This window comes from Equus asinus, chromosome 12, assembly GCF_041296235.1.
Source record: "Equus asinus isolate D_3611 breed Donkey chromosome 12, EquAss-T2T_v2, whole genome shotgun sequence".
Classification (NCBI taxonomy): domain Eukaryota; kingdom Metazoa; phylum Chordata; class Mammalia; order Perissodactyla; family Equidae; genus Equus; species Equus asinus.
In genome coordinates, this window is record NC_091801.1 from 9,842,852 (window position 1) to 9,987,030 (window position 144,179).

The window sequence follows — 144,179 nt, forward strand, 5'->3', positions numbered from 1 at the left end:
TTTCAGATATTGTTTTATAGGAAGACAGAATAAACATTTCACTCTCTCTCTTTATTTACTAGTATTCAGAATAATAAGTTTGGGGCCGGCCCTGTGGCACAGCGGTTAAGTTCTCACGTTCTGCTTCGGCAGCCTGGGGTTCACTGGTTCGGATCCCGGGTGTGGACATGGCACCACTTGTCAAGCCATGCTGTGGTAGGCATCCCACATATAAAGTAGAGGGAGATGGGCACGGATGTTAGCTCAAGGCCAGTCTTCCTCAGCAAAAAGAGGAAGATTGGCAGCAGATGTTAGCTCAGGGCTAATCTTCCTCAAAAACAAAACAAAACAAAACAGAATAATAAGTTAGTCTCCTAGCAATCTCCAAATGTAACCAGTGACGGTTATCTTTAATGTCAAATTATGATATAGATTTTAATATTTTTCTGTCTTTCAATCAACTGCAGTTATTTTTATGATCAAATTGCCCTATCTTTTAGCCAGAATGAGCCCCTTCAAGTTGGCTTCAATCCTTTCTTTTTTTTTTCCAGAAGAAAGGAAAAGCTTTCGTCTTTTAGTACCTTTAACAATCTTTTTCACTTCTAGCATTTTGAACAAAGGTCCATATTTTAATTTCACATTGGGTACTGAAATTAAGTAGCTCACCTTTCCCAATGCTATTTCGTATCCCACATTCAGCGATTGCGTGTCTGAGTACACAGTACTACAGAGAGTGAACGAGGATCCATCCAGGTAGATGGCCTTCTTATAGCACTGAGAGCTTCAATCCTTTTGATATGACCTCAGGAATCTTTGATAGTTTCCTCACTTTCCAATGCATCAAGATTTTCTAGTCCCGTCTTGAACATTTATTGTCCTAAACCAGCAATCAGCCACTTCCCTAGATATCCCTAGTTCTTTGGGGAAAATGAGATTTAAAGACCACAATCTAGAATGTGAAGTGTTTATGGTACTGAGTTGGTAATTGCCCTTAGATTTTTATATTGATATGAGATAGAAATAGTATTTTTCCAGAGAAAATACATCAGTCGTGCTGATTTTCAATTCGAATTTAGAAATACAGGGTTTTACATAAGGTCTTGATTTTATATTTGTAATTTGTTTTTCTTTTGCTGAATTTCTTGGTTCTGAGTGACATGAACATAAATGCTTTTTTGCTCTATCACTGTATAATAGTTTCAGAATTACAGTAACTACGTGATTGCTGGCAATATGATTAATAAAAACAGGTTAAGATTTCTTTGCAGTCTCTTTTTGTCCCATTGCATAAATCATTTGAGATCATTTCTCTCTGTGTGGTTAAGTCAGCATCCATAGGGAACCATTTTTAAGAAGTTTTGGGTTGTCATTGCATTGATTATTTATTTAAATACACACACACCCCTCCTTCTTTCTCTGGTAAACATTTGCATAATCTACACACAGTTCTGCCTTATTTATCTGTTTACTGGTTTATCTTGTCAAGTTACATATCCCAGAATTCAACTCATAATAGTCTACAGAGATGTGCCTTGTTCCCTTTCAGAGCTTTACCCTTGAGTGGACACACTATAGTTCATTCAAACTACATTGATGGTCTCTGGGATAGAACATTTATTTTTAATAAATGAAATGTTTTCAAAAGAGCTATTTCAATGTAAAGCTTCTCCTTCTCCTGCCCTCCTATTTGATTAGTTACCGTCAACTCATCTCATTAAAACCAAGTTTCCGTTTCTTGAACACGTTCCAGACATTTACAAGCACCTCTGGGCCTTCTTCCCCTGAACCTTTTCTTATCCTTCCAGGACAATCTATGTATAAACCCTTATATGACTCACTATACGGCATTGTGCTAATTACTATTCTTGTCTGTTTCTGCTAATAGATTCTGAGGTTGGAGTCCTTATCTTCATATCCTCACTGCCAACCTGGGCATCCTGGTCAAAATTGTGGAATAAGTGAATTAAAAACAAAGGAGACAAGTCCACTTGAAAATGTTTTTAAATAATTCCTACCCATACACTAAAATGATAAGTAGTAATATCAGTGAAACTAACATTTTTAAAAGTTCATGATAGAAGAAACCATTGTTACACTTTCAATGGGCTCTTCGATGAAGATACTAAGGCCTATTTGTAAATTCTCACAATTCTCAGTATTATAGCTCACATTCTCAATATTATGTTCAGTTCTACCCACAGGAAACAGAAAACTCTTTTTGTTAATTCAGATAGAACTACATATGAAACATTAGCCAATAACACATGCTTACTTAGCCCAAGGCTTTATCCTCTTGCTGTTATCAGAGAGTGGGGATCAGATCCCTTCCAGCCACAAATTTTAAAAAGAGAAGAAGTTTCAAGTACAACTTCTAGGCTATGTCATGGTTCGGATTTCAATCTCTTAGCTTTAAAGTCAACATAATACTTTTCTCAACCTGTCCCACTCACCTTCAGATTTTTCTCTATTACCTATATGGACCACGGCACAAATCTGCAGTGTTTCCCACTTAAACAGGGATTTTTTTCCCCCACTTAGAATATTTTCTGAAGCTTTTCAGAAATGCTTTAAATGTGTTTCGAGGTCCTCTGTGCCTCACAGGGATGTTTTAAATTAACTTTTTCAGCACTCCAAAGTCGAAAAAAATACTATTTATAGGATCATATAATTTCTTCATCTCATGTTCACCAAAACCTATATACTGTGTAGAATCTCATATCATGCTCTTACTGCATAAGCTTCGTAGAACGTGTTCTCAATTTAGCATAAGCCATGTATTTACTGTATGAAAGTCAATAGTCAGATAAGTTAACTTTTATTTTGTCTGAATGAATATCTCTACCTCTAATTGAATTAGTCATGCTTCCTGCTTATTAAGCAATATTACTCTTATTTCAAATACACAAATATTTATAAGTATATTGCACATCACACGTTAAATATTCTCATTACTAAAGACTAGTGTGCATTTTTTCCATTGTTAAATGTGGTGTTGCTTGTGCCCTTAGCCACCTCCCCACCCCCATCGCTCATTTACTCCTTAAATGATAATACTCACTCCCCCTATTCCCTCTAAAATAATGTGTTTTTAAAAATAGAATTAAATGCACAGGTAAATACACATTGCAGTGTTCTATCACAAAGATGTAATGAAGTCTGGATCCTTAACAGAGGAATATAAATTACATGTTCAAATTAATGTTGCGTGGATTTTAATAGAATTGTTTTTATAATAGTCACCAAAAAATGTTAATAAAGTAATTAAAAATTAACTATTAGAATAAACACAGATTATAATTCCCATCATTGGAAATAATAGTATTACTAAATTACTTAGAAATCATTCAGAAAATTTAATATTAAAATATACAGACTTTGCCTGTTAAAGAGATGTGAAATTTCAAAAGAATATTTTAAAATCCCACCACGTAGAGAAATATATTGAATAATTTCTCTAAACTAGCAGTTTAACATTTATAAATGGCAGTAACTGTACAGATTATGAGATATTTAAGATATATTAATGTATATACTTTCCATGTAGTCAGCAAATAACTTATACTAAGGGTCTAAATTAATATTAATATATCAATTAATGTAAATATTTGATAGTTACTACTTACGGATCAATTAATATAAATATTTCATCACAAAACACTAATCATAAAATTTAGGCTATTTCAGAATAATTTTCTTTTAAAAACCCTATATTTGAAAACGTCACTTTTGCTTTGCCTTGTAGTTATTTTTCTCTCTCTCAGACATAATCCCGATTGGTACTCTAACAACTTGATATGCAAGTTTATCTTCTTAAGATTCCCTTTACCATATTTCTCTTCATCAAAAATTCAGAGGGACAGCAGTAATTTATTGAGAAAATAAAGTCCCATTGATTTGAAAACATGCTCACTGATCCCATGACAGAGGCAGAATTCTTGATAAAATGCAAAAGCTTTTTAATCCTTCAATGTGTTTTCACCTATGCATTTAGTGAACTTGACTTCAATTAACGTTTATAATGCATATGAAGTTTTAATAGTTCTTCTATCCAATTTTATAGCAAAATTATGATTATGTTTTCATTGGCACATGCTATAAATATAACAGTTGAAATCACAATCACCACTATTAGATCAAGAAGTGTTTTGTAGAAGGTAGAGAAAATATGAACAGAAAAACATTTCATACATATGAAAATCTGAATGTTAAAAAATAAATAAAAATATTGAGGAATATAGATTTCTCATATGTGAAAATTTCTGTTTTTGCATATAAATTGGGAGACTACAAAAATAAATCAAAAGAAAACTTAACATTTTGCCCTATCATCTGACTTTTTGCTTCCTACTCTCTCTATGTAGATCCAGAAATCTGAGGACCTACGAGGCAGGTGGCGTTCACCACCCCAGATGGATAAGAGCCGTGTGTAGCTCCCAGCCTGGATCCATTCCATGGCTCAGTTCAGGAAGGAAAGCCTCTCACTGCAGTCTCTTCTTGACTTCCTGCCTTGCTCTTCCACTGGGATGGTAGACTTGATTCCATCCAGTAAATAAGCAGTTAGTGTGTTAGATACTCAGATTAGCCAGGCTCCTGGTAGAAAACAGATGGAATATTCTGAGTGGGTAATTCAAGGAAAGTTTAGTATAGTTAAGAGACTATTTACAAAGATGTGGCTGGGATAAAAGAAACTAACAGAATAATGCGTTGATAGTAAGAGCCTTATCTATCACTCCTGGGCTTGAAGCTATAAGGGAAGGGGAGCTGATGCTTCAGAAGCTGTGGCCTTCAGCAGAGAGGCACAGCCAACTCACAAGAAACCATCAGGAGAACAAACAGCCCCAGCTGCACACCTCCCTCGGACGTAGACACTTCCACTGGCTGAACACCACCAGGGCCCTGAGGGTAAAGGAGGCTTTATGAAACCCGAACCTGTCAGTGCCTGTCAGCTAGGAAAGAAGGGGGCTCAAAGTATTCTGGGGGGACAAGTGAACGTTAGATAGCATGTATTCTAATGGATAATTTAAATATTTGGCTAAATAATAGCAATGAGTAAAGAAAGATCACTTGGCTATAAGCACATTTATTATAATTTTATAACAGAAATGTAACATAGTCAATTCCCCCTAGTTTATTACTCTCCATATACTTATCACCATTTACCACATAATATATTTCACTTATTTATTTGGTTATTGTCCTTTGCCCTCACTAGAATGTAAGTTCCATAACGGCACAGATTTTTCTGTTTTGTTCACTACTGTGTTCCCAGCACCAAGAACTCTGCTTGGCTTATAGTAGATACTGGAATAGTTTTTGAATGAATGATTTGGAGAACATGAAGACATTTTAATGTAAAAATTGTATATTAATAAAACCTTAAACTTGTGAAAGTAAACAAATTTATATTATAGCAATAGTTCACATATAGAGGACTCTTTAGGGTTTTCATTCTTGTTTATAAAACTACGTTAGTTTCAAAAGGCCTGACAAATAAGAGGTTTCTCTTATGTTTGGATTTTCTCTCAAAAACTAATTTCACACACAGTAGAAATTCAACAGGTATGTGAAATGTAAAACAGCAATAAACTCAGCTCTGGTAAGTGACAACTACTACCCTCTTCATTTTGCAATGATTAATATTTCTTTGGCTTCAAATATAAGAGATAATAGTATATTTTCTGGTTTGTATAAAGCTAGCATTCCTTTCCTAATAAGTGCTTCCAAGGAGACTTGGAAGATAAATCTATAGATAGGACTAGGAACCTCAAAACAAGAAGGTATTGTAATAAGTACGGTAAACTGAAATGTTTGGCATGGCATCATTTCATTTTGATTTTATCTCATGTTATCTAACTGGATGTGCTTATAAGGAGAGACAAAAGAAGCAAAGATTTGAAAGCTTTCATCCAAGATTTTAGGACTCAGAGTAGTCCTGTTACTTGCCAGCTAAATATTTTAAGAGTTGTTTCATTGCCTCTAGACTTTAGTTTCACTGTCTATACTCTGAGATTAATAATATCTATTTCTCTGAGTTATGCACATTATGGGAGATAACCTATGTAAATTGCGTTGGTTTCCCACTGTCATTACTCTGTTTTTGCAAACGCATTTCCTGGGCTCATAAGCCTCTGATGATGAGGATTATTTTAGACTGGTTACTTTTTAAAACTGCAGACAGGAAGGAGGGTCTGAGGAGTAGAATTTACTTACCCTTTGTTAAGAGACATTTACATTGTAAAAGAAATCTCCATCTGTAAAGGTGTCTCCCTTTCTGTACCAGGAAGGAGGGGGATGACCTTATCTCTAGAAACTCTTAATCAATGCCAAAGGCAAGGACTTAAATCTGCATCTTGTTTACTGTATTTGTGTGGTAATCTCCCATAATCCACTCTCCCTCCACCCTCAACATCCTCCTTTGTCTTTAGCTAAAAATAATATTTAAGGTGGTGGCTTCAGCCATTTACTTAATCTGGTTTGATTCTTATCTGAAAATTATAGGACCATTCAATAACCAGACCCCACCTGCACTGATGCCATTTTAACAACGTTTTTTACATATTCTTTGTCTTGTAAAGAGATAACTCACATACCTACGCCCTAAATTTAGCCCTACCCTCAACCCAGGTTTGCAGCAGCTCTTCCTGCCCATGGGTCCTGTCCCCACGCTATTCCACACTATTCTCTAAATAAAAGAGAACTACTGCCAACCTCAAGAGTCCAAGAAATCTTTCTTTCGACTCCTCAGCTCACTGAGCCTGCATCATCTGAGACACCTTCCTCATTTGGTAATCAAAGCCAAATAGTACAAACCTCCAACTTCTTAAATAAGCAAATTAAAATCAACCAGCTCTAATTCTTAGTCAGCCCACATGCAGTCTGCCATCTTCCCAAGGATCTAGTTAGAGTCAATGTAGGAGGAACTGTTTTATTTTACCTCCAACTGCAACTCTAGGCTACAACACAGGAGAGTCTGAGTTATACGAAGTATAGCAGTTTAGATATACAGTCTTTACCTTTTCTCTGTCTCTTGCCCATTTTCATGCTCCTTCTTCCCTGCCAAGTCCAGAGGGTGATAGTCAAAGGATGGCATGAGTTGGTTTACTGGTTGTTATTTCTTATTGATATTCCCTTATAACCAGTAAGTCTTCCACTGTTTTCTTCTTTCAAGAAATGAGGGATCAAGGCCATGCAATTAATCTCCCTCGGAACTCTTGGTTAATCCACCATCTTGAAAATATTGTTAAATCATGGTTCTATCTGGTTATAATTTGGACTAGAGGGGCTGATATTTTAGATCATTTAGTTTTATACATCTGCTGTTTTTTCAGAACTGTCTGGTTTATTCACAGTTCCCTGTATGCACTCTTCTCTATTTACAGAGAGATAAAATATATGCAGAAAATTATGAACAGATGTGTGCTTAATATAATACTGATTTATTTGATAAATATTTATTGAGTGTTTCATATATAAGCCAGAAACTATTCTAGATGCTTAGGATACATCAAAAACCAAATTGACAAAAATCCCTGCCTGCATGAAAATTACAGTCTAGAAAAGTAGGACAACTGATGACCTCTTCAGAGAGATACATGTGCATCTTTAACAGACAGAGATCTACACACCCATATATGTCAAGAGAATAATTGATTTTTAAAAAAGCATTCTTTCCATATTTATTTTAATACATAATATTATCCAAATATGGATTATGCCAGGGAAGGATTAGATCCCAAAAATCTAAGTAGGTTAGAGATTCCTAATCAAAGTGAATAAAGTCTGTGACACTGGTTTATTGAATGGTAGCCACAGTCCACAAAGAGGAACAGAGATAAAGAAGGAAATAGAATCATTAAGGACAAAGTGCAGAAGAGGAATTCTGAACTGAAAATGGAGATAAGAATCAAAAACACTCTAGGAACTAGACCAGAGCAGAAGCATCTCTGCAAGATGCTGCAAAATATACTATGATATTTCATTGACTTTTAAGATCCAGTGGATCCAAGGTGGCTTGAATTAAGAGAGACAGGTATAGGGGCCAGCCCTGTGACCTAGTGGTTAAGTTTGGTGCACTCCACTTCAGCGGCCAGGGTTCAGTTCCTGGGCATGGACCTACACTACTCACCAGTGGCCAAGCTGTGGTGGTGACCCACATACAAAACAGAGGAAGATTGGCACAGATGTTAGCTCGGGGTGAATCTTCCTCAAGCAAAAAAAGTGGAAGATTGACAACAGATGTCAGCTCAGGGAGCATCTTCTTAAGCAAATAAAAAGAAAAAAGAGAGAGAGAGACATGTACAAATGTACAGAATTTATTAGGACTCTCACCTCCATTTTGTGATATTGGTCATAGCTGGAGACGGCTGACCTAGTTGATAGCTAAAAGGCCCCTGAACACATAAGGCAGAGAAGACACTACAGGACCATGAATAATGCCAGACTGCTCCTTTTTTCTGAATATACCTAAGAAAAAATGTTTTTGATATTTTATTCTGCTATATTTGTCATTTATTGCATCTTCAATAAACAAGGGTTCTGCATATATCCATTACTTAAATGTGGTCAGTCCAATCACAGCTATGAACAACCTACACTTCTACTGGATATCGTGATACAAAAACTTTTAAAGACATACTTCTCATAAACTACATGGAATCCTTCATCTGTACCTATTTCCAAATACTTTCTTACTGTCAGTAAATTATGATTTTGAAAATATCCTTCCTTTTTCCTTGGAAATAAATGCCTATCCTAAATAAACGCCTATCTCCTAAAAGGAGCATGCTTATCCACAAAACAAACAAAACAAAACTATTATGAAATGAATCCATTTTATTTCACCAAGCCCTACAAGACCAGGAAGGACAGAACCACCATGACGGCACTGATGTATTTTTTAAATAAAAAAGTATAAGAATGTCAGTATTATACCACAAAAAATTTCTCCTGTTTTTTTCCTTGAGAAACAATAGGGGAACTTGACGTGTTATGAATCTGAAGCTAAAAATGAAAGAACATGCTAACCTTTCTAAAACAATTGTATCTCTTAAGGGTTTGGTTCTGCCTCTGCGATCATATAATCTCCATGTTGTTTTATGCATTCCCTTTGGCTGAATCAACTACAACATCATTGCATATTAAAATTTCAACACAGAAACACACATTTAAATTCTCTGCTTGATATAAAAGTCATGAAGAGACTGGAGGCAAGTTGGAGGAACAACTGAGTTTAATAAAGAGATCAACACAGCTGAGCAGACACATTACAGCCCTATTTTCCAAGACTCCTCATACACACACAAAAGAAACCAAAAAACAAAATAAACAAAAACCAGATTTTTCAGAATGCTTTTAGTGGGTAGTATATTTCCTATGAAGTAATAAAAACATTATTATTTTTAGTACCCACCCTATTTTTGAACTAATTTTAATCTGGGTCATGTGTTTTTAGCAGTCCACTAACTCTTGAAAATAAGAATGTACAATGTATAAATTGATACCTAAAAATCCTTATCATTGATTCATGCATTTATGTAAATTTCTCATAGAATAAATGAATTTATCATGAATGTCATCTGAGCATTATATTTGGAATAATGGGTATATGAAAAAAAAATCAGTCTTTCAAGAGCGTCTATTATATCCAGGTCTACATATTCACAAATATAAAAAAAGTTGTCCTTTTCTCAGAAATTGTGCAAAAAGTTATTTAAATAGTTACTCTGTTCAAAAATAAATATGGTTCCAAATTGTGACTCCGCTTCACCTCTTCAGCAACCAAATCATTTAAAACAATTTCTATTAAGCACAAACATTTTAGCTTAATTTCTAAACAGATATCTCATGTGTTTTAATGAAGGGACTATCTCCCTTTGGATGTTCTATAAGTGCAATAGATTTCAATATAACAGACTCGAATGGATGTCATTTATTTAGGCTTTTGAAATGTATGGTATGAGCTACAGGCACTTACATGTTTCTATTGACTCAAAGTTACTATAGGAAGCCTTTCTACTCATGCTCATATTCTCAAAAAGAGGCATTTTTCAGCTGAGAGGGTAGTCTCGTAATGTAAATGTGACATTTAATGTCGCAAATACATATAAAGTTTCTTGAGTACCAATTAAACACACAATGAGGACCAGATGAGGGGGAGGACAAAGATATTAAAATTAAAATAATTTCTCTCAGGTAATATTTAGATGATACTAAAAATGGCTAAAGATTTTACATGTAAATGACTAAAATCGGGGGTTTTGCAGGAATTTTAAATGTTTAGACAGCATTTCCTAGAATCTAGGTAAAAATCTAAATTTGCTTTGAAAAATCAGCAACACTATTTTACAAAAAAGTACTCAATTGTAACAGATGTTGCTATATATTTATATATACTTGGGTATCATTAATATGTATTAGCCTAAATAAATAAATAGTAAAACAGTGAAATAAAGAGCTACTATGAAGATGTTCATTTGAAAATTTATCATATCAAAAAATTGAAACATATACACTTTAGGATTCTTTGTTCTATTTCTGTGAAAAATGTTGTTGGAACTTTGAAAGGGATTGCATTAAATCTGTAGATTGCTTTAGGAAGTGTGGACATTTTAACGATGTTAACTCTTCCAATCCAAGAGCACGGAATGTCTTTCCATTTCTTTGTGTCCTCTTCGATTTCTTTCAACAATGTTTTAGAGTTTTCGGTGTACAGATCTTTCACCTCTTTGGTTAAGTTAATTCCTAGGTATGCTATTCTTTTTGTTGCAATTGTAAATGGGATTGTATTCTTAATTTCTCTTTCTGTTACTTCGCTGTTAGTGTATAGAAACGCAACCGATTTTTGTACATTGATTTTGTATCCCGTGACTTGACTGTATTCCTTTATTGTTTCTAAAAGTAAATGAATAATAATAACAAAGTGGTTAAATACTTCATGGCTAGACTATAAATAGGATGCAAAAAGATCTTTACAAAGATTTTTATGAAGAACTTTGAATAACAGGAAAATTAGGTGACATGGTGTTAAGAAAAAAATACCATATAAACTTTATAAACAAAAGTATCTCAATCACACAAAGACGCACATACACACATACATACATACAAACGCCAGGGTTGTTTAAGGTAATTTTAAAGATTTATTTTACTTATACACTTTAAAATTTTTCAACTGTTGGGTACTAAATCTATATTATTAGAAAAACAAATGCTTTCTTTAAAACAAAAAGAGGGCGCCTGATATTACGGCCCCCGGGTGCCAAGAGCTTATTTTCCATAATCATAGCAAACATTTCTTTCAAAATACGACATCATAGAAAAACAGATATTTGGAAAATGCAGTGATTAAGAATAGAATAACTATTTTAAATGCTTTACTTCAAGGCTTACTTACACCTCAAGTTATACATATTTTAAAATAATATTTTAAAAGTACTAAGCATTTATTTAGCTCACTGTTTTTCAAATCAAAGGATATAATTTCCTCTGCTAAGGTGGAAAAATGTTCCATCCCTGAGAAAAATTATCCAGTAAAGTCTGAGAAACAGTGACTAAGAAACTAAAATATTTTTATGGATAACTTCCAGTTAGGCTTTCGGAAAAATAATACTTTATGTTTACAACTGGTTCCTAGGTTAGTTGTTTTAAAAATAAAGATGCAAAATTAAAATATTCTCCCAGGATAATTGAACCTCAGAGAATATATCCACAGACCATTCTGTGGAAAACATTGAATCGAAAACCTACAGCTCATGCTAGAGAATGTCTCTTAATTACAAATCATCTCTTAAAAAGAGAACTGTCTTTATTATTGATGACATTTTCCTGAAGATGCAATCAAAGTGAGAATTCTAAACTTTAGACATGTCCTAGAAATCTCTGTTTTCCAGAATATGTCTTCAGATGGATTTAGACTGTCTGATGTAAGTAACTGCATTGGGTAGCATGCCGATCCCTTTGTAATAACAAGAAAAACAATAGTTAAATATTCATATTTCTGCCTGGATATGGCCCATGGCAATTTTATAACTATTTATACTTTCCAATAATTCAGAATTTAGAGCATGCAAAACGTTTCTTTTAAATAGCCAGATATTTTTGGCTATTTAAAATCATATCTAGTAGTTACATTCCTGTATGTAATTTTCATTTGCTTGAATTATCTAGATAATTGAAGTCAAAGGTCATTTTGAGTGCCAATATTTATGCATAGATTCAACTGCAGTTAATTTATAGTAAAGAAATAAAAGGTGTTTTTCAAAATGTATAATGACATACAAGATTCCATCTGTAGCTGTACACGGCTCCTAGTGCACTCCCAATGCTATGATGAGAACCTTGATAACATTGATTGGTGGACTCACTTACCTGTCACATATGCACTACTTTTGTTATATGATAGGAAGAAAGAATTTGTTCAACACAAGAAAACCATATACTTGTAACCATTGCATGCACACAAAAATGTATTTGTTTAAATTTATATCTAAGCCTACCTTAATTGTCTTATTTCTGTTCTCTTGTGTTTAAACTACACGCAGATGATTTGTTACATAAAAACCTTTACACTGTGTTTTTATTAGAAAATATGCTGAAAAGATATTCAACATAGCTTTAAGAACTAGAATACTAATTCTTTTTTACAGTGTATTGCTGCCAACAGCAATATCAGGGCACAGCTACACAGAAAATGATTCAACCTCCACAAGCTGCCAGTGTGAATACTACACACCACATTCATAAATATGAAGACTGAAAGTATCATTATTCAATGTCCTGGAGAGAATGAAAACACGAGATTTTCCAGGATTCATCCTTTATGTAGAATAATTTAATTTAATTTTATCATATACATTATTTTCTCTTAGCAAAGACCTGCTTAAACGCTTTTGATTCCATAAAACAATCAAATACTGAATCAGCATGCAAGAAAATATTCAGATATGTTCTTTTCTGCTGTTTTTGCCTTCCTATAAAAGCATTTATGATACGATGTGCAAAACAGAGAGCCGTAACTTCAGCTCCAATTATTGTCATAATTTGGGAATTAAGTGTTTTTAAAAAGTCTTAAAAAATAATTACGAACATTCTAGAAATCCATAATTGTTCACTATGATGAATTGGGTAATAAAATTTTCTATAAAGTAATACTCCATATATATGTTTAAGAGGAAGAACAGGGCACACAGAAGTCAAAAGGTCATTATTTTTCTGAAAATTGCATATTCTCATGCAAAATCTGATAGTCTTTATTGATGGACAATGTCATAAAGCCATCACTGTGTTTATAGACATTTAATTGAAGACAGCATAAAACGATAAACTAAGAAACATGCATGGTTGACTCCTCCAATTCAAACCATAAATCATACTGATGTTCAGACAAGTCGCCCAGACACAAATTCTGATGATAGATGAACCATTTAACTTTGATTTTTGAAAGCAATGAGCTTGCTAGCAATACCTCACACTGACTAATACCACATATGGTCATATAAGAACTCATCAAAAATCCATTTTTCCCTTGTGTGGATGCTAAAATTATCTTCTAAATGATCATTATTAAAAGTATGCAGTGTGTAACATCTTTCTAATGTGCATAGCTGGATTCAATGTCTACTTGCTTCAGTAAGCAATGATTTTATCACGATTTCTGTCTTAAATATTCTTAAAATAAAGAGACAAGATAGTGTGTAAAATTAATAAGTGAAAAACAGTATAAGTAAGTTAATTGAAAAAATGTGGAAAGAAAAACATTTTAAATTTCTTAACATATTGCATATTTTTCTGTGGTTACATATATACCAGAATAAACACGAATCTGGTATCTAATAATTTCATCACATATCACCCTAATAATCAATATGTCATGAGAAAAATAAAACTTCTCCCTTATTGTCATTTTCCAATTTTCAAATTCTAAGTAAAGGAAATACAAATATATGAGATGTCCTTAATGATTTCAGCAATCTGTATTTTTATAAATTTAATTTAATTTGATTCAACTTACATATTTTATGTTTCCTGAGTAAAAGGAAGAAACTTTATCTCACTTCTAAAAAGTTGACAACATACATTGTTAAATTAATCTTTCAGAGCTATTTAATGTATTCTAAACTATGGTTCTATAAAAAAAGTTAACATATAGTTTAGATTAAATAAAAGGAACCATTTGAGATTGTTTTAATATACAAGTATGCTCTCTTTGAAACTGGCTAGACACAAAATTAAATAAGCATTTTGGCACAGAATAATCTTATGCTTCTGTATTATAAGAGTAGCAAATAAGAAAAATACTAGAACATTCCAGATAACATATCTTCTTGCTAAATAATCAGAATTAACCTCGTTTCATCTGAATTGCACGCTTCAATCCATATAACACATGATTAAAAATCTGTGCAACATAGATGAACACTTCTTTAGAACTATAAATTTGTTTAATTTATCTGAAATATTAGTTTCATTGTCAATGATATTATAGGTAACACTCAAAATTATTATAAAATTTTCTTAGAAATTCAGATATACAATTTGAACACAGTTTATCTAATGATTTACAAAGAAAGGATAACATCTTGCAATGTATACTGCAGGCTCCAGCTGATGGCCCTCTCCAATAGCCTAAGCTGAATTTCTGCTAAGGAGTCAACATTTTAACGCAGGGCCAAAGGATCAGGAGTTTCCTTTGGGACTTGTTTAGCTGTGTAGCACAATGTCAGATGTGGGGTCTTGTTAGTAAGTAGTCTGGGAAGGTACAGTTTCAGCATGACTGATATTCTTTAAAATTAATTAATATAACCTGCTTATTTTCTTCTCTATCTAAATGCCATCTGCCACACTTAAAGAGGTTTTTGTTATCAACTTAACAAAAGATTTGAAATTAAGCTCCTAGATTTGAGAGCCTTGAAAGTAAGAACTTTGCGAGATCAAGTCCAAGAATCTAAACTAATATAATAGCTAGTTTTCAAAGGCAGTTGAACACCTCCCAAATCCCCATCAAAGCATTTGAAAGCACAGTGCTTCGCCCAGCAGTACTCATTCAAATGATGTTCTGGCATGTTCTCTTATTTCAGTCCTTGCCAAATCACATTTTCGCAGGACCAGGACAAGATCAGAATGCACCCCTTCTGCTGCTCTTGTGCTACCACACAGCAGTAATAAATGAAAGAGCAATGATATTTAGATGGATGAGTTGTGTGCCAGGAAGAGAAAACTACCAAACAAGGACCTAAAGCGATCCCCTGTCTTCACATGCTTGATTTCATTCCTTAATTAGAGCCATTAATCAATAGGTATGAGATATGAGGCTTTAGAAAGGCTTGGTGACACGACACCTTGCCACCTGTCAAAATTACAGCTTTCTGTTCATGCACCATCCCTCAAATAGTTATTTTCTGCAAGCCTGGCTGCATCCCACAATTCATTATTTACTATATAGTTCTATCCCAGTGCGATGTCAGAAGATAACCCATTGATGATAAGTAACGTTTTACATTGAATGGTTAATAGTTTGTGTGTGAGTGTGTGTGTGTGCACCTACATACAGACTCTCACACTTGTTTTGTCGTTCAAATTTTCAAATATATGCTCATTGTCCCTGGTTAGCACATTTGCACCATATTAAAACAATACTTTGCTACCACTTAAATGTTTTACTTAAAAGAAAAGCATTATTTTTTAACTTAAAGGAGAATATTTCCAATTTAAATAAAAAAATAAATCTAACATTCACTATAAAAAGTTTTACCTATTATTAAATAACCTTATTGAAAGACGTCAAAAGGCCAAAGAAGAAAAAGCACGTAAGTGTACCTAAAAAGTGGAAGACCACTTCAGATTAAAAGTATTTCTGAAGGTGATAACAACACAGTGAAAATGATACATACATGGGTATTTTTTCTCTTGGAAATATATATTTTTAAAAATAGGTCAATGTTCAAAACCCATGCCAGTTTGCCCTATAACGTAATCTCCATTAAAATAACTACAAAACAGACTGTTTCTTACAAATGTTCCCAGAATCCTGCAGAGAGATACAGAAGGTCCAGCTCTGCTTTTTACTCAGAATAGAACTGTGACCCTCAATTAATTTTCCTAGAGAATACCGACAACCATCAGATAGTTCTCAATCACAAATGACCTGGGCATAATTTAAACCTTGAATGAAAGAGTAGAAAAAAATTACATTTCAGTAGCGTTTCCTTGTGTCACCCAATCCCTATAGGCCACTTAATCTAATTGCGTTCTATTCCGCATTATTACAATTATACCTATCCTCTGAATGCCATGACAGTGGCCCCTCTAATCGATGCTGTGCCTGAAACAAAGACTTGTCTTGTAGTGACTGTCAAAAGATCCATGAATTTAGCTCATAGCTGGAAATTTGGACAACAGTTCATTTAAAATGGATCTTGCGTATAGACATTGCACAGTAAATGAGGATTGTTTCAATTGAGAAACATTATATCATATACAAAGGACACCATCCCCCAAATTATTGACCCGCTGCATGCCGTCTTCTGTAATGTTGCTGATCTCTTCAATGTTTCAAGACTATTGCCCAAATTGGCTGAAGTGACATATTTAGAATTATAGCAGAAGGAGTATATACAGTAAACAAAGTAAACCATAGAGGCAAAAGATGAAAAAAATGAATTAGGAAGGTATTTGCACATAATATTGATGACAAGCGACCACTGATGATTTAAGAAATTAATTCACTTATTCAGTTTACTTGTTCTGCTCACTTAGATTTCTCTTTAACTATACCAATATACCTGACACATAAAATACTATTATGTGTAGCATGGGAAACAGTGGTGGGAAAATCAAAGCATTATTGTACAACTTGAGAAATTTTGTCAGTGGAAAAGTTACATGAGTTACTAGTAACTTTCCAGATAAATTGTGTTCTATAGCCCCCCAATATTGCTACTTATTATTTTCAAAGATTTCTTTACATATATGATTGAATTTTTAAAAAAGCTCTGAAAGTTGACACATGAAATATATTGCACATATTAAATATATCTATTGTGCATCTACTCTGAATTGATGGTACAAAATCTAGTAATTTACACATATAATGCCCATCTTGAGATTGACATCCCTCAGAGGTCAGCGATGTAGAATGCCTGTACTAATTTTGTTTTGAATCTAGTGTTTGCTTATTTAACAGCATTAGAGCTTGTTATCATAACTAATTGGGGCTTGTTGATTTTTTGAAGTTATAATTGTATTCACTTTTTTGTTGTTTCTCTGGAATTTGGCAAGTTTGGAACCACAATTATGATAATTAATGAGTAAACAGTTAAGTGGAAATAAATGTGATATCCTGGATTCATTTAGTCTTCTAAATTGCTGATCATTAGCTAACATTTTCTGGGCAAACCTTGGTTTGAAAAAGCATTCTGAAAATTATGTTCCTTAGTACTCCAATCTCAGAATATTCAACCAAAAAAAAGAGGTTCATACTCATAAAAATTTGGGACTCATTATAGATGACACTCTATACTTGTTTTTTCTTGGTGATTCCCTAGTGTATTTATATATTAAATATTTGGAGCAGTGTTACAGTTAAAACATAAAAAACTAGTTAAATTTAAGTCATTATCAATCAAGTATTTTACTACAAATGCCTTTTTTAGAAAGGCACTTTTCAACACCCCTTTCAACTAGTTTTTTGAGTAAAGACCCTTTGGGAAACACGGAGTTTCCAGAACTAATGAAAAATAAGAAATAGGAGTTAAGGACATGAAGATAGTCGAGTTTTCCGATGAAAAGAATATGGATGAATCAAGCAGACTTTCACGTCAATTTGAACTCTGCTTATAACTAATGATTGAAGATAATATTTAACCTCTCTGAAGCTGTGTCCTCATCTGAAGCAATAACCATGCTTAGCTCATTGGCTTATTATAACCATTAGATATAACGAAGTTAAGCACCAAATCTCTATCAAGAGCTCCTCTTAGAATTTTTTTTAAAGCAGCTCTAAATTACCACTAGTTTTTTTCAGCAATACAATGTAAAAGCCTACTGAGATATTAGATTTTGTACCTCATAGTAGAAGATCTTTGGACTGTGTGACTTGTAGAACCACAATGGACACACTTTCTTGTCCTACTTCCCACTCCGTATTCTATCTCCTTTTACCACAATAGGTGAAAATGATGACCTTTAAAAGCTCTTGGCAAGTAGCTAATATAGACCTAAAATCACAGGTTTAGGGAATTTGAGATTATCTCAGTTCTAAAATGTGCCCTAAAGCACAAAAAATAGACCTGGATACCAATGGGACATCATGTCATATGACACTAGGACCAAGATTATTTATCCCATTTATTGCCTAGATCAAGCCACTTGTGCCTTCTAAACCTGTTGGTGCATTGTGTCACTGAAGTGGTCTTAAATGGAATTTATACTGTATTCTGCAGTAGCTTAAACAACATTTAGCAATTAAATGATGGTCCCTGTTTTTGGAAGCAAAATTTCTCAACAAAGTTGCGTATAATTTTAATTGTTTATGTTCAACTTCTTTAGGAGAAAAAGACTTTTTTTCCCAAAAGGAAGAAAAAAATATTGCTTATATAAGTTGCTGAGCTGTAGAACAAAATAACAGTGTAAGAGAGTCTGGGAGGAGGTGGAAGATGACCCAGGAGATAAAACTACATTCCTTTTATTTAATACTTTTATGTTGTAACAATAAAATAACAGACATTTTACTTGCTAATCTTGTTAATTGTCTCTCTAGTCTCTCAAGAATATAAGCTCAGTGAGGGCAATTTTTTTTTTGTTTTTACTTACCACTATACCTCCAGAACTTAAAACAATATCTGGCACATCACAGGGGTTGAATAAATACTTGTTAAATAAGTTAATCCAGAAGATTGTAAATGAGGACATGTCAAATACAAGTATTTGTAAACACTACCCAAAAGAAAACCCTATATATTTCCTACAAAAAATTTTCAGTGGCTAGAGAGAGTAATAAAGTTATCATAGCTGTATTTAGGAAATCAGAATAAATATCCTTAGGTTGTATTAATTCCATGAGAATTAAAAGCTGCTCTTCAAAATAATTTCATAGAAGAACATTTATGAAATCTCTCTGTCATCATCAAAAATTTCTGCATGCCATTCATAAGAACCCCTCCTAGGCTTAAATAAATACAAAGCTGATTTAAAATTTGTGGGAAAATTTCCACAAAATATGGAAAAGCTAGTAGCAGGAGGGCACCGTGAGACATTTGAAAAAAAATGTGGTGAGTAACTAAGTGTTGTGACTTTACACATGGAGAAATGAATGTAAAGATATCATTAGCCCCAGAAGTGAAGAAAAGAGGAGATGAATGAATTTAGATATGAACACAATTACTAATAACATTTATAAATGGCAACAAAAGAAACTACAATGTACTTAAATCAGAACTGATAAAGGACATGACCTAGGGGCCCAGCCTCACACATCCCCTTTGAAATCTATGAGCAACAGCAGGAGGCAAAGTTCATCTGTTTTAAGGGTCTTACTCCAGATAGCAGTTCCCAGGCTTCTCCATCCCTATGCTAAATAGTAAAGCATTATCACAGATATAAAATAATCCTCATCTGTGTGCATGCCAGTAAACCTGGTAATTTGGCAAGGAATTGCATCCTTAAACACCATGTGTAAAATTTTTCCAAAGCAGTGCAGGTAATATTATTCCCTAATGTATAGTAATAGATATTATCTTAATTCTATATGTTTCATTCATTCATTCATGCAATTAAAAATGTTTTCGGCACTGGTATTATGCTAGTTACTGAGGGTAAAGATATGAATAAAATATATTTATCTGCCTCAAGAGATTCACAATTCAGAAATATGAATATATAACCAAAAAACTGACATTACATTTGGATAAACATTATGGCTTTCAACAAATTGTTTTTCGTTACACGTGGACTGAAACTCAAAGCACAATAATACAAATAGTATTTCTGTTTTATGTATTTAACTCATCATTGTAAAATTCCCTTTTGCAAGATCTGATTAACCCTGGTAGTCAGATAAGTTACACATAAGAAATGTGCTTTGTAACAACGAAATGCAAACTCATTTTATGGTTACCATAATTATTATTAGAACACAGAAAATATTTTAGTTCCATAAGTACATTTAATTTAGACTTTCAATACAAGCACTTACAGTTGAAAATCTTCAAAGTCTTTTATATTGCTCCAAATAAAACACAAAGTGGCTCTCCTCAATTCAACAGGAAAAGGCCTGTTTCTGAGAAAGCATTTGAGTATATATTTTATTTGCACAACATACTTATTCAGGGCTTGTGTGCTAGGTAAATCTACAGACCTTTTTGCTATAAAAAGTTATGCAAGAAATATATATCCCTGATCTTCCCTAGGGGAAAGACTTCAAAAGCATAACTTTCAAATAGGGGTAGAATTTCCCAAAGAAGTTCTTCATATCCCTGATTTTAAGCAAGACATCTGTGGCAAGAGAGAAATTTGAATTTGTTGGGAAATAAGTGAAAACAAATTCTGTACTCCATGAATATTGCTGAGTACTCAAACATAGATACCTTTCAGAAACAAGTCATCCACAACAGTAAAAATATTTTAGATTTATACAGCACCTTCTTTTGAAGAATTCATTGAACACTAAGCTGGAAAATGTTAAGGAAAGCAATATTATACTTAAAAATATGGAGAGAAAGAGGACAATAAAACTGGCTGTGTCTACCTAGCAAGACAATAGACCATTTTAAGCCAGGCTTTAAACCAATCAAGCAATAAATTTTACTGATTTAACTCAGAGGATTGACCAGTTGCTTGAGAAAAATGAATCAACAAGCTTTTAGTATCATCTACATAGATTATCAGATTATTTTGGAACAAACATTAAGTAATATGAAGGCATTCATTGAAAAGTTAAGCATTTTAAAAGATGTTATTTTGAAGGGGAAAAAAATACCATTTAGCAATAGACTTCTTTAGATGTGAAAATAAAATTATTTCATAGCAACATGTACCTGGAAGTATAGAAGACAATCATCAAATCACGAACAGTAATAAGAAAAACTGATGTTGATTGATAAATTTCCAATTGATAATATTGAGACTTTTTTCTTCTTTTATCCATCTATCACATTTATAGAGTTTCTCCTGTGTGTCAAGCAAGGTACTGGTCTCTGGGGGAATTCTGTGGTGAACTACAAAAACCAAAAAAAGTTTCTTCCTTTACAGTCTTGTTCAGTAAGAACAGTCCTCATTGTAAAATTTCTTGCTTGAAAATCCAATCAATGTTTTCCTCATTATGTGAAATTTAAGGAATAATAACACTGACAAAAAGTTGTATAGTTATTTCTCCACCTTCTATAACTCTAGCTTTCTGAGGATCTTTAATTTTATAAATATGAAAACATATTTCATATATTTATATTTATAAATATCCATTTATATAAAATATATTTAGAAATATTATTTAGATATTTATATATTTTGAATAAATATATATAAAACATGTTTTATATAAAATCACATTACAATACCCAAAGGCAGAGTAAAATTGGCCCAGTAAAATTCATTGAGAAAAATGCTACTTTGTGAACTTGTGTATGGTAATTTTCACCCCAATAGGGCAGTGTTTAGCATAGATGCTCTTGAAAGCAGAGCTGAGGCAAGGATTAAAATTCTGATCCTTTATTTGAGAAGTGCAAGCCAAGGGCCATGAGGATGGAAAAAAAGTGGAAGTGAGGCAAAGGTGCAAAGCACTACCATATGATGTCACTGCCCTGACTGTCATGTCAAGAAGAGCCACTAACAGACACGGCAAGTAGTTCAGAGTTGTGACAGTTTGATACGCTGAGTCACAAGTTATCCTGAAGCTTATATGACATCTCTTGAAGAATCTACAAAATGAAGACCAATGTGCAATACAAGCTTAGCGAACCTTTTGACAAAATTTGGCTTCTCAGAGTCCTGTTTTTCTGGATCCAGGTAAATTTTGCTTCCTAGACACAAAGTAACTAAACTATTTATTTGCTACCTAGACCCCCACACACCTATGTTTATTTTCAAGCATCAAAATTATGTATGGATTTTGGTAAAAAGTCAGAATATATTTTTGTTAGTTACTCATATTGTTGTCACTCCTTTTCTGGAATTTTTTATTGTCTTAAAAAAGGATGTTTCCTCATTCAGTGAATATTCTCTGATTTCTCTAAACCCTGAGCAATCTTATTTGTTTCAACTAGGGAACCTAATCTCACTGATCACACGTAAAAAACCTCAGCCTTCAACAAGGCAAACCTTAGGTATAAGTTTTCACTGTACATCCATTAAAAGGTTATGCTTTTCCTACATTTGTCTAATAATTTTTTTAAATTGAGAATGGGTGAATGAAATGCTGACAACCCAGCGGAGTGAGGAAATAGCTTTATCATCTTATGTTTATTAAAGTTTTTTTAAAAACTGCAATAACTAACTTAATCTATTTGTATTTATGCTGATTAAGTAATCCTAATAAGTGGCAGTAGATTACAACTTCCATTTATAAATGAGCCTAACAAGCTACACTCAAAGAAAAAACATTTTCAAGGAAAGAGGTAGGGCAGGAATTTTTTAATTGTTCTTGGGACAATTTTCAATATTTAGAGTTACAAAATACAGTTGAATTCTCTAGAAACATAAATGAAATAGACTTTGGTCTAAAAATGGCCATTGCCAGTATATTAAAAATACTAACTCAATGATGAAAAAAATTTGCTTGGGATGTCATCAGGCATCCAAATAAATGAAAATCTGATATAATACCTTAAACAAGCATATTTAATTTTGTTCCATTCAAATAACAAGAACAAAAGACTATGCATGTGCATTAAATCTCTAGAAAAATATTAGATAAACATAGAAATGTTATGAGGAAAACTTAAATAAGATAAAAATTCTAGAAATATATAGAATAGATTTAAAAGTTAGGGAATCTAAATTTTAGTCCTGACTCTGTCCCAAACCAGTTGTGGGACCTTTAGTAAGGCTTACATTCCTCCTGATTTTAAAATTCTTTATCTGTGCTCCAAATCAGAGTTGAAATAGATACCATGAAGCCTGAGTCTCCTACCTTAGAATGATGGTGGACACTGCAAATGGATCCTAGCTCTCTTCTCTGCTGTGCCCAACAGGTGCCACGTTCATTCTCATCTTACTATTTCAAGCAGGTCCTAGCAACTAACGGACTCTGGCACTAGAGAGGAAATAATTTTGGCATCGTGTGATTAGATAATCCCTAGCAGACCTAGCATTCCTTAATTCTAGGTGTCAGTTCTCTGTCCAAACATTGTGTAATTAATTGTTCTTTAACAAAATATAACCAGATTCTGGGTTTTGGTGAGCTAAACTACAGAATATCTTGTCTACTGCTCATATTTAGAAAGAGAAAATTATTCCATCTAGCAACTCAGGCCTAAGGGAAAAATCAAGCAGCTATTTAAATCAATGACAGTTGAAAATTAATTCAATTAGAGTGACTTAAGTATCACAGAGGCAGAATAAATTACAGAGTAAGAAGGTCAAGCTATCTGGATTAAAACTCAATCCTCTCATCTTTACCCAAGTTGGAGTATTTATTCAACAAATGTGTTTGAAGCTCAAGCACTCTGCTAGAAGGTGGTACAGTGTTAAACAAAACTGGCATAATCTCTGGTTATATAGAGCTCATCATAGTCAAGTATGAGAGTAGGAGAATATATATCTAATACATAATTATAAATTTATAGGATGAATTAAATTATCTCATAGTAGAAGCAAGTCATGAAAGATAGGTTAAGAAAGTGGATATCTAGGCTAAGATTGAAGAAGAAGTAGACGTTAAACTAGAACTAGAGTTGGTAGTCTGAGAAGGAAAGAAGAGGACAATCTTTAAATATATTTTTCAAGACGGTGAAATATGACTTGTTCAAGGATTACATTTAGCAGACAAAGGAGATAAAGTTTGGCATTAAATTTCTAACTTTGCTCCAGAGTGGATGGAGGCACCATTGACTGAAATGGATAATTAAGAGAAGGGAAAAAATTGGAAGAAAGCTTAAGAGTTCAGCTTTTGGAATTGGAAGTTTATAATTCCAATAAAACTTTCAAGAGATAATGCCAAGCAGGAACTTGAGGTCTGGAAATTAGAAAAGGAGTCCAGGATAGATATTTAAATTTGGGAACCACCAGCATATGTATGGTATTTAAAGCCATGGGAATGGATGAGATTGCCCAGGAAGAGAATTCTGTATGAGAATTTATAAGAGCTATATGTGAGTCTTGAGTCTCATGATTTTTATAGAAACTTTTTCCTCAAATTATGGTCTGTGAAATAATAGCATCAGCAATACTTGAAAATTTGTTAGAAATACAGTGTCTCAGGACCCACTCCAGACCTATTGACTCATAACTTGCATTTAGAAGACCCCTTGACAACTGGTATGTTAAACTTTGAGACCCTCTTGAATAAAGAGAAGGGGTTAGCAAAGGAAACCGAGAAAGAAAGAAGAAAGAAAGGGGAAAATATGGTTTCACAGAGGCCATGAGAAGAGAGTGCATGAAAACTTATCAATAGTTAGAGTGTAATAAATGGTGAGAGAGTAATCAAGAGCGTTCAGTGCTATTGGGAGGACATATAAAATGACAGAAAAAGTGTGCCTTAAATTTAACAGCAAGGGATTTAATAATGATATTAGCCAGAGCAGTTTTGATGCAGCAATGCAAGTGGGAGCCCAGACTTTAGTTAGTTGAAAAATGAATGGAAAGTGACAAAATGGCAACAACCATGTGGAGACAACTCTTTCAAGAAGTGTGCCCTAGAAGGTGAGTGGCAAGAGGTCAAGAAGTGAAGGGAATTGAGAGGGTGATGAGAGAGTCAAATTGGATGATATTAACATAAGCAATGATAGATGATGAATAATATTTGAATGTTAATGAGAATAATCAATTATAAAAGAAAAATTTTGAATGGAACAAGAGATGAACAAATAGAGAAGGAGTTCAGTACTGATAAAGCAGGAAAGGAAAGAATTCAAGGCAAAGGTGAGGAGTTTGTCTTTGATAGGTGAGAAGGTTTCCTTCATTATTAAAGGAGTAAAGGAGAAGACGAGTCTAGATGACCATAGGCTTGGCGATTTGGTGGAGGGATGATGAGAGAATGCTCATGTAATGGTTTCTAATATGAAAGAAGGTCATTTGTTTAAAATGAAGGTGAGAAGGGGAGTCAAATATTTAAGAACAGGGAATATTTTTATTCTTTCTAGATAAAAATACTATTTTATTTTCTTCATAACAACCCTTCTAGATAGGCCATTTTATTACTCCAATTTTACAGATAATAGATTTCAGATCAAGCAAATGAAAAAGCTTGGATACCAACAAGCAAACTTACTTCACATTCACTCTTTGTCAACTACTAAAATATGTATTTTGTGAAGAGAGAAAATTTATTAGGGAAATATAAGGATGTCTGGTGAGGACGAATTTTAATGATAGCCATTGGACATATTGTACTATCACCAGTAAAACACTATCCTTATACACACAAAAAAGTGACAATTTCCCTCTGAGTCACTTTTTATCTTCATATTGAACTTACTATTATGGACCTTTAAGAAGGTATAATAATTAATAATAGCAAAAATAATTAAGTTTTATATAACAGTTGATACACATTTTAACATACTTTATTTTACTATATATTATCCCATAATATTTAATGATTTAGTATATTTTCTTATAAAAATGAGTTCTTTTAAAGATATTTTTGATGTTGGGTCAGAAATCAATGTTACTAAGATAATTTATCTCTCATATCGTTGTATAGCCAAATTAGATAAATTATATGAAAGCATGTTATTCACAGAAAAACTTTTAAACTCCACTACAAAGGATAAAAAAAGATAAAGTTTGAGGAATGAATGTTATCGCGATTTTAAAAACTATGCGCAGAGCCCAGACTTATCATTCAATGAATTTTGATGAAAGTTATGTTTTATGATTGATATCAACTACTAGGTTTGACCATAAATAATCAGTAAAATCTAAGCGCTGCATTGGTTATCAGCATATTTTTTAGATGACTGGGATAATTTCACTCTGACATGATGCTATGAAATAAGAAACTTCCATAGGACACTATTCAGGACACTAGAAAAACAATATGTCCTGAGAAATCTTAGAAAATTTTCAGAAGAGTACTCTACACGGCCCTTTGTAAATGTAGCCAGAACAGCAGTAGAAGATTTGAAAGATACCACCATAGGGTTTGGTAACAGCCAAAGTACAACTGAGTAAAGATCGCATGCCAAGATGTAAGAGGGAACTACAACAGCCAGGAGTGATGACACAAAGGATAAAAGGGTCAGGCACCTAGAAAACAAACAGTGATTGCCAACTGTGTAAGAAAAATCCTGAGGGCCAAGGGCAATAAAAACAAGTGAGCAAACAAACAATTCATCTTTGTCACAAGGCCAAACCATATATATTCAGTAAAATAGGCTCTGGCCAAATCTGCAGACAAGACTATCTCTTGGGAGTTTTGATGATTCTGGCCCATGAAATATTTCCACAAAATAACACGAAAAGTAGGAAGCTGTTAAAAATATAAATGACTAAAATTCAGCGGGATAAAATATACCTACTCCATCCAAAGTTTAACCCCCTCATCTCCTTTTACTTTAACACTGTATCTTAGGATACAGATAACTTTTATTTTAGCTACAGATTTTATTTTCCTTTTTTGATAAATGTGTGGTGAATCCTGAAGGGGATAATCCTATACAGGCACCATTCTAAATGAGATGCTTTTGGTCAAGGACATAAGACTGGGGATCTAATTGCCAATTGGTCTAACTTAAAAGGGTCCTTGGAGGAGGAGAGTTTGAAGATGGCAGCATAGAAGGATCTTGAACTTGCCTCTTCCCATGGATACAACAAACCTAAAACTACCTGTGGAACAGTTTCTTCTCAGGGAGATCTGGAAACTGAATGAAAAGAACCTTCACAACAAGGGAAAACTCAGAGAGGGTTGGAAGAGGCAGAGATACAGCCAAGTTGAGGAAAAGAGCACAGCCTAGATGCAGTGCTTCTCACTCTGGAGCCATCTCAAAGGTACGGAGCTTTTCTCAGAGGAGCAGGGGTTTCAAACTCCACATTAGACACCTAGCCCTTAGATCCAATATAGTATAGAAAAGATCCCAAAACATCTGGCTTTGAAACCAATTGGGAATAGGCACAGGAAATCTGTAGAACTTCAGGGAAAGAAAACCTACTCTTAAGGGCACATGCACAGACTTAGTAAATCAGGAAACCAGTACAAAAAAAAAATCAGATAGAAAAGTGCATAGTCCATAGGTAAAACAGACTCACTTACTAACCTTGGAGCACATCCAAGAGAGGCCAGAGGCAACTGAGCCCCGCCCCCCCCCCCCCCCCACTCCAGGGACTGAAACACTGGTGGCAGCCATTATTGTGACCTAGTTCGGCCATGCTGTTATGGACACTGGCAAGAGTCATTGGAATCCTTCCTCTAGCCTATTAGCCCATTGACCTGCCCCACACACCAGTGAGCTCATAGCTGACTTGTGCTACTGGGCCTAGGAAACAACCATAGAGGGGATCTGCCCTGCCTATCAATGCCTGAAATTGCTACCCCCTGCCTTGCTGGGCACCTGCCCCATCCATCAGCACACCTGAGGCAACTTTGCACCACAGGGCCACATAGCCAGTTCACACTGAAGTCCTGCCCCACCCAAGAGCAAAGTGGCAACAGCCAATAGCCCCACACCATGAAGCTAGTTTCACCAGAAGTCTGCTCTGCCCACCAACACATCTGAAGCAGCCAAGTATTGCTTGGTCATGCAGCCAGCTACACGTGGGGCCTGACTCCTCACCAGAAAACTTCAGTAGTTGTGCACTACCAGATGTCACAGCCAGCCATGCCTGGGGCTTGTCTTACTGAATAACATACTGTTTCAAGAGGGGAGCACACTGCCAGTCCCCATGAGACATCTCCTACCTATGGCCAAATTTCCAAGATAGGGAGATGTAGCTAATCTACCCAATACGTAAAAATAAGCACAGAGAAATAGGCAAAATGAACAGACAAAAGAAAATGTTCCAAATAAAAGAACAAGACAAATCCTCAGAAAAAGGAACCAAAACAGATATAGACTATCTACCTGATAAAGAGTACAAACTAATGGTCATAATGATGCTCAATGAACTGGGAAGAAGAATACATGAACACAGTGAGAACTTCAACAAAGAATTGGAAAATATAAAAAAGAACCAATCAGAGCTGAAGAATACAATAAAGGAGATGAAAAATTCACTACAGGGAATCAACAGCAGAGTAGATGACACAGAAGAACAAATCACTGATGTGGACTAAAGAGCAGAGGAAATCAAGCTGAACAGAAAAAGGGAAAAGAACTAAGAGAACAAGGACAGTCTAAGGGACTTCTAGGACAACATTAAGCATACTAACACTCACAGTATACATGTCCCAGAAGGAGAGAGAGACAAAGGGGCAGAGAACTTATCTGAAGAAACAATAGCTGAAAACTTCCCTAACCTGGGGAAGGAAATAGAGATTCAGGTACAAGAAGCACAGAGAGTACCAAACAAGATGAACCCAAAGAGACTCATACCAAGACATGTTACAGTCAAAATGTCAAGAATTAAAGACAAGCGAGAATCCTAAAAGCTGCAAGAGAAAGGCAACTAGTCACATACAAAGGAAACCCCATAAGGTCATCAGATGATTTCTCAGCAGAAACCTTACAGGCTAGAAGGGAGTGGCATGGTATATTCAATGTGCTGAATGGAAAAAGCTGACAACCAAGAGTACCATACCCAGCAAGATTATCATTCAGAATTGAAAGAGAGATAGAGAGTTTCCAGACAAGCAAAAACCAAAGGAGTTCATCACCACTAAACCAGCCTTACAAGAAATGTTTAAGGGATTTGTTTAAGTGGGAAAGTAAGATCCACGAATAGGAGTAAGAAAATTATCAGAGAGAAAACATCACTGGTAAGGACAAAAATACAGTAAAGGTAGTGGATCAATTACCTATAAAGTTAGTATGAAGGTAAAAAGACAAAAGTACTAAAATCATCTATATCTAAGATAAGAGGTTAAGGGGTGCACAAAATTAAAATAGGAAGTCAAAAACACAAAAGGCTGGAGGGGGCAGTAGAAGTGTAAGGCTTTTAGTAAGAGGTTAAACTTAAAAGATCATCAACTTAATACAGATTTCTATAAATAGGTTATTATATATGAACCTCTTGGTAACCACAAACCAAAAACCTATAATAAATATGCAAAAAATAAAGGAAAAGAAACCCAAACATAAAAAGAAAGTCATCAAATCACAAGGGAAGAGAGCAGGTGACGAACAGAGGAACAGAGAAGAGTTAAAAAAGCATCCAGAAAATAAGTAACTAAATGGCAATAAGTGCATACTTATTAATAGTTACTTTAAATATATATGGAATACATGCTCCAATCAAAAGACATAGAGTGGCTGAATAGATAAAAAAAAAAAAAAGACCCATATACATGCTACATATAAGAGACACACTTCAGAACTAAAGACATTGAAAGTGAAAGGATAGAAAAAGATATTCCATGCAAATGGAAACAAAAAGAAAGCTGAGGTAGCAATATTTATATCAGACAAACTTTAAAAAAAACTGAAACAAGAGACAAAGAAGGACATTACATAATGATAAAGGGAAAAATTCAATGAGAGGATATAGCATTTGTAAGTATCTATGTGCCCAACATAGAAGCACCTAAATACGTAAAACAATTATTAACAGACATGAAAGGAGAAATTGAGAGAAACACAATAATAATAGGAAGTTTTAACATTCCATATACATCAATGGCTAGACCATCTAGACAGAAGATCAATAAAAAAGCATTGGCCTTAACTGATACATTAGACCAGATGGACTTAATAGATACATACAAAACATTTCATCCAAAAAGCACAGAATACAAATTTTTCTCCAATGCACACAGAACACTCTCCAGGATAGATCACATATTAGGCCACAAAACAAGTCTCAATAAATTTAAGAAGATTGAAATAATACCAAGACTCTTTTCTTACCACAACAGTATGAAACTAGAAATCAACTACAGGAAGAAAATCTGAAAAGCCACACGTATGTGGAGATTAAACAAAATGCTACTGAACAATGATTACGTCAACAAAGAAATCAAAAAAATACCTGGAGACTAAGGAAAATGAAAATATAACATGCCAAAATTTATGGGATACAGCAAAAGCAGTTATAAGAGGGAATTTTATAGCAATACAGACCTTCCTCAACAAACAAGAAAAATCTCAAATTATCTAACATTATATCTAAAGGAACTAGAAAAAGAAGAATAAAGGAAGTGAAAAATCAGTACACCTATCCTTCTCAAACTCTTCCAAAAAATTGAAGAGGAGAGGATGCTTCCTAACTCATTCTACGAGGTTAACATCACACTGATACCAAAACCAGACAAAGACAGCACAAAAAAATAAATTTACAGGCCAATATTGCTGATGAACATAGCTGCAAAAATCCTCAACAAAATATTAGCAAATCAAATGCAACAATACATTAAAAGGATCATACACCATGATCCAGTGGGATTTATTCCAGGGATGCAAGGATGGTTTAACATCTGCAAAGCAACCAACGTGATACAACACTTTAGCAAAATTAAGAATAAAAAAATCACATGATCATTTCAATAGATGCAAAGAAAACATTTGACAAGATAGAGCATCCATTTACGATAAAAACTCTTAATACAGTGGGAACAGAAGGAAAGAATCTCAGCATAGTAAAGGCCATATACGACAAACCCACAGCAAACATTATAGTCAATGTTGAAAAACTGAAAGATACCCCTCTAAGAACACAAACAAGACAAGGATGCCCACTCCCACCACTCTTATTCAACATGGTATTGGAAGTTCTAGTCAGAGCAATGGGGCAACAAAAAGAAATAAAACGGATCCAAATTAGAAAGAAAATAGGAAAGCTGTCACTACTTGCAGATGATAAGATTTTATATATAGAAAACCCTAAAGAATTCCCCAAAACAACTATTAGAAATAATAAATGAATACAGTACAGTTGCAGGATACAAAATCAACATAGAAAAATCAGTTGTGTTTATACACTAATAAAGAAATAGCAGAAAGAGAAATCAAGACTACAATCCCATTTGCAACCACAACAAAAAGAATAAAATACCTGGGAATAAATTTAACCAAGGAAGTGAAAGAACTGTACACTGAAAACTATAAAGTATTGTTGAAAGAAATCAAAGAAAACACAAAGAAATGGAAAGATAGTCCATTCTCATGGATTGGAAGAGTTAACATAGTTAAAAAGTCTATACTTCCTAAAGCAATATACAAATTCAATGCAATCTCTATCAAAGTCCCAAAAATAGTTTTCTTGGAAATAGAACAAAGAATCCTAAAATTTATATGGAACAACAAAAGACCCCAAAGAGCCAAAGCAATCCTGAGAAAAAAGAACAAAGCTAGAGGTATCACACACCCTGATTTCAAAGTATACTACAAAGCTGTACTAAACAAAACAGTATAGTTGGAGCCAGCCTAGGGGTGCAGCAATTAAGTTCACACATTTCATTGTGGTAGCCCGGAGTTCGCTGGTTCCGATCCCAGGTGTGGACCTACGCACTACTTGTCAAGATATGCTGTGGCAGGCATCCCACATATAAAGTAGAGGAAGATGGGCACGGATGTTAGCTCAGGGCCAGTATTCCTCAGCAAAGGGAGGACGATTGGTGGCAGATGTTAGCTCAGGGCTAATATTCCTCAAAAAAAACCCAAAAAAACCCCATATAGTATTGGCACAAAAACAGACACAAAGATCCACGGAACAGAAATGAGAGCTCAGAAATAAACCCACACATATATGAACAGCTAACTTTCTACAAAGGAACCAACAACATACAAAGGAGAAAGGAAAGTCTCTTCAACAAATAGTGTTGGGAAAACTGGACAGTCATATGCAAAGGACTGAAAGTAGACCATTGTCTTACACGACACAGGAAGATTAACTCTAAATGCATTAAAAATTTTAATGTAAGACCTGAAACCATAAAACTCTAGAAGAAAACAAGCAGGGCTGGCCTGGTGACGCAGTGGTTAAGTTTTCATGTTCCACTTCGGTGGCCTGGGGTTCACTGGTTCAGATCCCAGGTATGGACCTACAAACTGCTACATCAGGCTGTGCTGTGGTAGGTGTCCCACATATAAAGTAGAGGAAGATGGGCATGGATGTTAGCTCAGGGCTAGTCTTCCTCAAAAAAAAGAAAACATATGCAGTATGCTCTTTGTCATCAGTCTGAGCAGTATCTTTTTGAATATCATGTCTCCTCAGGCAAGGGAAACAAAAGAAAAAATAAACAAATGGGACTACATCAAACTAAAAAGCTTCTGCATGGTAAAGGAAACCATCGACAAAACGAAAAGATAACTTAACAACTGGGAGAAGATATTCGCAAATCATATATCTGATAAGGAGTTAATATCCAAAACACATAAAGAACTCACACAACTCAACAACAACAACAACAAAAACCTAATTAAAAAATAGGCAGAGGATCTGAACGGACATTTTTCCAAAGAAGATACACAGATGGCCACCAGGCACATGAAAAGGTGCTGATCATTACTAGCTATCAGGGAAATGCAAATCAAAACCACAATGTGATATCATCTCATGCCCATCAGAATGGCTATTACAAAAAAGACAAGAAATAACAAGTGCTGGAGAGCATGTGGAGAAGCAGAACCCTCATACACTGCTAGTGGGAGTGTAAACTCGTGCAGCCCCTATGGAAAACAGTATGAAGATTCCTCAAAATTGTAAAAATAGGACTACCATATGATCTAGCTATTCCACTTCTGGATATTTATCCAAAGAACACAAAAAAGTAACTTGAAAATATATCTGTACCCCTATGGTCATTGCAGCATTATTCATAATAGCCAAGACTTCGAAACAAATTAAGTACCCATCAATAAATGAATGGACAAAATAGATACAGTGTGTAGGTATACACACACACACAGTAGAATACTACTCAGCCATGAAAAAGATGAAATCCTGCCATTTGCAACAATATGGATGGGCCTTGAGGGTATTATGGTAAGTGAAATAAATCAGACAAAGAAAGCCAAATACAGTATGATTTTACTTATATTTGGAAGATAAGAAAACAACAACAAACACACAGAAACAGAACAGATTGGTGTTTACCAGAGGGGAAAGAGTGAGGGGGGAGGGCAAAGGAGGTAAAAAGTTCCATTTGTACAGTGACAGATAGTACTTCAACTTTTATTAGTGAACACAATGTATTCTATCAGAAGTCAAAAGAAAATACTGTACACCTGAAGTTTACATAATGTTATAAGCCAGTGTTACCTCAATTTGAAAAAAAGAAACAGAAAAAAAATAAATAAATAGCTCTTTAATTTTTAAGAGGTCAGGTTTTTATAAAGAAAACAGCAACATAAGATATTTGTTGAAAGTAACCATACATGCACTAGGGAATAAAGTATATACAGTTTCAGTAAACAGGAAACTGAAAGATAAATTTACATAAAACAAATAATATAGAGACTGCATCTCTGTGACATTAGAGTCAGTTTCAAGTTTTTCTTCAATAAATATAGCTTAAAAAATTTATTAAACGACACCAAGGAAAATATCTGTTTAGATATTTCTTGTCTAGATCTTGTTATGTACTAGATGCTGTGTCAATCAATAATGATAATCTTTTTTGTATCTCATTTGGTCCTTTTTCTTTAAGATAATCCCTGCAACATAGGTGCAGAAGTAGCGTAGGAATTAGTGTTAGCAGACAAATGCATTTAAATTGTTATCATACCTAGATTCCATACATTAACAATGTTAAATATAGACAAGTAAGATACAAAAATGACACAAGTCAAATTTCAAGAGATGGAAACTACAATGTCCACGATAAAAAAATGCATTTGATGGGGTTTGTGGAAGTTTAGATATTGCAGAAGAAAAGATTAGTAAGATTATTGAACCTGAAGATAGCGTTAGAGTCTATTCAATGTGAAATACGGAAAGAAAAGATAATTTAAAAAATAATAAACAGAGCATCAGGTGGCTGAGGGATAACATCAAATGGCCTAATATTGGCATAACTACAGCCCCTAAAAATGGAGGGCAACCTGGAGGGACAGAAAAAATATTTAAAGAAATAACGTTTCAAACATGATGAAAAGTATAAACCTAGAAGTTCCATGAAACCCAAACTATACCAAGGCACAGCATAATAAAACACTGACAACCAACAACAAAGAGAAAATCTTAAGAGCAATCAGAAAAAAATGAAGTGTAATAGAGTGAGGAACAAAAGAAAAGATCACAACAGATTTTTTTCATCGAAAAACAATGCAAACAAGAAGACAGTAGAGCAACATCTTGAAAATACCAAAACAAACACACAAAGGGGAAAGAATAGTCCCTTCAATAAATGGTCTTGGGAAAATGAGATATCCACACACAGAAGAATAAAACTGGACTCTTGTCTTACACCCTTCATAAAAATTAACTCAAAATAGATTAGAGACTGAAATGGAACACCTGGATTCATAAAACTCATAGAAGAAAACATAGAGAAAAAGTTCCTTGACACTGTTTTTGGCAATGATTTTTTTGATGTGAGACCAAAAGCATAGGCAACAAAATCAAAATTAAACAAGTGGGACTACATCAAAATAAAAAAGCTTGTGCATAGCAAAGGAAACAATCAGCAAAAAGGCAACCTATGGAATGGAAGAAAATATTGGCAAGCCATATATCTGACAGGAGATTAATATCCAAAGTATCTAAGGAACTCATACAACTCAATAGCAAAAACCCCCAAACAATCTGATTAAAAAATGGGGCTGGCCCCATGGCCAAGTGGTTAAAGTTCCACACACTCTGCTTCAGCAGCCAGGGGTTTGCAGGTTTGGGTCCCGAGTATGGACATACTCCACTCATCAGCCATTCTGTGGAGGCATCCCATGTACAAAATAGAGGAAGACTGGCACTGATGTTAGCTCAAGGCTAATCTTCCTCAAGCAAAAATAGAGGAAGATTGGCAACAGATGTTAGCTTAGGATGAATCTTCCTCACCAAAAAAAAAAAAAAAAGGCAAAAGATCTGAATAGACATTTTTCCAAAGACGACTTACAGATGGCCAACAAGTACCTGAAAAGGTGCTCAACATTGTTAATCGTAGGGAAATGCAAATCAAAACCATAATGAGATATCACCTCAAACATGTTAGGATGGTTTTTATCAAGAAAATAACAGATAACAAGTGCTGGAAAGAATGTGGAGAAAAGGGAACCCTTATATACTGTTGGTGAGTGAATACTTGGTACAGCCATTATGGAGGTTTCTCAAAAAATTACAAATAGAATTGTCATATGATCCAACAATCAGTCACACTTCTGGGTATATATTCAAAGTAAACAAAATCAGCAACTCAAAGAGATATCTGCATTCCCACTTCATTGCAACATTATTCACAATAGCCAAGATGTATATGGAAATAACCTAAGCATCCCTGGATGGATGAGTGGATAAAGAAGATGTGAGATATAGATACACACACACACACACACACACACACACACACACACACATCCACATACATTTATATAAATCACACACACACAGGAATATTGTTCAGGTATGAAAAAGAAGGAAATCCAGAGGACATTACACTAAGCTAAATTAGCCAGACAGAGAAAGACAAACACTGTATGTTCTCATGTATACGTGGAATCTAAAAAAACATAAATAAGTCAAACAGAAACAGTGGGTAGCATGGTGGTTACCAGGGACTAGGGTGTGGGGGAGATGGGGTACAAACCTTCAGTTACACCTTGAATAAGCTCTGTGAATCTAATGTACAGCATGATGATTATAGTTAATAATACTTTGTTGTGTACTTGAAATTCACTGAGAGAAAACTTTAAGCATTCTCACCACACACACACACACACAAGGAGATAGATGTGCTAATTAACCTGATTGTGATAATCATTTCACAAAGTCTACATATGTCAAATTGTCCTGTTTTACACTTTAAATATATACAATTTTATTTGTCAGGTATATCTCGATAAAGGTGAAAAATTAAATTACATAAAACAATAAAACAAAATTCCAAAAACAGGAGATGGAAGGAGCACTCTGGATTTTCAGCTGTCAGAGTCAGGGGAAGCCAGAGAGCTAAGAGAAGGCCTGTGAGTCATTCTCGGAACTTCAGAGAGCGTGATCTAGCTACGCTCCCCAAGTGGGAACTATGCAGAATGGCAGAAAGAGAGGGATGAACAGACAAACAGGGGAAGATTCACCCTGAGCTGACATCTGTTGCCAGTCTTCCTCTTTTTTCCTCCCCAAAGCCCCAGTGCATGGTCGTATATCCTAGCTGTAAGTCATTCTAGTTCTTCTACATGAGCGGCTGCCACAACATGGCAACTGACAGATGAGTGGTGTGGTTCTGCAACGCAGAAATGAACCCAGGCTCCCCAAGTAGTGAGAGCGCTGAACTTTAACCACTAGGCCATCAGGGTGGCTCCAAACCACACAAATCTTGATAGGAGATTTGCACTGATCTTCAAGACACCATTTCAGGCTGCAAAGCGAGGGTATGGCTGGGGAATTACCAGACTTACCCGCAGTGAAGCCAGGAGGAAGACAAAAGAGAATGGGGGAGGGAGCGCTTCAATTTGTCAATCAGTCCTCTGCCAGCTTTACTGCACGCACAATGCTCCACGTCAAATTTTCTTTCAAAGTCTGTTTCTATTAAAAGTACAAAGGAATTTACAAGTTTCCAAAAAATGATGGATCTCAACGATATCATGTAAGGAGCAGAAAGGAGAATAAATTCAGGTAAGAAAAATAATTTTCCTCCATTGGGATATCTATTCCAGCAATAAACAGATTTCCCTCTGAACTCTGTTTCAAGGAAAGGACTATAACTGGTTATTTTTTCCATCTCGGTAATCCCTAACCTGATAGAAACTCAGTAAAAAAGAAGGAAGGAAGAAAACTGAAAGTAAAGAAAGAAAGAATAAGAAAAGTGGAACACCTCAACAAAAACCCCAGAGGAACGTAGGAGTAGAAGATAAAGAATAAGAGTGGGCAGTGCCGTGTCAAGCTCAGGTTCCACCCTGCGCCATGATCCCCCTTTATCTCTTGCATCGTGTCTCTGAAATAAGAAAAAGAGAAACTCTGTTATTCAACCCAATTTCACAGCTAAACAGTATCACCTGTTTAAGGAGGTTTTATGGCACAGGCATATTTACTTCAGAGAAGGTTCCCACTCCCTCTGGACCACCTTTAAAAACAGAACGTTATTTGTGACTTCAGAGTCGAGGCTTTGTCTTAGGCCTCGACTCGGAAGTGAACAATTACATCCGGTTTCCAGAATTCTGAAATGTCCTCTTATCATATGTCCCAGGAACATAGACCTACTATTAACAATCTATGTAAATTTTACTAAAAGTACTATGAATGTTATCATCTGTTTAGGAGTTAGAATCCAAATTGGTAGAAACAGGGTTGTCTGTAGAGATTTTATCTTAAAAAAAGCAAATATTTCCCAAATTTTTTAAAAGGCAAAGGAATCTTAACATGCCTCTCTAGTATTTTATCTTTTACATAGGAAAAAAACCCACAAATTCATAAAATATGACTTAAGATTACACAAAAATCAAAAAAATTTGTTCAGAAATTTCAATACCTCCTACTGCAGTCTATCCATTTGTATTGAAGCAAACAGATTTAATAAATATGGATTTCATTCTATCATTTGAGAAAAATGGGTTCATTTCTAGACAGATTCATTATCAGCATTGTTTTCTGATAGTTGTGAGTTTTAATTTAACTTTTCAAAGATGAACAGATTTTTAAAATTTGTAGGAAAAGAATGCCATTATCTTGAAATAATTTTATATAGCTCTTTGTGAGCCTGATAGAACTTTTTTCTTTTAAACAAGCCATGTTAAAGCTTTAAGATATTTTTTGGCCAGTTTCTATGAATTCCAATTAAAGATTCATTAGTGCATCATGCCAGTAAATTTGAGCTGCAGCAGGCATATTTGTAATTATTCCCAAAAGAAGCTTGACGCTAATGGACAATCAACTTAAGAAGAGAAAGGGAGAGAGAAGGGAGGAGAAGAAGGAGGGGGAGGGAAGAGGGGAGAGGAGGAGAGGAGAAAGAGGAGAGGAGAGGGGAGGAGAGGCGAGAGAAATGGACAGATAACAGAATGAAGCATGCACCAAATCCAATTCACAATGAAATCAACCTCCTGTCAGAACACAGGCTGCCCTGCTTTTGACACGCGATATTCCTCCTTGTGTGAGTCTTTATTGCTCTACTAATTTGTACCTGTTTCACGGATTAAACAGATCTTTTTATATTTATATTTCATAAGGACTTTGTGAAACTGACTAAATGGGTATATTCCTATGTTTGGAATTAAACATCTGTTCCTTAGTATGGATTGTTGTGGGACAAATGAATTAGGAATGTTAAAAACATCTATTCATTTTAGAAAGTACATTTGCTGTGTGTCTATTTCACTGGAGAATATTTTTTCTCTTTATGTTTCTCAGTTTCCATCACTCATCTTTGAATGTCTTTAAAGATGTTTTTGAAATCCCCTTCCATCGTGCAACTTTTCTCTGTGGCAGTCTCCTGTCTGCAAAGGGCATTTACTATCAAGTTTGCTGTATATGCCTAATTTTATATTGTGCCATCAATCTCCCACAGCCCCGACATGAGACAAGGCTGAAGGTTCAATCAGAGGTTGGGGGTATCAATGTTTAATGCATTTCTCAATAAAAAATTAGCACATGTCTTCAACGAAAATAAATGTTCTTGTTTGATGTGCTCTATTTTACAAGACTATTAAAATGTTTTTTTATTATAGTTTTAGTATTCAGATAAGGATAGTATCAAATTGAACTGTTAGGTTAAGAAAATAAAATACACCATGAAACATGACTCTTTTAAATGTGAAAACCCTAAAAAATACAGGTGATCAAGTATGTGTAGACAAACAACATAAAACAAAATACGTATAATCTATAAAAAATAACAAAATGTTTCACATTTGAGAAAAAATGGGTTATGTGTTAAGAATCAAAATGTTAAACTTGCAATTTTTTTTTTTACTTTAGAGGTGAAAATGATTCCAAGTATTCTATTTGGAATAGCAAGTATTGTATGAACAAGGACAGCAACAAAATCACAGAATTATTTTCCAAATTAGCAATAACTGAAAATTTACTCCAGGATGTAGATATCGATTAGTAACAATATTTTTCTTCCATTTCCTCTATGGGACAGTCTGAAAGCTGGAGTAAGTAAAGTAAATGGTTTAAAGAATTCTAACATGTACAATAAAAAGTAGTTTATTCATATTAATATATGTATAATAATTAAAATTGAAAAGAAATATTTTATATATATATCCATTGTTTTTAAAGCAAAACATTGCAGTATAAAATCTCATTAATCCTTCCCATAAATTATTTCAATACAGAGATTTTAGAAGCCAAAAGCACGCTACAGATCTGAAATAGAAATCAACACGGCAACATATGCACATTAAAACTGATGTAATTTTCAGACGCTCCATGGTCATTTGGAGGGAAAGTCTAAGCCATCTTGCTGATAGAATCAGGAGACTCCTCTTTTCAGTCATTTAAACCAATGCAATTTCTAATGGTTTTACTTGTGCTGTGGTGAATTTACTATAAATCCCACCCGTGTGACAGATTCAATCAGTCCATTTGTTGGAATGACAGGTCATATTTGCAGCGGAATGATCCAGCACCAAATATTTCAAAATCACTAAAGATATTAAAAATGACAACGAATGCAAAGAGCAAGAAAATAGCAGTCAGTACAACACAATTTCAGAAATAAAAAGCCACTTTGATAACTGCACAATTACCTGTAACTTGCTCCCGAAACAAATTGCTATGAAATCTTACATTAAGAATACTTCGCACTTTAATTAGCTTCTGCTAAGTTTGACAGTATTCTCTTTGGTATAACTTTTCTGTGTCATAATTTCCGCTGAGAAGCAGGAAAGTGGGCTGAAAAACAACACAACGTCTTCTAGACCCAGCGCTGTGACCTTGAGCAAATCTTTTAACTTCCCCAAGCCCTGATCACCTCAGCTGGAACACACAAAACCATCGGCAGTCCCTTCATCTCACAGTAGGGAAATTAAAAACCAGTTTTTAAAAAATCATCATCATGTGAATGGGTAATGAAAACTGTAAAGCAATAGACACTTGTAACATACTATTTTATTATTTTCATAATTTTGTGTTAAGAAATCTGTTTAAATGAAAATTTCTCTGATTAATCTTTAAAATTACTTTATCTTAATACTGCTTTGCAAATTATGTGTTGCTCTTCCCTCCTTGAAATTAGTTTTCTTCTTTTCACAGTGATTCTTTTCCTACATATTTTCTCACTGTCCCATTTTCATATTAATATATCTGATAAGTAAGATTAAATAAAAGAAAGGCAAAAAATTGCATTATAAGCTAATTTGCTGAAGTTGATTTCTAATTTCTTTTTAAAATAATGCTATGACTATTAATCAAGCTAAGCTCCAAAAGAAGGTTACAGAAAATGAAATACAGTTTTAACCAAGATACAGAGAATAGTCATTAGTCACAATCTGGAGCCTGAAATATTCTCTCTGAAATATTTGGAAGTCGCTCGGAGTTAAAATGTAAACAGACTCCATTTTCTTCCCGATGTCAAGTCCTGCCAATACTGTTTACTCTGACCAAAGGACTTTAATACAAGTTTCCTATAGGAGTTTACTACTAAACTATTGACCCTAACTTTGTATGTATATGGCTATTCATCCTGAGGAGCGTCCAAATGTTTGCTTCATATTTAATTCATCTTCGAATAGCATACTGCTAATGAAAATAGATGATAGGCAGATGAATGGATGGAGAGATAAATAGATAGATAGATTACAGATAGACAAAAAGATAGATGATATGTAGATGGATCCATCCATTGATAGATGATGGATTATAGAAGCAAGGGTTCTACCAGATACCGTGTGTGTCCTCGGGCATATCACTTAATCTCTTTATTTCTAGGAGTTCAGTCTCCTCCTTTGTACAAGGAGGAGAATAATAGTACCTAATTAACAGAGTTGTGAGGATGAAATGAGGTAACGTCTAAAAACCACTGAAACGGCGCCTGATTCACAGTAAGCGCCCAGTAAGTGCTGTGTATTTATATTAGTATCTCAATGTCTTTAAATACTTTTACATGCAATTGTTTATTTTTATTTTTATTTTTTTCTCCCCAAAGCCCAAGTATATAGTTATATGTGCTAGTTGTAGGTCATTCTAGTTCTTCTACGAGGGATGCTGCCACAGCATGGCTTGATGAGCAGTGTGTCGGGCTGCGCCCAGGATCCGAACCGCGAACCACAGGCAGCCAAAGCAGAACAAGCGAACTCAGCCACTACACCACCAGGCCAGCCCTGATCTTGGCTCTTTTTATGCCCTCTGTAAGTATTGCTCCTCTTGGATTATTGAGCTAAAAATGTCTTCACATGTCATTTAATCCAACTCTGATGAGGGAACTGAGCCAGGCAAAATTAAGTGACTTCTGGAAGCCAGGTCCAAAGTTAGGGAAGAAGCAACACCATTTGGAAGGTTGCTTGAGTCTGAGGATCAGACTCTGGCTGTAATCCTATAGTGTTTGTTAGGAGAGCTAACCCTGTGTTCCCTGGTTGTCAGCTGGAAGGAGCCTTGGCTTCTCCTCCTGCCTGGCACTGGCTGACATTTCTCACTCTCAGTGGGCAATTGTAAATTCCAGTCAAACTGTGTTTGGACAGCGGTTCACATTGCATCCATAACATTGATTTACATACACATTATGTTTCGGTAGGCTATATAAAATGGACTTATGTAAATAAGTGTATCCTTATATCACATATAAAGAATAAAGAATATATTTTCTCATTGTAAATTAAAACTCCAGTGTTTCAAGCCTTACCGGATAAGCATTCAACCGATGCTACAAGGACCTTTCCTTAAAACCTTTCTAATGCTTCACTTTTAGGAAAGCTCTCCATTCATACACCCTCACAACTCCAATTCAGTCAAAAAAACACAACAAATCTCGCTTGCTAAGCCATTTCAACAAAGTTCTGGGTTTGAGCCTCTGGCTCTGATTGGCTTGCTTTAATCATGACCATTCATCTTTCCCTAAATAAATCACCATGGTCTGGAGAATCAGAAGCTCTCAAAAGCCAAGCCTCCGTCACATACGCACCCTCGGGAATGAATGGTGTCAATTTCACCACATGGAACAAGAGCAAAGGAGGACAATTCTCCAAGGAAAATTGGCAGTTCTATCAGAATCAGGCAGAATAGCACCAAATATGCACTATCAAGAGGTGTGCTATTGTATTACCTGAATGGCAATTTACTTTTAAAAGATCCCTGAATAAAAGAGTGTGATGTTTCCATCTGTGTACAGCTACGTCTAATCTTAAGTCCTTATACTCTTAATTAGCAGATACTCTAAACAGGATGCAACACTCCAGAGATTATTACTTGTGTCTTTATTTATTGTTATGAAAATTTTCACCAGGACATTTTAATTAGCTTAAGAGATGTTAGAAATAACTTTCATTGAAGAAATATTTGTACAAGACAGATGATTAGTGATAAAAGTTGTATTAGTTCCCTTGCCTGTGTATGAACAAGGTAGAAAAATCATTCAAATATCAGAGCATGTCAATTGTGGTATAACTCAAGACCGAGAACTGCAGTGCCTCCATGCTCCCACCCTTAGTAGAATGAGCAATGATCTGAAGCCTTCAAATGCTGTTGCTTCTGACTCAGCAAGACTTTCTTGAACAAAACTAAAAGCAAGAGGAGGCTCTAAGTGAGTAGGGGGACACGGAACATTATTCAGGTATCAACAGCAGTTTTTGATGAGAGTTTGCATTAATTTAGCAAAACATCTTATTTTTAAAAATGGTTGGTATAAATGTTCAAGAAATAATTGTATACAACTCAACTGAAACTTAGAAAGGTGTTCCTGTCAAATAGATGGACCCTGCCACCTATGTGAACTACCAAGAGTAATAATAGATATATCATCATCATTTTATGCGACAAATTCTGAGAAGCAGTAACATTTTTTTTGATCAAGACATCAATTTGAGCTTCAAGCGATTTTTTTAAAATACGATTTCTAAATTTTTGCTTTTAGTTACAAAATTTGTGTGTGTGTGATGAGGACTTTTAAGATTCACTCTTTCAGCAATTTTCTAGTATGCAATATAGTATTATTAACTATAGTCACCATGCTATACATTATGTCCCCATGACTTATTTATTTTGCAGCTGTAAGTTCGTACCTTTTGACCTCCTCCACCTATTTCACTAACCTGCCATCCCACCCGCTCTGGCAATCACCAATCTGTTCTCTGTATCTATGAGCTTGTTTTTTTTTTCGATTCCACATGTAAGTGAGATCACATGATATTTGTCCTTCTCTGTGTGACCTATTTCACTTAGCATAATGCCCTGCAAGTCCATCCATGTTTTTGCAAATGGCAAGATTCCCTTCTCTTTTATGACTGAATAGTATTTTATTGTATATGTCATATTTTCTTTATCTATTGATGGACTCTTAGGTTGTTTGCATATTTTGGCTATTGTAAATAATACTGCAGTGAGTATCTTTTTGAGTTAGTGTTTTCATTTTCTGTGGATAAATGCCTAGAAGAGGAAATGCTGAGTCACATGGTAGTTCTATTTTTAATTTTTTGAAGAACTTCCATACTGTTTTCTGTAGTGGCTCCACCAATTTACATTCCCACCAATAGGGCACTGGGGTTCCCTTTTCTTCACATACCTTCTGACACTTGTTATTTCTTGTCTGTTTGATAATAGTTCTAATAGATGTGAGATAATATCTCATGGTGGTTTCGACTTCCATTTCCCTGATGATTAGTTATGTTGGGAATTTTTTCACATACATGTTGGCCATCTCTATGACTTCTTTGGAAAGATGTCTATTCAGATCCCATGCCCATTTTTTGATCAGGTTGTTTATTTTCTTGCTATGAGTTGTATGAGTTATTTACATATTTATTATATTAATCCCTTATCAGATACATGATCTGCAAATATTTTCTCCCATTTGGTAGGTTGCCGTTTTATTTAGTTGACGGTTTCCTTAGCTGTACATAAGTTTTCAAGTTTGGTGCAGTCCCACTTGTTTATTTTTGATTTTGTTGCTTTTGCTCTGGGTGTCAAACAAAAAAAACTCATTGCCAAGACCAATGTCAAGGAGCTTACTGCCTATGTTTTCCTCTAGGAGTTTTATGGTATCAGATCTTATGTTCAAGTCTTTAATCTATTTTGTGTTAATTTTTGTGTATGGTGTAAGATAGAGTTCTAGTTTCACTGTTTTGCATGTGGCTGTCTGGTTTTCCCAACACTTTTTCTTGAAGAGACTGTCCTTTCTTCATTGTATATTCTTGGCTCCTTTGTCCTAAATTAATTACCATATATGTGTGAGTTTATTTCTGGCCTCTCTATTCTATTCCACTGATCTTTGTGTCTGTTTTTATGCCAATACCATACTGTCCTAAGTACTATAGCTTTGTAATATAGTTTGAAGTCAGGAAGCACGATGCCTCCAGCTTTGTTCTTTGCTCTCAAGATTGCTTGGGGTATTCTGGGTCTTTTGTGTTTCCATACAAATTTTAGGATTGTTTGTTTTATTTCTGTGAAAATGCCATTGGAATTTTGATGAGGATTTCATTGAATCTATAGATTGCTTTGGGGAGTACAGACATTTTAGCAATATTAATTTTTCCAATCCATGAACATGTCATATTTTTTCCATTTCTTTATATCTTTTTCAATTTCTTTCATCAATGTCACAGTTTTCAGTGTACAGGTCTTTCATCTCCTTGGTTAAATTTCTTCCTAGATACTTTATTTTTCTGATGTACTTCTAAATGGAAATGTTTTCTTAATTTCTCTTTCTGATAGTTCATTATTAGTGTATAGAAATGCAACTGATTTATTATATTGATTTTTCTAACGTGCAACTTTACTGAATTTGTTTATTAGTTCTAACAGTTTTTTGGTGGAGTCTTTAGAGTTTTCTACATATAATGTCATTTCATCTGCAAATACTGATGATTTTAGTTATTCTCCAATTTGAATGCCTTTTATTTCTTTTTCTTATCTGATTTCTCTGCCTAGGACTTCTTAGGCTATGTTGAATAAAAGTGGCAAGAGTGGGTATACTTGTCTTCTTCTCGATCTTAGAGTTAAAGCTTTCAACCTTTCACCATTGAGTACGATGTTAGCTGTGGGCTTGTCATACATGGCTTTTATTACATTGAAGTACATTCCCTCTTTACTCATTTTCTTGAGAATTTTTATCATAAATGGATGTTGAATTTCATCAAATGCTTTTTCTGCATCTATTGAGATGTTCATATGGTTTTTTTCTTTCATTTTATTAATGTGGTGTATCACATCATTTGACTTAGGATGTTGAACCATTCTTGCATTCCTGGAATAAATCGCACGTGATCATGGCAAATGATCCTTTTAATGTATTATTGACTATAGTTTGCTAAAGTTTTGTTGAAGATTTTTGCCTCTACACTCATCAGAAATACGAGGCTATTTATTAATTCCTCTAGTCAACGAATTTTTACTAAGTGCTTTTATTATGTGCCAGGTCGGCTTTAGGTAACTTTAAATAATCAGATCACAAAGAACCTTGAAGAGAAGGTGGTCTCCAATTTACCCTATATCAAATTAAATCCTTAGAAACGTACTGTCACTGGTTTGCACCAATTAATTACATCTGTTCATCATAGGGGTACATAGATAGAGCCTGTTAAACAGTTGGGAAAGGCCAGGAGAATAAAAAACAGAACAAAACAAATAACCTAAATATAGCAGAGGACCTGATAAATATAGCAGAGTCCTAGCCTGATAAAGAATTTTCCTGGGCAGCACTGTGTCCTTCTCAAGACATAAGTACCATACGAAAGAAGATTGTGACTCCAACTATTACTTTTTTTGTTTGTTTTATGTAACCAACTTCTTACCAGTAAGATTGTGTATGTTACTCTTCAAGAATGTGTTTAGGAGTTATAGCAGAAAAAATGGCAGATAAGGATCTCTGAAATTCTGTCCTCCCTAAAAGCAATGAGAAAATGCAAAAATTGTCAGAATCAAAGTTTTCAAAACCGCAAATTAATCAAAGACTTGCTGCAATCCAAGGAGCATTTGCTCAAGAAAAATGACTGAATCTCAATAAGAAAAGTGAGTTTTTAGTGTTTTAACTTGCCCTATGTTTACCACCCTCTCTTCAGCTCCTTGGAAGCCTTAAAAACAAACAGCCTAGAATCAGTGCAAACCAGAGGCCTGGTAGCCACTGATAAGGAAAAATGGAGTTGCAGATTTTTTAAAGCTTAATTCCCAGAGAATTGTCATGTTTTTTGGTGGTTGCCTAGAATAGCCCACTGGTAAGGCTGTCTTTACTTGACCTGCCTCAGAGCTCTCTAAGATCTAAACATGTTTCTCAGGGGATATTTGTTGAAAATAATTAGATAACTTTTGAAATTTGCAGCTGCCTCAAGTGACCAAAAACAATGGAAGTAAGAAGTAAGGTTTTAAGAAAGCTCAGGAATGAAAAGTCTACAGGGTATTTAAAAAGCCTAGACATATATCTGGGAATGTAGACAGGAAGACTTCAGGAAGCCATAAGTTTTAACCTATGGCTGATTTTGATGCTCTACACAAGTAGGAAGTAAAGGCTAAGGCAGAGTTGTAAATTGTCTGTGTGAATGTTGAAGGTGTGCCATAACACAAGCAAAGAGCACCTCAGCAAAGACAAGGACACTTATTGGTTCTATCCATTTAAGAAAATCTTTGTCCACTCGTTAGCTGACTCTAAGAAAACCAAGCAGACTTCAGTGGCCACACACACAAAGAAAAAAGACTTTACAGAATTATCTCAGAGAAATCATTAAAGAAAACAACAGTAACAACAAAAAAGTAGCAACAATAAACCCTGGAGAGAGAAAACAATATTATTTCCAGAATTGTCACATTATAATATTAAAAATGTCCAAGTTCCATTTAAAAATTGAGATATGTAAAGAAACGAGACAGTAAGGTCAATTCAGAGGGAAAAACTTCTATTAATAGAAATTGTCTCTGAGGAATCCCAGGACATTGGACTTACAGACAAAAACATTATATTAGCTATTTTAAATATGTTCAGAGAAAAAAAGGAAATGTGTCTAAATAACCAAAGAAAATATGAGAATGCTGACTCACCAAAGAGAGGATATCAATGAACAGATAGAAATTTATTTTTTAAAAAAAGAAGAAATTCTAGAGTTGAAAAGTACAATGATGGAAACAAAAAAAATTCACTGGAGGCTCTCAACGGCACATTCAAACAGATAGAAGAAAGAACATGTGAAGTTGAATATAAGTCAATTGAGATCAGACAATCTGAAGAATAGAAAAACAAATAGAATGAAGAAAATAAACAGAACCTTAGAAACTTTTGGGATACCATCAAGTATACTGACATACACATAATGGAATTTACAAAAGGAGAGGTTATAGTCAAAAGGGTAGAAAGAATATTTGAAGAAATAATAGCAGAAAACATCCTACACATAATGAAAAACATTAATCTACACATCCAAGAGGCTTAACAAACTTCATGCAGCATAAACTTAAAGAAATATACATCTAGACAAATCATACCCAAACTGCTGAAAGCCAAAGAAAAAGAGGAAATCTTGAAAGCAGCAGAGAGAAATGACTCATCATGTACGAGGGATCCTCAATAAGGTGACCAGGTGATTTCTCATTAGAAATCAGGGAGAGAAAAAAGCAATGGGATTGAATTTTCAACACACTGAAAGCAAAAGACTGTCAGCCATGAGTTATATACTCAGCAAAAGTATCCTTCAAAAATGAAGGTGAAATTAAGACTTTCTGGGAGAAACAAAATCTGAGAAAATTCACTGCTAGCAAAGCTAAATATAAGACATACTAAAGGGAGTCTTTCCAACCGAAACAAAAGAACATATGAGAACACGCGAAGAAATAAAGAGCATTGATTTAAGTAACAACATAAGTATATATGAGATAGTAAAAATTTCTTTCTTTCTTTATAACTTCTTTCTTCTCCTAATTGATTTAAAAGACAACTGCATAAAGGAATAATTATAAATCTGCATTCCTGAGCATACAATGTAGAAAGCTATAATTTGTGTAACAATAATAACACAAAGGAGTGGAGGAGAAATGAAGCTATAAAGAAGCAGAATATTTGTATACTAGTAACTTAGGTTAGTATGAATCCAAACTATATTGTTATTAATTAAGATGTTAATAGTCATCCTCAGGGCAACTACTAAGAAAATAACTCAAAAAATATAGCAAAAGGAACAGGAAAATTAAAATGACTCCCTAGAGAATATCTACTTGACATAAAAAAGGTAGCAACCAGGGAATAGAAGAACAAGAAGGCACATAGAAAGAAATAGCTAAATGATATGTGGAAATACTATTATATCAGAAAATTACATTAAATGTAATGTAATTAAATTTAAATAGGTTAAATACTCAGATTAAAAGACAGAAATTGGCAGAGTGGATTAAAAATGACCCAATTAATACATCTACAAGAGGCATACTTTAAATTCAAAAAAGACCAAACAATAGATTTAATGAGAAATGATGCAAAATGATGTACCATGTAACCAGTAACAAAAAGAGAGCTGGAATGGCTATACCAATGAGTTATACTAAATAGGCATTCTGAAAACATTTTTTTACTAAAGAAAAAAGTATGTTTTATAGTGACAAAAGAGTCAATTATCCAAAATACATAATAATTTAAACATATATGCTCCTTAGAACAGAACTCCAACACACATGGAGCAAAAAAAGAATTAATAGAAGAAATAGATAATTCAACAATAATAGTTGGAGGTTTCAATATCTCACTTTCATTAAAGGATAAAAAAAAACTAGAGAGAAAAATAATAAGGAAACAGATGACTTGAACAACACTAAACACTCTAAACCAACTAGAGATGAGACGCATTTATAGAAAACCCCACCAAACAACAGCAGAATACACATTCTTCTCAAGTGCATATGGAACATTCTCCAGGATAAACCATATATTAAGCTTTTAAGGAAGTCTTTATAAATTGAAAAGTATTGAAATCATAAAAAGTATGTTCTTCTACCAAAATGGAATAAAATTAGAGGTCAATATCAGAAGGAAATTTGGGAAATCCAAAATCCCTAAATAAAAATGGATCAAAGAAGATTTCACAAGAGACATTAAAAAACACTTTGAGGTTAATGAAAATGAAAACACAACATAGGTAAACTTATGTGATAGAGCTGAGACAAGGATTAAAGAAATTTGTAGACGCAAATTCCTTTATTAAACAGAAGAAATATTTCACATCAATAACGTAATCTTCCATCATAGGAAACTAATAAAAGAAGAGTAAACCAAATCAAAAGAAAGTAGAAGGAAGGAAATAATACAGATTAGAGCAGAAATAAATGAAATAAAGAATAGAAGAAAATGATAGTGAGAATCAATAAAACCAAAAATTAGTTGCTTGAAAAGTTCAACACAATAGGCAAACTTTTAGTAAGATTGATTGAGAAAAAAAGAAAGATTCAGATTATTAAAATTAGAAAAGAAAGTGGAAATTGTTACTGACCTTATAGAAATAAAAAGGATTGAAAAGAATAATATGAACAATTATATAACAAATTAGATAACCTAGATGAAATGGAAAACTTTATAGAGAAATAGAAACTATCAAAACCAATTAAAGAAGAAATAGAAAATGTGACTAGATTTCTCACAAGCATAGACATTGAATTAGTACTCAAAATTTTCCTAAAACCAAAGACCTGGACCACATGGATTCACTGTTTATTTCTACCAAACATTTAAAGAAATATTAACAAAAATTTTTCATAAAATAGAAGAGGAGGAGTTTCTTCCCAGACATACTATGAAGCCAATATTACACTGATGTCGAAACTAGGTAAAGATATCACAAGCACACTAGAGATCAATTTCCCTTATGAATGCCTATATTAAAAATGAAAAATCTCAAATCAGTAACCTAATTTGCCACTTTTAGAAACTAAAAAAGAGTAAAAGTCTTCAACAAAATACTAGTAAACTGAATCCAGGAGCACATAAAAATGATTATGAACCATGACTAAGTGGTATCTATCCCAAGAATGCAAGGTTGGTTCATCATATGAAAATCTATCAATGTAATCCAACATATTAATTGAATAAAGGGCAAAAATCATGGAATCATCTCAATAGATTCAGAAAATGACAAAATGCCTCATAATTTAGTGATAAAAAACACTTGGAAAATTAGATATAGGAGGAAACATCCTCAACCTATTAAGGGCTAACTATGACAAACCTTTAGCGAAATTTAATGGTGAAAGCTGAAAGTTTTCTCCCAAAGATCAGACAATGATGCCTACTGTCACCCTAAGAACAGAAAACAATGTTCACTCTCACCACTTCTATTCAACACTGCACTGTAAGTTCTAGCTAGTGCAATTAGCCAAAAAAAATGTTTTGGAAAACAAGAAGTAAAACTCACTCTAATTGCAGATGACATGATCTTTTATATAAAAAATTATAAGTAGTACAGACACCCCCCCCCCCATACAACCTGCTAGAACTAATAAAAAATGTCAATAAGGAGGCAGGATAAAATATCAACGTATAAAAATTAATAATATTTTTATACACAAGCAATGAACAATCTGAAAATGAAATTAGGAAAAGAATTCCATTTATAATAGCATCAAAAAATAACAAATTTAGGAATAAATTTAACAAAAGAAATGCAAGACTTCTGTAAGTGAAAAATACAAAATATCATTGAAAGAAATTATTGAAGACATAAATAAGTGGAAAGTTATCCCATGATCATTGATCAGAATACTTTATATTATTGCAATGTAAATATTATCCAAATTGATCTACAGATTCAATGCATTCCTTCTAAATATTCTAGCTGCCTATTTGCATAAATTGACAAGCTGATCCTAAAATTTATTTGAAAATGTAAGAGATGCCTAATGAATGAAACACTTTTGAAAAAAAGAACAAATTTTAATAACTCACATTTCCCAATTTCAAAACTTAGGCAAAGTTTCAGTAATCACTACTCTATGGTACTCGAATAAGGAGACACATATATCTCATTAGAATAGAATTGAGTCAGCAATAAACCCACACATTTATGGCCAATCAATTTTGAACAAGGATGCTAAAAGTATAAAATGGGAAAAGAACAGTCTTTTCAAAAAAAATCATGCTGGGAAAACTGTATATCCACATACAAAAGAATGAAGCTGAACTTTTACCTCTCACCATACCGAAGTTAACTCAAAATGGATTAAAAACTTAAACACAGGAACAAAAAAGTAAAAATTTTAGGGAAAATACCCATAGATATAAATCTTTGTTTTCTTGCTTTAGGCAATAACAGCTATGACACCTAAAGCACAAGCAGCCAAAGAAAAATCAATTGGACTTCATAAAAATTGAAAACTTTTGTGCTTCAAAAGATATCAAGTAAATGAAGTGATAACCCACAGATTGGGAGAAAATATTTGCCTATCATATATTATAAATGTGTAGTGTTCAGAATATATAAAGATTTTTGTAACTCTACAATAAAAAACAAATAAGCCAATTTTTAAACGGACAAAGTTTTTGAATCTATATTTCTCAAAAAGGACTTACAAAAGGCCAATGAAAAGATGCCATTAGCCATTAGAGAAATACAAATCAAAACCACAATAAGATAACAATTTATATCCAATAGGATGACTATAATAAAAAAGACAGACAATAACAAGTGTTATCAAGGATGTGGAGAAATGGGAACACTCATACATTGCTGTTGGGATTATAAAGTTTTGTAGTTCCTTTAGAAAACAATTCGACAGTTCCTCAGAAAGTTCTCATGTGAGCCAACAATTCCACTCCTAGGTATATAATCTAGAAAACTGAAAACGTATGTTCACACAGCTTATCCACAGGTATTCATGGCATTATTCATAATAGCCAAAATGTAGAAATAACCCAAATGGCCACCAACTGATGAACAGATAACCAGTGTTCTATATGCACACAATGGAATTTTATTCAGCTATGAAAAGGAATGAAGTACTGATACATGAGACGACCTAGACGGACCTTGACAACATTATGACAAGTGAAAGAAGCCAGTCCCAAAGACTATGTATTTTATGATTCCATCTAGATGAAATATCCAGAATAGTTAAATCCCTAAAGACAGAAAGTAGATTAGTGATTTCCAGAAGCAGGGGATACAGGATCAACAGGGAGTGGCTGCTCACTGGCACAAGGTAATAAAAATATTCAGGAATCAGACAGTGGTGATGGTTGTGCAACAATATAGTAAATCCCACCAAATTGTAATTTAAAAGGATGAATTTTATGGTATGTGAATTAATCTCAATAAAAAAAGAAAGTTTATAGCCTTTAACTCTTTTTTTTTTTGTATCTTATCAATCACATCAGCATCCCCTTATGGGATGCCCAGAACTATCTACGATGTGCCAGCCATATGCTAGCTATAAGATTCACAAAGACACAGTTCCTGAAGTCAAGAAGCTGACATCTCAGTAGAGACAATAGAAATGTAACCAAAAAACCTAACACCATGAAGCAGAATAGACGACGCAGTGCATAAGACCATCATCAGTGGAGTCGGACTTTCTGGATTCAAAAACCAGCTTAACTACTTTCTGCATGTGATCTTAAGCCAAGTAACCTTTACAAACTTCCACTTTTTCCCTAGAGAAATTGAATGATAGCACCTGTCTCATTTGATGCTGTGAGTATTAAATGAGCGTTTGAATGAAAAGATCTGATATAATGCCTGGCTTATAGCGTAAACACTAAATAAATAGTAGCCATTATCAGTATGCTAGACATGTGTTCAAATTGTTATGGGGGCTTAAAGAAGGAAATACATAACTCTTTCAACAATCCAGGCAAGCTTTCAAGTGTGAAGTTGAATTTGAAGGATTAGTAATATTTAATAAGCAAAATAATTGAGAAATGGCATTCATAACACACAGGAAAGAGCAGGTCTTGTGAGCAAGCAGCTCTTGGCCCTAATTTCCCTTCATCAGTTCTTAGACAAATGCCATTCTGTGATGAACATTTAACTTTCCCCAACAAAATTAGAAAATTAGGAAAAAGGAAATGGTATTGAATTTAAAAAGCTCCTTTTGTGTACATTATAGAACTGACCTTTATTCTCATATTAATCATATTCCAATTTTAGTAGGTTTTAAAATATTCAACATATTATTAAACAAAAGAGAGAGCAAATGGTAGCATTGTTTTTAATCCTAACAAGTAAAAATCTAGTTGTTCTCTTTTGATTACTATCATTTATTTACTGTTTTGCTTGTTTCACATTTTACTGCTAAATGCAATCAGAGGGTCTGGTAACCACTGCTCAGAGTGGGATTAAATGAGTTTAGAAGGGTAGGCAGAGTTAGGCTGTGAAGATCCTTACATATCATATTAAGATCAGACTTGATTTGGGAGGCGATATGAGGAAAACATGGGAGAAAGTTAACAAGATTGTGACATAATCAGAATAAATAGTAGCCATTAATAAACATTATGTCAATAATTGAAAGAACCCATAAACTTCTTCCTCAGTAATTTACAATTTCAAATTACACAGGTTGGGGGCAGGATATACTGCACACAAAAGTCAAAGGGCTTGAATTAGAGAACATACATGTACACGGATGTACGTGGGCTCCTTAAGAAACAAACAAGACGAAACAAATACACATTTAAACTAAAATATTTGTTAGTGTCTCCCTGTAGACAAAGATTAGTAACCATGGAAAAATGGAATATAACTCCAACAAAATGAAATAAATTGTTATATTTTTATGTGACACACTTTATCCTTTGTCCAAAGAAAAGCTTGTTTTATGAATTAATACAAAACATCTTAAAAATAGAATATTTTAAAAGAAGTCAAATTATTCATTACAGCTTTTTCCTAAATTGCATAATTCTTTATGTTTGTACCTTAAATTCTTTGATATATCTCTCTTTGAATAAAGATATGTCTCTCTTTTAATTGACCATACAGCGGCTGGTTTTACACAATTCACCAATTTCACATTCAAAAGTATTATATAGTGCCCTTTGTTCTTGGAGAAACAATAAAAGATAAAGTTATAATTATTATGCATAACCTTCATAGTTGCAAAAATATTATCTTATTTTTGTCTGAGTTCAATGGAAGATATTAAATTTAGCATAGTCTATTACATAGATCTCAGTAGTAAAAGTTTTGCCAATGCTAAGCCATATTTATAGTCTCCATAATTTGAGAGAATATTTGTATTGTTTCTTTATGTAAATTTTGGAACAATTTGTAGGTGTTAGTGTTGCCACAGCACATCATTCATTCACATCCATTTATTTCAATGCGTATAATTGACTTGATTTGGATACTTTTTTATTTGCTATCCTAGGTCCCTACTATAACCCATTAGATGAAATCACTTTTGGAGTTGATTTCAGTCTTCATAATGCATTGCACTATAATGATATGCACAATATAATTATGATATTTTGATAACGAAGTAGTCAAAGAATGAAAAAATCTCTTCTGAGAGGCTTGATTCTTCTACATCAAATGATGGAAGAGCTGGTTGAAGACATTTAGCTCCACTTGGCTTAAAAATTGATAAAGTTTGAAATATACTTCTTATAAAATATAACGTCTCAATCTGATATATTTTATTCCAATTTTTAAAATTTTCTTCTGACAATTTGCCTTTAAAGTACGAACATTTATTTCCTAATCACTTACCATTGTTGAGAAATGAGAGGCCGTATATTGGAAAGGAGATAGTGTCAGAATTAAATTAGAGAAATAAAACTACTAGAGATGATGCAGGATAAGAGATTTACTATAGGGCTTCAAATTTATACATTTTTGGTAGCTGGTAAGATAGTCTTGGTCTGCTGTTTCATCTCCACCTACCCCTGAGCCTAAAGGCACAGGGCAGGTGGTGAGGTTTGAAAGATGGACAAGTAGAGAAGAGCAATGACAACTGAGACCTGTGTCTATATCTCATGGGAGCCCATATTGGCCTCTTCTCATCTCCAAGCCTCCAGTCTCACTGCCATGGTTGACTTGTAGAAGAAGCTATCACTCTACCAAGTAATCAAACTTGTACCTGGCTCAGAACTGAGATGTTGACAGCAGATTTCCAGCAGGAGCTGGAGACCTGGGCTGGACTGCTGCCCACGCCAACGACGTGAGTCAACAAACCTGTAGAAACTTTGATGAGCTGCAGAAGAGCCAGACTTGATCAAGCTTCCCAGAGTGAACACAACTACGGCTTTATTTTCACCTTCCAAATCTCACACAGATATATCTTGTGGCCAAATCTAAGCAAAAACATAAGAGGGAAAAATTCTGGGAAATGTAGTTAAGCTTAGCCAAGTCAACAAATTCTAAAGCCACCACAGTCCACCCCTTGTCAGCTAGGCACCCGATCAAACACATCTCGTTTAACCACACTTTACTTCCCAATAAAGACAAAAGCAAGCTTATGCTTCTGCCTAATATTATGCATCTATCCTGCATACAACCAAAAAGCATGCTAACTTTCTCCTCATAAAAGGTACTTTTACTTTAAAAGTGTTCTTTTATTCATTTTTCATTAATGCTCATTCTTCTGGCTGAGTCACAGTCTCTTTTTTATATCATATAACTGAAATATTGAGCTATTAAATTAGCTAGTATTTACAAATATGATGTCAGATAGTAGGAGAATGAGAGGTAGAAAAAAATAATTGGTTAAAAATGTATAAATATAGTCATAAAAATTAGGAAGAAATACATATAACTGTTACAATTCTGATTACTGCAAGTAGCAACATGATTGTAGCTAATACATGTCTAACTTCTTCCTAGATCCATTTCATGTCTCCTTTGCCCTCAGCTGGTCTAAGTTCCTTGCCTATTGGGTGACTCAAACTGTTAACACTGTCTGAATTGAGTTGTAGCTCTCCATTGACTTGATCCACAAGATTTGGGACTACTAAGAGGTATCCCAGGGAATCTTCTGAGTTCCAGACATAATTCTCTTTTCATTCACATTATATAGTAGTAATCCAAGTTCGTTCTGAAATTCAAGATCACTCACCTCAACCAACACAAACTCACTACTTTGCCTGATAACTCATCGGCATCCGGAACCCAAAAGAGACAGGCGGCTGCCTCAACTTCCAGTTTAAAGTAACCCATTGTATCTACCATGGTGGAAACATTCTATCTTTGAAAACGAAAACTACTAGATTAGAAAAGTCCAAATTTGTGGGAATAGGAAACAAAATTTTGTTAGGGGATCAATAGCGGTAATATTGATAAAAGCTACTCACATTAACACCATCAATTACTGAACTCTTGAATATTAGCTTAGAAAAAAGCCAGTATATACATTATGTACTATTAAGAAAATTGCCCCAACCCAATGTATGACACTGTGAGATTTGATTTCTTTATATAAATTATGGGAGAGGTAGTCAGTAAGTATTATTCTTACTTTGATTAAAGAGTAGTATAGTTTGAAATTCACACTCTTTCTCCAGATTTGCTTGCCTAACTGTGCTATTGTGTTTCAATTTCAATTCTGTAATTGTCATCCTGTCACTGTTCCACTGAAGTCTGAATTTTTATTACCTAAGTAATGTTGCTTATTAAGAAATGAGAGGTAGTATACTGGAATGGAAACAGCATGGGTTGTGAAAATAAATAACCTGGGTTTACATCTTGGCCTTGTCATGTCCTAGGAATGATCTTCAGGGAGTTAGTTAATGTCTATCACTCTAAGCCTTCTCATCTTTAAATCAGTATGATAACTTAACAGTGTTTTGTGAGAATTGGATAAAATACATATAGATCAGATAATAATAGACACATAATAAACATTAGTATTCTAATTGCATCTTTTAAATAGTGAGATGCAAATTCTTCCATAAATTAAGCAGGTTAAAATATTATAAGGTAATGGAAAAATCATAAAATCAAATAATTTTCTTCAAAATGCATCCTAGAAATTGCATTTTGCTGTTTGTTCTGCATAACAAATACTGGAACGATGTATTTGCATTTGTTTTGACATATCTCTGTTGATCATAGGAAGCATTCAATTGCATGTATTTAAATAATTGTTATAAAAGATTAATATTTTATTACACACATACCATATGCATTGTATAATACTATGTATACATTATATACGTATTATATCATATGGGATTTGATTTCTCTATAATCTGACAGAAATTCATGTTACCATTGGGGAAAGGGGGAGAAGGGAGGGCAAAAGGGGTGATTAAGCTCACATGTGAGGGGATGCACTATAATTAGTTTTTGGGTGGTGAATATGATGTAATCTACACAGAATTCAAAATATATTATGATGTAGATCCTAAAATAAACAAATAAATGAAAAAAAAAAGTAGAGCTTTTAGAAAGAGGTCAAGCTAAACAGTCTATCAACTCACGTTTCCCATGTTGTGTTTGATAGTTTATTTTCCATCGTTTAGTCTGAATCTAAACTGTTTAGTCAAATCCTTAAGCAACTTTTTAAATAGAATCAATGAATTTATAGTGAATTAAAGAAAACTTCATTATCTATGTAATCTCTGATAAAACTGGCTGCCTAACTGTGCCCAAAGCATGACTTTTTTTTTAAGATATGGTAAAATCCGTATACCAGAATTTGGTCAAGATTGACAATGAGTGTTTTGAATTTTTCATTCTTTTTTATTTTAATTTCAAAGCATCTTAAGTCACTCATGAAAACATAGCCCACAATATCTACTTTCATTAAGTATGCATGTGCTCTGATCTTATTTATATTCCAATATGTAGTTAAAACATGCCATTATGAGTTCCTAAAACAAATTTTTCTCTTTATACTAAGCATTCAAATTGCTTCCTTCTTTATTCTAAGGGGTCGTATTATGGGAAAACACCTGTTTGCTCTATTCTACGTTAATATTCATAAGAATTAAGGCCTGAAATCATCAACCCTTCCAATAGTTCTAGTTGTAAATTGATGGAAGATAAAAGAAGTTATGACAGTAATTATGTAAATGAATGTAGAAAATTAGCTTGCCACTGTACTCATTTCAGAAATAATTTTAAAAGCAAGAGGCAAACAAAGGAGTTAGAGATGAGCTAGTTCAAAAACACAACACTGTCATTGACATGAATGGCTTCCATTCATTTGATCATCACAGAGACAATACTTATCTTTATTTTTTAAAATTGTTACTGATTTATGTATTTGTTTTCTGTACTCTATGCTCATTGAGTTAAAATGTAAGCTTCTCAAGAATTGCTGGGTTGAAACATAAAATATTTGAAAAAGTTAAACCTTTCATGTATAATGGGAATACACTTACTTAAGAATAAATAATTGCTTAAAAAACAAAGATTTCTGCAAATGAAACAAAAACCTGATAATAAATAGAGTTTACTTTTTCTATTAAATTTTACTATATGCTGTAATATTTTCCAATGTATTCTTGTCCATTTTGAAGAAATCAATTCTAATTTATTTAATGTCATGCGTTCAGATCTTAGGAATTCTGAAAATAAACTACACATGACAGGCACAGGAAACGTAAGTGCTGAATAGTTGAGTGTGATGTGCAGGAGACAGCACGGTGCAAATGTGAAATCTTTTCAGACAATAAATCTATGAAGAGTAAGTGTAACTGTTCCTCCATCCCTCTATCAACAGCTTCACCGTCAACAATAAATGGTTGTTTGAAATCTGCCTTTAACACGACAATGCATTAAGGATTTTGGATTCTATGAGGAACGAAGAAAACAATTCTTGTTCCTTCAAGAGCCTTACAATCTACAGAAAATAAACAAATAAAATATTAACACAGTTGAGTAAAGTAAATGCTCCAGGTATTAAGAGATGAGAGTGATTATCAATGGAAGACCCAAGGGGTAGAAATACAAAGAAGGTGGTTTGTGAAAGATAATGCTAAAAACTGCTTGATAAATATTAATTATGTGCTAGTCATTCCCTTTATAAACATGTTCTCATTTAATCTCACAACACCATTATGGAATAGCTAGTGTTGTTTTCCCAGCTAAACAGATGGCGAAAATGGCACAAAAGTCAAACTTCTCAGTTACATCACTATTAAAGTTCCACAACCTGTATTTTCCCCACTTTGAGATTTAAACTGAATAAAGGGTAGGAGAAGCAAGACCCTGAAGCTAGGGAGGAAAAAAAGAGACAATTATAAGGAAGCATAAATACATATACAAAGCCCTACCACACTATGGAGCACATTTCTAAAATAATTATTTCTAATATTACCTTCTGATTATGAATGAATAAAGATGATTTTGTTTTTTCTAGATTTTGCATATAAAAAAGGATAAAGTTTGGTCACTGGTTTCTAGAAACTGAGATTCTCTAGCAACAATATGTATTTATATTTCTACCTATTTCTAATTATTGGTAAGATCCTGAACCACTAAATATTTTCCTGGACACTGCGGCAAATATTTCAAATCTCTCAGATCCAGGTTACAGCTCTGTGGACACAGCATCACAGCCCAAGAAGAAAATCAGAAAAAGCTCCAAAATCATATAATTTTTACAGTCTTCATTTTTCAGTTTTACCTGGAGCTGCAGAGCTACACTTGAATAACTTTTATTTAAACTGTATATTTAGTATTTTTTGGAAAAGTCTATTTGAATAGTTCCAAATAGAAAAATAGCTTATCTACGTTTTTAAGATTTAGATTCTCCTTGAAAACAGAACCTTTTTAAACTAGTCAGTTTCTAGCTTTGTACATAAATTGGAAAATTCTTTCGATGCATTTCAAATTCCTTGCAAAGTAATATTTGGAATTAATAAAAGGTTATTGAATGTTTATGCATAACATTTTTATATAACATAACATTTATAATAATAAGCTAGGTAGTCATTTTAATTTTGTAATATATAACATTATATCAGAATATTTTATGAATATATGACCAGAATTCTGGGGAAAAAAATAGAATCTGGAAATTAACAGGAAAAAAAAAGGTACTGGGTTATGCAGATACCTTAACTGGAAAAAAAATATAAAGTGTAATAATAAAATATAAAACATTAGAAATTAGATGAAATTTACATAGAACTTATAAATTTGGCAATTGTAAGAAAGGTAATATAAATGTATACATAAATGCAAAGCTTAGCTCTGGTATACTAGTAAACCAGCTTTCTGGAAAAAAATCCTGGTTTAAAGCATTTGCCAATTTTCATAGTGTAAATACTCCTACCATAGTCAATTTCAAGCTACCAGCATAATCTCACTGAACAAAGAATTGGGAAGAAATGCTAACAATCTGGTTTCATGATCCAGTGGGAGCCCACTCCAGCATACCTTGCTCTTCTTCCATCTCCCATGAGAAGCTCCCTTCAAGCACAGATTGAATTTTGTATCTTTTGTGTGTCTGATATATATGCAACCTACAAGACAATGACCATAACATGGTTAAATGGAAAAGCCTGAGCTACCAAGGTAATGTTTACATAACAAGTATTGTAGCGTCCACATTCAGTCCCATCCTGAACCACATTTGGCTCTGATCCCAAGTTACTGCTCTTCCCAAGGACAGTGAAACAAAACACCCCTTTTCTGGCTGCAGGAGTACAATACAAATGGTCCGATGATATGGAGCAAAGTACCCAGCCTGGAGTGTCATCTTGCATTATCAGAGAAAATACTCCCTAGGGGTATTATATTATAAGTAGAGAAGACAGTGTTTTGCAGCAATAACTGGAGTGAAGAAGAAACACTTCCTTAGTTGTACAAGTGATTAAGTCTGCTGCTTAAAATCTGGTTTTTTGAATAAATATTTGAGTAGAAAATGAATAATAAGATTTCTGATACAAGAAAGCACCATTCAATGTAGCATAGTATGGTTCAAGAACTGCATAGGACACACAGCAGAGTGTTGGAACACGGTTAAGACAAGAAGAAAAATGCAAGCCACAGGAGAACACAGTCTTTGAAATATTCCCCAATGACAAAGTAATACGGAAACTTTACTGAATGTCACTTTTTGTCTGTGTTTTTTATAAATTGTGATTGTTAACTATAAAGTCCATACCACTCTCTCACATGACGTGCCTCTTCCAGGAAATACCATATATTAAAACCTGGGAAAACTAAATCCAACCTAACTACTTTCATCAACATTCTTGAACCAGAGTGGACGAAACCAGTCTCAGCAGCATTTCCTTACAGACTTTTGCTAAAATGGGACTGGTCTTCACTCGGGTGAACTAAATGTATTGATGCCTGCGCGTGAGTCATTTGCTTTCAAAATTCAGTGTTTGTTAATTTCAGCCAGGAAAATGCTATTTGGGTATAGCAAGAGTTAACAAGAAGCTGGATAATCCAGGATGAGAATGTATGCATATCAAAGTGTGATGATTCATTCCTGTCAAGTACTACTAAGATCGAAAGAGAGCTGTAGAACATAAACCGAAAGGTAAATGAGCAGAGGCCATGCAGGCTTTTGTTTCTTCTCTTAAGGTTTTACTTTATCTGGCAGATCAATTGTTTTAAAACTTTTCTTTAGAAGAGCAGAGCCTGTTTGTGGTGGATAGTGTTATTTATTCCTACTCTTTCATGCCCCCATGCCCTTGCCAGCGTTTCAATACAAGTTTAGTATGCTTCTCTACTATGTGACATCATAGGCCAGTGTCATTTGAGAACATAGGATATGAGCAAACTTTGAAACGTGCTTGTATTGTTTGGCCTGTCTCTGGAGCTTCTGCCTACTTCAAGAGGAGAGCGGGCCACAAACAGCCACTCATACCAGACAGAAAGACTCATGGAGGAAGCCTGGGGCACCTGCACCAAGGCCACCTCAGCCAATCCAAAGACTGAGTTAACAAGAAAGCGAATATTTGTTATTGTAAGACAGTGACATTTGGAACACATTCATTACACAGCATTATTATAGCAATCGTTGTCTAATGCTTTTTTTTCAAATATAATTTTAGCTGGGCCTAATAAGTAAAATACACAAAGCAGAATTGTTCGTTGACTGGGATGAGAAGCTCCAAGCACCGCTTGAGTCAGCTTCTCTTTCACCTGTTCCTGGTGGCCCCAGTTTGCAAAGAAACTCAATGGTTAGCTGGGAATATAAAGAGATTTCAAGTGGTGGAGCAATATGATCAGATGTCTTTTGTGTGCATATGTGTGCATATTTTAAGGCCAGTCTAGCAGCAGAAGGATGACTAAAAGAGGATGAGACCAGTGAGAGAGAGAGAGAGAGTGCTGAAGTACAAGAGAGATTCATGCTGAAGATCTGAACCAAGTAGTGGGAGAAAGAGGAAGAAATGGATTTAAGACACTTATCTGGGTAGCTGACATGACAAGATCAACTGGAAAAGTGTCTGACCCAAGTATCAATTAATACACTTAAAACAACAAGGATCTAACACTTTCACCTTACTGTGTGTCTGTTTTAAATCATTTGTCAGACAGAACAATGAAGTGACTGACTTTCTACTGTGTATCAGATGGTGGCAGATGAGCACAAATAAAACACATGACACATGAGGAAAGTTGGATAAAATGATGAAAACGTGATAAGCAGGCAACATTAATAAATTGTACACCATTTGGTTTTCCTCTTATTTAAATTTCAGTTAGAATAAGAATATGCATGATGGTGATAATGATAATTATTTCAAAATCGTGGCTTCTCTAAGTCTGGAGGAAAAACTGCCAAACCATCGGCTTGGTAGACTGAAATGAGAAACTACCACAGAATTTTTAAAAATAAAGAATTTATGGTTTCAGTTATCAGTATAGTAGAAAAGAACATGAGTTTAGGCATTAAATAAAAAGGGAGCTAAAGAGAAGATAATACACACTTGTATAGATCCTTTGGTTTACATGGACTCTGAACAACTACCATATGAAGCAATCCAGCTCTACACGCATGTCAATCTCTCAGGAACCGTGTGAAGGTCAAGTGAGAATCCTGAGCAGTGGCCGCCATATGGAAACAATGACGGGTCAAAGAGGAATTGGAGACAAGTGCTCTCGCTCAGGAAGATCTCAGTGGAGGCCAAAGGGTGTAATCGTCTGGTTCCCTAATTTATCTTCTCATAACAGCACCTTAGATCTTGATGCTGCATCAGAGCACTAAGCATCACTTCAAGAAAGTAAGTGCTTAGCCGTGGATCACAGGGCAGGTCTGCTTTGATGCTCAGGGTTTGCAGACTGGTGAATTGGAAGCTTGAAGTTTCCACATTGAAGGAAACAACTTTGATATAAGCCTTGGGGCTGAAATATCAAGAAAGGACTTCTAAGAATCAATTGATGATAAAAGCTCTATCCCGTTTTAACTTACTTTTGTGTATGTGAAAAGAATGGTACCAATTATTCTGTTTGCTAAGCTGGTTGGTTGTTCCTGGTGGCAGGATACCTGTACTTCATAGAAAAGGGATGTTAACCTACAGATACGTGTCAAATTAAACCTTTAATGTGAAGAAAAAATATCAAGAACCTTAGAACCTTCAGAAAATGTTTCCACTTAAGTGTTATTAGATGGAATAGACAGTATAAACATTCAGCCACTTTAGTAAATGCTAAATAATGAAGTTAGAGGTTCTGTCATATTAAATGGGATCAACTAACGCAAATAGTTGCAAGCAATGAAAATATCCAAAATGAAGCTTACTGGGCTTAAAATTCAGAAGAAAGTGAAGGAATTGGAGGTCATGAGTGAATCTGAGATCATGTAAAGGTTAGCAGTTATTGGAAATTTAGGATGTAAGATATCCTCACTGGATAAAAGAATGTCAAGAAACTAAACGACCATAATATTGGAATGATCAGATATGAACAGGTAATTCACAGAAAAAAATGTAAATATTATTTAAACGTATGAAAAGATGTTCAGTTTCATTTAGGTTATAGAAACTAAAATTAAAACTATTACAGAGTATAAAGAGATAGCGTTTTTACCTACAAGATTGTCAAAAGCCAAAAGACTTATCACAGTCTGTGCTGGCAAGCTATATTCTCACCCATTGTTTGCTGAAATGACAATCATTTTCTGTTAAAAAATTACATAAAAATTATAAAATGAAAGGATGCCTTTATGAACCCATGGCGATGATGTGCCATGAATTGAGGAGAATGATTAATTCACTAATGCATCTAAAGTTAAAAAAAATTACAGGAATATAAAAAGTGATAGCAAATTTAAATATGAAAGAAAATTTAGCATCAAACTTCTCAAATATAAATAACATATTTTTTTGACTGTTTATATGTCTTTAGCACCATGTACAATGTATCACATAAATTATTTATTTATCTATCAAACATGTCTTAATTTCCCACTTCATCCTAGGGGCTGCATTGGGATGTTGTGAAGACAAAAGTGAATCAGTATACATCTTGCCTTCAAGCAGCTCATCATCTATTGAACAGACAGAAACTGCACGCACAGTTTCAATCCAGAATAAGTGGCAGAATGACTCACATGTTGGTGTGAGAAAATTTGGGTCAGATAACTTTTCAATTAGAATAGAACTGAGAATTCTAAGTATTCTGGCCTACTTTTTATGGCCAATTTCTTCCTTTACTGTCCCAGAAAAATATTGCATGGCTTTTTCTCACTCCTTAATTCTCTAACACTTCCTTCCCCATCCTTAAAATGAACTGATAACCCAACTTCTTCCTTTACAGAGAAATTCAAAACCTCAGAAGTATTACATTTACTCATCTACTTGTGGCTATGCCTCTACACTCTATGTTCTTCTACACTGCTTGGAAGATTTACCCGTGCTCCTAATTATGGCCGGTTTCCATTTTTCTAGTAGATTGTATCAGTTCTTGCATTCTCAAGACATTGTTCTGGCAATTATTCTCTCTATTTCCTACATTATCATCTTTTCTGCTGTGTTGATCATTGCAATCAGGATAAACACGCACTGCTTTTGTCAAGATTACCAATGACTTCTGCATATCGAAGTTTAACAGTCATGTTTGAGCTCTCATCTTACTGACTATAAGCAGCATTTAACACAGGTGATCACTTCTCTTCCCTTGAAATATTTCTTTTCACTTGGCTTCTAAAGCTCCTGACTCCCATGGATTTCTTAACGATATCACTGGCTGTTTAGTTTCTTTCCTGGTTCCTCATATCCTTGATGCTTAATATTGAAACCAACTAGGCCTCTGTTTGATTCTCTTCACTTTTCTCTTAGCATTTACTTGTTGGTCATCCCATTCCTTCTCTTGGTTTCAATACAGTCTATATGCTAACAATTTCTTAATTTACATCTCCAATTCAAAATTTCACCTGCACACTTCAGTCATACACACATACACACCCAAACACATACGTGCATATGTGCACGCACACACACACAGACCCATATACAACCTCTCTACTTTGGTGTCCAATAGAATCCTCATACATTACCAAACTAAAAGTGAATTTCTGATATAGTCTTCCCCAAACATAAGTTTTGTTTTTTTGTTAATTTTTATTTTTTTCGGATGTACATCGTATTTCAAATTCTGTATACATTATATCATGTTCACCACCCGAACACTAATTATAGTGCATCCCCTCACATGTGACCCTAATCACCCTTTATCCCCTCCCCTCTCCCCCCTTCCCCAATGGTAACCACCAGTCCAATCTCCAATGCTATGTGTTGTGTTTTTTTGTCATTTTTATCTTCTACTTATGAGTGAGATCATATGGTATTTGACTTTCTCCCTCTGACTTGTCTTGCTACTTTCTCACGTAAATATACATCAGACTTTCAAGCGAGAATAGTCTTTTGATATTTCCAAATGAGATTCCAAGTCTTTTCTGAATCCGCTAATTCACAAATTCTGCGATGGCAAACAATTTCTTTCCTAAAATTCAGGGAAATATAGCTAAGAGTTGAAGTAGGTCAGTCAAATTCTCAATGAGAATCATTGCCTATATAAAAATCTGTGGAAAACAGATGCTTCCTTGAATATGGCTGCTAAATTACTCTTCTGATGGTAGGATATGTGCACAGGATATGAGATTCAAATTTGTGTCACACACATTACTACAGCTATTTATGAGCTTTCAGGGTTATTCACAAATAATGAGAATGTTAAATCCTCATATGCCCACAAGCTCCTACAGTATTAATTAAATTCTGCATAAACTTTTAACATGGATTATCAATTATAATGTTACCCATGTATGTCTTGTAGGAGCTATTAAATCTTTAATCTATCTCTAACTACTCAAATCCACAGGAATTTCTAGCTCTCTGAACTTCCAGAACAAGTAATGCTTATACCACAAGTAATACTTATACCAATAAGAGTTGGCAAGTACCTCAGGCATCCTAAGACCAAGTTCCATTATTAACTCCATTCTCAGAGGAGGACCTAAATTTGGAAGAGAAAAAGGAAATTACCAAAGCAAGGCTACATGCTTTCTCTATATTTAGTTTACTTATCTTTTGACTGACCTTATTACAACTATCAATAGTAAGTAAGTAAAATAATTATAATGCCTAAAATCAGACTACCAGCCACTAGCCTAATGTTCTAATGTTTAGATATTGAGAACATAAGAATGATTGCAAAAATATCTTTTGGTTAGTCGATTATGAAAACTACTACATAATAGAGGGTAACATATTGAGATATAACAGCTCTCAAAAAATCAGTATATAAAAGGTCAAAATTTGAAGAATAAATTTTTGCCTGCAGATATTCTCAAATACATTAGTTCTGCTATGCACAAAACATTGAGAACAACCATCCATACCATAATCTTTCCACTTTAAAGAAATCTCTCAAGTTAAGTTTCTAGAGAAAATTTTCCAAAATCTAATGTTTACCTAAGATCTTTCTTCCCTGAGATTGCTCCACAAAAATATAGCTTAGCAGCAAATTTGGTAAAAAATAATTTTCAAAATGTAATTAAAGCAAGATAGTTCTTGAAGCACGATATAGTGAATATAAGAGATCACGTATAAAGATAATTTAATAGTAGCACAACACTAACAAGATGAATTAATCTGCATATTTCATTCTGGAAACCAAATTATATGTAACAATGAGAAAACAATGACTCAAATCGACTTAAGCATTGTTGGCAAAGAAAAAACACTACTCAGGATAAAATTTTAAATAGAACTCACTGTACATAAAAACAAATGATAGGACATAGATATAAACGTACATTTTTTTTTCCAACAATCACAGGCAAGAGAAGAACTAATTGAAAACCAATAAATTAAGTACAGTGCAGCAAGCGGTCTCTAGCGAACTCGGTCTATACATCAATAGGTCATTCTCAGTTAATTAAGTGAAGGCATAATCAGCTTAATTTATGTAGTTCACGGAAGTTAATGATATCATGGTACAGTACCTGACGTTTGGCCTGTCCATATAACTTGTTTTATGCATTCAGTTCATTCCGTTGTTCCTCAGAATGGGCACTTTATTTCTGTAGCTCACTTTCAATGCTTGTGTTCCTGCAGAAAATGGGAAATTTAACAAAAAAAAATTAAGATAAAACATCACTTAAGAAAAAGTTATTTTTAAAATGACCTGATGTTTCAGCGAATTATTTTGCACTCCATAAAGAAACTGTAGCAATGAGGAGAAGTTTTCTGAAGTCAAAGCAAATATTAAAATAAGGTTGGTATAAATGTACATGACATGCAAGTATAGATATTAAAAAGATGAGCCACTGAAGAAATTTTTAAAATATTGTGCAATCGTAAAATACATAAGCGTGAACTTGAAAGATGTAAGAATTATTTGATATATTTGTAAGGTGTGCTACATTTCAACACTAGATTTTTATACCTGCTGGTGGACTATCTTCTTTCTCAGCGAGAGAGTTTCTTTCCACTGTCTCTGTAGCTCATCTTCTCTTCTCTGAAGCTGCAAGTTTACACACAAAGACAAACCACAATGTCAACCAATTGGACCTCACTTAAGGAACCTGGGAGATCGATGTGTAAAGCAAAGAATGAACAGGACCCTATTTCTGAAGTACGTTGCTCAAACTGCTCTTTCATTAAAAGACGCTCTTTCTTATTGATTTTGGCTTAAGTAATGAGAAAGCTTATCCAAAAATCTTTAGCATTTGGGCTCAAGTTAAGGAAATCAATACAGTCATTTCCCATTTGAACTGCATATGTGAGTTTTATGTACGAGAGACAAGACAAAGCCAAATTCAGATAAATCAATAGCATTGTCAATAGAACATGAAACTGACAAATAGCGTTTTTCAGCAATTAAAGTGAGCTGTAAACATACAAAGACTAATCAATTACAATGTTTTGCCATTAACAGTTTTTAATTGGTACAAAAGTTATGTGTGAATGTGACTCCCCAGAAATGAAGAGTAGAGAACAGACTTCAGCATCCTTTCACTAATGAGGTGAAGCATGGCCATTTCACTGATGTTTTTATGAACACGCAGAAAACTTTACATCTGCCAAAACAAATGAAGACTTTAATTAGGCAGATAGTATTTGAATATCAAATAATCTATGTAAATCAGTGAAATACTTTATGAACACAGTCAAGGTGCACATACTGCATCCTTTCTTTTGGAATATACTCTTTGAAACACTGTTTTAAATTTTTAAAGAGTTTATAACATATTTTTGTATCTCTTAATTGAACAAAATTAAAATAGTTTTTATTTAAGCTGAAATAATGGGATCATTCTTAAATTTGAAAATTGAAAGCCAAAGTATCGCATTTCTTCTATGGTTGTATTCTTAAAAAATACAAAACTTTCTTTAAAAAATATTTCGCTTATACATAAGGGATTCTAGCATTTATTCAAATGACTTTTAAGAGTGTTTTGTATCAGTGATAACCTGTAATAAAATACTGACCCATTATGGTCTGCCATTACTCTGAAGTATTCATGAAAATTGCAGTACAGATAGCCAAATATAATTCATAATACGCTAAGATAGGCGTATCATTAAAATGCAGATAAAACCTTTGTTTTTAATAAAAAATGATATAACAAAAGTAAAAGGTTAATTGAAAAGCAAAATAAACTACCGAATTTAGTAAGGCACATTACCTAGATTAACAGAAATCAATGAAATCATTAAAACAATTAATAACTTAGACCTCCATTCAGACTAAGATAAACTCTGTGGCTATTAGAATGCGGACACAAGGCTACAGAGACATATCTATTCCGACTGGGCAATTTCCTCTCCTCTGTAACAGTTCAGTAATATATGCAGCTGGCATTATACGGTCCCCATTTCTTCTTGTGAGACAAGAGATCGTTCATGCTCTTTGCTATCTATGCTAAGTGAATCATAAGAACCACAGTCCTTATAGAAGAGAATGTATTTCCCCCCAGTGTTCAGGATATAAAATGGGCCATTAAAGCATCAATGATATTAATCAGAGCCTCATAATTGTTCAGCCTGTCCCCTGGATAGCAAATGATCAGAGTTCTACCCATGCTCCAGTCATAAACAGGGACGCATTTACAGCAAAGGCAGCCACAGATATCTTCCTAGAGGTGGTGAGGTACACCTAAAGCCATCCTGTGCTTCTCTGAAGATCGCATTCTGGAAAGAAACTGAAAATAAGCAAACATAACTTTATGAGTTACATGAACATAACAAAAGTTATAATTATAAATGCTCCCTTTTTGCCCAATACACTAAAAAATAAATAAATAAAAGTGAAACTCTAGAAACAGAAGTGTAAGATAATGTTATGAAACAGAAAAGGATGCTTGAGTTTTAACCCTATTCCCATGCTTCAGCCTTGATCTAAAGGAAGTTCCTGTCTTAGTCCTACAAAACAAAAGAAGACAGATGACATTTTAAACCAACGCTTTATTGCCACCACCCTCAAATGCCAAGACTCAATGATTACATACTATTTTGGTCTTTTTTTATTCAGACTAAAACCAAGAATATACTGGTGCTCCCCAATAGCATTATAACCCTTGAATACAAATTTGAATACAAATACAAAGATGAAAATACAGTCTTTGTGAGACGAAAATATTTGTATTTAATAAGGTAAAAATCTGATCATATCAAAGTAAAGCAAATTTAAGTCATTACTTTAATCTGTAAGGAAATGCACGTTATCAGTAAATGTTTAAGAAATAACACGCAAGCAACCAAAAACTGAAATCTTAAGTTTTTGAAAGGGATTCTGATGAATGATCCTACAGAAGAATGTTCTATATAAACATCTAAGAAAGTACATAAACAATTTATAAAATATCAATAAACTGAGTAGCAAATAGTATATTAAAATAAAAAATGTTCATTCTTAATCCTATATTCTAAGGAAAGGTATATCCAAGTTTAAAGAAGGCATGATTCATGTAGAAAATTCATATTAGACAAAATCGTACAAAAACAACAGATGCAAATATAATGAATAGTTATAACATCCTAAAACTGAATTGCAGTGGGCTCTGGAGGAAGATCAATCTTGGTTTGACATTGCAGCTCTGCCATTTGCTAGCTGTGGTAATTTAGGGCATATTTTTACTTCTCTCTGAGAGTTTCTTTATCTGTAAAAAGTGGAGAAAATAATAGAACATTCTCAAGGGGTTGTTGTGAAGATTAGATCAGACGATATGTGTTGTACTTCGCACAATGCCTCGCACATATTAGGCCTGTGCTAAATACTTCATGACCAAATGAATTAATTACTTTATTAATTAACAAACAGTAGTCTTATTATAATACAGAATTTGAATAAAATGCTGAAATTTCAAAATATATTGCTAGTCAAGTAATTTGTATGTAAATGTAATTGAGAAAACTGTTTATTGTATCTGCAAAAAAGATTTCTGGAACAACTCTACTAATAAGGATTCCAATTGTTACGGAGTCATTCACTCAACAAACTCATATTGAATACCATGTCACACCAGGCACGGGATTTTTAACCCTACATTTAGTAGAACTTTTTAAATGACACTCATTAGCAGACGCTCATTTCACATATGACTGAGACGATAAAGCAAGTACTAGAGGCAATGACAAGATAATACTTTGCCAAGCACCGTTACCCTAAAACGTGAAATCGAGTGACAGCTCTCTCTCCTCGCTAGCTAGGGCTCACCAGAAGCTGAATACAAGAAGAATCAGTCTCAGTTTTCACTTCCAAGAAAAGGTACATGCCCATAAACCAGCCTCTAAAATCAAATTGAGCGTCTTTATCTACAGAATGCAGCAAATACTACCTGCCTTTCTCTCTTCCTGGAATTTTGGGTGAGAATTCAAGAGATACAACATATAAAGCCTATGACCTCTAAAGAATATATGTTGTTGCTCTTATTATTTTCAAGAGGAAATATAAGCAGTATTCCATGTTTCTATTCCTCAGCTAGTCCAAGTAATTTACAAATTACTGAACAACTTTAATTGTTTCTCTCTTCCCCAGCTTCATAACATTGTTGCTGCCTCCATCTGCTGCCTAAACCTACTCTTGCTTCAAGTCTTAGCTCAGACAGGCCTTCTCTAAAGCCTTCTTTTTACTTTCTCCATCCCACTCACTATTGATTGAAGTTCCATCTCTGTGTGCTCCTAAAACCCCCTGTTTTCTCTCTACGAGAGCACTTCCTCTATCAGGTCATTGCCTTTTTACTTGTCCCCTTATATTGCTCCACTGGAAGTTCCTGGGGATGGGAACCATATCTTGCCTGTTTTTTGCATACCTGACATGACAAGTACTTCAGCAAATGTTGCCTGGATTGGTAAATGAATTCATAAAATGTTTGGGAATAAATTTTCTTAGAGCTTATGCTACAGACTACACACTCTGCCAAGCACTTTATACAAAATTATCTCATTTTATTCTCAAAAAGGAATACTCTAAGATAAGCAGGATTAGTAGTCCCATATTATGGATGTGGAAATATATGAGAGATTAGGTTCAGCCCCAATCACGCAGATGGTAAATGGTAGGTCTAAGATTCCAAGTTCTCTCAACCATTGTATTAACCATCTCAGTCCAGTGGAATTCTCATTTTCACAGGTTCGAAAACTGTATTATACCAATTTTCCAGGAGAGATCAGGTCCTGGTTTATGTATGCAAGGTAACTGATCTTAGACCAAAGCATATAACAGAGTACAAATTTATTAATTTCTAATAGAATATACAAATGCTAAATAGGCCAAAATATTTTTTTCTGTATTTCATGATCTCACCTTTAAAAAAGCTACATAAGATATCATATTTGTTTGTTCTTTCAACAAATATCATTGACCACCCATTAGATAGAAGATATTGAAGACAAGGCAATAAACTAGACGGAGAAAAAAAGCCATACTTTTGTGGAGTTTATATTCTAGCGAATTCTTATTTGGCACCATGTGCCAAGCACTGAGCACTTTACTTTTATTGACTTACATAATCTTTCTAACAACTCTATGAATTTGTTACTACTGTTACCTCAATTCTACAGATATGGACACTGAGGCAAAGAGAGGGTAAGTAACTAGTTCAAGGTTAAAGATTTTAAGAGCTGCACTCACAGCTTGAACAAGGCTCTCTGTACAAGGAACTTGCAGTCCAGGCAAGAGAGCTGTGTGTCAGTGGATCCTGTCACTCAGCCTCATGGGATGTTACGAATTGTGCTACAGAACCCTGGATGCCGTGAGCACCCAGGGCACCAGCTCTTTTCCTCAGGCCCTCTTGTTCCCTGAGGAATGCTGCAGATGCTCTGATACAGACCTGCTTTCCAGTCTTCCTTTGTATTCATCCATCAGAAGCCCCATTACCTCATGCCTCGTAGGTGTAATACGATTAAGTCCGTTACATTCCCTTCGTATGAATTGCTGGTTGCAATTAAGAGACAGTCCACTTACACACATTTCCCAGAGCACAAGATCCATTTTATGCTTTGTTTTTTAAAATTTAGATTGTTCTCAACGTTATACCTTAGGGCTATAAGTGCTTCTAGTCTTTGACTACAGCTTTTGCAAAAACTAGAACTGGAAATAAGCTTTTACATTTCTAAATCATTCCTGTTTTGAGAGGTCAGCAGCACATTATTAGTACATGGTTTCAGCAAGGACATAAAAACCTTTTCTTTATAGACTTTTATTGAGTAATATTTTAAATGTAATATCTATTATATAAATATTACATAATTATTTATATTTTATTATCTATAATATATTTCAATAGTATGTCACCAGATATGTGATTGGTGCATTCCACAATAAAATAACGCTGTCTTTATTTTCAGCTCTCCCCACAACTATGCCTCCTACACAGTAGCAGACACGTTGTATCTGAATTGAAAGTTTAAATCTAAAATAGCAGTAGCATTAAAAATTGGCTATAAACAAAAATTGATTAAAGATTTCTCCTTTGAAAAATTCTCTCAATATGTGCTTCTATCTCTTTTCTTTTCTGGTTGCTCCTGTGTCTCTTCTCTTCTTTTTTTCTTAACAGATGCCAGTCCCATTCCATTTCCTTCTCAGTACTCCACCAACACTTCCTCTCAATTCTAACTTAATCTCCTATCTTCTTTCCCATTAACCTTTAATATACACACTTGCTATCTCCTCTTTACTTCCTATCTGGCCCATTCATCTCTCATTTCTTTCCTAATATAATAGATGTGAGAAAGGAAGCTCGATACTCTATAAAACAAACACAGAAATTAAGGTCTCAAAGATGAGAGAACAGGATAACTGAATTGCACCACCTGAATACAAACATATTTACATATTGTCTCTTTCTCAGGTGTTTTTTCCTCTTGCTTTTCTAAACCAATATTTTAGGGAGGAAAAAAAAGACGTACTAATTTTTAATCCCTCTCTGCTCCATCAACTGAAATTTCTCTGAACTGCATTTGAAATAACCTATTCAAAGGATTAACTGTGTCTGGCATTTATCTTTGTATCTGTCCTACCTGGCAGAATGCCTGTCACAGAGTAGGGCCTCAATGAGCGTTTGACGAACAGAACTGAAATAAAGAGGGTTAATACTTGATAGGAAATAAATAGGTGAATTAAAGGAGAAACTGCTGTTCACCAATTGCTGCGGTGAGGACCGCGGACTTGGATGAGGGCGGGTGGTCAGGACTCACAACTTTACGTCCTACCGTTGGACCTCTCACTCTTTCCCTGATTATCATTTCCCTTCCCTCCCGGGCCACCTATTCAAAGGTGCAAGCACCTGTTTGCGAGTTAGGGTTAGAGTTGTACTAGAGGTTCAAAGACTCAAACAGATGATGCTGTAATAAGTCACTTGTTTTTGATCCCTAAATAAATGGTGACCCAAATCTAACACTGGGCTAAAAGAAAAATCTAAATGTAAAACTTGCTTTAATGGTCTTGCTTTTCTTCTGTTCTTATCTCCCTATAACACTCAGATTTTAAGACACACTGTCTGAATTAAACCTTCATGTACTCTCAACACTACTTGGACTTGCGGAATGTCAAAAATATCATGGAGAACAGCAGTTCTCAAAATGAACTCTTTCAGAGACTCCTTTCAGGGGGTTTACGTCTGCACCCCCTCCCCATAGAGAAGATGTGGTTTATTTATACATTTGACTTCAGTGTACCTTCTTGTTAGAAGAATGGAACATGGTGCTCTCCATATTTTTACGTCAACCAACCTAACCCAATTCTATCATCTAAAAATGAATAAAATCGTACTAACTTTCACTGTATTTAGAGTGAATCTCATCCCAAAACTTAATTCAACTAATTCTAGAATCAATATATAGTAAAAAAGAAGGGGATGTAAAACAATAATATGTTTTACTTAGTTAATAAATGAACTGATTTCATACTAGAGGATGGAACCTGTATGTGGTGCAGTAGAGGCCCATGGCATGAGCAGTCAGTACTTCAAAAGGTACCACATAAGACTGATACAGGTGAATTGGAATTGGTAAAATTGGAAATTGAGAGAGATTCTGATAATCTAGTCTATTAGGATTTAAAACCAACAGATGAGTTTTTCTGCTTCCTCACCATTCATCTTATGCGGCCCTGTTACTGGAGTACTCAACATACCTTTACAGACATGCTAGTCTCTGTTCTTAAGATCTCTACCCACCCCAGGAATACATTTTTACTTTAACAAATTATTTCTTTTGTACACTCCTTTCCAAATGAAAGCTACAGCCTACATTTACATTTCTCTGTCAGAAACTTTCTCAACTCTTTCTCCTAACACCAACATAAGCCTACAAAACAGATCTATAAAATATGCCTTCTAAGGAAAAGTCCCAAGTAAAACTAAAGTATAATGATCATCAATTTCAAAACCATACTTAGCAAATGTGAAACTCCAGTAGCTTCCCTTTCTTACTTCTCTTAGATCATTGAAAGGGAGGAAGAAATTCCAGAAATATTAAGGAAGACATAATAATTGATTAGATGTGGAGTCTGAAGAAGGAATTGTTTAGGATGATTCTGAAATGTCTGCCTCGAAAAATTAGATGAGTGTAATTTCTGTCATGAATAAAGACCAATGACATTCTGATTAGATTTCCATTCTGGAAAAGTCAAAGCTATGGGGACACATAACATATCAGTGGTTGCCAGGGGTTAGGGGTGGTGAAGAGGTTTCCTATAAAGGGCAGCATGGGAGAATTTTTAGGAATGATGAAACTGTTCTGTATATTGACTGTGGTGATATTTGCATGTTTCTATGCAGTGGTCAAAACTCGTAGAACTGTACATCAAAAACAGTGAATTTTACTGTAGGTACAAATAAATAGTAAATAAAAATAACCAGTGCTTGATGGTGAATTATTTTAAATGAGGACTTATCCTAAGAATTATAAATATGTCAGAATGATTACAGGTGAAAATAAATGAAAATTAATAGAACACCAAATTAGAAATTAGACTAGAACAAGGAAAATGAGATTGCTTACACACTAGAAATAAGAATGAAGTAACAATACTAAATTAAAAGTGAGATGAAGCTGGCCCTGTAGCATAGTGGTTAAGTTTGTGGGCTCCGCTTTGGCTGCCTGGGGTTCGTGGGTTCAGATCCCAGGCACTGACCTACACATTGCTCATTGAGCCATGCTGAGGTAATGTCCCGCTTTTGCTCTGCTTCTCTGGTTGGCAGAATTCTTACTGCTGAATATAGACAAAGGTGGACAAGAAAGATAACCTAAGGCATACATTTCAGACAAATTTGAGAGGTTGCAGTTTAACTTTATAGGTTATAGTTTGGGGCAAAGAAATAATGTTGACCACATTCTGGTCTTCAGCTTTACTTACTTAATGAGCTTTGCTGAATTCAGTTTGTCAAAGCACCTGGACTCACGACATATCAAGAGAGAGACTATGGTCTTGGCATAAATTCCCTCTGCATGCCACCATCAGCAAGAGTTAGCCAACCGCCCCTGCCGCTCCTCTGCGGGACTCAAATGCTCTATGAGCAGGAGTCGGTGGAGTGCCGCCAATACTTATCCTCCCTGTTACTGCTCCAGGATTCCCTGCTTCCCACTCGCAGTCTTCTCGCCCATCAGCAGTCACAGGCTGGCTCTCACTGACTTTGGAACACCAGGACTAATGGCATCTTCCTATCCCTGCTAGCCCAGGACAAATCCCCATCCAGCTGTAGCCTCACCTCTATCTCTTCTGAACTTATTTCCTAACCTTATCCATCTTCGAAATTTTAACACTCTGGACCTCAAAGTCAATCATTAGAGAACAACTTTTAAAGTTTATACTAAACTACTTTTGTGAAAGTTCCCATCTCCTACTTGTCTTAAATGAAACTTGGCTCTCCGGTGACATTGCTTCCAAGAAGCTATTCAAGTAATATGTTCTTTTTCCATACGCCTTCTGTCTCCAGACCTAGAAATGAAATTGATGACTTTTTTGCTCCACATTGTTGCTTCTAGACCACTATACCCACATTTTGTAGTCATCTAACACTCCCCAGTGAACTACCCCTTTCTTTGAAATTTTAGCCCCTCGCTCACCGATGTTTTCTCCATTTCCACACCTGTCCTTCTTCTTGGATTTCAAGTTCCACGCTGAAGTCAATATCCTGATCTCTCGAATCCTTGACCTCATTCATCCAATGATCTTGTTCTCCACCCTACAGCAGCTATTCAACACCAATTGACCTTGACATTTCCAATGAAAACAAACTCTCTGTCTCAATTTAACACACCTAGCTTTCTATTATCATTTGTATGTTCCAGCTAACTCCTCTGACACCTATCTCTAACAATCTTTGGACTTCATCAGAATTTTCAATTCATTTATTCTACCAACTATTCACTGTTCCTTCCTCCCTTCATGTCCTTTCTTTACTATTTACCCAGTTTAAATTTATGGTGAATTATTATAATACATCTTTCTCTTAATTCCTCCCTCTTGCTTGAGAAAAACCCTGGTTAAATCCAATTTTCCAGCTCTACCCAGTACCTCTGAAGCTAAACCTGGCTGGAAAAAATACACAATAATGCTGACTGGTCTATTGTGATGACAAAATTTAAGTGGATCTTTAAGCCTGCTTAGAAATAACATTATATTTATCTAATCCATTTTCTCACTTATTGTCTTAGCTAATTGTTCTCTTCACACTCCCAAAATCTATTCAAATTTCTTCACACTGAGCTCATGACATTGCTTCCTACTTTGGTGAGAATATAGAAACAGTAAAAACAGAACTTACGTAAATTGTCTTCACTACATTTAACTCGCTGCCTGTATTTGTATTGATAGCACTGCGTCCTCTACTGTTACTGTGGCTGAACTCTGAATGCTCATAAGTAAAGCACCCCTCCCACTTGCCATTAATTGACTCCCACAATTTTCTACTCTTTCTTTGCATTCTTAGCTTTTCTCTTTCCATTGGATCATTCCATCAGGATGCAACAAGCTACCATTTCAACTATGTTTTAAAAAAATTAAACCTGCCTAGACCCAATTCCTTCATCTAGCTCATCTGTATCTTACCTCCAGCTTTATGAGAAAACTCTTAGAAAGAATCTATGCATAGCTGTCTTCTATTTCTTCTTTCTTGTTTTCTCTTGAATCTGCTAAATTAGGTTCCACTATCAGTGCTACAAAGAAAGCATTACCAACCTCAGCAATGACCTTCACTTTGCTAAATCCAATAGTCATTCTTCAGACTTCATCCTGTTTCATCAGTCAGCAGTATTTGACACAGTTAATCATTTTCTCCTCAAAATTTTCTTTTTCTCTTTTTCATCGTAGCTTCTAAAACATCACCCTCTTCAGGATTTTCGGCTGCCTTTTTGGCCCCTCCTCCTCAAAGTCTTCTGCTGGTTTTCGGGGTTTTTTTTTCATCTCTGACTTATAAATCTGGGAATGTTCTTGGCCTCAGTCCTTGAGCCTTTTCTTTATTCAGTCATTAGAGTGACGGTGCCACCCAATTTATGGCTTGCATATATTTACGCTGACAACTCCCCAATTTTTATTTCCTACCTGGACTCCTCCAGGAATTATATTTATATTTTCAAGAGCCTTGGCATCTCCACTTAGTTATTTAATTTATCCCTCAAACTGAACACATCCAAAACTGCTCTATGATATTCCTCTACAACTGCTCCTCCTACAGTCTTCCCCATCTTAGTCAATGGCAACGCTGTCCATTTAGTCATTCAAGTTAACAATCATGTTGTCATTCTTGACTCAACTTTCTTTCACCCCATAGCTAGACTGATAATAAATCCTGTGGCCTCTAATTCCACAGTATATTCAGAATTTTATCACTTCTCCACTTCATCACTGTTATCACCCTGATTGAAGCCACCAGCATCTCTCATCTGCATTATTTCAATTAGCCTCCTCCAGGTCTTCCTGTTTCAGTATTATCATTCTTCAGTCTCTTCTCAACACAGCACCGGAGTGAGTCTATTAAAGCCTAATTCATATCACGTCACTCCCCTGATCAAAACCCTGCAACAGTCCTCCATCTAAGACTGAGAGCCAAAGTCCTTACAGTGATTTCAAGGCACTCAGTGATCTGAGGTCCCTAATACCTCTCTAAATATGGCAACTCCTGCTTCCTCCTTTTACCCGGTTCACACTGCTCCAGTAGCACTGGTGTCCTTGTTGTTTATCACATAGCCCAGAGATACTCTCACCTTTACACACGCTACATCCTCTGCCTGAAGGTTTTTCCTCAGTTGTCTGCAAGGCTAGTTCCCCTATTTCCTGAGGTCTTTATTCAAAAGTCATTTTGAATAAAGTCATTTTGAACTCAGTGAGGTCTTCTTTGGCCACTTATTCTAAGATTTAAGTCAATAATCTTGTCTCATCACCATCTTCTGCTTTATTTTTTTCTTCCTTGGCATATATATTTGACATCACTATATTATTTACTATCTCTAACAGTAGAATTTAAGATTCATGGGAACAGATCTTTTTTTATCACTTTCATTCATTGCTATATTACCAGGACCCAAGGCAGACAGTTCCTGGCACATAATAGACACTCAACAAATAATTTGCTGAATTAATAAATGTATATGTGAATGGACTTTGTATCAAAGTCTACAAAATAAAATGGGTAAGAATGACATTTCATTCTAATAGTTATTTTAAACTAAAGTTTCCAAAAAATGATTTATTATTATTTACATCCTTTATGTAGTTACTTTGTGAGAGATAAGAAACAGAATTTAGAAAGATAGGCAGAAACTAGGGATATAGAAGCATATTGTGGGCTACCATGAAGAGAAATCCCCAAAGTTCAATGGTTTAACACATTAGAAATTTATTTCTTACTCATGCAAACCCAGTGTGGGATAGTGCAGGTTCTCCCATATCTGATGTCTCAAGAATCCAGATCCCTTTTATTCTGAGATGCAGTCAGCTTCACATGAGATTTTCATGGTTTCTACACCCAGGGAAGAAGTAACATAGAGTTGCCTAGTCAGTTCTTAAATTCTCCAACCCATAAGTCATAGATCCCACTGCCGTTCACACTCCCTTGGCTAAAAATAGTCATGGAGTTCTTGTCTTGCAGCAAAGATAGGGAAACTTCACTATCTACAACACACTCATAAATAAAATTATAGGTAAACCTCAAATGGCATATGTTCAGGAAAGAATCTACATGTTAAAAAAAATTACAGACTATACCAAAGAGCATAAGGAAGTGAACATTGACTCAAAAAGAGCATAAGTACTGGAGTAAATCAGGGAGGAGGAGGGTTTTCAACTGGACTTTAAGAAGAAAGTAAGTCTTTGCCAAGAGAAAAGAAAGTTAAAAAATTATTACAAGTAGAATTATCTTAATATTTTACTTTACTTTGCTTGTGTGATAGCCAAGTTACATTTTAATTTTCTGACAAGTGGTTAGAGACATTGAGCATGACCAAAAGTGCAGTAATCTTATTTGTATGTCCAACCTGGATAAACATACTAACTGTTAGTAGGCTATGAGCATTGGTATTAAATATATGGCTGTAGCTTTATAACTCTTAAAATACATTATTCTGGACCATTATAGTTCATCTATTATGCACATAGATCTAAGTTTCTCTAATTTTTAGGGACTCTTCTTAAGAGATTCTTTAAAAATATGCATAAGATCTGCAATTGTTGGCAATAACACAAAAAATACTTGGAGAATTGTATAAGGAAAACCACTTAACTATTATAACAATAATACAACTAGTGTGAAATTTAGCTATTACATAATAATTTCACTCTCTATAAAAACAGTTTATTGTGAAATTGGTATACAAGGTCGTTAAAGTTATTCAAATTGAATCCAATCGGTAAATCTTAAGATGAACCTTCCACTGTATTATTTCAAGCTAAACTTTTCACTATAGTGTATTACAATGAATGAGGATCTATCAGAGACCACATCCAGAGATGCCATTGTCAGTCTCACTTCTCACCTGACTCCACCGCAAATCCAATCAATAGATTTGTGGAAAGTGTTCTACGTAGTTGAAAAATGCCGAGAAAAGTGTATATCCATTCGTGTCATTTTATTTTTAACTTTGTTTCTCATAAAGTTTAAAGATTTGTCAAGTATCAAAAAAATCATTGCCTTCTTGATTGCATACTATCAAGTAAAGTTTCTGATATAAATATTGAAGGTGGGGCACTCGTCATCTGCTCCACACATTTCCACAGAAGTGAGGTGACTTTTGCTTTACTTCCCAGGAGGAAAAACTATTATAGGAACATTTCCAGTTCTTCTTCTTTGCCTATCAATTTGTTTTAACAATAGTTAGGGTTAGAGCCAAAATTCAAGTTAAGGCCAAATATCTGTCAGGCTTCCATTTCTAAACACTGACATTAGATTGGCTTTAAATCTTCATCATTTACAAATACTTTAGGCTAGCAGTTTATATACACATCAACAATATAAAGCTATATAATCAAGCAAGGTGTTTCTTCCAGTGGGGATGGAGGGAGAATGTGTTTTATCACTTTAAATTTTGTTCTCATTAGTCTTACTTAGTACCATCAAACATACTATATATCTTTTAAATTGATTTTTTTCTTGTAGAGAACTGTCATATTTATTGGAAAATTCTTTTCCTGACTGTGAAAAGGTAGAGTATACTATGTAAAACATAGGCTGGACAGTTTTTAAATTTATTTAGTCAGCAGGTCAAAATTACTCCTTCTGAATATAGTGTTTAACAGCTGGATTTCAGAGAAAATGCGAGCACTCTAACTTAGCTTTCTACTGACTAATCCATACTTTATTTTCCCAACTGACTGGCACGCATTTGTATTCTTCTGAAGAAAATATGTATAATCAGTATAATAGATATTCTTTCAATAAACTGTGTACTTAAAATGAAAAATAAATAATATTCCTTATTTGGTGACTCGAGATTAAACCTACCTCTACTTCTTCCAATGACATCATATAATCATTCTCAAAGTTAGATTTTTAAAACCTCAGAATATTAGAATCATGGATTCGTACAATTTATCTTTTCTGCTATATCTTCCCCTCAAAGGAAATTATTAAAGTTATTTTGCTCCTTCTATAATACTCTCTCTTTGATCCATCCTTTCTTTTTCTCTTTTTGTTTAGGTACCAATCTCTTCTTATTTTGAACACTCATAACACCTGCAGAAGGAACCTCTGATGCTCTAAGTGTGATCATCTTCCTAAACATCAGTTACATCCTGTTACTTCTCTGTTCAAAAGTCTTTAATGACTTCTCGTTGCTTTCATTCTTGAAAGTAGGAAGGTCCCTGAGTTTCTGAGGTTGACTAACTTTTGAATCTCTCATGACCCTCTGGAGAGTTAAGAGGACTTATAAGTGAGTCCTTAAAGAACAGAAGATGTTTAACTATGTAGGGCTTAGTCTAAGCTCAAACTCTAGTTTTAAGAAATAAAGAAAAAGAAAACGTTTCTGTGTTATGTAGTTTACCTTATACAGTTTAACTGGGTAGAAAGTAGATGCAATTTAGAGGAAAATTTTTCTCTAGAAGTATAATGCCTATATTTTACTTTTATGCCCCATGTGCATTTCCTCTAGTTGGTGTAGTTTTAGGGAAAGTAAGAAAACCCCCAAATTCTCTTCAAAATCCTGTGTTCTCTCATATAGTAATTATGTGAATGCTGCATTTTAATATTTTAATTAGTTAGACCTCAAAATTCTATATTTCAAATGACTCATAGGTTATGGAAGAAGTAATATAGAAGGACCTCAAATTGACCATTCTCAAGAACTTTGCATTCTTTTCTAAGATGTATGCAACAATGAAGAAATAATTTAAGATTAAAGGGAATCAAGTCTGAGACTTCGTGAGAGCTCAGAGCTAGGAGTGAATGACTTCAGGTGGAATGATGCAGAAGGCCTCCAGGAAGAAATGGAGCCTAACTTGGTCCTTGAAGGATACGTGGGTGACAGAATGTTGGAGGAAAATGGACAGTTGGAAAGGATAGCAAGAATAAAGATACAATGTTGTAATGATCTTTAGACGACCAGACTAATCAGAGAGGAGTAGTCCTGATTCAGTGTAGTAGGCAATCAATTTGAGTAGCCAGGTGAAGTTAAGAGTGATAGGAATGACAAGAATTATATGAGGATATGGATGGTGGAACTAGAATGGGAAAGTCCATTTGGAGAAGATTTTCAAAGAAAAATCAAGAGGACTTAGAAGCACGTTGGTGGTGGCAAGAATTTTATTAAAGGTGAGATGTTATAAATGAAATTTTTAAAAGCAGTAGAGTTATCCTTCCAAAAAGATTTTTTTAATAGAGGTGGATGAACTGTGTGACATTTCAACATCTTTTCCAAATCTATAGTTCTTTCAACACACACGTGTAATTAATTGATCTTTTGTACAACCTATCTTGCCAATGTTCATTTCAGACTATGCACTTAAAATAGAATAAGGCTGATAGTATTTAACAGGTTGTACCTTTAAAATGAGTACACAGAATACTTTCACGTGAATATGATATGTGCAAATTCTGAAATGATGAAATTTTGGAATAGTTCAGGAAATTTTCACATATTCAAAGAATATATTACATCTGTGTTTCTACACTTTAATAATGCTTACCAGATTCAATTTCCCCCTTAATCATTATTTTGCTACTAGAGTCACAGTAAAATTTGGAAGTAACAAAGTGATAAGGCTCTAGAAGTCCAATCTAATTGTGGGTCAGGACGTGTGTTCTGGGAGAACAATTAGGCATCAGGATGACTTAAGCGGCACATGGGTCAAAGAATTTTATGTGTGAAGTTCTCAGAAAGGCAATTAAATTATTATAAATATTATAAATGGTTTTATAATATTGTACAGAATTATAAATAGTCTTACACATTATCACAATTTCATGACAACAAATCAACAAAAGCCTTGTGAAAGAATGAAGTTAATGAATAACAAGCAGAATGGTAGAAGTATGACTAGAAAATTTGGAAGTTACTTCTCCCAGGGTCTCTCTGCTTGTGAGTCTGTGTTTTCTTCATACCATAATTATGAAAAATTGTTATCGTTCACCTATCTGCATTTGGAAATAAATGAGAGCAACTATGTCAGTGGTTTTTCATAATCAAAGAGACTCAAATGATTCTAATAATCTAAATGTTAATAGTAAAAGAGAACACCCTGACCTGGTCATACAGAGAACAAAACAGACCAGATATATTAATTAGAGAAAAAAGAAAGGAAAAGGAGACCTAGCTGTTGCCTGTTTAGTTGAGCGAAACCAAATTTAATTTACTAATTCTCATTAAACTCAAGAGAGTTTAAATTTTTTCAATAATGTTTTGAATAAAAGAAAATGGAAGATCTGGTGAAATGAAGAAAAAATTGCCAACTACCATTCAAGCTGCATATAGTTGTGTCCATGTCTTTCACTCTAAGAACATTTTCAAAAGTCCAAATTACTCAAAATCATTCTATCAGCCTTGGAAATGATCAAGTAGAGGTCAATTTGCCCAGAACATGTAACAGTCTAAAGGAAGTTTGGAAGCTGTTTTGAGCCCAGTAAAAGGGAATCAGGGAGAAATCTGGAATAGGATAGCTATAATACAAGCCACATATAGTGGAGGGAGGACTGTTATAGGATAGCTATAATACAAGCCACATATAGTGGAGGGAGGACTGTTATAGGATAGCTATAATACAAGCCACATATAGTGGAGGGAGGACTGTTATAGGATAGCTATAATACAAGCCACATATAGTGGAGGGAGGACTGTTTCAGAAAGTTTTGAAAAGTTATTACAGTTTCCTTGCGTTTAGTCTTTTTGTGATCTCTGACCTCTGATAACCCAACATACCTTTCTTGAGGGCCTAATAAATGAAGTAGTCTGTCAAATACTGGAAGAAACAAAGACAAAAGATGTAAAGATCTTATTCTAAAAGAGCTCAAAATTGAAAAAAAAGAGAGAGTGCTTCCATCGTATATATTCATTTTTTCATTGATTAAATCCCTAGTTGTTTAACATTCAGGAATGAAGGAAGATCCATTGTAAATTCCCTACCATAAAATTTTAGAGATAAGGAAGTGTGCTGATGGGTGACAGTGAGCAGAGCCAAAACTCCTGCCTGGTGGGAGTAGTATGATAATTTGAGGTGTGGATTCAGTAAGGCGGTGAGGAAGGAACAAGGATGATAAAGAGCAGCAGTTTGAAGCTCCATGAGAATATAACAATTGTCAGCTGTCTTAACACTGGAATCAGTGTAAAAATATAGATAAGCCTCATTAGCACCTCTTTTGGGCATAAGGGAAAAATAATTCCATTGTAAATTTCAAATCTATAATTGTCACAAAATTATAGTTTTACTATTAGGGAAGATTTTTTTAAAAATAGACTTCTAGAATAGATAGACATGTTTATGTACACATCCTCCAAAAACACCATTAAAAGATAGAAAAGAAACAAATGCAAATGGATAATGCAAAATAGGTCAAGACAAACTCCAGATACACTCTAAAGGGTTTAAAGACAATTTGTGGAAGGGACTATTTACACCTATGAAGGAAGTATTAAGGAGGCAATAAGAGATGCTGGGAACCCAGGGACCAGTAACAATGGAACATCATTATCAGCCGTAGGGTTGAAGGGCCAGATGAAGAAATTGGTGTTTCAGAAGCTTGGAAAGAACTGGAGATGTGAAAGAGGAGCCTCCGGAGAGCAGTTGTGGCCACTGTGGAATTCAAGCACTCAGGAATCACAACCAGACATGGAAAGAGTATGAAATAACTACTCCAGCTTTCCTCACTGCACGCCAGCACTTCTCATTGGCCAAATCCCAACCAGAAGCCAGAATGCAAGGGAGTCTGCATGATGCAATTGATAAAGGTCAGCCTCTTGTGTTGTAGAGAAAGGTGGAAAATTGATCTGGGAATGGAGAGGATGACCAAGATTAACCAGGACACAAAGAATAAGAGTTCAGCTTTCCTTGATCTCCTATGGTTGATTTGTAATCTGTTAACTTGGCCAGGCTGAACTACATTTCCCAGAATTCCCTTTCTTATATTTTTTCAGTTAGAGTGTGCCGCAAGTGAGATTCTTGTAGGAGATATCCAGAGCAGAGGAACAGCAGCAGCCATTTTGTAGCTCACATACTTTGTCACTTATCTACTGACTCACCTGGTGGCATGAGGCAATGGTGGAGCCTGAAGCTGGCCCATGTACCTCTCGATTCTCCCTCAGTTTCTCTGATTTCTGGGCCAGTTGTGTATGCTTAGCTCCTTGAAGAAGTGTCCTGGCTTCTGTGGGACACATACACTGCTAAGATCAGAGGCAGAAAAAACTGACAAGGGGGGCCGGCCCCATGGCCAAGTAGTTAAAGTTCCATGCATTCCACTTTGGTGGCCCAGGTTTGTGGGTTCAGATCCTGAGCACGGACCTATTCCACTATTCAGTCATGCTGTGGAGGCATCCCACATATAAAATAGAGGAAGATTGGCACAGATGTTAGCTCAGGGCCAATCCTTCTCAGCAAAAAACCATATATATGGTTTTATGTATGGTTTTATATAAATGGTTTTAATATGTGTGTATATGTGTATATATATACACACACATATTAAAAAAACTGACAAGGTGTTGATCTGTCCATGTGATCCCCAGCTCATGCTTGTGGCTTCCACCTTGTCCTTACTCACCCCTACTTTGCAGCCATCTTTACTTCCCAACTGCCTTGCCTGTGGACTTCAAGTTCCCACATCACATGCAAAGATAAAAATCATGCAGACTCTTCCTAGCCAGTTCCCACAACTACGCAAGTTCAAATTCCTGTAACAAATTCTTTAAAATATATAATACACATAATGACCTCATTGTTCTATTTTTCTGATTGAACTCTGTCTGATATATCTGCTGTGAGTCTTCAATAAAGGGCGAAGATAACAAAACGTGAGCCAATCATGTCACAGGACACTAAAAATAATTCATTAATTAGAAGCATCAAGCAACTCTGGTTTCTACCACACCAATGGTTTGGTTGAAAACAGAAAGATTATTTGAACAAGTATGAGTCTCTGTGGCAATACAAAAACCCATTCCTCAAATGTGGAAAGAGAGAAAGGGCACTAACTGGAGAAACTGAATGAGAAGTTTTGGACTGGGGAGTACCAGGCTCATCTGAGTGAAGAGAGAGGACACCTAACTGGAAATGGGAAGATTATGTGAAACAATGCATACAGAAGAGTGAACAATCCCCCTCTCCAGCCCCATTATTTTGACACACTCCAAAAATGCAGACTGCCAAGTGTTTAACTGACACCCCACCCACTAACTTAGGCAGAAGATTTAAAACTCTTCTTTAGGTAAAATGAGCTACTTGAGCAAAAATGCAGCTACTTACACTTGGTTACCTCAAAGAAGGAGCTGGCACTTACCTTTTTAGTACCTCACCCTTAAATATGAATGGATATTCAAAGACCAGCAGATTCTGAAGAAATCCTCTCATATGACAGTGATATTTTCATATGACAAAGGTTACCTGGATGTGATAGAGACAAAAATTAATGGTAATTTACATAAGACGGAAGTGATTACTCTCTCAAATAAAAGTCAGAACTGATGTGATAGCTTGTTCAGAAAAGTTGACAAGGTCCAAAGATCCTTGTAACTAGTACTCTGCTCTCCACAGGGTGTTGTGATCATCTACCTTGCATAAGATGGCTTCCTACTTCATCTACATCAAGCCAGTGAAAAGCAGTGGGAGAAGCAGCAAGGTGCAAAGTTCACACATCTTCTCTTTAAAAGCATGTACCAGAAACTGCACACATCAAAGTTGGTTATACAGCCACACATAGCTGCAAGGGAGGCAGGTGAATTAACTCTTTATTATAGTGGCCCTGTGCCCTGCGCAAGCTTGAAGATTCTAAAGCTAAGAAAGAACTGAAAAAGGCATATTGGAGAGACAATTGGAAATCTGCCAGTTTTCTCTTTTGAGTATTTACTATCTGAGCAAACCCCCGTCAGGAGAAGCAACTCCTAAATTCAATCCCATTGATGCACTCAGAACAAAGTCCAGGATCTCTATGTGATGTTAGATCTAGATATGGCTGCTCACGAGCCAACAGCCTGCAATCAAAGACAAGTCATCAGTCGATGCATCCATTATACAGGGAAAAGCAGAAACAAGATTACAGAAATTAAATCTCCCATTGGGAAAATGGAAGAACAGAGTATCCACAGCAATTTCAAATCCTGCTCACAGGAATCACAGAGTGTGATTCCTCGTCAGTGGAGAAAGTTCCTTGATTAGTCCACAGAGCAGCAACTTGACTGTAGTTGACATTGCAGTGTGTCTCTCTTAGAGACTGCACTGCTTTTATAGTGTTCTTTCTGTTTGTAAAATTTAGGGGTCTGGAGGTTGTTTTAGAAGTGATCTGATCACAGCCTCTGTAAATCAAGCTCGTGTTTTCTCTGATGATCTGAGTGACTCAAAAGATGGGAATACAGTTGCTTTGCTTCCAATCAATTCTATATTGGAGTAAACACAGACCATATTCTCTCTAGATATATTTTACAAATCTAGTAACTCAGATGTTTTATTTACTGACCTCTCTGCCTATTGCCCTCTCTTGTGAAACAATAGGCTTGAGTGAGAAGTCAGCCCCGCTCATATTACCTTTAGGCTGTGTTGGTACATGTTACTGGCTGAGCAACATACTTGCTTCAGTTTGTAAAACAAAATCAGTTGACTGTGTGCTGCTTTTTTTTTTTTTTTAACATTTGAGATCCTAAACTACCTGACTCTCAGTCAATTAATATTGCAAGCTGTATGCAGAGAGAACTTTGCAAACAGGCTTACCATATTTACATTCTCTTTATAAAAATATTAAGAAAACACACATGACATTATCAATACTTTCTACTTTTTTGTAGCCTATTGTCTATCTGCCGTCCTATATCACAGACAACATTTTTATCAAATATCACTCTCTGGCCTAACAAGGATGCCAGCTTTTCAGCTTGCAACGTTTGTGTTCTCACTGCTCCACTATTTCTGATAAACCAAAGTCATATATTGTCAGTTCTATCCCATACAGCACCCCTTTTCTGATTTTAGAACTATGAAGGGAATTACCAAAAGAGACAGCTAAAAGAGTTTACAGTTATCTTTCACAAGTGGGACTCAAGGATAGAAAAATATATTTGACATTTTTGTCAAATAAAATATTACATAAAGTAAAACTCTTCTGCATATAAATTTAGCCCAAGACAGTAGAGCCAACCTGGCCTCAAAGATCAAATTAAAGTGTATCTCAAATATAAATTTTGTCAAAACGTATGAGACTAAGTTTATAGATAGTAGAATATTGTGGTACTATCTAGGGCAGCGGTTCTCAGCTGGGGCCAGTGTTGCCCATTCCCCTTCCCAGAGGTCATTTGGCAATGTCTGTAGACATTTTTGTTGGTCATGACTGGGAATGAGGAGTTGTTACTGGAAGCTAGTGAGTAGAAGTCAGAAACTCTGATAAATATCCTATAATACACAGGATGGTCTCTTTTCCCCCACTCCAACACCTGCAACAAAAAGTATGACCCAGTCCAAAATGTTAATACTGGTGAGGATGAGAAACTCTGGACACTGGATAAAAGAGACTAAACCTGTGGGTAGAAGCTAAAAAAGCATAAACATGGTACCCCCACCCTCTGCATTGACCAAATGGATGACTGAGATCTGAGGACAGCAAAGCACAGAAACAGAAGATGTGATTCTGGCAAGAGAGTTCTTACCATTGTGGCAGAAAGAAATAAAGACCCTGCTGTAGTGTTTGTAGGGATTCCTATTGCTAGCTACCTTAAAGCCTTGTGGACAGGACAGCTGATACTGGCCCCGGAATCTGCCAAAGTTTCCCTCAACATCAATAGAGTAATTGGATTGACTAGGTGAGAGGCACTGAATTAGCATAAAACCACATCAGTTCACTGTCGAAATTAAAACACTTCAAGCATTTGCTCCACTGATACAGTAGGTCAGTTACTTTCTGGAGACTGATTACTAAAGTAATAAAGAGGAAGAAAAACAAATTATTTTGATGGATAGATGAACTCCAGAGTGCATACACTAATTTAGTTATTTAATTTTCATTACACATATGAAAAACTAGAATTTAATACTATGCATATTTCTTTGGGGAGTTTCATTTTTAATTAGGTATGACTTGAGCTCACTCTTTCCCATTGCTGAAGTTACACACAAACTCAGTGTGTGTGCATCAAATACAAGTAGGTCCTGCAATTACATAAATAATTTCTATTTCTTCACACATGCACCCAGATGGACCTTCGGTGGAACATAATTAAATAAGACAGAAGGTCATAAGAAATTGTCACAAGTGAATTTATCTATGAATAATTTTCTCACTAAATTCTAGAGTTTGGGTTCAGTTTTGTTTTTCAATGACTTTAAATCTTTTACATCAAAAATAAACCTCAAGTTAGATTTTTAAGAAAGAGTGTACAGGTGGTAAGTCTAGATACATTCCATTGTTCCTAGAGTACTTTTTCAGAGCCAAAGGACAGCCTTTTAAGTGGGCAATTTGTTAATTTTAATAGAATTCTGCACTGATGGTAAAGTGGCCAGCTAAAGTTATTTTACTAAAATGATATTAAGCATTTTTAGACCTAAATGTACTTGCCCAGATTTTAAAAAGGTTTAATAAATAAATACATAAAGTGAAAATGACAGAGAAATAGGATATTATCATAAATCTCAAAAACAGAATTTGATTTGATAAAGCAATTTGCAGGGTTTTATGTAATTAGATATCATTTATATAATTTTTAAAAAGCAAAGCAATAGTATGTGCATCCTTGGTTACACACAGACACACAAATATGTTTAAAGTATTGGAAGAATGCACACCAAATTAATGACCAAGGATGCATGCAAATGGGCAAAGAAGGAAGAAGGAGAGACTGGCATGTGACTGGGGAACAATGAAACATCATCTTTCTCTGTAATTTCTTATGTCATTTATTAAAGCAATATTTTAACAGAATATGGTGATATATTAACAATAGCTAATTATATGTCAGGTGTGTAAAGATGTTTGCCATGTTGTTTTTTGAATTTACTGTGCCTTTTAGAATTCTCAAAATAAAAATTACAATTAAAAGTGAAACAGGAAGGAGCTACCCTGCTGGCATAGTGGTTAAGTTCATGTGCTCCATTTTGGGACACCCAAAGTTCGTGGGTTCGGATCCCAGGCAAGGACCTACACACTGTTCATCAAGCCATGCAGTGGCAGCATTCCCACACTAAATAGAGGAAGATTGGCACAGATGTTAGCTCAGGAACAATCTTCCTCACAAAAAAAAAAAAATTTCAGATGTATCCCAAGGATAGTGGTAAGCTATTGGAAGCTAACGAGGAAGCAAGTAACTTGATCCAATACGTAGTTGGAAAGATTGGCCTAATACAACCAGATACACATTTTTCAGTATGACTTTTTCCATGCAGCCTTCATTGAAAAATATAACTATAAAAAAGATTACATATATATAAATCAGAAAAAGGGAACCCAGATGTGCATCCTGGGTATCTCTGAATAAGAAAACACACACACTTTAAAGTATAGATTTAGGGGCCAGCCCCGTGGCCAAGTGGTTAAGTTTGCCTACTCTGCTTCAGCAGCCCAGAGTTTCACCAGTTCGGATCCTGGGCGCAGACATGGCACGGCTCATCAAGCCATGCTGAGGCGCCCTCCCACATGCCACACCTAGAAGGACCCACAACTGAAATATACAATTATGTACCAGGGGGCTTTGGGGAGAAAAAAGAAAAATAAAATCTTTAAAATATACATTTAATAATATACCAAAATACATTTTCCTGAAATAAAGAAAAATTTGAATCCACTCTAAAATTGATAAATCATAGTAAAAAGGGACTATATGATGAACGTGGAATTGAATTAAAAAGAAATCCAGGTCTAAATAGTTGTGGGGATTATGGTCACCAACAAATTGTGTGTCATATAAACCTTGACATTATAAAAATTACTTAGGCTGTTTCCAAAGAATGATCTTTTGTGCATCTATGGACTTCCTGCTACTAAAAAAATGGGAAAATTAGCTTAAATATACTTCCTTTACTTCCTTTTCCTTCTCCTTGCTTTATTCTATCTTTTAATTACCTTACTTTACAATTATTGGGTACCTGCACACACAAAACACACACACACAGACACTTCCAAAAATGGACCACGACTTTTAGAGGTAAGGTAGACCACGTCCACATTAAGGAAGAGGCCATAGTGCTACACACATTATCATCTGCTCAGATTCTCCTGCCCAAATCGTAGGTAGTGCTTTACGTTATTATGAAGAGTGGCTTCAGTTTCTCCTGCTGGTAGATTATCTACTGCTATGTGAATAATGAGGCCCATAACAATTTTGCCAAATAATAGAACCATTTGCCTCAATGGCTTCTTTTCGTTGCACAGAAGAGAAACTAGGCAGACCTTGTAGGTTTGAAATTCGTTCTTTACTTTGTACTGTCACCTTCCGCTCATTATTCTTTACAATCTGAAGGGAGACATTTATTTTTCTTCTTTCTACAACAAAATTAAAGCAGAGCTTTGTTCTTGCAACTACATATGCAAAGGTATTTAATACTTTTGTTACAACTTATTTTAAAGTATTAATTTGCTATGTGTACCACCCCACAGGCTAGAAAAGGTTATTTCCCTAGACACTCTTCTGTAAACAATCCAGAAATTTGATCAAGCTCATTAACCATTTGTGTTCCTTCTACTTCAAATTCAATAAATTACAATTGAATTTCAAATTAGCATGTAAAATATGTGAGTTTAATTAACTTTGTTGCATTGTGAGCAAAAGGTCACATCTTCCAAGAAAATTATAAAGAAACCCATTTGAAGCAAAAACTAAGAAACATAAATGCTGTGATTTGTAGACCTTTGCAACCTCGAAATGAATCTTATAGATTTCCTGTTACAGACATAACTTTTCCATAAAGCAGATTTAGATTATATGATTTATTTTTTCTAAGTCACACGGTTACTCAGTGACTGATCAAGCTGTCTAATATCTATTTCCTTGTTTGCAAAACAGTAAATTATTATCAAATTGATAACAAGTAATGATAAGTATTTATTTATAAATAATTTTGTTATTACTATGCTGGCTTCCTGTCTCCAATCTGACATTGTTTTCATTTCTACCCTCAAGTAGACATCTTCAGAAGGAAACTAAATAACATCCAAAAATATTTTTCCTTTAAGATTAAAAATATACGTATAATAAATTAACCAACTATGAAAGCCAAATATTATCCAGCTGTATGCTGCAATTTCATGGGTCATCTTATGTTTGTTGTTTCAACTAGTAAAGCAAGTGAAATTTTTTAAGAGAATGGGTTTGTTGTACCTGTGCTTCATGGCATAACCAGCATTCTTGCTAAGCATATGTTCCCCTTAAAAGAAAAATAAAGTATTATCTTGATTTTTCAACATATACTCAACTCAATAAAATGACAGCAGATTATATATATATATATATATGTATTAACTTTTCTATGAAAATTCAACTCCCAATATGTTGAGAATACAGACTCAGTTATCACCATTTCAGCTCTTTTTTATTTATTTTGCATGAAGAGTAGCATTTTGCTATTCAAATGCTCAATTGCCACCTCCCTACTCACACCCACCCCATTTTACTCCCAAAACACACAACAAACATGCACGGACATCCCTTGCCTGAATGTTATAGAAGAATCATTCCCAGGATTGAGTCTGTGAAAAAGGGGTGCAGATTATAGAAAATGGGAAATTTTCTAATTCCTCTTGCACAGGGAAGATTCATTGTTTCTTTCAATTGAATTTCCCAAACTCAGTCCCGCTAGTTCTTGGTCGGTATCAGTTGTTCCAAGACTTTCAAATATCACGGAGCAATAAGTTATTAAAATAAATTCAAAGCCTGGCATACCCAATATTTAATTTTATCATGTGAGAATGTCTTTTAAAACACCGTACACTAAAGACAGAGCATTTTAACTCCAAAAATGTAGGAAGGATCTAGCTTCAGATTAAAATAGTAACAGTTTATAATTTTACACCAACATGTGTACAACACGATATTCAATTTTACTCACTCCACTCTAGACTCTTGAAAGTTCATCATAGGTGGTGTCTACCTATGGTATGGTATTAGGAGTCATTATTTCACTCCACACAGCATTTGCTCCATACTGCCTTGTGTGGGTATTTTTTAACTGTTTTATCTTATTTATCATCTTTATTCTGCTTTGCATTACCCATAACACCTTGTCAAACGATTCACTCATAGTGTACACTCTCTATGTGTTTGCGCAATGAATGAATAAAACAAAAGTACATATATATTTAAAAAATTTTTTATTTATAAATACAATACCAGATTCAACTGAATAGTGGATTACGTCAATGAGATTTTTGCATACTGTGCTTTCTTTTAAGGTGAATAAAGTTCCTCCTTACATAAGAATATTATAAATAAAGTTAGAAGATTTTAGTACATTATTTAGCCAAAAAAAGATTTTGATATAAAGAAACTATATCACCTGCCAGTGAAGTCAAAGGATTCACAAAAAGTTACTCTGACCAATTCAATTGCTACTGAAGTTCTCCAACCATGTCTAACAGAGGCATTTGCCTACTTACAGCATTCATATTCTGTATGACTGTTGACCTTCCTTTTGTCTATTGCATAAAAAAAGGAATTAATAACTAACCCTAATCCTGCTGTTTATTTTATTTCCCTACCATCTGTATTTCAAGTATCAAGACCTGAAAAGGTGCCAGTTTCATATGAGATAGGCTTTTAAGAATATTCATTCCATTTTTTAGTAAATCTATATTAAACTGTAACTTTAATGACAATACTGATACACTTTTAGTATTTTTATTCCTCATGCTTTTTATTTCCACTGGTACAACCTAAAATGTTAAATATGCCATTACTAAATGTTTTATACTTTTATATTTACATGTCAAATATTTTATATAATCCAGAAAGACATTTCCCCAAAGTCGATGACAGACCCTTGTCTCTGACATCTGTTGGAAATTAACATTGAAAGTCTAGTTGTTGTATCCTCATTCTATTGTCCTCAGGATAGTTGTGATTTTCCTAACTGCATGTTTGTACTTCTATAGAGGTTAGTTTCTTAAAGCAAAAATCAGTAAATCCAATGAGTTTCAAGTTTACTATTTAGTCAACCCAAGTTTTATCCAAGAATGTTTTCAAGAATTCTTAAAATTACAAAAAATTGAGCAAATTAGCCAAAAGTTCTTGAAATCTGGCTATTCTGCTAAATATTTTACCCATGAATTTAAAGTTTTCCCACATTCCCATGTCATCACATGCAACTTGTACAACTCTTTATTTACTGTGACCAATAACCTTACTTCAAAATAATCACTTTGCACACGTTTACACATGAATTATTTCTGTATAATTTCACCTTTATATACCCGATTTTGTTAATACTCTGTTACAGATTGTAGAAAAATATTTAAATTTAACTTCTTTACTTTCCAATTTTTCACATGTTTTTATCTTTGTACCACCAGATGAATTAGTGTGGCATTGACTATTGGTGGTACCCACATAATCATTCTCCTCCTTTATCTTGTTTAGCAAGTGCTAATTTTGTTGGATTGCTCACCATCTTTGCATGTGGGAACTCAAGGAAGGGGCCCTTTAACCAATCCAAAACAAAGATGATGGCATTTTTGTCTTTCCTTATGATTAGTTTAGGTATGCGTAGGTGATACAATCTGGACAATAAGCTTTGAGGTGATGTTAGCAGAATCTTCTAGGAAAGGTTTTATTTGCTCTTATAAAAGGTCACAATACATGTATGTGCCCGTTGGACATTGCTGTGGGAAGAAATCATGTTGCTGTAACCATCTGGCAACCTGCAGCAGGACAGCCTGAGTCCAAAACTCTCAGAGAATCAAATAGAAAGGAAAAACAAAAGGATTTGGGCTTTTATTGACATTACTAGACTTCTGAAGCATTTGGGGAACTTTTTCAGATTTCCTGTTCTCTGAGAAAAGCAGCCCCTTATGTTGACCTCCTTGGCTATGTTTTTTTACCTGTGATCTGAAGTAGTCTAATTGTGACATCTCGATGACACAAATAATGAAACCAAGTCTCACAGAAATTACATGACTGGCCTAAAAGGGTTCCATCAGTGGGTGGTAGAGGCATGGCTGGAATATAAATTCCTAGTTCAGTCCTCTTTCTAGTACATTGTGAAGTCTCTTCCTTAAGAACTTGTTGCTCAAAGAAACTGGGTAACAGTGCGTTGTATAAAGGTACCGTGTATACGGTAAAGTATTTTATGCAATAATGAGCACATATGCATGTTATCTTACATTGAACCATATGAAACTACCATTCTTGTGTGCCAAAGATCCTCAACTATTGGAAATTTCTTGTGGTCTAACCTAAAAATTTTATCGAATTCCTATTGCTAATGCAGAGCAGATATCTCCAATTAGTGTACATTAAATGCTCTTTACAGTATCCCCTTACCAAGACCCCCAGTGGATGTCTGAAACATCAGATAGTACAAAATGCTATATATGCTGTTTTTCCCTATACATATGTATCTGTGATACAGCTTAATTTATAAATTAGGCACAGAGATTAACAACAATAACTAATAATAAAATAGAGCAATTACAACAATATACCATAACAAAAATTACGTGAATTTGGTCTCTCTCAAAATATCTTGGTTGTACTATGTTTTAAGACTGTGGTTGACCGAGGCTAACTGAAACCGCAGAAAGCGAAACCGTGGATAAGGAGGGATTACTTTATTTTGTTCTTAAGTTTGCTATCTAAAGTTTAAAGTGGAATTCCCTTCATGTTTCTGTAAATTACCTTTATTGGGCCCCTCTCAAGGGGAAATTCAAGTTTGTTTAGACTAGGTTAAAAAGTTTATGAGCATATCCATTCATGACAATGTTGTTAAACCTTAAGCATCTAAAAGACGTGTTCACTTTTTTCAGTGAATACACAGGGCTCAATCAGAAACTATAGCACGCTTCTGATGATAAAATTCCATGTATATAATAATATGACCTAAATAAACCATGAAAATATGATGATGTAACAAAAATGAGGAAAAATATACCTTCCATTGGAGAATGCTGCACTATGTTTTTGCAAAAGAAATATAAGCAGTGGTGTCTTGTGGTATTATAATTTGTTATCATTTAAAGTGGTATTTTATAACTTATTTATGGTTTTAAGTTAGCCTTTTGATTTATTAAATCCTTTCTCTTCAATATGACTCCTACTGATTGTAAGAAAGTTACATATAGAACTCAAAAATTGATTGGACTAGCTTTCAATGTCATTTTAATTGATATTAGAATACAGTACTTTGAGGAGAAATTCAACTTTTTTTGTTAAGCTTTTCACAGTACTTTCTGTTTACTTCCAAAAGTATATTTTCTATGAATTGTACATTAAAAGATTCTGCAAAAACTAAGATTGCTTACTTTCAAAAAGTTTAAACACTACTTTAAATGCATAGAGCTCCCCACAAAAATGAGATTATCAGCTTCAGTATTGCAGTGTAGCAATATTATAAAAATTATTCCAGAAATCAATAATGCTTTCATTTCCAGAACTAATCTGATGGTAAGATCTTGTTTATACAGATATTAAACAGATGTATTATTCACATTTTGTAATGATTTTCTAGAGAAAAAAAGACTTTGTTAATTATCATATGGGAGTGGTGTAATAAATGAGTATAATTTTTATTAACAGAAAGTTAATTTACATAAAACAAATGCTCGTTGAATTATTGAACATGATAATATCTACATGCCTATTCTTGGTTGTCATATTTTGTGCCTTTTGGCGACATCAGAATTATAACAATTTGATTTATGCATTAAATTTAATACATAATATGACAACATACAGATATGTATGCCTTATAATGTATAATTTAAACATGATTGCTATATATTTCACCCCTTCTTCCCTGGCTTTACCGATTTTCCCATGCAGCCAGAAATCACGATTAAAATGCAGGTTTCCAGATACGAGTGTCTGTTTGAATTAATGAATATTTTCATAAAAATACTCCAACGATGAATGTTTTAAAAACCTTGTCATAACATTCACCAAACTTACACATGACAGCAAGCATGTGTTACTGCATTTTCATCTTAAATATTTGATGATTGCCTCTTTAAATCCAAGATTCATAACCCAAAGGCTTTCATTTTCTTACACCATGTGTAATTCAAGAGACATTTATTAGTACAGTCCTCTTTCTATGCATCAACAAAACATATCTGAAGAAAAGCAATCTATGAACTTCCCAGAATTTTGGATATATTTTAAGGTATTAATTATACATAACAATATATTATAATATGTATACACTATTTATACACTTTCTCTCTCTCCCTCCCAATGGAATAAAGATAGAATTTACAATAAAGATGATTCTGGTTAAACATTAAAAACTACAGTACAGCTGGAATCTCTTTCAAGTTACATTAAAAATGTGTAAACATTTCCTAAGCTATGCGCATTTTCAGGAAATGATTACAAGCACAGTAGCAATTTACGAGGTACTGAAAAACACCAGTGCTTTTCTAATGATTTCTTAACAATAATGTCAGTTTTAAAATCACAAATTTAAATTTAACACAGGTAAATAACGGGAACAGGCCCAAGAACAGTCATCTTTGTTACTTAGGAAGGAAACTAACTGACAGTTGTAAGAGCAGCCCCAGACTAGGTTACAACTGGAGGTTGCCCACTGATGGGTCTCTCTCACTTGACCTTGGGTGTGCAGAAAGGTGGTTCACCATGGTAACCTTGGTCTTGATGCTTTCCATACAGTAAATCATTTCAGTCTCTTCATGTAATTCTTTTATTGGCTGTGCAATTGAAATGTCATGCTTCACGAGCAGAGAAGCTAGTAATTTCTTATGGGTGATTAAACCATCTTTCTAACGTAGGAGCACGGATAAAGTTGTATGCAACGATTTTAACACACACAGTTCATCCTAATTTTTCCTCTGTGTCTTTTAAATATTTTGCTAACTATATTTTACTCTGCTTTCTTAACGTTTAATTACTCACAGTCATTAGTATACTATCAAATATCTGGTTATCATTTGATGAGTTACATGATGGTGTTTCTACCTCAAAAAGAACTTGTGCGTGTATTTATTTTTATATATAAAATAAAGCTCTTTAAATAATACTGAAATTTCTAAAAGCAGGCAAGTTTTAAAAGGACATTTTAGGCCCTAAGCCAAAACTGACATTCCACCTTCAATTATGTGAAAATCAAAAGGATGTATTTTAATGACAAATTATGAGAAAATCATGAAAACCATACTTTCTTTAAAAAGTAAGAGTCACAAAATTGCTTTTTCCCTTATGAACTGTTCATGTCAATATCTCCAGACAATCATTCCCTTATGCTTTTATATAAAACTCTGCTTTTTTTTGAAGCTCATTCCATTCTGCTATATTACTCTCACCATCCCATCTGTCAAGATACCAGCCCCCTGACCACCACCACTCACCCCTCACTTTTGTTGAAATCTTGGCATTTAGGTCTCAATTTCTCTATTCATAACAATTTCTGCCATCACCCTGGGATATTTTTAAAAGCCACGTGGACAACTCATTCCAAATCCTGGCCTCTCGATTCCTTCAAAACTTCATCATCAATGACCCCCTCTTGGTCATCCATGGTTCCAGACAAACACTGGGCCTTGTCATCTCTGATATTTGATGCTCTGCCAAGCTTGATATTGGTATTTTAAGAATTCTGCTCTCTGACCACTCCCAGTTTCATTATTATCGTTATTATTTAACTACACTAACTACAACCCTCAAATTTATTACAACTGAAAACTTCAGTTTGTTGATCCCTCTAGTATCTCTCTATAATTAGTCCCCTTATAACTTCACCTCCCTCCCTACCAAGTTAAAATCATATGGAAGAAAATTCTAACCACTGCGTTTATACTACCTAACTCCCTTTCTCCTCTGTCTTTGCATTTTACACATTTGACACATCCCAGATTAGCGGTTCCGATAGTCTTCTTTCTCCAGCCCTAACTCCAGGCATCTGAGCCCTGCTAGAGAAAAACAAATAGAGAATATGGACACCTTTATATAAATTAATAAATCCCCAATCTTAACGAAACACTCTCTACTTCCTGGTTAATTGTACCAAATTCATTAGTCAAGCCACTTTTCTGTTTCCCACACAAAGATTTCAAACCTTCTGCATTGTCCTCAAATCACCAGTGCTCTCACAGAAACCTCACTCTCAACAGATAGCTTCACCTTCTACTGTGCAGAGTAAATAGATGCAAAGAGAGGAAAACTCCCTGCCGTCAATCCTATGAACTTCTCTGCATTGGTCCTAGGCTCTTATTATTTCCTTATTTAAATAGTTGGTTTTCTTCTGCCGATATTAGATCCATTTCCCTCTTATTCTCTCAGATACTTTAGTATCCATGACTCCTTTCTAGCTTTGGCAAATTCTTCTTATAGAAAACTCTTCCCACTCCTAAGCTGATGAACTCATAATCCTTCAGATCTCAGTTCAGATATTTCTTCCTCACTGAAGAGTTACCATTCCCTCCAAAATGAATCAGATTCCCCTGTTTTTAAGCCTTATTTTCCATCAACTGTATCTTACTTTCCTGCATTTTAATTGACATGTTTATCATAACTTTGGAACTCTATTCATTTCTATAATTATTGAATTAATATCTGTCCACCAGTACTGTTATCATCACAAGGTCACCACCATAGCACATTGTAGGAGCTCAATAAATATTTGATAATGAATGAATAACAATAAAAAACACACTTACATAATGTGTAGTATATGCCACACACTATATTTATAAACTCGTTTAATACTGCAATTGCATCTTCATTTTACGGATGAGGAACCTCAGGCACAAGGGGGACTGTACAGACAGAACTAGAAGAGTTTGCTTCCAGTGTTTATTATCTAACAACTACACTCAATTGCTCATGGATAGATGAAGTAAAATTATTACAGTATGCCTACTCAAAAAGGCAAAAATATTAGATTATAACTGTGATGAAACTTAGTCTATATTTTTATGATGTCTAATATAACTCTGAAGTGGCAAAGTTGAAGTATATTAAAAGTTCAAGACTTTTTCAATCCTTTGACATTCTGAATTCAAGTGTAGAAAATGTATACATGTGCTTGTATTCATCTTGTGGGCTTTAATTTCATTCTGCTTTTTCTTAGTAGATGAACAACATTCTAAGGTCAAGTTAATATTAATGGGAAAAAAAAGAAGGAAGAAAAAGAAAATAAAAATCTAAACTATAGGACATTGGTCTGTTTGGGAATTATAGCAAATTACCTGTGGTCTACATGAGTCCCTTGGGTGGGAGCACATGAGTATACTCAAAATAGGGGTGTTGAGGGCTGACTCTGGCTATTGAGATATAAAGAAAATGCTGGAAAATAAAAGTATCATAATCGTGGAGGCATGGAGGTGGGGGGAGCAGTTACAGAGAAAGAGAAAAGTCAGTTAAATAGCATCCCTCTTCCAATCCTGGCTTCGCCCCACTAAATTCTTTAGAGCTGGATCTATATAGCCTTCAAAATATAGAGAAGAATTACATTCATTATATTTCATTTTTCATCAACTTCTCTAAAGTATTGAAGAACTGAATGTAATATCTGATTCAATAATCAAGAGAAGAGGAAGCAATTTTCAACAAAGCCATCCTCCATGGGAAAAGAAACATACTTGAGACAATGTAAGAAGGCTTTCAACTCAGTGGGAAGAGAACGTGAAAGCACTTCATTGAAGCTCATTGTAGCTTGTGCACAGTTTGTCTGCCAAGAAATGCTCATTCAGCATAGGGAAATAAATTCCCACTCACTAATAAACACAGTCAAATGCAAAGTTGCTTTACAAAGTCAAAATCTATAAAATGTCTCATAAGTGGTTTATGCCTTAACGTATTTTCTCAAATTAGATTTCAGCACAAGCCCTTTTTAGTTATTCTATTCTTTTCTTTGACTTCAGTTGTTCATGGCATGATCACGTGTTCCTCAAATTATTCATATTTCCACGGGAGAAGATCATAAATCTCCATCCACTCGGATCATGCAGTGTGGAGATATTTAATTTTGCACATATGGATAAACAGGAAGCAAGAAGATCAATTACTAGTAGTGTTAACCATCAGCACACAATGTCCCTGTCAGCCAAGGCTCAAGTGTCATCTCTTGACCTGGACATTGACCCAGGAGTCAGGAAAATAACTCAGTGGTTGTATTTTCCAATAATGTACTAGAGACCTATGACAAGCTCACAGCTGAGTGGTAAAGCACTTCTTAATTCACAGGACCATCGAACAGGATTAAGTGCTTTGAAATCCATGGATAACAGGTGCTCTAAGGACTGAAGAGCTCACCAGGTCGCCTCTTTCCCTCTGGGTCACTCACCTCCTTGCCCCTCGCGTTAGGAGTATATTGATGAGAGAGAGGAATGACAGAAGATGCCCATGGCAGCACAAAGTGATGTAAGGGAAGCCTATCAATTTCTCACATGCAGATTTTATGCTGTGATGCTAAAAATTCTATAATGATCTTTAAAAACTTTGATGCATCTTATCATTTGCTGCAATTTTAAAATCCTTAGAAGATTCTCATCAGATAATAAAATTTGGTCTTACAGACAGTTATGGATTTGCTTTCACATTAAAATTGCTCCTAATAACATGTTATTAGCCAATTTTAGGAAGATTTAAAAAAATAATTTGATGAAGTATAATCATCCAATAAGATAACAGTACATCCAAATAAGGATTTAAAAATACTGAAGATGATCTATAAATAGCATCTCAACGAGGAAAAAACCAGTTTAGAAACTCAGCAAATGGTACAACATTAGTTAACAGAAGTTCACTGATTTACAAAACTGAATTACTTGAAAATCCATGAAAAGTTATTAAATAATCTAACTTTTTAATTTTAAAAAGACTATCAAAGATTTTCTAGAAATGAAACATGATAGTAAAATATGATTCCATTTGAAAAAATTACTTCACTAATTTTAGAAATTCATGCTTATTTGCCATGGTAAAACAAGATATGCCTGCACCGTAGTCCATTCATCTCCCTAAATGTACAATCTACTAAATGTATTTCAAAATGTATTTTTTAACCCTTATAATTCTTTTACAAGGAATTTTTATTTCCCTCCCCCTTTTTTCTCCCTCACATTCTAAAGAGGTCTCTAAAGTTCATTTTCAAAACCTCTACGTTACGGGATGACTCCACCGGGCTGTCCACCACTCGGACTGACTTGGGTTTTGTTGAAAATAGTGGTTCATTGGATACTCATTTTCCTTATAGGCATCATAAGAAAGAAGAAAGCAAAGAAAAGATTGTGATATAGTAAAATAGCTTTTGTCCTGTTAGCTTATTTTCCCTTAAACAAAATATAGAAATAATGTGGTATAGTAAAATAGTTTGCACATTGTTGGATTTTTTTTTTGAACACATCAAAAAGGCACAGCAAACCTTTGCAAAAAAAGACATATGACCTTTCCATCTCATTATAAAATTAATTTGTATTCTTTGTAGGAAGGAAAATACAAGGGCAGAAATCACCTAAGCACAATATCTAACTGTGGGAATAAATGTCTTTAAATGTTAGCCAAACTGATTTACATATTTTTCTCTAAATTTAGCTGAAAAGAAAAGTATATAATTCCAACCTGGCCTTGAAGCACAGACATAATGTGCAATGGACAGCAAAAGCAACTGAGAAATTCTGACCTACAAGGAATAGAAAGGCTGTACCACGCATCCAGCGTGGTGGAGAATGTTGTGGGAACCCTCCGCTCCTAGTAGCGCAAATCTGTATATTTATTGATGTTTCTTCTCTCTGGCCGCTACTTGGCTTTTAGCCAGGCCCCAGGGTGGTTCAAAGGCTGTCTCTATTCTCCACTCCGAAGGTTGTAGAAAAGAAAGAAGAAAGCTCAGTTTAACTTTGCATCTCCTTGTTTACAGTAATGACAATTGAAAACTTTTGGAGATAAAGTTTATAGAAAAAGCAATATTTTTTTACTGCATCACATGAGTGTTTGAAAAAATGTAAAGTGTTTTGGTGAGCTAATATATAACTGTAAAAATCGTGTTTTAAAGTTAGCCAAACCGATTTATGTATTTTTCTCAGAATTTACCTAAAAAAATGTGTATTTATGCAACTTGGTTACGAAACTCAGAAACAATGTGCAATGGGCAGGAAGAATAGATGGAGAAGTCAGTACCAAGGAACCAAAAGGAATCAAATTCTACAAAACACTCAGATATTTGCCAACATGTAGGAAAAATAAACATACCCTTGCCTTATTTTGAACCGAATCATTCACTTTATATTCAGATTTTGTTTTCTGGATAAATAAAAAGCTCTTGAACGTTTCTGTAACTGTTTTCTGTTTGTTTGTTTACTGTATATTGAAGTAAGTTCCGCTGCTTTATTAAAATTAAATAGACCTTGGATATAAGTGGAAGAATGAACTCATCTTTACCAAACATTTATTAAGAATGCCCTGAGAGGTACCCATTATAGCACACCCCAAAGGTATATTTTGCTTTGTGCAACAAAGCCTTCCTGGAAAGCACTGTGTCAGCCCATAAATTCCGTCCTCCAAGCCATCCCCATCTCCTGCCAGCCAAAATCATTGCTGCTAAATGGATGTGCCCGAAGTGAACTTTTGGTCCCGTCCCTCCCTCTCTCAAAGTCAGTCCCTGGCTCCCCACTGCCTGCTTACCAAATGCTAGACACTAGGCTTATTACTTGGAATGCATAAGTTTCTTTAATCTTTATAACAACTCCAGCAGATCACACTGATATTATCTTCATTTTATTGAAGAATATAAATAATTTGCCTAGAGTCATATAACCAGTAAGTGGCAGAAAGGATTGCTAACCAGGACTAGAAGACTTCAAAGTCTGTGCATTTAACTATCACTCCAAAGTTTTTCCAACGTGCCAGAACCTGCTTCTCTAAATTTATCTCCCAAGATGCCTTTACATAAGCTCTATCCTCCAGCAAGATCGGTTTGTCTGCTGCGTAACTCTTAGCCCAGGACTATACTGGCTGACTCTCAGTTAACGCTGTTAGCTTCCATCGAACAGCACTTGTGACTAGAAAACACCATCATGCTAAAGCTTTAAAAACTCTCCCAATTTTCCTATTGATTACAATGTGCCAGTTAGGCATAAATGAGGAAAGAAAACTTTCTTCTTGACTGATACTTTTGTCTTCTTTATAACATTCTTGAAAGATTATCTTAGAATCGTAGACCTCTCTAAAAATGGAAAAGCTAGTTTTTTACTCAACATCAAAGAGGTCCCCCAAGAAATAGTTATTTTATGGGAATATTTATTCAGCCTTTTTCTACCCCCTGAAATGTTATGTTACACATTCAACATAATAATAAGATATTAATCAAAAATTAAATATTTTAGAGGTTTTATTTAAAAGTAGTCTTATTACAAGTTTCAATCTGAATTTATCTCTAGATAAAGAACTATAGTATTTTTATATCAAAATGGTTCAAGTTAAATATTATAAATTTGGACAAATTGTGACCTGATATCATAGTTAGAAAAGTGTTGTCATTTTTTAAAGAATTCAACAGTTTAAGAAAATTGACTCCAAACACCATAATACAAAATATTTAAATACTAAGTGAATTTCTTTAAACCCTATTAACAAACTGAATGTGAATGAAAGACTATGGTTGAGTAAGAGCAATCTGAGAAAATGATGGTCATGGTCCATATGTTGGGACTAAGATAACGATATTAGCTAACATTTACTGTGCACTTACTCTGTGCTCAGTTTATATGAATTATCTCAACTATAATAAAACCTCTTACAAGAGGTGTTATTGCAACCATTATTGTAATGCATGGGTGTAATTGTTATTATTCCCATTTTACAGATGAATACACTTAGATAGAAAGAGCTAAGTAGCTTGCCCAAAGTGACAAAACTAGTAAGAGGTGAGATTCAAACCCAGATATCCTGAATGCAGAGCCTATGCCCTGAACACAGGGCTAGAGTGACTACCCCTCCGTGTGTGCTTTGAATTATATGGCCACATCCCAAGACCTCAGGCATGAGATGCTGGTTCAATCTCTATTCCACTATTGAAATTTGAAGAAAGGGCATCATGTTAACTCCTTGCATTCAATTCTTGTGGTTGCTGGAACAAAGTCCCACAAAGTAGATGTCTAAAAAATAAATAAATAAATTTATTCTTTCATAGTTCTGTAGGCTTGAAATCCAAAATCAGTATCATTGGTCTGAAATCAAGGTGTCAAGGTCATGCTCCCTCTGGTGGGGAGAATCTGTTCCTTGCCTCTTCTTGCTTTTGGTGGCTGCCAGCGTTCCTTGACTTGTGTCTGCATCACTCCATTCTTCAAGGCCGGTATCTTCAAATCTCTCTTTGTTCCATCTTCACATCACCTTCTCCTCTGTTTTTGTGTGTGTCTTCTCTGTGTCAAATCTCCCTCTGCCTCTCTTTTATAAGGGCACTTGATTGCATTTAAGATCCATCCAGTAACTCAGGATAACCTCTCCATCTCAAGATCTTTTCCACATAAGATAACATTCACAGGCTTCAAGGGTTAGGACTTGATAACTTTGGGACCATTATCAGTCTACTAGGCCACCCATCCGTAAACGTAGTGCCACCTGTATGTGAGAGACACATGGCAGAAGGACAAAACATCAAAGAATTTGTTCAACTAAGAAAGTTTGAGAATCTCTTGTAAAGTCTGTGCTCCTTCCGCAGTTTGTCTCATGCCTTCTACATCTGCATTTGTACCTCCTATCACTAGGCCTGAAGCAAATTACAATACCTGGTGCTCATTTGGGTGATCAAATCATCATAGAGATTAACAAACAGTCATCATTTTTTCTATGGTACTATGTAAATAAAAGGTAAGATTTCCAGGTAAAATTGTGACTTAAAAACAAGATCATTTACAACAATGTGCCATTTGCCATTTGCAACAACATGGAGGGACATTGAGGGCATTATGTTGAATCTAAAAAAAAAAAAAAATCCAACAAAAAACCATACTCCTAGATACATCAGATTGGTGGTTGCCAGAGATGCGGGGTGGGGGTAGGCCAAATGAGTGAATGGAGTCAACATGTTCAAACTTCCAGTTATAAAATAAATAAGTCCTGGGGACGTAATGTACAGCATGGCAACCATAGGTAACACTACTGTATTGCATATTTGAAAGTCACCAAGAGAGTAGATCTTATAATTTCTCATCACAAGAAAAAAAGTTCTGTGACTATGTATGGTGACAGATGTAACTAGACTTATGGTGGTGATGATTTTGCAATACATACAAATATCAAATCAATAAGCTGTAACCTGAAACTAACATAATGCTGTATATCAATTACACCTCAATTTTAATAAATTACCAAAAAAAAGACATTCAAAAGATAAACAACAAAAGCATGTCAACATTTGGCTAAAGAAAAACCAGGTCATTTAGTACATGAGGGCAGTGGCCTTGTTAGTATAATAATTTTGGCATTTAGATAAAGTAACTGCACGGTGAAGGGAAAGGAAACTTAGGATCCTGGCAGATAAAGTGTTGAGATATGTTGTCAAGACTCTGAGACTACCACATCCTCATTGAAAGAGTAATCTAGAAAAAAATCACCCAATAGCACAGGAACGCAACAAAGAAACTTGATCCCAGTAATTCTAACCATAGGATTCCACCTTAAATGATCTTGGCGCTTAAATTCCTATAAATGACATGGCATGGAAATTCCCACATGGCCTGCTGACACTTCTGGGACATATGACAGAAACGAACAAGCCCATACCACAGAAATATTTCCTCAGGATAACCACACACACACACACAAGCCTCACTGAAGATAAGCAAGCTAAACTAACAAAACACACAGAAATCTCTCAGTACTGAGGCACAGTTATCAATACAATGAACAGGAGGATTAGATTCCAGGAATTGCAGAAAACAGAACAGTAACAGTATGATAGAGACTGAATAAAATGAAAAATCTTTAAAGAGATTAAAGCATAAAGAGGAAACATTGCATGATTCCATATAAAAGAACAAGTGTAGTTAAAAAAGAATGAAATAGAATTGTCCTGGTTTTCAGAAACTGAAATATGGAGTTATGTTAGTAAAGAATGTTGCTCAGTGGGTTAAACAGCATGTTAGAAGCAGCTAAAAATGCAAGTTAATTATCTGGAAAATAATCTGTGAAAATTACCTGGAATGCACAAAGATAACAAAAGAAATTTAAAAAAGAAAATGGTAAAGTTAAGAGGCATAAAGAATAGAATTATGAGTTCCAACAAATCTTTAAGAGGAGTTTCAGTATAAAACAATAGAGAAAATGGAAAGAAGCATATTAAAGTAATAAAGACTGAGAAATTCCCAGGATGGTTAGAAGAAAGCATAATGAGTTTCCTTCAAGAAAATAAAAATGAATCCACATCAGAACCCATTGCACTAAAACTTTAAAACAAAAACCAAGGGAAAAAAAAACCTCAAAAGAAACAATAGAGATAATACACATTACCAATGAAAGAATTACAGTAAGACTCCCAGTAAGCACCGATAAAACTCATGAATCAACAGAACTGTATATTCAAAGTCCTGAGATAAAATGAATGTCAACACAAATTTCAATACCCAACCAAACTATCACCCAAAGGTGATGATAAAATACATACATTTTTAGAAAAATATAGATAATAAATTATATCATTAACAGACTTGTTAAGCCAAGTATTTACTTTAAAATTTAATGCATAATCACTAAAATAACAGCAACAGCGTGTTTAAATTTCAACTCTGTAGACAGAGATAATAAGGGAAAAAGAAATTTTATCAGTCTAATAAAGGGCAATCAAGGAGAATAAAATGTAGCAAAATTATACCTTCAAAAATAAAATATAATAAAGCGAAAGAATTATGAAAATGGGAAAAATTCACATCATGATGGGAAATGTTAACACAATTCTCTCTGTAATTAAAAAAACAAGAAGGCAAAAAATTAGTAAAGATATGAAAATTTTGAATAAAATAATAATTAATAAGCACACTCTAATAGATCTAAATAGTACTCAACATTCAACAATGAACCAATACCTACTCTTTCATGTACAAATGACACACTTCCAAATATTGATCACGTACCACATCAAATAGCCCAACCACAAAATTCCTTAGAAACAATAGGATACACACCATGTCTCTGTATATAATGTAATTAAATTGAAATCTAAACTTAAAAAATACAAAAAAGTAAACAAATGTAAATTTTAAGAGATATTTTCAGATAACACATAGTTCAAGGTAGAAATCATAAAGAATATTTAAAAATACATAACTGAATAATAATGGAAATATTACTTAAACTCTTGGGAAGAAGCTCAATTCCTATTTAGAGGGAAATATACATCTTTAAATAATAATATTAGAAAAGAAATGCTGAAAGGGAAAAAGATTGAATATTAGTGACCTAAGTGTTCACCACTTGAAAGTTACAAACAAAAAGTCAAAGAAGTAAAAGAAACAAAATTATAAAACATAAACAAACTTTAATGAAATGAAAAAAAAAAGAAATAGAGAAGTTAAACAAAATCTATGGCCAGTTCCTTGAAGGAAAAATCTCATATCTACCTGGAAGAAGGTATTTGCAATTCATACCAATAACAATAGATTGAAATCTGAAATATAATCTAAATATACTGCAAATCAATAAGAAAATGAACAAAGCATATATACAGACAAATCACCAAGGAGAAATCCAGAGCAACCAAACAAAATATACACTTGGCTAAAAAAAAAAAAAAAAAAAAAAAAAAAAGGAAGAAGAAAAGTTTGTTTGAGCTTCATTTATAATTTAAAAAGAAATCTAAAATAAGAGAACAAAATGCCAAGTTCAGAAGAGAGATCTAGGAACACAGGGCTGAAAGAGTAACCACTAGATTTGAAAATCTGGAAGCTAAGGATGATCTTTATCAGAGAATCAGTGAGAGTAAAATCAATTTGCAATACACTGAGAAACAAATGTGAAGGAAATGGAGATAGAATAACGACTTCCTTAAAAAGCTCAGATGATCCAGGAAGAGGAGAGATGTAGTAACAGCTGAAGTTGGGTACCTACTCAAAGTAGGTTGATTTATTAATTTTTTCACTTGATTGTTTTATCGTGACTGAACCCTGAGCTTGTTATCGAGCTGAGAAGGAGCCACAAGAGAGGGAAAAACCCTTAAAGTAAGAGAGGAAATAAATGATAGAGCAATGCTCTGGGGAAAGCAATCAATTGCACCAATGCAAAGTTTAGCCTGAAGCAAAAGGGTAACAAGAATGCCTTAATTTTTAAATTAATGTGTACAGGAGGACACTAGACATGCATGAAGTTGAGGATATTCAGTAATATAAGAAAGCAACATAAGAGGCAGGGAGTCTAACATTAAGTGAAGGAGAAATGATTTAGATGTAACATTGTGGAGATCTAAGCAAATGTCAGCCAACAACCATATTTATTCATGCAAAAATACATTATACAAAGCTAAATGAAACACGGGTTATCACGCCCTTAAGGAGCTCACAGTCTACCAGAAAAAAGGGAGACCTGTTCACACATAAGCCAGGATAACTAAAATGTCATTCATCCCTGCTTTCTCAATATAGACATATTATTTTGTTCTTCTCCCCTTTCAATTTATAAGATCACACAGCATTCTCTTGCTTCCCAATTCTCTAAAGGGATACATGAAAGCAGGAATGTTTACCAAACTACCAACATTAAGCTCAGGCTCCCTTCCACAGCTTAGCACTGTGGTCTATATAGCAGCTCCTCCAGAGCTGTGAAATGATTTGGGCTAAACGCATGAAAGAGATGAGAAGAAGGAGAAATCATTAAACTCCCGCTATTTCTTCTCCTCCCGTACCCAAGCACACTTCACCCCCACTCCCTAATGTGAAACTGACTTTTATCACACACCCAAAATATTTTAAATACGGACAAAATCAATCTCATTGACCATTTCTTAAAATCCTGTCCATGAACATATAACATTGAAAGTTATGTTTCAGGAAGGTAGAAGTTTCAAATATTTATCCTCTAACTTCATTGAAGATTATCTCAATGCTGATTAAAACTTTCATCTTTTTGATTTATTTGAAAATATTCTACCAAACAAGGCAAGATGGTCAACGTTTATTTTAAATACAATTTGTATTGGCCTTTAGTTTTCAGCAATAAATGTAGAAATCAATGAAATTATTACCAGTGGTGATAAGAACAGTGTGTGCTTTTCTAAGACAGCAATGTTCTCCCATGCATGTTGCTAAAGGAAGCAAATTTGTCACATATTGTATGTCTTTCATTTTAATTTCTCAGAATTAAAATCATTTACCCAAACTCCAAAGAGACCGTAATATACCTAAGGATAATTACAGCTTTCTTTCTATATTTAATTATGTTTTCTTCTAAAGAATAAGCATCATTAATCAATTAACTTCATTTTATGGTTGGCACATTACACAGAATCACTGAAGCAGAAGAAAATGTATAAAGAGTAAAAAAAAAACCAGAGCACACAGTCCTCAGACATGCCACATCATTTGCTCCCTTTCACTTTTAAAAATCTCTTCCACATTTCATTAAGATTCTTCTTTTTAAGCACCATAGGAAACACGGAGTGTATGTCTGATACACTCTAACAACTTCTGGACTGTGCAGTAACACAGTGTATAAATTCACTTGGCTGCCCAGAGTGACAACTTGAATTTCCTTAATATATAGTTACTTTCTCTGAAATTAAACAATTAATAAGCCAGCAGCTATGTGAATGATAAATTATTCATACTTACTCTACCAATGAACATTAATCAATTATATAGAGATAGAGAAATTAAGACCAAGAGAAAGAGTCAACCATAGCCTTTTAATACTGGGACTCTGCTAACCCAGTCTCTTTAAACATATTTGATTTGTATAATAACATCAACATGCACAGCTATGCTTGCTGCTCAAGTTTCCAACAAAATCACCAATTTATGAGTATACATAGGCTGTCAACAAATAACAAGAAATACTCATCACAATTCTGTAGTCTTTGACTAAAAGGGCTCATTAGAGTTCTTTCAAATTATTGTACCTCATCAATTATTTAGTTATTAACTCTCCTGGCTTCCCAAAGAATTTGAAGCACATTGAAAAACATCTTTAGAATTCCTTCATAGTTTGAATACCAATAACTTTATACCACTACGTATAAAATTATAATGATCACAAAAACAACACGTCCACCTGGACAATGGCCCTGGTCAGTTGTGATGCACTGCACCATAGTGAACACGGGTTCAGCAACAGACTCCTCACTTACAATCATCTAATGAGAAGCTTCAACATGCTTATTCCCAACACCTACAATTTCAAGATTATGCAAGTACCCATTCTGATTAATTTCTTTAAAACCAATCCAGGAAACAGCTACAGTTCGTAGTCTGCATTTTCACCAAGAGAAAAGCAATAAAATAATGAGTATACAGATGCTAAATAGAGACTTAAATGGGTAGATGGAATTAATCAGACTAGGAAAATTGGAATAGCCTTTTGGTTACAGCTATCAATCAAATGTTAGTGTTGAGTATTACCTAGAAAAAAGCTTGAAACTGTTCTTGGGTTGATGCTCTGCAGGCAGAAATAACGTGCTTGTGTCTCAACAGAAAAATGAAAGGGCCATTGACAGGTATCATTGGATGTATTATCTTGCTGACCCTTGGAAGCTAGAGCAAATGCAGAAGCTGGGTTTATAATAGATGAAATTAAGAACATCTGAGTCTTTGGTTAAATTATTTTTATTTTTTGTGCCCCTGAGCATTAGTAGAGACATGGCACCTTTTTCCCTGACCTGACATGATGTATGGTCAGCTCATCAAGGTAGCTAAAGAAGTATTACAGAATTCCTCAATCGCCATATAGAACTTTTTGCTAGTTTGAGTGGAGGAGGAGCAAAACCACGACAGCTTTCCTGGTGCTCAGAAAAGGTCATTGCTAGTAGTATTTCTCATTCCGCAGCCATAACACTGCAAAACCCTGAAAATGAACATGCTCAGCTTGAAAAATCACTAATCACATGTTAGTCCTTTCTTACAAAATAGATCAACAGACACATGCAGAGTCCCTAACACACACTAGCACTATGCTCATTGCTATGAGAAATATAAAAAAAAATAAGATGTAATTCCTATCACGAAAGGAGCCTGTGATTTAATTAAGGAATTAATTTCTATTAATAAAAAATAATAACACTCTACAAAAGGATAAGATACATGCAATAAGAGACTCTATAGATAAAAGGGCTACCAAAGTATAGATGACGTATACATCTTCAGGTCTTCAGTGGCCACCAGCAAGGTCACTTTGTTAGAAATGCAGACCCTCAGGCTCCACTCCCCACCCACCGAATCAGAATCTCCATTTTAGCAGATGCCCAGATCTTGCGATTTATAAGCACATTCAAGTTTGAGAACCTTATCTTAGATGTTTCCGTATGAAAAATGGTCCTTAAATCAGTTGTGAAACATTAATGAGTTGACCAAGAAAAGTGAAGAAAAACAGACCAGGAAATTTTAGGCAAGTGGTCAGAGGAGAACAAAAGTGTAGCATGAGAGGGTCTGAGATGTGTTCCAGGAAGACCTTCGCTTGCCAATTTAGCTAGGGGAAAAGATTTTGCCCAGAGAATGGCAAAAGATAAGTCTTGAAATGTAGAATGGGTCTATGTAAGAGACAGCCTGAAAGCTAGGTTGAGAGAACCACTGAGTATGTTTAACAGACCAGTGCTTTGGTAATAAATATGATTCACTGTTCAGATTCCACTGTTCAGAATTGAAGAACTCACTCGCCTTGAGTGCTGGCTGCTGGTGCCTCAAAGTTGAGAGCCACCCTCAGCCAAAGGGAGCTACTTTACTTGAATTTACACCCTCTTCCTGGGGACAGCTCACATTCAGTACTGGTTGATGCAGAGGTACAGAGGCCTGGCCTGGTGGCCTCAGTTGGGAACATCTTTGAAGGACTATTCCAATGTCAGAGTTCCCTGTGGGGTGAGATGAGTTATCTGGTACAGATGCATGTCACTTTGATATCTCTCTCAGTCCTGCTATTCAGTCCTGCTTTCCTCATTTCCTCGCACGTGCTGTTCCCAAGACAGTTCCTAATAAATTTCCTGCGCACAATTCTCCATATCAGAATCTGTTTTCAAAACGCAGACCTAATACCACTTTGCTCAAAAATTAACATCATCACTAAAAAATTTATAATTAGTTCATCTGTATAATTTTATTCTGGTATTATTCTTTGGTTACTTTACTAATATTCTTTAAGCATCAATCAGAATATACATTTCTTAAATGCAGGGAATGTGTTGTATTCTTTTTTTAAAAAAATTCCACTAAGGGTCCAGCCCTGCACAGCAGTTAAGTTTGCAGGTTCCGCTTTGGTGGCCTGGGGTTCGCTGATTCGGATCCCGGGTGTGGACCTACCCACTGCTTATCAAGCCATGCTAGGGTAGGCATCCCACATATAAAGTGGAGGAGGATGGGCAAGAATGTTAGCTCAGGGCCAACTTTCCTCTGCAAAAAGAAGAAGATTGGTGGTGGATGTTAGCTCAGAGCTAATCATCCGCAAAAGAAAAAAAAAAAATTCCACTAAGTTAAATACAGATTTGGGTACATAATAAACATTTAATTCGCATTTTATGAATTTTTAAAAATCATTTCTTTGAAGTTATTTTATGTAAAATTTTCTGTGATACGTATTAGACAAGCAAATGAATAATTTTAGGAAAGCCTTTATAAGCTGAAAAGTAGTCATTTCCAGGACTGATTTCAGCCCTGTGCGTCATCCACATCAGCTCTTTCATGTATCTCAATACAGCACGTGGAACATCATAGGTACTCAGTAAACGTCAGTTAACGTAACAGATAAATGAGTAATGATGTTTATACGGTACAGTACACTCTACCTAAGTGTCTTTATTTAATCCTCTCAGTAACTTTCAGGTAATAACCTGAGTTACAACAGGAAGCTAAGAACAGATTCCCAGCCTCACCTCAGACGTTCTGAATTAGAATCTCTATGGTTTTCATTGCTTCTCAAACTTAAATGTGTATTAATTTCCAACAAATTCCTCAGTGATGCTGATGGTCAGTGGCTCACATTACTAAGACCACAGCTTACTACACGACAGCTGGACCAGTGACTATGTATTGTTACAAAGCTTCTCAGGAGATTCTGTGGGGTGGTAGCTCAGAATATTTTTTCAAGTTATGCTCAGGCTCTACTCCCAGAAATTTCGCTTCACCTGGTCTGGGATGGAGTTTGGGTACTGACTGTTTTTCCTAACATGCAGCCAAGATTGAGAGGCATAGCTGTAGCTTTTGCTCAAGAATACGTGTCTGTAACATGGTAAAATCAAGACTACATTTGAGTCGCAATTCAGTGTCCATGGCTTTTCCAGAATCTCATACTACATCCCTGGAGACTAGATAGAATTTCTGAGTTGTCCTACTCAATATCCAAATTAGGTTTGACTCTGGTAAGTATCTGAAATACATAATAACCTCTATTCCATTAGTTTCTACAAACTGCATAGTAAAGGAGAAATAGACATGATCAGAAAATGAAAGTGGGTAAACATGAGTTAATTACTCTCAGAATTCGTTAGTAATCTCCTTGAATCTTTAACAAGTATGCCCCCTAGGAATTCCAGAAAGTAGTTCTATATATTCTCCAAGCAACCATTTTGTCATCTCTGCAAACTGCACCTTTCCCACTTCCTTCCGTGTGGGAGAAACACAATGTCTCCACCACTCCCCAAGCCCCGTGCAAAATTCTTTTTAATAGGAGTACTAGTATACAACTTTCTTTTGCTTACATTTTACCCTTTTTTGTGGGCCACCAACAAATCTTTCTCTGAAAAATTATCGTCACCCATTATGATAGGTGAAAACTATAGGCATAGTTAGCCACATGTGCATGCCATCATCTTGTCAACATAAGACAGCAGGAGGTCAAGCGCAAAAATTTCAGCTGAGGTCTCAGCCACTAGATGCCGCTGATGTGTCTGGAGGCCTAGGAAGTGACTTCTACAGAAGTATAAAGGCTTACATCTTGGAAAATAAAATGCTGTTACTATGGTGACTAGCTGAGATTATGGATAATGAGAGTACCATGTTTTCCACTCTCTAAGGAGCTATTGTTCTCCACATATTGCTCTATACCGAACATTACTGACCTTCAAAATGCATCAAAATCATTGGTACTTTCCTTTCTAAAAAAAGGATATTTCATTCAGTGCTTTTGTGTGAGTGAAAAGCTGTACACATCAGTCATTCACACACACACACAGACACACATACACAAAATATGGAAAGGAACCATTATTCAACGCATTTTTCTTATTTACGTAAGAAGAGTGATCAATGGTCTTAAGAGAACATGATGTCACAGTTTCTACAACTTTGTGTGTTTCCAAATTCTTTAAAATTCTCTGTCTACAAAGATAGAGGAATTGAAGGAACTAACTCAATATTTATGATCTCTGTAATAGCATCAAATATCTAGCTAGAAATAATTGTAGGCAAGAGTATGTTTTCAGTGGAACAGGGATTTTAAAAATTTCCAGTTTATTTAGAGAAATACATGTAGTTATTTTTCTTCTAAATCTAGCAGTGGACAAGAAAATAGAGCCACAGGGAAATAGAAATCTTTTACATAAAACAGTTTAGAACAGGTGTTAAAATATGTTAAAAGGATAAATAATATTTATTGTTTATTAACTAGTTGATTATTGATGTCTTTAATATTCCTATCTCCAATAGGAAATCTGTGAAATTAAGGTTCATATTTATGTATTTTTAGAAATTTAAATGTAAGGGAAATGTTCAATGGATATTGTGGTGCTCTATAAGAATAACTTGAAAGAAAATTCCCCAAAAACAATTACTTAAACTTGCATAGCCCAAGGAAATAAAAATTAATTAATATATCTTCAAAATTCAAGCAAGGGAAGAATTAATGACGAGATTTTTCACCTCAAAAGACTTTATATAATAACTAACGAGTATGAAAAGTAATACATATGTCATTTTTCATAATATATGATGGGTTCTCATTATCCCAGAAAACTCCACCCAGTCATTCCTTTCAAAAACTATCACTGAGCTGCTTGAACTTAAAGTGAATTTGATATGCCATTTCCTTGGGCCTAGTCTCCAATGGCATTAAACGACTCATAGAAATCATGGCTTGGTATGTAGTTCTTAACAGCAGTTGCACCTTTTAAAAACAAACAGAAGATGAGGCTGACAAGAAATATCTGGAAATAAATGTCAAGTGGCATTGTTAGAATACTAACCTTGTATTTGAATCAAAGTTTCCCAAAATACAGGAAATTCTGAAAGTACAAGTTTCTGGCTACCAATATTTGTCTGTCACCTCAATGAAAATGCGATGGAGACATTCAAGGGACTAAAAACAATAGTGTGACATATCCCACAATGTATTTTATTCTCTGTCTTAGATTCCTAGGGTTGCCATAATAAAGCACCACAAACTAGGTGCCCAAAACAACACAAATGGATTGTTTCACGGTTCTGGAGGCTAGAAGTCCATGATTAAGCTGTCAGCAAGGCCATGCTCTCCCTGAAATCTGCTGGGAATCTTTCCCTGCCTCTTACTAGCCTCTGGTGGTTTGCCAGCAATCTCTGGCATTCCTTGGCTTGCAGCTGCGTATCTCCAATCTCTACCTTCATCGTCACATGGCGTTCTCCTTGTGTGTCTCTGTCTTCGCATGGCCTTCTTCTTCTAAGGACATCAGCCATTTTGGATTAGGAGCCCTTCCTACTCCAGTGTATCCTCAGTTTAACTAATTATGCCTACAATGACCCTATTTTGTAATAAGGTCATCTTCTGAGGTACTGGGGGTTAGGACTTCAAAATATCCTTTGTGGGGGGGACACAACTCAACCCATAAGACTCTCACAATACTAGAAAGAATTTGGTACAACATCAAACCTTATAAATCATCACCATTTTCTTCTCTTGATTTGCAACTGCTTTTTAGAAGATCATGAGGTTTACAATCAGCTTTATGATGTCATACTCAAGCATTAACAATGGACTCTACTGACTAAAAAGCAGGATGGACTAGAGACTCAAAGAATACAAAAGACTGACTACAACTGACATCCTCCTGCAATCAGGCATAAATGTATTTAAATAATAAAATCTTAAAAAAAAAAGGTGACATCTTTCCCCAGCTGTCATTGGCAACTAAACAATTACCCTATGTGGATGGACATGAATGACATCAGCAATTATTGTGAAGAAATGTTTAATTCTAATAATAATTGTGGCTTCATATTTTACTAAGGAACATATAACACATACCATTCATTCCTCTATGTTTCATATAGTCATGAAGTAAGGAAATTTTTAAAAATTGCAGCTTCATGAATCTGTGGATTAACTGTAAATGCCTCTGTGCTTCCATCTGCAAAACCAAGAGTATTCTAGTCATATTCAAGCAATGTAATTTTTTTCCAAATTTTCATCATTTATTCCCATCAAATTCTGTTCCAATGGTATACCAAAAGAGGGGAAAAAATTACTTCCAAAGTTTTGAAAGATCAAAAATGTGCTCATTGAGCCATTGATCCATTCATTGATCCTTTCAACCTCATCCATGAGAATGTACCATTCCAGGCATTGTGATAGTTCTTGGATTTAAACAGTCACCAGGCCTGGCAATGAAACCAGGCTATGGTGGTACACGTGCTGAATCTCAACTAGACTATCAAGCTTGCTGAAATACTTATTGAATAAACAGTGAGACCTTTGTATTAGAATTTAAAGAAGAATGCAAAGAGCATCACAAAATATGTATTTTGTAAATTACATTTTGATTACGTTTCCCAACAGTGATGCTAATGTAATTTTCTTCTGGATTTCAAGGGAAGCTTTGGATTGCTTTTGTAAGTGTTCATTTGAAGACACAAATAGCAGTCACATTTCCAGCAGCCTAATGGCAATCACCTGTATGTCTCACCAGTACCACAAATTAAACGTGTTCATCACTGAACCCATCATCTTCATTCTCTAACTCTACTTATTTGTATGTTACTGATTTCTCTTGTTGACACCATTACCTTTCCACCACACAGACTCAAAAATCAGTATTTTCTTCTTTTTTTAACATTCTTTTTATTAGAACTCTCATTCACTTCCTCATTTTAACTCCATAATATTTTTCTATCTATTCTTTCTTTATTTTCACAAACCATTCTCATTACCTCTCTTAGAACACTGGCTTTCTAGATGGTCTCTCAACTTGCTTTTCCAACATATTTATTTCATTGAAGCACAAATCTGATCATGATATCCCCTTAAATAAAAATCTTTCTTCCTCCCCTTGGTCCATGGAATAAAGCTCAAAGCCTTTTGTCTAGCATTCAAGGCCTTCCATAATTGGTTGCATCTCTCCATTTACTATCTTCCTATCATTTATCATATCCAGAGCACTATTTTCAAACTAGAATAACTGCTATTAACCTGAGCATTCCCAATTCATGATATTACTCACACTAGATAATCAATGAGAATGCCTTTATATCACATCAAATTCTACTATTCAGTGATAATAGTTACTATTTTATTTAACTATATGAGAGACTGAGCTGATTTATTACAACCAAGTGATATACTTACAAATCCTTCAAAATCTATAGCTTGTTTTAATATCTCCAAGATATATCAAAATATAGTATTTTCAAAAATCCACAAACTGAATGGTTATTTGCAAATTTTTTCCACAATTAATAGAATGTGGAAAGGACAATTTCTTCAACAAATGGTGTGGGGGGGAAGCATAGCACAATAATGCTGGTGGCCACAAAGCTATAGTCCAGCAGTGTACTGACGGACAGGAACCGGACCAGTTCCTTGAGGTCCAGCAGCAGCGCCAGGAGAGCCATGAGCAGCCCAAAAAACATAAATGTGGATTTTATTATTAAAAATCTATCTAATATGGTCTTCTTTGTACAACACAAATTATTCAAATTCATAAGCACTCTACTCAGAGGTATTCCATAAAAAAGTTCAAGAAAGTATACCAGAGTAAAACACAATTTGTTAACAATTTACATTTCTTATTTTGCTAAGCTAACCCGATGTTCATTAGTCCACATAATAGTTTCATATTTAATATTTTTAATATGATCATAGAAGAAATAGATGCTTGGTGTGAAGTAAGAAGAGAAAGTAAATTTCTAGTTAGATGCTGGTAAGAAAATTTACAGTTTAGCTTTGCTACAACCAGAATTATTGCTATTCCAAAAGAAATTTTTTACAATAAAAACTAAATATATGAATGGAAATGGTCAAAGTCAAATTTATTTCCATTTTACTATAATTCTTTCAAATAATTTTTTGAAATTTTGTTTCATTTTTAATGTTAGAACCTCTAAAAAAGTCTTTGCTGATTAAAGATGAGGATTTGGTAAGTGATTTTATTTGATAAAGTTATATTAATATACATGAGATGTTTTATTCTTTTGCATTTTTGATATTAGAGAATGGGAAAAAATAAGGATTTTCGCTGAAAAAAGTCTTTGAGAGTCCTGCTCAAGAAGGCAAATAAGTGTACTTTGAGATACGCACTACACCCCAAACACTTAGTAGTGATTGATAAAATATAAAAAGAGAAAACCGAAAATTCACTTGGGCTCAAAACCAAGATGGACATTTCTATAAACCAGAGTCCTAACAGGAATCAGGACAGAAGCCCGGGGCAGCTGGACTCCCGGACAGAACAGACACAATGGCAGCTTCTTTTAAGCTGTTGGCTCAGGCAAGAGTCCAGAAGAGAGTAGGAAGCCCAGAAACAAAGCCATGCATGTAGAGGAAGTAGATATGTGATAGGACGACCACACAAAATGTTCATGAATGAACGTCCCAGCTTATACCTGTTGTCCTTGCGTTTTGTCTGGTTTGGGAAGCATGCTGTTTGTTTGCTAGGTTCGTTTTTTTCAACGATTTCCAATAGTTAGGTTAAATTAAGTATGGATGTGGTATCTCTTGTGGTTCCAGAATCTTCCATGGTCTGTCCAATGTTGTGTGAGATGCATGTGTAACGAATTGAGTTAAACTAGCTTTGCCTGATTTTTCCTAGATACAGTGTAACTAATAACACACATTCTAAGAAAACATGTAGAGTATTTACTGAGAGGAGTGGCTAAAGGCTCTTTCCAGCCTCCTGGGGTGGTGAGAGAAGTATCTGAAACTGGGTGTTTTTGCAAGCCATTTGTATATCAGCCAGCTTTGCTGTTTCTCATGTTTTTGCCTATGAGATACACCATGCTGCCAGACCACCAGTTGGTGGACCACGCCTTGGCTTGAAAGATGTACAAAGCTGCCAGTTGATGTGGTCCTTGGGCCCTATGGGAAATCATGGAATGTGTTTGTAAGATATAGAGACAGTCAGAGTAGTTGTACTGTAGACTCTATAGACATTCGTTGGAATGCCCTTATTTGAATGATTCTGTCATTTATTGTGTGGTGGAAATATATAACTTTTATTTTTTGCAAATAAACCCTTTTGACAACAATGAACTCAAAAATATGAATGCTTATGCTAATGAAAAATTAAATACAGATTTTATGTATCCCAAAGGTTGATGATGGACATAGAATTTTCCCAAAATGTTTATGGATATATGGTATTCACTATAGGGCCTTAAGTATATCATGACTACATGAAAGTCAAAATGCAGAAATTTACCAAAGAATTATTAGCATATTTTCCCAAGTTAGAGGTTATTTTAAGCAGACCATGCTGAAGACTACAATTTAATAAAGAAGCCACAGGAAGTGTATTTCATACCGAAGCATTTTCATCTTTTCAGTGAAGCATGACTTTTCATTTAGATCAAATGATTTTTCTTTTAAATTAACTCACTCAGTTTCAAATTCAAGTTTTCTTATGCTCCATTGAATAGATAAGCAGTAGGTGTTAACATGTTGGATCCAGTATTAAAATAACTTCACAGTTTAATGTTCCTGTTTGCGTACGTGTTACTAAATGTTTCAGATAAAATATAGCTTGCTTCTAAAATTGATTTGAATTTTTTTCAACCAATTCATGGAAGAATACTACAGATGTTAGAAGTTCATTACGTTGTCGTTTAAAAATGTAAAATTATTATGAATGCTTTTTCTTTTAAATTTAATTTTAGTTTAAAAGTTCAAAAGGTAACCTCTTTTTTTGGCAATAATATAAATTTTGATGGAACACATGTATGTAGAAATGTGTGGATTTTATACATAGTTCAAAGACACTTATAGACCAATATGAAAAACAAATAAAACTATATTTTACTTATGTTTATAAAATAACCAGAAAATGGTAAATACTATAAATTTCAATGTAAAGTAAGGAACTAGAGAAGTGGAAAGTCTATAAGAAGATAGTCAACCTCACTTTAAGCAAAATGAAACAATGAGAAATTCTCAGAAAATGAAAGGCCATTTATTTTCATCACTTTGTGAAAAGGAAGCCCTGGAGCCCTGAGCTAGAAAAGTAATCATGACGGACCTTGTCTTTCTGAAAATGCATTCAAGCATTCATTTTATTTAGAAAATGAACAAGATAAAAGCTGTTTATACTCCCAATTTTCACTTGTAAATTATAAAATAATTAGAATGTTCCTATAAAAAATGAAAGCCAGGTAGTAAGTCATGCCTACAAAGGAAATAAAAACCATAATTCAATATTTCAAAATTAGCTAAAAGAAAATAAGAAATGTGGAAACTATAAAAGAACATATTGGGGCCGGCCCGGTGGTGCAGCATTTAAGTTCGCATGTTCCGCTTCTTAGCGGCACAGGGTTCGTCAGTTCGGATCCCAGGGGTGGACATGGCACTGCTTGGCACACCATGCTGTGGTAGGCATCCCACATATAAAGTAGAGGAAGATGGGCACGGATGTTAGGTCAGGGCCAGCCTTCCTCAGCACAAAGAGGAGGATTGGCAGTAGTTAGCTCAGGGCTAATCTTCCTCAAAAAAAAAAAAAAAACAGATTGTAAGTTAGAAAATCTTAAAAATAAGACGTTTGGGAAAAAGGAAGATATAAAAAGATGGGTGACAGCACTTACACAAGCATTGAAAGTAAAATAAAAGATTACATCAGAAACAAAAAAAAAACCCCTAAAATATAAGGTATACAAGAGCCAATAAACACAATGGATGATGTCTTCAGGAAAATAAAAGATGGAAAGAAGAAAAATATTTAAAAGCAAAAGAAATGAAGAAAAAATGAAAAGGATTTGAAATATCATGATAAATAAAGAAGATAAATTAAGAAAATTCAATAGACATATAACAATTGCCAAAAAGAAAACCTACAGCAATGGAATATAAAATATGCTTAAAACAATAACTCAAGAAAAATTTCCAGAAATGAAAAACCTGAAACTACTTACCCGGAAATCAACCTATAAAGACAATACCAAGATATATTCTCATAAAACCTTTAGGCTTTAAAGATATTTTTTGCTTCCCAGCAAAAAGATCAAGTCTCTTAAAGGGAAAGGAAACCAGATTATTATTAGACTTCTTTTCCTTTTTTTCTTTTTTGAGGAAGATTAGGCCTGAGCTAACATCTGCTGCCAATCCTCCTCTTTTTGCCGAGGAAGACTGGCCCTGAGCTAACCTGTGTGCCCATCTTCCTCTACTTTATATGTGGGGACAACTGCCACAGCATGGCTTGCCAAGCAGCGTGTAGGTCCTTGCCCAGGATTCGAACTGGCGAACCCCGGGTCACCAAAGAGGAACATGCAAACTTAACCGCTGTGCCACCAGACCGGCCCCTATTACTAGACTTTTCAAAAGCAACACTTTATGCTGGAAGTCAATGGAGTAACACATTTTAAATACTGAAGAAAATAAAATAAGATCCATAAATTTAAGATCCCAGTCCAACTGATCTTTAAGCATAAAAACCTCAGACCATGAAAACCTTGTCATGAAATGCAAGAATTTATGGGATATTTTTCCCATGAGTCTTTCTCAGGGAAAATAAAGAGAATGAGCATCAGACGACCCTAAAGTCTGGAGATCATCAACGTAAAGACTAGTGGGATCTTGGGGACTGGTCCTTCCATTAACATGGTCAGCACCTGGGAGACGTTCAAATGCCACCATCAATTTCAGCATCAAACCCATCACCACCTCAAACCAGAACAAACTGAACACTCACTTGCTCCTAGTTTTGAGCTTTAAAATCTTGAGCTGCTGGGAACTGACTCTTGCAGAGGTTCTGATCTAAGTTACTCATTAGTGCATATTATTATTCTTATTCGGTGATGCTCATGAGAAATTTCTGGAAGCTGTGTTAGTGATCCCAACTTCATTTTGTCTACTCGGCCTCTGCAGGAAGCAGCTGTTTCATAAACATTTATGCCGCTGTACTTGTACCTCAAAAAATATGAAATTACTTTCTGCCTGTTTCAAAGCACTTATTTTTACAACTGACGTGACTTCCTGATTATCTCTATCTTTTCTCCTTTACGCATTAAAGACCAGTTTTCAAAAAGAAGAATGAAAGTGAGGAGGAGAAAGAGGAAGAAGAAAGAGGGGAGCAAGAACAGGAAAGGTACAGATGGCCGTTGAAGGGGAGAGAAGGAGGAGAAGGGGAAGCAGAGGTAATTGCAGAAGGAACTGTGAATTCAAAGTGAGCAACTGGACAGTGACAGAGAGGTCAACTCCCAGGGCAACAGCACAGGTGGACACCGTGGTGTAAGCAACAAGGACGACAGGATTGCAGATTGCAGTGACCAGGCTGCAAGGCAAAGGGCAGCATCCAGGTATTTTCACATTCACCAGGAAGCTTTGGGACTCTCCTGGGACTCTGCGAGGGGAACAAGGGAGACTTGGAAGAACTGGCATCTCAATGGTTTACCTGTTGGGGCTCCGAAATGATGAATTTTGTTATAATACATCTCTCTTCACTGTTCCTTCGGTTTGATTAGGCCTGGAGACCTAGGGATTACCTTAGATCGAAAACCACAACAATAAAAATGTTGTTTACATATACCATGAAAAAGTTAACCAAGGATATTAAAAACGTGTCAAATAAATAGCTTACACATAGTGTCATTGAATTTAATCCTACTTTTGGCATTGTGAGAAACAACCATGTGAAATAACATTTAATTGGTACTGACAGAACTCACTTCCTCTTTGCTGGTTTGCAGAGTAGAGAGTACTAACAAATTGCATTCTAGAATGTTGTGAGACCTGTGAAATACATTTGCCCTCTTACTTCCACTCCACAGACACAATCCACATATGCTTAAATCTGCCTTTCCATCTGCCAAATATGAATTAATGGACTGCTTGATAGCAAGAATTTTGTTTTTTAGAATGTCATTAGGTGGTCAAAATCTTTTGAAGCTCAAGCTAAGCTACGAAAAAACATCCTACAATTACTTTAAAAATGAAAATAACTAAGTGAAATATCCACTCACACAAGACCCATCTGTATGAATATATATTACCAGTTGAAAGTATCATTATAAACATAACTAACGTATGCATAAAACTGATCATAATTTCTCAATAACATTTTCTCTTTCCTGGAACTAAAATAATTACAGTAGGAAACACACTCGATTAGTATTAAACTCTTAAATTAGCTTGGCAGAAAAACATTTGCTAAAATTTGAAAAGTATTTGAGAACTAAGAGGTATATACTGTAATTTGTAATTTTAAATAAATGTGTCTCCTTGTAGAATTATATAAGCTTAAATTTTCATATACAGAAACTAGACTTTTAAGTGTAGTTTCCCAAAGAAAACAAAAATATTTTACTAATATATCAGTATGCATAATTATATATCTCTTTGTTCAACGACATTTTTGCTGAACTCTTGAAAGTTTTTCAAGAAGGAAAAGGAAATAAACATACAATGCTGTCCTTTCTGAAGGCTAGATGTCACTCCAAACTGACGCATGTAACCACCATTTATTGAATGCTTTCTGCATATTTGTGAGTGTTTTATATTCAGTTCATCTAAAATCCAAATAAGGGGGCCGGCTCCGTGGCCGAGTGGTTAAGTTCACGTGCTCCACTTCAGTGGCCCAGGGTTTCGCCGGTTCAGATTCTAGGCCCAGACCTCGCACTGCTCATCAAGCCACGCTGAGGTGGCATCCCACTTGCCACAACTAGAAGGACTCACAACTAAAATACACAACTATGTATTTGGGGTGCTCTGGGGAGAAGAAGAAAAATAAATAAATAAATAAATAATAGAGGAAGATGAGCACAGATGTTAGCTCAGGGCCAATCTTCCTAGCAAAAAGAGGAGGATTGGCAGCAGATGTTAGCTCAGGGCTAATCTTCCTCACAAAATAATAACAACAATAATAAAATAAATAAAATCCAAATAGGACTTCTCATGCCAATTTTTCAGATATAGCAGTAAAGTTTCAAAGTTTTAAATAACATGTCCACATTCACTCAGGCCATCAGTGTTAGAACTGGAATTCCAACGCAGATCTGTCAAAGAACAACCCACACTCTTTCTACTATGCTACACATCAATCATGATTTATTTCCTAATAAAATTCAATTTTTAAAATTTCAGTTTCCTTTTGCCTAAAGAGGCTGTCCTATCAATTTTTAGGTAGAATTTACTGGAGTTAATCCTGGATAGACTTAACTGGAAAATTGTTGAAGACAGAAGAGGATACTAAATGAAGGAACAGTCCAGACAATGGTGATACAACGCAGTTTGGTTTCCAGAAGATCCAAGTTGATTTCCAGTGTTTCCTTTATAAGAGCAGTATCATCATTATCTATGGCCCTTGTCAATGAAAATATCAGCCATCTTTTTGGTTTTTTACCTTTCACTGTAAAAGAGCATTTCTACCCTGGGTTACATAGTAATCATTTACTAATCATTGATTTAAGCTTTTTGTTTATTTTTTACATAGTGTCTTGATCCTAGAGAAGAAACAAGGGTTGTGGAGTCAGACAGACTTAGTTTCAGACCCTGGCTCCCCCACTTACTAGCTGGAGGACAGGACATTAGAGTTATTATTTAATCATTCTCATCACTTGTAAATTGGGAAAATTAATAGCTATCATGTGGGGTTATGGGTGAGAATTAAGACGGCTAATGTATGAAAGGGGCTTAGCCAATCCTGGACTCATAACAGGCACTCAGTAAAATTCGGTCACCTTGCTGTCTTTTTCTCTGTGTTTTAACCTCATAATGCTTACCAAAGTGTAATTTTCAAAAAATTGTAAGCATAACTCCAATGCAAATAATAAATGAACATGTGCCAAAGATTTTATTCTACCTATTAATTAGAGATTCAGTAAGATGCCAAGACTAGTTCAAAAAAGAATTTTCAAATATATATATATATTTGTTTTTCAAATTCTTTTTCAAACTAGTCTTAGCATCTTTATATTTATATATATATAAATATATATGTAAATAAATAGGCGGTCAAGAATACTGAATATATAGAGACAGTCAAGAATACTGAAATGAATTTGCTAGCAGATGCAAAACTTGTTAATATAAAATTTAAAAGGTAATGTTTCTAACATTTGAAAATAAAATGTAATATTTGGGGTTATCCTTTTATGGGATGAAAATTGTTTCTCTACTGGACAAAACTTGTTTGCATCACTATGGACAAAAATCATTTGCTACTAGTTTTCTACAGGTTAATCTTTACCCCTACTGAGTTATAAAATAGCTTCGTCAATAGAAAATTCATCAAATGCGCACACCCTCTTATAATCAAATAATCCCCATATGTACCATTAGACAATGCCTCATCCTCCACCGAAAATGTGCCCAGTAGTCTCTTCTGTGCATTCTCAAATCTGGACATGCTATAAAGTATAAAGCTGGCTTTATAATCCTCTATCTCATTTTCTGAACAAGCGATTCTCATACCTCCATTCTCTCTACAATACACAAAACATGCTTTTAACATTTTAGGTAAACTATATATATTTATTTCTTAAAGCACTTTCTCATGTCTTTATATGTTTCCTTTTTCTATGCCTTACTTGTCTGTTTGGGTAGGGTCTTTTGCAGTAATAAAGAAAACTTGCTCCAGATGCAATTCTGGCTCCTCACTAACTCTATGATCATGAGCAAGTCACTATTGCTCTCTAAGCCTCAGTTTCCTCCTCTGAAATACGGGGAAAGTAAAGGGTCCTACCTTATTGAATTGTTGTAAGTATTAAAGGACGTAAGACGCGCAAAATTTTAGAATCATTTCTGACATATGGTAATCATTCATTAAATATTGTTTTAATTTCATTGTTATTTTCTAGAGAGATGAGGACAACATTCTTTGAGCTTTTGGTTGTAGAGTGGCCACCAGAAGAAAACGGGAAGAAAAGCAAGTAACAAAGCCTTCTAGAATAGTTGGATCACATCATAGTTTTATTCCTAATTTTTCGAGAAATCTCCATGCTGTTTTCCATAGTGGCTGCATCAGTGTGCATTCCAACCAGCAGTGTATGAGAGTTCCCTTTTCTCCACACCCTCTCCAACACTTGTTATTTCTTGTCTTTTTAATAATAGCCATTTTGATGGGTGTGAGGGGATACTTCTTTGTGGTTTTGATTTACATTTCCCTAATAATTAGTAATGTTGAACATCTTTGAATGTGCCTGTTGGCCATCTGTACATCTTCTTGGCAAAAATGTCGGTTCAGGTCCTGTGCCCATTTTTTAACAGGGTTCTTTGTTTTTTCATTGTTGAGTTTTTTATATATTTTGGATATTAGCCTCTTATAAGATGTATGATTATCCAAAGAATACGAAAACACTAGTTTGAAAACATATATTCACCCACATGTTCATTGCAGCATTGTTTTCAATAGCCAAGACGTGGAAACGACCTAAGTGCCCATCAATGGATGAATGGATAAAGAAGATGTGGTATAAATATATGATGGGATACTATTCAGCCATAGAAAAAGATGAAACCTTGCCACTTGTGGCAACATGGATGGACCTAGAGGGTATCTTGCTAAGCAAAGTAAGTCAGATGGAGAAAGACAAATACCATATGATTTCACTCATATGTGAAAGATAAAAAACAACAAACAAACACATAAATATGGAGAACAGATTGTTGGTTACAAGAGGGGAAGGAGGGTGGGGAGAAGTGAAAGGGGTAATGGGGAACATTTTTACAGTGACGATGGAAACTACACTTTTGGTGGTGAACATGAGGTAGCGTACACAGAAGTTGAAATATAATAACATACACCTAAAATTTATATAATGTTATAAACCAGTGTTACTTCAATTAAAAAAATGCTTCTGGATGTTGATAATAATGATAAATGTGACAATGAAGTAAACTTTGGGGGCCAGATTGAGATTGTGGTCCAATAATTGGAAGGAGGCACACTTATTGGTTTTAGGGTAGGAATTTTCTTTCTTCAATTAAGTGGCTCCATGCATTTTCACTTGGAAGATTCAGTTATAAAGCAGAGACAAAGATACACAAAGGAAAGACTTTGCTTCACAAATAATACCCCCCCAAGGTTATTAGCTGTGTTATATTGTTGATTTCTTTTGAAAATTTAACTATAGAAGTTTGGAGTTTATTAACTTATGGAATGAAAAAATAATACTGACTCAAGTACCCTCCTTTTTCTTTTAAAGAAAAGCATATTAAATATTTCACTCCCTTACAGGTAAGGATGGTCTGAGTTATAAGGTAATGAGCCTCCAGCCCCTTAAATGAGACCAGTGCAGAAGGAATATGTTAAAACACGATTAGGTTACTTCTATTTCTGTGATCCTGAAACATACTCTGCTATAGCATAGAACCAATGTATTAATACAGGTCAAACTTAGACCTCTGAGTTTTTATTTCTTTAGTATTTTTGTTTGGTATTGTTTTGCTTTTTACCCTTCAAAAGTTAGGATTAAAAAGAAAAATAGTCTGATGTAACATGACTCCTTTGAAAAGAACAGTTACATTTATATTCTATAAAATCTTATTAGGCTTGGATTTCAACTAAGATGTTCTGTAATTGCTTAAATTTGGATGATATATTAGAACAAGTTCCCAAAATGATGTGTTAACCTTCACTCTGTATAAAAAATATATATATATATAAAGCTTTGACAAAAACACACTGAGGGTAACAAAGTATGTTCTTGGCTGAGAGATGACTCAGATGCTTAACAAAAGCCTCTGTTTACCCTCTAACTCACAAATGTGCAAATATAGAACACATCTTACGTGGGGGACTAAATGTTTATGTGCAAAGCCATGAAATTACCAACGAATAGCCAAAATTTAGGGTCTCATAAATTAACTGAGCCATATCACACACTGTTTGAATTATAGTCCTCTAATATTTTACTACATAGTTAAGTTGCAAATACGTAGTATTTATATAATTCCATGGTTTGAAATTTAAATACAAGTTAGGAAAGATTTTATAGTATATATTATTTAACCAACCACATTTGTTTTGGAAAATAGTTGTGCTTAAGGAAAAGAAAAGCAAACTAACATGAGGCAAAGTTTTGACTTACTTTGAACACTGCATATAATAAAAGTTTAGAATAAATTATTAACTAAGTATCTTAGACTCTGGAAAAATAGAAATTACAAGAAATAAAATTAAAACTTTATTGTGCTATAATTAAACCAGAAAAGCTACTGAAACTCTTTTCCCAATTCACTAATTTAATCTACGACTTTTTTGGACTCTTAGAGCAAGCAATACAATATGTGAGCTGGCTCATAATTTGAAATGAATGGATATTCAAATAACAGATTGGGGCAACATGAGGATACCAGTATGGCCTTACAAGTCTAAAAGAAATAAAATTAGAATGAAGATAGACCTTACCAGTTTTTAAAAGTAGATTTCTAAAGCTACGTTTTCCAATTCTTTGTCTTCTCTGAGCTTCCGTAAAAAGATTTCAAAGGGCATTGTGGGCTGACATAAAAAACGTACTACTGTGCTTGAGACTTCTTAAGAATATTATCTACTTAGAAGATGGAATCAAATACTAAGTTCAGGGAATCTGTACATAGTCACTTTTCTAAAACAGCCGACTTTTGGCTCTGTACCACCTGACAATTTCTTTGTCCAAGCCACGCTAAAAATAGATCTTTATATAATGGAAATGTTGAGACATTAACCATAGCAATGTGAATGAGTACCACTATAATAAGGATTTCTCATCAACTCTTGGTTTATGTTATATTAACATATGAAAAAGCTATTTAACATTAAAATTAATACATCATAAAACAATGGTAATGCTTCATACAAAATATAGTTTTATTTGAATCACAACTACTCACAATAGCTATGGATATCCCCATTCAAATTGCTATCATGAATATTGTATAAAATGAGAAGAATAAACTAAAAGTAAAATTAGAATACTGCTTTATAAATTATAATATGTCAAGCTAACAAATGGTAGACTTGTCATATTGAGCAACTAAATGTCTAAATGATCATTCAGTGCTCAGAGTGGAGGAAGAAAAAAACATTGGCTTTGTTGCCTCTAAAGCAGTTGCTCGATTTTTCATACTGTCATTCTGCTCTATTAGCAAAGCCTAACACAATTAGGTATGAATATGCAGTAATAACATGCAAATTGTTCCCTCACAATTGCCCTAAGGCAGCAGTCTCAGCCTTTCTAAGCTGATTCCTTCTACATCATTACAGCCTCGGCATAATTCATCAGAATAAAAAATACCTCAGCCTTATTGCATGTGGCCAGCTAGTAAAATCCTCGGTAGTTGTTAACCACTCTCCCTCGATGGGTTTGTTAGCGAGGCTGTCCCCCGCTCCCTGCCACTCCTGCACTTGTACATGTTTCCCTTGGGTAATGTTAGACACTACATTTGAGCCTGCCAGAACAATTAACCCTACTGTTAATTAGAATGAAATGTCAGGCGCACAGATGGTACAAGCTGGCACCCTGCCATCCCGCCAACTGCTGCTGAAAACAGCTACCCCACTGCTGACAGCTGCTCAGCCATGTCCCGAACCAGCAGATGTCAAAACTTTCCAGCTGAGGAAGGTGAAAAAAAGCAAAGAGGAGGGGTTCTCATCTCAGCAGTGATGATGACTGTTTTACTGCTATTGTATCTATTACCTGTTGTCACGCTGTACCAATCAAGAAGCAGCCTGCAAGCAGCAAGACGCAAATTTAAAATAATGATACTGATAAGCATAACACAAATAAATACAACATGGTTAGAATTCAACACAACGACAAAAATGGCACGGGCAACAAACAAAATCACTGAACTTTTCACGAAGTTCTCCATGAGTTGAACAGCCATATTTTACTGTATGTTTTCAAAGAGAAAAAAAAATCTCAACATTCCCAAATCAGGTCATTAAAAAGCCTGCAAAAGATTGCCTATCTAATCTTCAGAAAAATGTTCACTTTGTTTACAGAATTCATACCTAGGGATGAAATGGTTACTTTTTTCCTGGTGTCTTTTGTTGTTCATAATTTATGAACATAATGTGTGAGATGATAATCTGTGTTTCCTTCCATCCTCATATACACATAGGTCGTCCCGAAAAAGAGATAACAGAACGTTATCTGTGAAAAACATCAAAAAGCAAAATAAAGCCTAATTCAACAATAAAATCACAATTGGATATCATTTTAGTTAGAAAAGTGCTTCAGAATTCTGATATGAATAGTGTGCTAATTTTGCGGTAAAAAAACAGTGATATTATTATGAATTAGTTGGAAATTCAAGTTATTTCTAAACACAAAAGGACTGGATCATAAACCCTTAATATTTATTTTGACTTTATAAAACAACAATTTTGTGTCTGAAGGCTATTAAACGTGGAAAGTGTGGAAATATGAAAGTAATCTCCTTTCAATTATGCTATTTTGAGTCATTCTCTTTAACAGCATGAATGCAGGTGGATATTATAACTTAAATGCCACAGGAAATATGCCATAAAATTTAAAGTTCATGTTTCTGCTATTTCTACTTCTATCAGACATCATTTATTGATAAATTATGCATTGTTACCTAAGTATGCACACACACAAAGGAAAACACAAGTGGAAGCCTCTGAGTACTCAGAAGGAATTAAAAATCATGCACATGCCAACTCATTTTCTCTAATTAGGCAAAAAAAATCACAATACTAATATGTATACGGAACAAGTATCAGTTAGGGTTTTCTGTCATGCTTAGCCAAAATTAACTTCTCCCACGAGGAGATTTACCAGAAAGATGTGGAATGCTTCACAGTACCTTAAAATGGTTTTAAAAAGCTGAAGAACTGACTTGGAAAGTAGAGACAATTTAGGGAACTAGGTGGCAGGAACAGTGGACAACCTAAGACCCTAAGATGATCAGCTCCTATCATTTCTTCTTCTAAGAATTTGAAGTTCAATTGGCCTACTTTGCTTCATGTGCTCAAGCTAGATATGTGCAGTGCAACTTAATTAATGACTCCAAGAACACCGAAATAAATGTTTAGATGGCTGTTATCAGAAGAAGGACAAGTGGATTCTGTGCGTCAGATACAATAGTGACAAAGGTGACCGATATCCTGTGAAGTCAGTGCTAGAGGATTCCATCAAGAGCTTTGATGCAAGCTTGGTTAAAACTACAGAGATGAGTATAAGCAAGGGGATGAGTAAGTAGTCCAGGTATGAAATTGAGAATAAATAAGATTTTGCAGGTGGTGATAAGAAGCTTGACTGATCCAAGCATTGAACAGCTCACTAGAGCAAGCCAATATCAATAGTGACGTTGACAACTACTACTGCTGTTTCTTCTCCTGATTTCTTCTACTAAGTACCCCATTTCTGTAGCATTTCACAGTTGATAAAATAATTTCCCAGCTAGATTCTTCTTTGATTCTTACAATTCCTACATGGGAAATACATATTACACATATTCAGTGACTGTTATATATAAAGAATCAGGTGGCATGCTACAGGTACATTAGAGTCAATATATGAAAAGACTTTGTTGCTACGCATATGAAGAATTTGATATTTGTCAGATACAGGTTTTTGGAAAGCTAGACTTCTTTCTTCAGCTAGGAATGTTTTCTAACAGCAATATTAATGAAATTTTTTAAATATCATTTCCTATTTCATTATTTGATTCCAAAAATGTTCTTTGAGCAACTACCAAATGTCAGGCCCAAATCCAGATACCAGGAGTACTGAGGAAAATGAGATACAGCCTGCCCTCAAGAGACTCAGAATCTGCTATGGAGAGACAATCACGTACACAAGCGTAGAATTTGTTCCTAGTTGTTAGAACATACATGGGATGAAGGATCATGTGGGCACAAGAAGGTAGTGATCAGGTCTTCCATGGAGGCCACCAAGACAAGCTTTTGAGAGTGACAGGAGACTATCGATACATGTGAAAATCAGTCTGTTTCAAAAGCTCACAAAATATTACTTAGCATACAAAAGAGACAAGAAAGACACTTATGAATTAAAATAAATACAACACTTCATTAAAAATAAATCTGTTCCTAAAATGCACAAACAATACATAAAGCAAAACAATAAAGTGTTGGGGCCAGCCCAGTGATGCCGCAGTTAAGTTCGCATGCTCTGCTTTGGCGGCCTGGAACTTGCCATTTTGGATCCTGGGTGCGGATCTACGCACCACTTGTCAAGACATGCTGTGGCAGGCGTCCCACAAATAAAAAGTAGAGGAAGATGGGCATGGATGTTAACTCAGGACCAGTCTTCCTCAGCAAAAAGAGGAGGATTGGCGGCAGATGTGAGCTCAGGGCTAATCTTCCTCAAAAAAACAAAAATTGGAACAAAAAAAACAGTAAAGTGTTTATGATTTAATTGCTTGTTTTTGTAAAATGTCTCTTTGAAAGTAACGTGTTAAAATAAGATGCTACTAAATTCATTGTAGGTGTTCAACTGGGTAATGTCTCAATTTCGACTATATTTTGAATTTGGAATACCACATTAAAGGTGCACAGTATATAATATTAAAGGGTTCCTTGACATCCACAGAAATTCCAATACTGAAAAATGAGATATATATTAAATTGAAATTATGGGTATGGCCAAAATCCTTTTGACTGTTTTTGTTGGACAAAAAGTGAAAATAAGGTTTACCCATTCAGAATTAAAGTGTATGTACCTATATGTAAAATTGTATAATTTTACCGTCTCTATTAGAATTTTGAATAAAGTTAATCATATCCTATCCATGTATATACAGTTTTGACTTTACAGAAAAAATGTTTAATTACAAAGTGGTAATTATCTGTTTTATGTCATTGATTTAAAATAATTTATAAAAGGTTACTTTGGACATAAATACCATAAGACTTAGAGTGTTGAACATTTTTAAACTCATAAACACAGCAAATTCAAGTCATATCATTCAAACTCAATCAGAAATAAGATAAAATATATTTTTTCTGGAACTCCTGTTTTGGATGCTTTTCCATTATTCAACTCTCTTTTACAGACAAGGGCTTATTCTTATCCACATCCACTGGTACACAGATTTTAATTTTCAACTTTTTTCTTCCATACCCTACCAATATAAAGTTTGTATTTTGTCCGAAGTTTAAATATGCAAATGAAAATTTTTAGTTGTAAGAATTAATAACAAAATCTTAAATTTGTATAGTGTTTTGGAGTTTATGAATTGCTTTTACATAGAGCATTTTGTGTAACCCCCAAAATACTACAACACAGAGGATGCTATCGTCCTCATTTTTCAGTGAGTTGCTCTGGATCACACAATTAATAAGTAGCAGAGCTAAGACTACCCCAAGGTCATAAGCCACGTCCAGTGCTCTTTCTGATTTAACACCATCTACATGTCGCCTGACTCTGGCCAGCCACATGGCAGAAAATGGATTTGAAAGTCCATCAGCACGGTGTAGCAGTATTACTGCTGTTTTGTCAATTAAGCCTATTTTAGTTTATTGGAATCAAATGATAGAGACTGTCCTCAAAGAATCAAAACACCCAGTCATCTATTTTTCTCAGCAACCACAATTAAAAGGCAAAGATCTCTAGACAACCTGGAAAAATGAACCAGGGATATCTAGTGAACGGTTGTGAAAAAGATCACAGCACGGGCATTAAATATTTAACCAGAAATAATGCAGGTTCAGTTCTTGAAGACTTACTAGTGCAAATAAGTGAGACATTTTCTATCAGAATAAATGCATTTAGATTGAAAGATACGCCTATTTAGAAAAATAACGTAAGAAGTGTCAGATAAAGTAAAACATCTTGCTTTCACAAATCTTTCCTCTCTAGCCTAGGAACTCAAACGTTTGAGAGAAAAGAGGAGGGCAAGAGAGAAACAGATACAGAAAGAGAAAAACAGAAACAGATAGAGATACACAGGGACAGGAAGAAAAGCAATTGATGGAACTGGTGGGGGTTATTAAGTAAAGTAAAAATACAAGAATGTAGTAAGAACACTAGTTCTGATTCTAAGGAGAAAGATCCTAGGCAGCTCTTGTCTATATTGCAGTCTTTCTGCCCAAATAAGCGAATATTTATTTATTTCACTTATTTATTATTTCATTCATTTATTTATTAATAAATAAATGAAATTTATTTCATCAATACAATATTTCATTTTGTCACATTGCTTTAATTCCACTAGAGGATTATTCTCTAAAAAATGACGTTTTTTGAAAATGTGAGGGGCCAGCCCAGTGGCACAGTGGTTAAGATCGCATGTCCACTTTGGCAGCCTGGGGTTTGTCAGTTCAGATCCGGGTGCAGACCTACACACGACTTGTCAAACCATGCTGTGGCAGGCCTCCCACATACAAAGTAGAGGACGATGGGCACGGATGTTAGCTCAGGGCCAGTCTTCCTCAGCAAAAAGAGGAGAATTGGTGACAGATGTTAGCTCAGGGCTAATCTTCCTCAAAAAAATTTGTTTTTTAAAGTTTAAAAATTTGAATATCTCCCTGAGGGTTAAAATACTACTATTGATAGTCGAAATCATACAACAATATAACTAGGAAAAAAAAAACTTTAGCTATTGTTTACCTTAAAACTCCCATGTTAAACATGATGCTGAGAACATGAAAGTTGAAACCATTTGTTTAAAATCACAAAGCCCAATAACGTCACCACTGAGTACTCAAAGTCTTCTCCTGAAGCTCCGTGTAAGGATGTTAAGAACAACAATAATAACATTTTTGAGTGCTCACCTGGAGCTGCCAGCACTCTGAGCTAATTCCAATATGATAACATTAAATAGTCCTACGCACACATTTTCCATCCAGCGTCAAGCAGAGGAGTAAGTAGTCTTTAAACTCTGTTTCAGGAAATGAGAAGAAGGACAAAGAACAGATTGATGGTGGTTTCAGTGAGAGGAGGTCCATGCTTACCTGTGTTATCTATTGGGGTTTTGCCTAAGAGTTAAGAGCATTCCTTACAAGTTTCCTTTTAAAGTATCTGCCCGATACCATTTATCCCTACCTTCCACCACCAAGGAAATGTAGTAAACTGCACTTTTCTTATGTGATAAAATATTATAAGAATCTATAGTTTGAAATGAGTGTTCCATGAGATTCTCGTTATATGTTAGAAGTTCTCAACAACCTGTAATATTACTTACGCATAGACTTCATTTTAAAAAAGTACTTAGAATCTCTATTAGATATTACTTTATAAAGTTCCCAATTACTCCAAATATTTAAAGCAATAGAAAGGAAAGATCTATAATTCATATTTGTGCTAATTTAGATCGCTGCCCCCATCCACCTAGTTAGTCTAGATTAGGATAGTTCATCTCACTTTCGAATAGGCAGATTGATTGTGCTTTTCTTTCTCTCCAACGTGGTCACTTTCCCTCCCAGCCTGACAAATTCTTTCCAGTCATCGATGTTCAGTTTGAATGCCACCTCCATTACATAGCCTTCCTAAATTACCCTGCCAGAAGTCATTGGCTCATCTTTAAATTTCACTTGCAATTTACTGGAGACACTCAAAGATTTATCACTTATCATTTTAAATTAGAACTATTTATGTACATGTCCTATCTTTCTTCCTAGGTGAGAAATAGCTTTAGATCAGGAAACCTATACTCTTTATCAGAGAACCAAGATTAGTGCCATGCATAAACTCTCAATAAATATGTGTTTCTTTTTCAATGAATGAATGAATGATGAATGGAAGCCACGGGGAATAAGAAAAAAGAAATAGGAGAGAAGAGACAAGTTCTGAATGGGTTGGAGAAAATGCCTTGAGAGTCTCTTTTATGTTGCCTCACAGTCAAATCATTAAAGATTATTCCCAAAGTCAAGCTCTCACATTAAATGCCTACCTATATTGGGATTGTTAGAAGACACAAGTAAAGAAAACTTAGCAGGAAAGTCTTTAAAGAAAGTTTTCAAAGATATTACATACTGGCTCTACTTCCCGGCAATAGCTACAACACTTATATCAAGTGAGAGAAAAAGACTGAGTAACCATTGATCTGGTCTAGAATGAGTAAGCCCCATAGAATGAATAAGCCCAAATTTCCACACTCCATTTCAGCTTCCTTTTGTGTGGACAATTTCCACTGGCTCTCAAGGGAAATAAATATGGAAGATGTGAGCCAGCTTCTGTGGAGAAATTATGACGATCAGATTTTAAATGTTCTTTCTTTCTTTTTTGTTTTTGAAGCTACCTATTGACTAATGGAATGTGATATTTAGTTCCCGTTAAAATAACCTAAAATTTACTTAAACTTTAGAAATAGCAAATAAGTTCATATATATTTAAAAGTTCCAAAAACAGATTTTTGCTTCCTGTGAGGAAGGCACTGTGTTAAACCTTTAGTGGGAAGAATCAGAGACGAGGTCCCTGCACTTATGGAGTTTACATTCTGGGAGTGCAATCACCCTTCATCAATGAATCATACCGTTAAAACTTTGGTAAATGAAGAAAAAGAAGCATTTGGGTGAGCATTTAAGGGAGGCATACGTTACAGTCCTGAGAATCAGGGGAGACCCCCTCAAAGAAGTGACAGAGGAGCTTAGTTTTGAAGAATTTGTCTGTAGGTTCTCAAAACTTATCATGTGTAATTTCTAAAGATTTCTGAATCAATAGAGGACAGTTTAAAGTTGGAGAGTTACACATTGATTTTTATTTACCGCCTCCTTTAGAGTGTATTTCCTTTAATATAAAATAGATCAACTGTTGAAAAACATATGTCACACTAAATATGCATATTTTCATTAGATTGTAGACTGATTACAAAATTGGGGTGCTTGTTTTTTTTCCATGTTATTTATGAATAAGTGCAGAGTAATTTCACTGGCATTTAAACCAAATAATTTTGCTGGGACGTTCTGATATATTAAAAGGAGGGATAAGGTGCCATATTACTACATGTGTAAGAACACCCTTCTTGCTGACCTTACAATGCACTTAGTATCTTATACTTCACTAATGCTGTCTCTGCTACCACAAGGCAATTTATTCTGCCTCATGTTCCTCAAGTGCTCATAAATCAGCATTAGATCCTTTTTACTGAGTTGCTGATTTTAAGCCAGCACAGTCAGAAGGAGCATTTGGATTCAAAGTCTAATATTGGCACACATATTGATTTTAATTAGTCTAATTAGTTCATTACACTAAAAATCACACAGATCATTTATTGCATCAAACCTAATGGCATATGATCAAGGATTTAATATGATAATGAAGTAGATCAATTATCACTCATAAAGGAAGTCATTAACAAGTGTAAACACTGTCAAGCTGGATACCATTACAAATTATGAAGTCATAGCTGAGACAATTTGCATACACACAATAATATTATTTTCTTGTCAATCTTCTCTTTTAAAAATGAATATGTTTTTGTTTTTAAATTCACTTTCCTGTGTCTGTTATTACGATTTAAAGCCATGCACAAGCTGGCTAACATAAGTAGGAGGTTTAAATACTTATGACTCTATCTGGGGAATTCCAATGGTAATAATGATATAAAAAATTAATACAATTGGCTTAAACTAAAGTTCATTTAGATTTCTCTTTTTGCTTCACCTTGAAAACTAAGAATGTGTTCACTTTGGCAGTTGCGTGGTTCTGGCTTGTAAAGCAATAAACAAACAATCAATGACAGTTCTTGAGATATTTGTGATTGTCGTGATATTGTGCAGGCTAATTGCTGTGATTTTTCCTATCTTTATTTAAATAATAATAGCAACATATAGTATAATTACATTGAGCAAGAGCCAAGATATCTGCAAAAGGACTTTAGATTACAACGCTTCACACTCATTTATTAATGCTTTTTGCAGGTTTAACATTACCAAGACATCTTAAATAAAAGCAGCCAACTGTGCACCCTGTTCCTAACCCAATGCATTGCCATTTATCATTATTATTGCTATCATTACCCTTTGCTTAGGGTCCCTTCACTCTGTTTTAAATCCATTTGACAGTAGTGCACATTCAAGCCATTTGGAATTTATTTTTCTGGTGAGAATTGTAAGGTAGTGTATAAAATATCTCCCTGATATCCAGATATAGTATGACCGAACTCTCATTTTTCTAATGTTAAACTTCTCCAAAAAATGCAGTCTCCAGAATTCTCCTGCACCTCTTCAGAGTTCCCAGACAAAATATGACACCTTGTTATCAGCAATGATAGATATTAAATCTTAATTTGCATTATAAACATTACTGGGCAGTAAACTACAGTAGCTATTAAATAAAATGAAATAAAATGAAATAACTACCTAAATACCACCTTAGTCTGTTGTCAAGACAACAAATCTGGAAACCACCCTCCATGGATTCATCACCCGGTTCCTCCACTTCACTGTGTGTACTTCATAGGCTTGTTGTGAGGGTTACAGGATGAAGAACTCTATAAAGAACTGAAAACAGCATCTGGCATGCAGTGGTCACTCAGATGTTAGCCATTATTATTATTAAGAGGCAAGTGCTCATGTGTCCAGTTGTATGACATTTTCCTAGTCAAGCAGCTTCCTAGAGCCAACTGCAGTGCAATGCGTATCCATTGCTCATCCTTGTGCTTTGCTTTCTGCACCCAGTAAGACATGTACCTCAATGGTACAACTTCCTAATGGTATTCTCTTACCAGACACTCTCCTCTCAATGCATCCTCCTTATTGCCATTATATCTAAAAACTAAACTGACTGTGTCTTTCCACCAGTTTCTCTTTGTGAGAAGAATAAAGTCAAGTTCAAACACCTATCATGGCATTGCTCTCTCCTCCCCCATCCTGCCTCTCTACTCCAGAGATGCGGGCTGCAGTGGTACCAGATTCGACTATTTCCCAACAGGCATTGTGCCTGTAAACCTGTGGGTTGTCCACATGCTAGGTTTGTTTTCTTATGGCTTCCCCTTTTCCTAACTAATAAATCTCTAATGATTCTTTAATATCCATCTTCTCCAAGTGCATTCCATTCATCGTTATGAGCTATATAACTTCAGGCAAGTTATTTACTCGAAATTTTAACTTCTTCTGTAAAACAGATTGATAAAGAGATTATGAGGTTATGCAATTAATGTAGTCAGAGTCCTGCATATACAGGTGCTCAATTAATTGTAGTTATTATCATTGTCATTGTTAATATCGCTGTTATTCCAGCAAAAAAAGTGGAAGCCTGCATTTTTCATCCAAGATACAATGGCGTATACTCTTGGATCAAAGCATTTGAGTCCTTGAGTAACAAGTCCCCAAATCCTGAGCAACGTGGTATCATATAGGACACTGCCAGTGAGCAGCAGCAAAATCCTATTTTCTTATGAGCTATGAATACCACAACATGTAGTGGTTTACGAAGCATAAGCACTGTACCTACAGATTAGTCTACTCTGCAAAAGCGAGGACAAGAGGAGCACCTCCACCTCCTTTCGTGATCTGTCAAATAAGCGCTGTTCTTTCTCTGTCAAGGTCGTGAGCTTTGGTGAATTAGTCATGGAGTTCTTTGTTTTTCATTCAGATAAGCTGACTGTTTGCTTTTGAAGCAAAGTGTACAGTCCTGTTGGTAAGTAGAGAGGAAGTCCCCGAGGAATACACTGAAGACTGCCGTGGAACCCCAGCCAAGAGCAGTGCGCAGACTGCGCTCCAGATTCCATTGCATGCACACACACCGCCTTAATTAATCCATCATTAACATCAGAGCACCGCGCGGCGCCCACCGCACCTGGCTTGACAGCTGGATTGAAAGCACCGTTGACAGCTGGTGCTTATGCACTTGCTTGAAGTGTGGGGGCTGATGATGGGCTTGCCTGGGGAGCTGGAGCCCTGCCGAGAGGTTGTATGTTTGATGAAGGTAATAGCAGTTAATGAGAATATTTTTGCTAGAGTTCGGGGACCGGTGTAACAGCATTACAATAAAATGCACATATTTGGCAATTCAATACGCAAATCTGCTAAACATTGTAAACTCTTGTAAACATTTGAAAAAATGTCTCCTGTGTTAAGAAATAAACTCCCACAGAGCAGTATTTTTAACATTAAATGGTGAAATATAATCACTGCAGGTCCTCATGGCCTAGGAGGTGGGGGGTAAAATATCCCATAAATATCAAGAGAGTCATCTTCTAATCCTTGGCCACACCCTATATGCTCCCTACTGAGCTACTGAAGGAGACAGTATGAATTTAACCCCAAATGTTTGTCTTTTCCCCAACTCAGTGGTCAGCATTTACATTTTAGGAACTTAGGTATTTCTAGTCCTCACAACTAAGGATGATTAAGGGACTTCATGTGGTGGGACAATTCCTTCTACTGCTTCTTAAATTCAGAGCACTTCTTTTTACTTGCTAGTATAATATACTGCAAAGGTTTGGGTCGGTTTTGTCTCCAGGATCAACAGGCTGAGAATGTGATTTTTCTCTAAGTGTTCTGCTCCTGCCCCAGCTTTGCTCAGCAGCAGCAATAGTACGATCACTAACAGCTTCACAGGGCCTATGGAATTCAGGTTAATCCCTTAACTGCATCTAGGTCCTTGCCCACATGGCTTCCACTGATCAACTCAATCTGGCCCTCAGACTCTAAGGGGGCTAAACTGAATTTTTTAGTGTTCTCTCAAAACACACTGCATTTGTGGGGGTTTTTCTCTGTATCTTTGTTCACATTGTCTCCACCCATCTTCCACAACTCAGGCCAAATATGACCTCCTGATCACCTTTGCTTCCTCTGGGCTACAGACAAGAATGTAAGTGGCTTAAGCCACTACTGTGAGTTTTTCTTAAGGCAAAAAATTTTGCCATGTTTATCTTTTGCCAAGCATTGGTGTGTCAATATATTTTGTGAATAAATAAATTAATGACAAAGTCAAGAATAGAAGCAGGTTTCAACTTCTAGTATAGTATAGCTTTCCCACTACCCTCCCCTATTACATTATTCTACCAGCTGTGAACTGGGAAGAAATTTAAAACATAGAAAGAAGAGAGCCAAATCTACCCCTTGAATTGTATGTAGTATATGTCCCTTTATTAATAACAGCAGCTACCAGTTTTAAGTCTTTATCAAGCATATCCATTACATTTTCATTTTATGACTCACAGTCAACTAATAAGATACTATCACTCTCATTTTATAAGTGAGAAAAACGTGACTCAGAAAGGAAGTTAAATAACCTTTTTCTCAGGTCACAATGATAAAAAGTGATTG

General features: G+C 34.9%; 2 long non-coding RNA genes across 4 annotated transcripts; both read right to left on the minus strand.

The window, feature by feature from the left end:
• Positions 1-8,993: 8,993 nt before the first annotated feature.
• LOC123284327 (uncharacterized) lies at positions 8,994-43,842 on the minus strand. 2 transcript variants are annotated; one of them, XR_011493108.1, is made up of 5 exons: positions 36,768-43,842; positions 23,099-23,221; positions 21,009-21,188; positions 20,168-20,251; positions 8,994-10,869 (listed from the first exon to the last, which is right to left on the minus strand). It is a non-coding gene; the product is annotated as an uncharacterized lncRNA (long non-coding RNA). The 2 variants fall into 2 exon arrangements; XR_011493109.1 differs by lacking the exon at positions 23,099-23,221.
• Positions 43,843-53,345: 9,503 nt separating this feature from the next.
• Positions 53,346-84,327, minus strand: LOC123283751 (uncharacterized). 2 transcript variants are annotated; one of them, XR_011493116.1, is made up of 7 exons: positions 80,124-84,327; positions 69,852-69,975; positions 68,217-68,294; positions 67,774-67,879; positions 66,730-66,782; positions 60,747-60,832; positions 53,346-55,714 (listed from the first exon to the last, which is right to left on the minus strand). It is a non-coding gene; the product is annotated as an uncharacterized lncRNA (long non-coding RNA). The 2 variants fall into 2 exon arrangements; XR_011493115.1 differs by having other exon boundaries at positions 68,217-84,327.
• Positions 84,328-144,179: the final 59,852 nt, after the last annotated feature.